General features: G+C 40.8%; 1 long non-coding RNA gene across 1 annotated transcript; it reads right to left on the bottom strand.

The window, feature by feature from the left end:
- Positions 1-63,837: 63,837 nt before the first annotated feature.
- Positions 63,838-125,815, bottom strand: LOC107987338 (uncharacterized). The gene is made up of 4 exons (XR_001756055.2): positions 125,702-125,815; positions 83,262-83,420; positions 65,381-65,489; positions 63,838-64,349 (listed from the first exon to the last, which is right to left on the bottom strand). It is a non-coding gene; the product is annotated as an uncharacterized LOC107987338 (long non-coding RNA).
- Between the last annotated feature and the right edge of the window lie 18,364 nt (positions 125,816-144,179).

The raw sequence follows: 144,179 nt of genomic DNA, 5'->3' as shown, positions 1-144,179 counted from the left end.
AGAAAATAAAACAAAGATGAAAAGGTTAAAATCCACCACCTCAATTCATCACGTTGAGGGGAGAACCGAAAAGCCAGCTCCCGACTTAATGGAAATAAATATTTCTGCCAAAGTCTGGGTACAGCTATAAAGGGTCACAAAAATTATCATCTCTGAATGACTTCGGCTTTCTTACTCACTGAGAAACTTTATGTTCTAAAATTATAAACAGAGTATTTGCTGTTTGAAATGTTATCGGTGAAGAGAAAACTTAGCACTCTTGCCCGGCTGATTTGTCACTTTCCATAGAAGAAAAACTGTTTTCCAGCCTAGGTGCATAGCTTCAAATAACAGGCATTTGCACTCAAAATTCCACACAAATGTCAACTTGTGATCTACAAGGAATAAAGACACTGGGTTCTCTCACAGTCTAAACATGATGTTTTGACCTTTAATACATAGGCGTCCTTTACCTTGAACCTATTGAAACTCTGCTGTGTTTAAATACCTACTCACCACCTTTCCCATAAATCGTACAGTACCTCCTTTTATTACTTTAGTTGCCCCACAGGCATGGTCTACCTTACTCTACCAAGTCAATGCAATTGTATCAGACTATAGGTTTGTCCTGTGTAGTCATAGACTAGCTGGATTAAGTCACAGAATTTCTCTGTCTAGCTCTTTTTTCCCCATACCTAAATGCAACTGGAAAAAATGTCTAATATGCCTAGCATCCCCAGAAATAAATCACATTTTCTGATTTTGCAAAATTGATTCCAATATACAATACTCATTTGAGAAAAGTGCCATTTCTCAAGTGACTGATATAAAAATGGTAATGTCCATAATAATTTGTATTCTATATTTTTTAAATGTGGATTTTTTTCTGGCCAGGCACAGTGGCTCACGCCTGTAATCCCAACACTTTAGGAGGCCGAGGCGGGCGGATCACAAGGTCAGGAGATCGAGACCATCCTGGCTAACACGGTGAAACCCCGTCTCCACTAAAAATACAAAAAATTAGCTGGGCTGGTGGCAGGCACCTGTACTCCCAGCTACTCGAGCAGCTGAGGCAGGAGAATGGCATGAACCCGGGAGGCGGAGCTTGCAGTGAGCTGAGACACGCCACTGCACTCCAGGCTGAGCGACAGAGCCAGACTCCGTCTCAAAAAAAAAAAAAAAAAAAAAAAAAAAAAGAAAGAAAAGAAAAGAAAAAAAAATCCACATTTTTCTTTTCTTTTTTTTTTGGTAGTTTTTTTTGTTGTTTTGTTTTTTTGTTTTTGAGACGGAGTATCACTCTGTTGCTCAGGCTGGAATGCAGTGGCTCTGCTCACTGCAAGCTCCGCCTCCCAGGTTCATGCTATTCTGCCGCCTCAGCCTCCCGACTAGCTGGGACTGCTGGCGCACGCCACTACGCCTGGCTAATTTTTTGTATTTTTTTTTTTTTAAGTATAGACGGGTTTTCACCGTGTTAGCCAGGATGGTCTCGATCTCCTGACCTCGTGATCCGCCCGCCTCGGCCTCCCAAAGGACAGGGATTACAGGCATGAGCCACCGCGCCCTGCTGGATTATTATTATTATTATTTTATTTTTATCTTTATTTTATTTTTATTTTTATTTTTTTGCCAGGCAAGGTGGCTCACGCCTGTAATCCTAGCACTTTAGGAGGCTGAGGCACGTGTATCTCAAATGAGACCAGCCTGGCTAACATGGCGAAAGCCCATCTTTACTAACAATACCAAACAACTTTGGCAGGTCTGGTGGCGTATGCCTGTAGTCCCGGCTACTCGGGAGGCAGGAGAATCACCTCCAGGAGGCGGAGGTTTCAGAGAGCCAAAATTGCGCCATTGCACTCCAGCGTGGGCCAGAGATCCAGAATCTGTTTCCAAAAAAGGAAAATACAGTAAAATAAATGTGGGTTTTTTTGAAAACATAATATGCTGGTTTTTTTGAAAACATAGTATGCCAGTTTTTATGTTCTTTCTGAAATTTGTATCCGTATGTATTCTTTCCACACAGAAAGTAGTATATAGACCAGCTTATACAAATGTTTCAACTATATTTGAATTTTATTTGCACAACTGTCTGAATAATTCTAATACCCCAGATTAAAGTTAGAATATGTATATTTTACCCGTTGGTCTGGTTTTTTTTTATTCTTTTAAGTCTGAGCATAATAACTCGCTAAAAAGATTTCCGTAAGGCCTGGTTTCTGCTAACATTATTTTCTTGGCTGTATTTTATCTAAGTTCATTATGCAAACCGAATTTGCGTTGTGTCTTCAAAAATGACTTCTGAAAGCCTTCCATGGTCCTGTTACGCCCCTAACCATAATGAGGTAACAGGGACCATATTTACCCTCCCAGGTTAAATAACCACAAAACTAGACAGAAATATGAACCAAAGATTTTTCTACATTCAATTCCAGGCAGCACCAAACAATAATTTCTCAGAAAAGATGAACAAAGACAGTGTAAGGATGAACCCTACTTATCACCAGGCCATAACTTAGGGGGTGTTACTAGATTGAGAAGACTAAAATCAGAGTTCAACTATATCAAGAAAGCTAGAATCTGTAGAACAAAATGCCAGAAAATAAAAGAGGACTTACACAAAAAGAAAACCCCAGAGAGGCAAAAGAGTTCATGCAGGCCTTCTGCTGGCTGTTAATCTGCATATCCATGTGAGAATATTATCTGAAGCTTAAAAGAAAGCACTGGAACAAAACTATTCCCTGTACATGCATCTATAATGTTGATTGGGCAGAGTACTTTGACTTTGCTTCTGGGTAAGTAGCATAGCATGGTCTTCGTATTATTTCTTTAGCTATATTCAATATCAGAAATGTATGAGGGTGCCTTAATGGCTTAGATTTTAGTTGTTTTAAGAGCCTGGGGTGAGACTTTGCTGGGGTTTGGTGTACTGAGTAGGCCTGTATTCAGGCTCCTGGGTAGCATCAGTAGACAGCAGCTGTGGCAGCTGCATTGCACAGGTAAGTCCTAGGGGTCCCAGGCAGCATGGAAGGGCCCCAGTGTGGTGCCTGTGGGCTAGGTGGGTCAGTCTTGAGTCCCTCATGTGGTACATGTGGGTGGCTATATTGGCAGCAGCAGCTTAGGATCTGGGTTGTGGGACCTGACATGACACTTACAGGTGTGTGGTTGTCTTGCTGCTGAGGGGCTGGGAGAAGTTGGTGCCTCAGTGGCAGCATCCTCAGGCAGGTATTTCCCACGTTCTATGGATCACACATTTTTGTTCCCTATGTTTTGACGCAGCCACTCAAATATGCTGGAATGCCTATTCCCTGGGGTATAGGATGCTGCATGATTTCCATCACCATGGACCCAACCACATTGCTGCATCCAGCTGACATCATGACACTGAGGCCTCTGGGTGGACAAGAGGGCATGTCAGCAAGGACCCAAGACACGGAGATGCAGGGGATATTGGACCCCTGGGCAAAAGGCTCTCTGATGTAGGTTCTAGACAGCCTTTTGCTCAATATCACCCTCAATACTGGGCCATGCACCAGCAGGGTGGGCCTCTGTGGGCACCGGGTCTTGCATGAGTTCCCTCTCTGGGACAGTGTAGTTGTGTGGACGTCAGGCAGGTCTCTGTTATTAGGCTTAGGATCTGTCCTCACAGGGCCAAGGGGATTCTCTGCATCTAGGATTGCAAATGCAGTCTTTCTTTCTCCCACAGTGGAGAATTCCTTTTGGTTTTGAGCCAATTCCAGCTGGCTGCTTTGGTCCCTCTCTATACTGCTGCCATCCCCAGTTTTCATGTCTTAGAGAGTCACTGTCACTTCCCTGCTGAATTCCAGCCTTCTCCCAAAGATGTTCGATTCAATGCATAGTTATCTATTTGCTATTTCAGACCTTCTTTGTGGACAAGGTGAGTTTTCAGTGACTCTAGCAGCCATCTTTATCCTTTCGTTATTGTTTTTTATTTTACTGTCTATTTATTTATTGAGATTGAGTCTTGATCTGACACCCAGGCTGGAGTGCAGTGGAGCGATTTCAGTCCACTGCCACCTCCGCTTTCTGGGTTCAAGAGATTCTCCTTGCTCAGTCTCCCAAGTAGTTGGGATTACAGGCCCCCACCACCAAGCCTGGCTAATTTTTTTGTATTTTTATTTTTGTAAAGATGGGGTTTTGCATATTGGCCAGGCTGGTCTCAAACTCCTGACATCAGGTGATCCACCTGCCTCGGCCTCCAAAGTGCTGGGATTACAGGCATGACCCACTGTGCCCAGCCTTTTATTTATTTGTTTAAAAATATATGTCAGTTATTTTTCTCTCCTTTTATCATTATTATCTCCTTATAGTATTCCATATGTTATCATCCTGCTTCATAATGTTCCATAAGTTCCTTATGCTGTCTTCATGATTCCTTATTTTTCTCTTTCATTTTTATCCTCCAATTTGATTATTTTCAAAGACTTGGCTTAATTTTGCTTATCCTTTATTCTCCTTGATCCAGTTTACTGTTCGGTCCCTCTATTTAATTTTTGATGTAGCTTCCTGTATTTTTCACTTCTTTGATTTCTGTTTGATACCTTGAAATATTTTCTACCTCTTTGTTAAACTTCTCAGTTTTTAAATGCATTACTGTCCAGACTTCTGGTAATACCTTAGAGCTTTCTGTTTTGATTTCCCTGTCAGGGACATTACATACTTTCATTTTATCAGAGTCCAGTTCTGTTTATTTCTTTTGTTCTTTACCTCAGAACATATTTTCCTCTCCACTGCACTCCCTCACTGCCCTGCCCTCCTGTAACCACTACCACCAGCCCCATTTTTCTTGACTATGAGTTGGTTTCTGCAAGTCAGTGAAGACAACCATCTTTCTCTGTTGTCCTTAACTCATCCTACGTAGGAAATTTCATTTCCTTATCAGTGCAACCAGAGATTCCAGGTGCTTCTCAATTCTGTGATTGTCCAACTCACTGTCTTTCTTCTTATGCCCCCCTCGATTGTAGTATGTGTGAAATCATACTATTCCTTTGACACAGGCAAGATAGTAGCCAGCCCCATGATATGCAGGTAAAAGGTTTTGGGATTAGATGTATATTGCTTGTGGACAAGCTTAGATTCAGAGTTTATGTCCAACTAGTTCTGCCTTATGCCAAGAATAGTGTCCATGACTGACACCTGTACAGTCATTCGTTATGCTCACTCTGAATCTGGACAGATAGCCACTGAATATTTACAACTTTGACAATCTTGTTCTCTGTGATATAGGAGACTCAGAATACAGAGTCCCATTCACTTCCAGAAGTAGACAATTTAGGACAGTCCCTTAGATACAGGCTGTAAAATTTGTGATGCATGATGTATGCAGAAGCTACTTCCAGGGAGGTTCTACAGACATTGATTTCTCACCAGAGCAAGCCAGGGAGAAGGTAGTGCAGACTGCCTGCTTTCTCCTTCTGCATTGCCAAAGTCGCACAAGCTTCTTCCAGGAAGAACCTGCAAGGCAGATTTCTTGCTGTGGCAAGGCAGAGAAGAAAGCAAGAAGGCCTGAGAGGTGTTCACTGTCACATTTATACTTCACCAAAAATCTGTCCAGGGAGAATAGCAGGAGGGATTTATTGCTAGAACAAGCCTGTGAAGCAAGCTTGCTATGTCTGGTGACAGAAGGGGAGTGCTACCTCTTCCATTCAGGATTTCAGAGATCTAACTGCCTGATTTTCTCTAGCGAGTGACGGCAGAAATCTGCTATTAGAGCAAGCCAGGGAAGTGAGTGTGGGAAGTGCTGTTCTTCTCATTTAGGCTTGGAAGTATCCTGACTCTCTGCCTCCTTCCAGATAGAGACTGCAGGGAATTTTGCCGGAGCAAGTCAGGGAGAATGTCTTAGGGAGTGATGTCTGTCTCTGTTTGGCTCATAGAGGTCTGTCTCCAGCCTACTTTGAGAGAATAATTGCAGAAATCACTGAAGGAAGTGAAAGACGGCACAGTGATTCATCTATAGGAGAGTACATCTATAGATGATCACAACTCCTCATGGGCAAGGGAACAAAACTGGATGGAGAATGAGTTTCACAAATTGACAGAAATAGGCTTCAGAAGGTGGGTAATAACAAATTGCTCTGAGCTGAAGGGGCATGTTCTAACCCAATGCAAGGAAGTTAAGAACATTGAAAAAAGGTTAGACAAATTTCTAACTAGAATAGCCAGTTTAGAGCAGAACATAAGTGATCTTTTTTCTTTCTTTTATATTTAGACCTTCAACAGATTGGATCATGCCTATCTACACCAATGAGGGCAACCTGCTTCACACAATCCACCAATTGCTAATCTTCTCTGCAAACATTTTCACTGACATATCCAGCAATAATGTTTAACAAAATTCTGGGCACCTTGTGGTTCGTTCAAGTTGACCCATAAAGTTAACCACCACATCAAGTTGCCTGTTTCATTGAATCTCTGTTATTTCCTTCTTCTTTCCTTTCTTCCTTCCTTCCTTTCTTCCTTCCTTCCTTTCTTTCTTCCTTCCTTCTTTCTTTCCTTATTTCTCCCTTTCTCCCTCCCTCTCTTCCTTTCTTCCTTCTTTCCTTTCTCCCCTCCTTCCATTCTTCCTTCCTCCCTTACTTCCCTTCCTTCCTTCCTTCCTTCCTTCCATCCTTCCTTCCTTCTTTCCTTCCTTTCCTCTACAGCTACCAAGCTTCTACTATGCTTCAGACACCACGGTCCACGTTGGGAACATAATACCAACAGTAACATAGTTCCTGCTCTTGAATCTTTTCAATGCATGCCACAAGAGAGACTTTTCAACTTGTGCATAGCTTTTTTGAAATTAGATATTTTCTAAAACAAAACCCATGAATTCAGATTCAGAGGGAGGAAAGAGCCATCTGGCCTCACAGAAAAATAAGGCCAATATTCTGCTGGCAAGTACGTTTGACCCTCTAACAATGTGTGCATTAGAGTCACTGATCCCCTGCCCAGTGAAAAATCTGCACATAATGGTTGGCTCCCCAAACTTAGCTACCAATAGCCTACTACTGATTGGAAGCCTTACTGATGATAACATAAGCAGTTGGTTAACATCTATTTTGTATGTTATGTGCATTATATTCTGTATCTTTCCAATAAGGCAAGCTGGATAAAATTAAATCATAAGTAAGAGAAAGTATATTTGCTATTCATTAAATAGAAGTGGATCATCATAAAGGTCTTTATCATCAACATCTTCATATTGAGTATGTTGAGGAGGAGCAAGAGAAGAGGTTGGTCTTGCTGTCTCAGCAGTGGCAAAGGTGAAAGAAAATCCCCATATAAGTGGACTTCTGCAGATCTAACCTGTGGTGTTCAAGGGTCAACTGTACAGATAAAGTCATTGCACTTGTTTCCATCAGGGATCATTCTGTTTTGGAGATGCTCACATCCTCATTGATCAAGAGCCCAGGATATACTTTGAACAGTCATATTTGCAAAGACTTTGCATCGGATTTCAGAAACCCACAGGTCCTAGGATTGCAATGTGTAACAGGATAGCCTGTTGCATGTAGCTATTTAAATTTAAGTGAATTAAGTGAATTAACATTAAATAAAATAAAAATCCATTTGTTTATTCACCACTAGCCACCATATTTTCAGTGTTGAATAGCAGCTAGCTAGCTATTGAACTGTGCAGATTATAGCACATTTTCATGACTGTAGAATGTTCCATTGGACAGAACTGCTTTGTGACCTGGAGTATGAAGGTGAACCCCAGACACCAGGTGAGTGATGACTAAGTCTGAGAATGTTTAAAGCTCTTCCAACATAAGGAAGTTTTCTATCTCTAACCTGAATTTCAGCAAACAAAAACAGATCATGCACAATAGCCCAATTAATGAAGGGAAAGACAGAACTTCCTCATCATTGGCCACATGACATCTCCTCATGCTAAACCTACAGTCTTTGTATTTTATGAGTTTCTACCCATATGCAGGACACATATTACGGCAAGACATTGGGGACAGAACAATCTCCACAGGTCTCCTGTCTCTATTCCTCCAGTCAATGTTTCTTTGTATTTTTACATTGTCATGCTCTGTTTCTGGTTTTAAGAGTTCAGACAGAGGCTAGGTGCTCTTGTTTATGCCTGTAATACCACTACCTTTGGAGGTCAAGGTGGGCAGATTGATTTAGCCCAGGAGTTCTAGGCAAGCCTGGGCAACATGACAAAACCTTCTCTCTACAAAAAAATATGAAAATTAGCCAGATGTGGTGGTGTGTGCCTATAGTCCCAGCTACTCAGTAAACTGAGGTGGGATGATCACCTGAGCCTGGGGAACTCAAGGCTGCAAAAACCAAGATCTTGACACTACACTCCAGCCAGGGCCACAGTGTGAGACTGTCTCAAAAAAAATTAAGATTTAAACAGTTAAAGGGGGAGGAGCCAAGATGGCTGAATAGGAACAGCTCCAGTCTACAGCTCCTTGTGTAAGCGACACAGAAGAGAGGTGATTTCTGCATTTCCATCTGAGGTACCTGGTTCATCTCACTAGGGAGTGCCAGACAGTGGGCGCAGGTCAGTGGGTGCATGCACTGTGTGGCAGCTGAAGCAGGGCAAGGCATTGCCTCACTCAGGAAGCACAAGGGGTCAGGGAGTTCCCTTTCCTAGTCAAAGAAAGCGGTGACAGAGGGCACCTGGAAAATCGGGTCACTCCCATCCGAATACTGCACTTTTCCGATGGGCTTAAAAAATGGCGCACCAGGAGATTATAGCCTGCACATGGCTGGGAGTGTCCTATGCCCATGGAGTCTCACTGATTGCTAGAACAGCAGTCTGAGATCAAATTGCAAGGTGGCAGCGAGCCTGGGGGAGGGGCGCCCACCATTGCCCAGGCTTGCTTAGGTAAACAAAGCAGCTGGGAAGCTCCAACTGGGTGGAGCCCACCACAGCTCAAGGAAGCCTGTGTTCCTCTGTAGGCTCCACCTCTGGGGGCAGGGCACAGACAAACAAAAAGACAGCAGTAACCTCTGCAGACTTAAATGTCCCAGTCTGACACCTTTGAAGAGAGCAGTGGTTCTCCCAGCATGCAGCTGGAGATCTGAGAATGGGCAGACTGCCTCCTCAAATGGGTCCCTGACCCCTAACCCCCAAGCAGCCTAACTGGGAGGCACCCCCTAGCAGGGGCAGACTGACACCTCACACTGCCAGGTACTCCAACAGACCTGCAGCTGAGGGTCCTGTCTGTTAGAAGGAAAACTAACAAACAGAAAGGACATCCACACCAAAAACCCATCTGTACATCACCATCATCAAGGACCAAAAGTAGATAAAACCACAAAGATGGGGAAGAAACAGAGCAGAAAAACTGGAAATTCTAAAAAGCAGAGTGCCTCTCCTCCTCCAAAGGAACCCAGTTCCTTACCAGCAATGGAACAAAGCTGGACGGAGAATGACTTTGACGAGCTGAGAGAAGAAGGCTTCAGACGATCAAATTACTCTGAGCTATGGGAGGAAATTCAAACCAAAGGCAAAGAAGTTGAAAACTTTGAAAAAAGTTTAGAAGAATGTATAACTAGAATAACCAATACAGAGAAGTGCTTAAAGGAGCTGATGGAGCTGAAAACCAAGGCTCGAGAACTATGTGAAAAATGCAGAAGCCTCAGGAGCCAATGCAATCAACTGGAAGAAAGGGTATCAGCGATGGAAGATGAAATGAATGAAATGAAGCAAGAAGGGAAGTTTAGAGTAAAAAGAATAAAAAGAAATGAGCAAAGCCTCCAAGAAATATGGGACTATGTGAAAAGACAAAATCTACGTCTGATTGGTGTACCTGAAAGTGACGGGGAGAATGGAACCAAGTTGGAAAACACTCTGCAGGATATTATCCAGGAGAACTTCCCCAATCTAGCAAGGCAGGCCAACATTCAGATTCAGGAAATACAGAGAATGCCACAAAGATACTCCTCGAGAAGAGCAACTCCAAGACACATAATTGTCAGATTCACCAAAGTTGAAATGAAGGAAAAAATGTTAAGGGCAGCCAGAGAGAAAGGTCGGGTTACCCACAAAGGGAAGCCCATCAGACTAAGAGCGGATATCTCAGCAGAAACTCTACAAGCCAGAAGAAAGTGGGGCCAATATTCAACATTCTTAAAGAAAAGAATTTTCAACCCAGAATTTCATATCCAGCAAAACTAAGCTTCATAAGTGAAGGAGAAATAAAATACTTTACAGAAGAGCAAATGCTGAGAGATTTTGTCACCACCAGGCCTGCCCTAAAAGAGCTCCTGAAGGAAGCGCTAAACATGGAAAGGAACAACCGATACCAGCCGCTGCAAAATCATGCCAAATTGTAAAGACCATCGATACTAGGAGGAAATTGCATCAACTAACGAGCAAAATAACCAGGTAACATCATAATGACAGGATCAAATACAGATAACAATATTAACTTTAAATGTAAATGAACTAAATGTTCCAATTAAAAGACACAGACTGGCAAATTGGATAGAGTCAAGACCCATCGGTGTGCTGTATTCAGGAAACCCATCTCATGTGCAGAGACACATATAGGCTCAAAATAAAAGGATGGAGGAAGATCTACCAAGCAAATGGAAAAGAAAAAAAGGCAGTGGTTGCAATCATAGACCTTGATAAAACAGACTTTAAACCAACAAAGATCAAAAGAGACAAAGAAGGCCATTACATAATGGTAAAGGGATCAATTCAACAAGAAGAACTAACTATCCTAAATATATATGCACCCAATACAGGAGCACCCAGATTCATAAAGCAAGTCCTGAGTGACATACAAAGAGATTTAGACTCCCACACATTAATAATGGGAGACTTTAACACCCCCCTGTCAACATTAGACAGATCAACGAGACAGCAAGTCAACAAGGATACCCAGGAATTGAACTCAGCTCTGCACCAAGCCGAACTAATAGACATCCACAGAACTCTCCACCCCAAATCAACAGAATCTACATTTTTTTCACACCACACCACACCTATTCCAAAATTGACCACATACTTGGAAGTAAAGCTCTCCTCAGCAAATGAAAAAGAACAAAAATTATAACAAACTATCTCTCAGACCACAGTGTAATCAAACTAGAATTCAGGATTAAGAATGTCACTCAAAGCCGCTCAACTACATGGAACTGAACAACCTGCTCCTGAATGACTACTGAATACATAACGAAATGAAGGCAGAAATAAAGATGTTCTTTGAAACCAATGAGAACAAAGACACAACATACCAGAATCTCTGGGACACATTCAAAGCAGTGTGTAGAGGGAAATGTATAGCACTAAATGCCCACAAGAGAAAGCAGGAAAGATCCAAAATTGACACCCTAACATCACAATTAAAAGAACTAGAAAAGCAAGGGCAAACACATTCAAAAGCTAGCAGAAGGCAAGAAATAACTAAAATCAGAGCATAACTGAAGGAAATAGAGACATAAAAAACCCTTCAAAAAATTAATGAATCCAGGAGGTGGTTTTTTGAAGGATCAACAAAATTGATAGACCACTAGCAAAACTAATAGAGAAAAAAAGAGAAGAATCAAATAGATGCAATAAAAAATGATAAAGGGGATATCACCACCGATCCCACAGAAATACAAACTACCATCAGAGAATACTACAAATACCTCTATGCAAATAGACCAGAAAATTGAGAAGAAATGGATAAATTCCTCGACACATACACTCTCCCAAGACTAAACCAGGAAGAAGTTGAATCTCTGAATAGACCAATAACAGGAGCTGAAATTGTGGCAATAATCAATAGCTTACCAACCAAAAAGAGTCCAGGACCAGATGGATTCACAGCCAAATTCTACCACAGGTACAAGGAGGAACTGCTACCATTCCTTCTGAAACTATTCCAATCAATAAAAAAAAGAGGGAATCCTCCCTAACTCATTTGATGAGGCCAGCATCATCCTGATACCAAAGCCGGGCAGAGACACAACTAAAAAAGAGAATTTTGGACCAACATCCTTGATGAACATTGATGCAGAAATCCTCAATAAAATACTGGCAAACCGAATGCAGCAGCATATCAAAAAGCTTATCCACCATGATCAAGTGGGCTTCATCCCTGGGATGCAAGGCTGTTTCAATATACACAAATCAATAAATGGAATCCAGCATATAAACAGAACCAAAGACAAAAACCACGATTATCTCAATAGATGCAGAAAAGGCCTTTGACAAAATTCAACAACACTTCATGCTAAAAACTCTCAATAAATTAGGTATTGATGGGATGTATCTCAAAATAATAAGAGCTATCTATGACAAACCCACAGCCAATATCATACTGAATGGGCAAAAACTGGAAGCATTCCCTTTGAAAACTGGCACAAGACAGGGATGCCCTCTCTCACCACTCCTATTTACCATAGTGTTGGAAGTTCTAGCCAGGGCAATCAGGCAGGAGAAGGAAATAAAAGGTATTTAATTAGGAAAAGAGGAAGTCAAATTGTCCCTGTTTGCAGACGACATGATTGTATATCTAAAAAACCCCATTGTCTGAGCTCAAAATCTCCTTAAGCTGATAAGCAACTTCAGCAAAGTCTCAGGATACAAAATCAGTCTACAAAAATCACAAGCATTCTTATACACCAACAACAGACAAACAAAGAGCCAAATCATGAGTGAACTCCCATTTACAATTGCTTCAAAGAGAATAAAATACCTAGGAATCCAACTTACAAGGGATGTGAAGGACCTCTTCAAGGAGAACTACAAACCACTGCTCAAGGAAATAAAAAAGTATACAAACAAATGGAAGAACAGTCCATGCTCATGGGTAGGAAGAATCAATATCATGAAAATGGCCATAGTGCCCAAGGTAATTTACAGATTCAATGCCATCCCCATCAAGCTACCAATGACTTTCTTCACAGAATTGGAAAAAGCTACTTTAAAGTTCATATGGAACCAAAAAAGAGCCCACATCACCAAGTCAATCCTAAGCCAAAAGAACAAAGCTGGAGGCATCACACTACCTGATTTCAAACTATACTACAAGGCTACAGGAACCAAAACAGCATGGTACTGGTACCAAAACAGAGATATAGACCAATGGAACAGAACAGAGCCCTCAGAAATAATGCCGCATATCTACAACTATCTGATCTTTGACAAACCTGAGAAAAACAAGCAGTGGGGAAAGGATTCCCTATTTAATAAATGGTGCTGGGAAAACTGGCTAGCCATATGTAGAAAGCTAAAACTGGATCCATTCCTTACACCTTATACAAAAATCAATGCAAGATGGATTAAAGACTTAAACATTAGACCTAAAACCATCAAAACCCTAGAAGAAAACCTAGGCATTACCATTCAGGACATAGGCATGGGCAAGGACTTCATGTCTAAAACACCAAAAGCAATGGCAACAAAAGACAAAATTGACAAATGGGATCTAATTAAACTAAAGAGCTTCTGCACAGCAAAAGAGATTACCATCAGAGTGAACAGGCAACCTACAAACTGGGAGAAAATTTTCACAACCTACTCATCTGACAAAGGGCTAATATCCAGAATCTACAATGAACTCAAACCAATTTACAAGAAAAAACCAAACAACCCCATCAAAAAGTGGGCGAAGGACATGAAGAGACACTTCTCAAAAGAAGACATTTATGCAGCCAAAAAACGTGAAAAAATGCTCACCATCACTGGCCATCAGAGAAATGCAAATCAAAACCACAATGAGATACCATCTCACACCAGTTAGAATGTCAATCATTAAAAAGTCAGGAAACAACAGGTGCTGGAGAGGATGTGGAGAAATAGGAACACTTTTACACTGTTGGTGGGACTGTAAACTAGCTCAACCATTGTGGAAGTCAGTGTGGCGATTCCTCAGGGATCTAGAACTAGAAATACCATTTGACCCAGCCATCCCATTACTGGGTATATACCCAAAGGACTATAAATCATGCTGCTATAAAGACACATGCATACGTATGTTTATTGTGGCACTATTCACAATAGCAAACACTTGGAACCAACCCAAATGTCCAACAATGATAGACTGGATTAAGAAAATGTGGCACATATACACCATGGAATACTATGCAGCCATAAAAAATGATGAGTTCATGTCCTTTGTAGGGACATGGATGAAATTGGAAATCATCATTCTCAGTAAACTATCGCAAGAACAAAAAACCAAACACCACATATTCTCACTCATAGGTGGGAATTGAACAATGAGAACACAGGGACACAGGAAGGGGAACATCACACTCTGGGGACTGTTGTGGGGTCGGGGGGAGTGGGGAGGGATAGCACTGGGAGATATACCTAATGCTAGATGACGAGTTAGTGGGTGCAGCGCACCAGCATGACACGTGTATACATATGTAACTAACCTGCACATTGTGCACATGTACCCTAAAACTTAAAGTATAATAATAATAAATTTAAAAAAAAGAAAAAAAAAATTAAAAATAGATAAATAAATAAATAAATTTAAAAATGTTTCAGATAGAGAATTCTTGAAGCTGTTAATACTGGAGGTGATTTCCTGGGTATTAAAAGTCAAAGCCTCTGAGCTATGTCAGCTTAAGTGTATGGTTTTACCTGGTTAAGCCTCAGCTTCTGCACCCTTTTCTCCCCCAAAAAATGGGGATGAAGATAAAAACACTTCCTGAGGTTGTGGTAAATAGCAAATATCTAACAGAGCTTTCAGAACATAGAATTGCTCAGTAAAAGTTTGATGACACTTTGTAAATACACTTGGTTTTCTCTATAGGATCTCAAAAACATTTCTGCCAGCCTCCTGTCTTTCAGAGAAGAGGAATTTTTCTTTTTCTTTTTCTTGTTTTTTATTATACTTTAAGTTCTAGGGTACACGTGCACAACATGCAGGTTTGTTACATATGTATACATGTGCCATGTTGGTTTGCTGCACCGATTAATTCATCATTTACATTAGGTATTTCTCCTAATGATATCCCCTCCATCCCCCCACCCCATGACAAGCCCCGGTGTGTGATGTTCCTTGCCTTGTGTCCAAGTGTTCTCATTGTTCAATTCCCACCTATGAGTGAGAACATATGGTGTTTGCTTTTCTGTCCTTGAGATAATTTGCTCAGAATGATGGTTTCCAGCTTGATCCATGTCCCTGTAAAGTACATGAGCTCATCCTTTTTTGTGGCTGCATAGTATTCCCTGGTGTATATGTGCCACATTTTCTTTATCCAGTCTATTATTGATGGGCATTTGGGTTGGTTCCAAGTCTTTGTTATTGCAGTGCCACAATAAACAAACACGTGCATGTGTCTTTATCGTAGCATGATTTATAAACTTTTGGGTATATATCTAGTAATGGGATGGCTGGGTAAAATGATATTTCTAGTTCTAGATCCTTGAGGAATAGCCACACTGTCTTCCACAATGGTTGAACTAATTTACACTCCCATCAACAGTGTAAAAACATTCCTATTTCTCTACCTCCTCTCTGGCGCCTGTTATTTTCTGAATTTTAATGACTGACATTCTAACTGGCTTGAGATGATATCTCATTGTGGTTTTGATTTGCATTTCTCTGATGACTAGTGATGATGCTCATTTTTTCATGTGTCTATTGGCTGCATACATTCTTCTTTAGAAAAGTGTCTGTTCATATCCTTTGCCCACTTTTTGATGGGGTTATTTGGATTTTTCTTGTAAATTTGTTTATTTTCAGTACATGTGAAGGTTTGTTGCATAGGTAGACCCATGTCCATGGGGGATTGTTGCACAGATTGTTTCATCACCCAGGTATTAAGCTCAGTATCCAAAAATTATATTTTCTGCTCCTCTCCCTCCTCCCACCCTCCCCCTTCAAGTAGACCCCAGTGTCTGTTGTTTCCTTCTTTGTGTTCATAAGTTATCATCATTTAGCTCCCACATGTAAGTGAGGCCATGCAGTATTTGGTTTTCAATTTCTGTTTTAGTTTGCCAAAGATAATAGCCTCCAGCTGGATCCACGTTCCCACAAAAGACATGAACTCGTTCCTTTTTGTGGCTGCATAATATTCCATGTTGCACACATACCACTTTTTCTTTATCCAATCTGTCATTGATGGGCTTTAGGTTGATTCCATTTATTTGCTATTGTGAAGTGTTGCAATGAACATTTGTATGTATATGTCTTTATAGTAGAATGATTTTAATTCCTCTGCATATATACCCAGTAATGGGATGCTGGGTCAAACAGTAGTTGTGCTTTTAGCTCTATTTATTTATTTATTTATTTATTTATTTATTTATTTATTTGAGATGGAGTCTCACTCTGTTGCCCAGGCTGGAGTGCAGTGGCATGATCTAAGCTTACTGGAACCTCTGCCTTGTGGGTTCAAACAGTTCTTGTGCCTCAGCCTCCTGAGAAGCTCTGATTACGGATGTCCACCACCACACCTGGCTAATTTTTTTTTTATTTTTTGAGTAGAAATGGGATTTCACCATGTTGACCAGGCTGGTCTCAAGCTCCTGACCTCAGGAGATCCACCCTCCTCGGCCTCCCAAAGCGCTGGGATTATAGGCATAAGCTGCCACACCCAGCCTGCTTTTAGTTCTTTAAGGAATCACCACACTGCTCTCCACAATGGTTGACTTATGTAAATCTTGACCAATAGACCGGGGTGGACCAAACCTCTTTATAGACAATGAGGCTCACGGCTCAGCACAAGGACTCCATGAGTCATTACAGGAGAGAAATTGGATGACATGGAAATAGTCTACTGATAGCTAGGAAAGTCCCCACCACAGCATGTGGAATGCTGGGGGCTTCACTCATACTCACTTCAAGGAATGTGTCTACTCTGGAAGAGAGAGAAGAATAAAAGTCAGGAAGAGGAAGGAGGCCATATTTCATGTCCTGGAATCACTCAACACTGTGAACATTAATCCATGAAGTAAAACAAAACAGTACAAAAGATGACCATATTCATGTAGTTTTAAAATGTGCGTTGAGCCTTTGAGTAAATGCTTTTGATCAAAATTTTATTCATTTGCCAACAGCAGACTAATCTGATAAAAATGAAGCATTCTGAAGGAACATGCATAATCTAGAAAGAGTAGTATTGAAAAGAATCCAGACTATTATTATCTTAATTTTTTAAAAGTATTAAAAATTATTTGAGAGGTGACGGAAAGATAGTCTTTGTATGTTTATCTTGAAACTGCTACATTTGGAAACAGATCCTTCAGACTTGAGGAAATAGTAATAAAGCATTAAATGCAATTCAATACCAGTCCCAAATTCAACTTACTTTAAGAGATGTCAGTTAGAAATACTAATGCATCGGTTATAGGAAAATTAATTCAGCACCATTTGCTTAGCAAATGATGGGATGATTGGCCCTAAAGTGAAATTATTAAACAAAAAATTTAAGAACCAAGTCTCTTTAAGTGCTTTGAAGAATAAGAAAGTTTGCAAAAGAATTGTGGTATGGTTTGGCTGTGTCCCCACCCAATTCTCATCTTGAATTGTAGCTCCCACAGTTCCCACATGCCATGGAAGGGACCTGATGGGAAGTAATTGGATCATGGGCATGGGTCTTTCACATGCTATTCTCATGATAGTGAATAAGTCTCACAAGATCTGCTGGGTTTACAAGGAGGAGTTCCCCAGCACAAGTCCTCTCTCTTTTGCCCACCACCATGTAAGAAGTTCCTTTCCTCATCCTTCATCTTCTGCCATGATTGTGAGGCCTCCCAGCCATGTGAAACTGTAAGTCCATTAAACATCTTTTCCTTTATAAATTACCCACTTTTGGTATATCTTTATTAGCAGCATTCGAACTGACTAATACAAATTCATTCTACCCTAGGCTAAAGCCTCAATAATTGTTTAAGTCTAATATGAAAACTCAGAGCCAATCCAGCCAAGCGATTTAGAAGAGGTCCACATTCTTCTTTCCATTTGGAGAGAAATGTAGCAATAGCCACCCCAAGTGAGTGCTGGGCATGGGTCAGGCTGGGGTTAATTGCATCACAGCAAGTATCACTTATTCTCATAGCCACTGGCAAGATGGGTATACAGTTCCTGTTTTTCAGTCAATAAAACTTAACCATGAATGGGATACATAAGTTCAAGATACGTGTCATTTCATAAGAAACCAATGTATGCAAATGCACATAGCAGAGAAAGATTATATTCTCCTGGAATCTGAAAATGTAGTCCCAAATATCCCCCTGATCCATGCCAGTGTAGGTGTCCTTGAAGTTTCACCTTACCTTTTATTGATACTTATTTTATTTTAGATTCAGGAGGTACATGTGTAAGTTTCTGACCTGAGCATATTGCATGATGCTGAGGTTTGGGCTCCTAATGAACCTGTCATCCACATAGTGAGCCTGTTACCCAATAAGTACTTTTTCAACCCTTCTCCTCCTCTTTCCCTTCCTGCTTTTGGAATCCCTAGTGTCTACTGTACCTATCTTGGTGTCCATGTATACTCAATATCTAGCTCCCACTTATAAGTGAGAAAATACGTTATTTGATTTTCTGTTGCTGGTGTTAATTCACTTAAGATAATGGCCTCCAGCTGCAGCCATGTTTCTGCAAAGGACATGATTTCAACCTTTATCATGAGTGTGCAGTATTCCATCATGTATATGCACCAAGTTTTCTTTATCCAGTCCACCATTGATGGGCACTTAAGTTGGTTCCATGTCTTTGCTATTGTAAATAGTTCTGCAAGGAACATAAGAGTGCATGTGTGTTTCTGGTAGAATGGTTTATTTTCCTTTGAGTAGATACCCAGTAATAAAATTGCTGGGTAGAATGGTAATTCTATTTTTAAATATTTAGAAATCTCCAAACCGATTCCCACCAGGGCTTAACTAATTTACATTCCCACCAGTACTGTATAAGTGTTCCCTTTCCTCTGCAGCCTCAGCAGCATCTGTTGTTTTTTCACTTTTTAAGGCCATTCTTGCTGCTGTGAGATGCTATCTCATTGTGATTTTGATTTGCATTTCTCTAATGATCAGTGATGTCAAGGCTTTTTTAATATGATTGTTGTATTCATGTATATCTTCTTTCAAAACTTGTCTGTTTATGTTCTTTGCTGATGTTTTACTGGGTTGTTTTGGGTTTTTTTCTTGTTGACTTCTTTAAGTTCCATATAGATTCTGGATATTTGTCCTTTGTCCACTGCATACTTTGCAAATACTTTCCCCATTCTGTAGGTTGTCTTCTTATTCTGTTGATAATTTCTTTTGCTGTTCCACCTTGTCTTAAATATGCACCATTCATACTAGATGTCTTACAGTGTATCTGTTTAAACACTTACGTGCAGTGAATTGGCTCCAGGTGGAAGTTCCCTGCCTTGGTCTTGATAGCCTGTAGGCTGCAGTCCATTCTATCTCTGGGGCATCTTTGTAGGTAGGTGAATGAAGGTGAGGCATGGACCTACATCCCATAAAGTTGATGTAAAGGAGCAGCTCACCAAAGTCAGTCAATGGAACCTAACAATGTAAGGAAGTCTTTCCCTGAGCATGGAGCATAAGTTGGCTTTCCCCACTAACTTTTTTCTCTGCCCCTCACTTTGCTGGTATGAACGGAGGCTAACAAAGACTTTGTTGGAAGTGCTAAAGAGAAAAATGCAAGCTTTCTTTTGGTTTCATTTGGCACTTGTCAAATAATTTTTCCAGTCTCCCGTAATAACTACAAGAGCAAGGGTTGCATTTTTTCTTGATGGAGACAAAAATAAAAAGTGCATATTTCAGTGTGTCTGTCGGAACCTGACTTTCCAATGCAGATGATAGATTTTTGGAAGGAAAAATATCTCCATCTTCTGTTACAGGGTTAACTATGTGCCTGTAAAATGTCCATGTTGAAGCCCTAAGTCTCAGTATCTTAGAATGTGACTTTATTTGGAGATAGGGTATTTAAAAAGGTAATTAAGGTAAAATGAGGTGATTATGAATGGCCCTAATCCAATAAGACTAGAGCTCTTACAAGAAGAGGAGATTTGGACACAGATCTGCATAGAGGGAGGACCATGTGAGCACACAAGGAGAAGACAGTGTCTGCAAGCCAAGAAGAAAGGTCTCAGAAGGAACCAGCACTTCCCATACCTTCATCTTAGACTTCCAGCCTCCAGGACAGTGGGGAAATAAATTTCTGTTGTTCAAGCCACCCAGTCTGTGACTCTTTGTCATGGCAGCCCTAGGAGATGAATATAGCCCCCTTATAAACAGCAACTTCCTGTGCATCCTGCTTAAATTTCCACCAACCCTGCACACACACACACACACACACACACACACACACACACACCCCTAATGGGATGGGCTGTTAATGCATTTTTGGCTCAATATTTAACTTTCAGGACACATATACTTGGCCAACTTCAACACCACGAGGACTCTTCACTCCTGTGCAACAGGCTATGGTCCCATGATTCTCACCTCCTGTAAAGCCCTCTGGGTAGGAAGAATTCTCTCCCTATCTTCCATTCAGTTTCCTCCTTGAAGTTCTCAAAATATCCCTGACTTCTTGGCCCTGCTTGTCTCCTGGGGGAGAAAACACTGGTCATCGCCAAAGAAAAGAGCGTTGATAGGACTTCCTGACAATGCCTTCAAGTGTGTTTTCATTCTGCAACTATTCAGTCATCAGTCAACTGCTCCAGACAAAAGGAGGGCACTTTTGAATGAAAATAAGAAATATATAAGCAATAGAAAAGGTATCAGAAAAGTCATGTGGCCGAGCACAGTGGCTCATGCCTGTAATCCCAATCCCAACACTCTGGGAGGCCAAGGCAGGCAGATCATCTGAGGTCAGGAGTTCGAGACCAGCCTGGCCAACATTGTGAAACCCCATCTCTATTAAAAATACAAAAATTAGTCAGGTGTGGTGGTGGGCACCTATAATCCCAGCTACTCAGGAGGCTGAGGCAGGAGAATTGCTTGAACCCAGGATGCAAAGCTGCAGTGAGCTATAATTGAGACTACAGTTGCGCACCACTATGCCTGGCTAATTTCATGTATTTTTTTGTAGAGAAGGGGTTTTGCTATGTTGCCCAGGCTAGTCTCAAACTCCTGGGTTCAAATAATCTACTCGCTTGAGAGTGCTGGGATGCCACTGCACCCAGCCCTATTTATTCATTTTTAATTGACAAATAAATATTGTATATTCTTTGCATCAGTGATAACATCTTTGAGAGCTGCTCCACGCTGTGTTTTTTCCATAAGCCCTATGTTATAATTGAGCACTTTTTGCATAGCAAAAACTGATTCAGGAGAACACATCTGTCTCCTTTATGCAGAACGGACTATATTTAACAAGAGAGGAAAAGAGTGGGATTGAGTTTCTAGATCCATCTTGAGAGCACGGTGTGTTCAGACCTGCCTTGCAGACTCAGTTGTGGTTCTCCCATCATGACCTTAATGAAGAAAGAAAACAAGCCCTGACTGAGTTGCCTAGTTCCCTTTCAGATTGTGTGGGCCCTCGAGCTGTTCTCTTCAGAACCAGGGCTGAGTATATCTAAGTATGTTCAGAAAGATGATTTAAAGCAGAGGTGCTCAATCAGGTGTGGTTTATTTATTTATTTATTTTATTTCAATAGGTATTGAGGGAACAGGTGGTGGTATTGGGGGAAGAGGTGGTAGTGAATTTACAAGGATAAGTTGTTCAGTGGTGATTTCTGAGATTTTGGTGCACCCATCACCCGAGCAGTGTACGCTGTACCCAATGTGTCATCTTTTATCCCTCACCCCGCTCCCACCCTTTCCCCTGAGTCACCAACATCCCTTACATCATTCCTATGCCTTTGCATCCTCATAGCTTAGCTCCCACTTATAAGTGAGAACATTTGATGTTTGGCTTTCCATTCCTGAGTTACATTACTTAGAATAACGGTCTCCAATTCCATCCAGGTTGCTGCAAATGCCATCATTTCATTCCTTTTTAGGCTGAGTAGTATTCCCTGGTATAGATATATCTTTTTACCTGTTGATTGATGGGCATATGGGCTGTTTCCATATTTTTGCAATTGCAAATTGTGCTGCTATAAACATGTGTGGGCAAGTCTTTTTCATATGGTGACTTCTTTTCCTCTGGGTAGATACCCAGGAGTGGGATTGCTGGATCAAATGGTAGATCTACTTTTAGTTCTTTAAGGAATCTCCACATTGTTTTCCATAGTGGGTGTAGTTTATTTAAAGCTGGTGGGATACATCAGATGTGATCTATTTACAGTATTCAGGGTCAATCAATCTGGTGTCGCTTTTTTAGAGCATTGGGGTCAAATAGATGTGGTCTATTTAAAAGAGGTGGGAAAAAAATCAGGTGTGGTTCCAAGAAAGTGGAATAAATCAGATTTGGCCAATTTAAAGCAGGTAGGCTTCATCAGTTGTGGTTGATTTACCCAATTGTGGGGGTCAATTGGGTGTGGCCTTTAAAGCAGGTGTGTACCAATCAGGTATGGTCTATTTAAAGCAGGTGGAATTGATCAGGTTTGGTTTATTTAGAGCATGTACAGTCAGTTAGGTATGGATGATTTAAAGCAGGTGGGATAAAGCCAGTGTGATCTTTTTAAAGCAGTAGGATTGATCAGATGTGTCTACATAAAGCAGGCAGGGTCATTCAGGTGTGGTGTATTTAAAGCAGGCAGAATCACTGCGATGTGGCCTACTCAAAGCAGGCAGGGTCAATCAGGTGTGGTCTATTTTAAGCAGGTAGGATTACTCAGGTGTGGTTTATGTAGAGTCAATCAGGTATCGATGATTTAAAGCAGGTGAGATAAAGCAGGTGTGGTCTATTTAAAGCAGGTGAGATAGAACAGGTATGGTCTATTTAAAGCAGTGGGATTGATCAGATGTGTCTGCATAAAGCAGGCAGGATCAATCAGGTGTGGCATATTGGTGGAATCACTGAGATGTGGGCTATTCAAAGCAGGCAGGGTCAATCAGTCATAGTCTATCTGAAGCAGATGGGATTGATCAGTATGGTTTATTTAGAGCATGTAGAGTCATTCAGGTATGGATGATTTAAAGTAGGTGGAATAAAGCAGGTGTGGTGTACATTAAGCAGGTGGAATAAAGCAGGTGTGGTATACATCAAGCAGGGTCAGTTAGTGTGTGATCTGTTTAATACAATGGGATTGATCAGATGTGTCTACATAAAGCAGGCAGGGTCAATCAAGTGTTGTGTATTTAAAGGAGGTGCGATAACGCAGGTATGGTGTACATTAAGCAGGCAGGGTCAATCAGGGATGGTCTATTTAAAGCAGGCGGGATTGATCAGGCATGGTTTATGTAGAGCATGTAGTCAATCAGGTATGGGTGATTTAAAGAAGGTGTGGTCTATATTAAGCAGGCAAGGTCAATTAGGCATGCTCTATTTAAAGAAGGTGAGATATAGCAGACATGGTCTATTTAAAGCAGGGGAAATAAAGCAGGTGTGGTCTGTTTAAAGTAGTGGGATTGATCAGATGTGTCTATATAAAGCAGGCAGGGTCAATCAGGTGTGGTGTATTTAAAGCAGGTGGGATTACTCAGGTGTGGTTTATGTAGAGTCAATCAGGTATGCGTGATCTAAAACTGGTGGCATAAGAGAAAACAGATATGGAATACATAAAACAGGCGGGATCAATCAGGTGTGCTCTATTTAAAGCAGGTGGGAGAGATCAGGTGTGGTCACTTCAGAGGAGGTGGGTTCATAGAGAGATTCCTGGCCCAGAAATGGGGATGAGGTGTATCCTGTTCCCAGCTCTGCATAATTGATAAAAATCCATCCAATCTCTAGACAGCACAGATCTGTCTGTACTCCTAGAATGTTTGACTCAGTGGCCTACACAACAACTGCAGGACCAAGTTGAGCTCTGAAATTCTCTTCTCTCCAGAGCTCCTCCATGGATTCCTCCTAAATCCACCTCTGCTCAGACCTTGGTTTCCACAACCGAGATCTCTTTTCTCTTTCCATGCAAATAACTATTTTGTTTTCGAAAAAAGGAAATACTTGAATACGCTGTTGTGGCGGTGGCTGCTCTTCTACAGGCATAAACACGATTTCTTCTTCGTGAAGACCTCTCCCTGTGAATGTGTGAAGCTGATTTCAGATGAGCACAGAGTGTGTTTAATTAAGGTGCTTCCTTTCCCGGCCAGCGTGCGGGACCCAGGAGCCATGTGCGGTAGCTCGCTGGCCGGGCTCTCATCTCCCTCCCAAGCAGAGGGCGGTGGACACCAAGCAGCGGGATGTCGGCAGCCAGGAAAGCTTGGGGAAAAGGCTCTGTCTACTGCCAGGGACGAGGCTTCCTGCCGGAGTCTCAACGGACTGTGGACGCCACATGGTAGACGGACCACGGTAGCGCCTGGTAGCACCACGGCGGCTTTCCACGCTGCGGCTTGGAGTGGTCCTTGTTTAGATTCCTTTAGGGAGGTTCCGGAAGGAGCTGGACGCTAAAGTGCGGTTGTGTGTCCAGTAGGCTTGCTGGACGATGGTGTGGACGGTCATAGAAGAGCTTTATGTTTTCCAGGTAGAGAATGAGTTTGAGAGCCAGGTAGGGGGTGGCTCCCTCAAGAAAGGGGAGACAGGGCCTCTGATGGTCACAGGGCTGGGTGTATCGGCGGCATGTGGGATCCAGTTCATGTAAGGAGGGATGCGGCTGTAAGTAGGTCTGAAGACTCTGAAAGTACTGTTCCCCTTAGCAAAGATGGTGAGTGGCTGGGTGTGGGTGTCTGTGTGCCTCGGTGTCTGTTCTGTGTGTATCTGTGTGGTTTGGTGTGTGTATGCATGTGTATATGTCTGTGTATATGCCCCTGTATGTCTCTGTGAGCATGTATGTGTATCTGTGTCTTGTGTATGTGTGTGTCTGCATGAATACACGTCTGTGTGTGTATTCTTGTATGTATTCATGGGTGTCTGTGTATGGGTGTACATTGTGACAGGTGTGCTGTGTCTTTTTTATATATCTCTGTGCATATGCATGTATGTGTGTATGAGTATGTGCATATATGTTCTCTGTGTGTCTGTTTGTGACATAGGTATGCGTATATATATGTCGCTGTGTGCCTGTGCCTATATAGATGCCTGTGTGTGTGCCCGTCTGAGAGAGTGTTTGTGTGCATCTGCATGTGTGTCTCTGTGTGTGCATATGTGTCTGTGTCCTGTGCATTTATGTGTGCACATGTATGTATGTGTGTGTGTTTCTGTATGTATTCATGTATGTCTGTGGGTATGTATGCACTGTGATAGTGTACTGTGTGTTTTACGTGTGTCTCTGTGTGTATGCCTGTATGTGTGGATGAGTATGTGCATATGTGTTCTAAGTATGTCTGTGGTTATGCGTGTCTGTGTATATATGCATGTGTGTATATATGTCTCTGTGTGTCTGTCCGTGTGTGTATGTAGATGTCCATGTGTGTACCCAACTGTGTCTGAGTGTCTGTGTGTTTGTCTGCCTGTGTGTCTCTGTGTGCATGTTAGTGTCTATTTGTATATGTGTGTCTGTATATGTAAGTATACGTGTTTCTGTGTGTTTATAGATACCTGTGTATGTGCCCAGGTGTTGCTGAGAGTGCCTGTTTGCCTGTGTGTCTCTATGTGCATGTGTGTGTATGTGTGTCTGTATAAGTAAGTCTGTGCATGTCTGTCTGTGTGTATAGATACCTATGTGTGTGCCTGAGCATGTCCAAGTGTGTCTCTGTGCATGTGTGTGTCTGTTTGTATATATGTGTCTGTGTATGTATGTGTGTTTCTGTGTGTATTATAGATACCTGTGTATGTGCCAGCATGTCTGAGAGTGTCTGTTTGCCTGTGTGTCTCTGTGTGTGTCTGTATGTGTGTCTGTATATGTACATCTGTGCACATCTGTCTGTGTGTGTATAGATACCTGTGTGTGTGAGCATGTCATGAGTGTCTCTGTGTACGTGTGTGTCCATTTGTATATGTGTATCTGTATATGTAAGTCTGTGTGTGTCAGTGTGTGTGGATACCTATGTATGTATCTGATTGTGTTTGAAAGTGCCGTGTTTATCTGCCCATGTGTCTGTGCATGTGTGTGTCTGTAAATGTGTATTTGTATATGGAAGTGTGTGCACATCTGTCTGTGTGTGCATAGATATCTGTGTGTGTGCACAGGCATGTCTGAGTGTTTTGGTGTGTGTACGCCTCTGTGTGTGTATATATGTTTGTCTGTATATGTAAGTCTGTGCACGTCTGTCTGTATGTATATAGATATGTGTGTGTGTGTGCCCGAGCATGTCCGAGTGTGTCTCTGTGTGTTTGTATATGTGTTTCTGCACATGTAAGTCTTTGCATGTCTGTGTGTGTATAGATACCTGTGTGTGTGCCTGGGCATGACTGTGTCTCTCTGCGTGTGTGTGTGTATATATGTGTGTCTATATATGTAAGTCCATGCACATCTTTCTGTGTGTGTATAGATACCTGTGTGTGCCTGGGCATGTTGGAGTGTGTCTCTGTGTGTGTGCATATGCATGCATCAGTGGCTGGGTTTTCACTCTGCCCCGGGCTACTGTGATGAAACTTGTGGCTGTATTCCATGTGCACTTGCCCTGCTCACCCCTGGAACCCATAGGAAGAAACATAAGAGGAGGCGGATGCTTGCAGATCAGCATTACTCTGCCGACGAGTGAGCCCCAAGAGGTGAGAGGGGGAATCACAGGCAAGGCAATTCTAAACCTCTAACGCTTGAGTTGCTGGGACATGCAGTCCAACAAGACAAAGGCTGCCTTGCCCACCAGGGACTTAGTTCTTAGTGATGCTCTATGCCTGGATGCATCTGTCTTAGGCAGGTACCTGCACGTGAGCCCAGCACTCTAGGAGCATGCACGGGTCTGCAAAGCATGGTCAAAATTCCATAACTCAGGACTTCTTAGAAGGGTTTAAGGAGGCAGAGGAGTTTGGCTGGCTTGTTGTTCTCATGATTCAACCCACCCATTTTACCAGCGATCAAGATGAGCATAGATTCTCACTGTACCTGCTCAGCAGAGAAGGCAGCATCCAAACCTGTGGATCTGCAAGTGTGGCCTCTGCAAAAACAGCCTCAGCATCACCTATGCCCATCTTAGCAACAAAGATGCCAACTCCACTCCAGATCCGATGGAGCAGAAACGCCGGGGACTTCACAGTAGCCAAGCTATGGAAACAAGCAAAGTGTCCATGGACAGAGGAATGAAGAAACTGTGCTCTATGCACACAATGGAATATTATTCAGCTTTAAAGCATTCTACTTTGTCCTGAGAATACTGCCCAGGCAGTGAGATGCATTTTTTTTTTCTAAACAGGAAATGTGTTAATAAACAAAGAAGGGAAAAAGGAGACTCTGTCATTTTCTGCAACATAGATGAACCTGGAGGACATTCTACTTGATGCACACTCGTTGATGCAGTTTCTACGTAGTATCATTGGTCTTTATATTTTGGTGGGTTTTTCAGTGGCTGGTACCTATTTTTCCTTTCCATACATCGTGCTTCTTTCAGGATCTCTTGCAGGGCAGGCCTGGTAGCAAAAAATTCCTTCAGAATTTGCTTGTCTGGAAAGGATTTTATTTCTTCTTCACTTCTGAAGCTTAGTTTCACTGGATATGAAATTCTAGGTTGAAAATCCTTTCCTTTAAGAATGTTCAGTATTGGCCCCTAATCTCTTCTGGCTTATAGAGTTTCTGGTGAGACATCCACTGTTAGTCTGATGGGCTTCCCTTTGTAGGCGACCTGGCCTTTCTCTCTGGCTGTCCTTAAAGTTTTTCTTTCATTTCAACCTTAGGGAATCTGATGATTATGTGTCTTGGGGTTGATGTTCTCATGGAGTATCTTAGTGGTGTTTTCTGTATTTCCTAAATTTGGATGTTGGCCTGTCTTTCTAGGTTGAGGAAGTTCTCCTGGTTAATATCCTGAAGTGTGTTTTCCAGCTTGTTTCCATTCTCCCCATCTGCTTTTGGTACTCCACTCAATCGTAGGTTTGGTCTTTTTACAAAGTCTTATATTTCTTAGAGGCTTTGTTTATTCATTTTCATTCTCTTTTCTCGCATCTTGTCTGCATGTCTTTTTTCAGCAAGGAGGTCTTCAACCTCAGATATCCTCTCTTCTGCTTGATTGATTCAGCTGTTGATGCTTGTGTATGCGTCATGAAGTTCTTGTGCTGTATTTTTCAGCTCCATTAGGTCACTTATATTCCTCTCTAAACTGATTATTCTAGTTAGCAGTTCATCAAACCTTTTATCAAGTTTCTTAGCTTCTTTGCATTGGGTTAGAAAATGCTCTTTTAGCTCAGTGTAGTTCTTTATTACCCATCTTCTGAAGCCTAATTCTGTTAATTCATCCATCTGATCCTCCGTCCAGTTCTGTGTCCTTGATGGAGAGACGTTGTAATCATTTGAAGGAGAAGAGGCACTCTGGCCTTTTGGGTTTTCAGCATTTTTTTTGTTATTCTTTCTTGTGAGTTTGTCTAGCTTCGCTCTTTGTGGCCACTGACCCTTAGATGGGGTTTTTGTAGGGGCTTTGTTGTTTTTGTTGTTGATGCTGTTGTTGTTGCTTTCTGCGTGTTTGTTTTGCTTTCAATAATCAGATCCCTCTTCTGTAGGGCTGCTGCAGTTTGCTGGGGGTTCACTTCAGGCTCTATTCATCTGATTCACTCCCATGCCTGGAGATGTCACTCAAGGAGGCTGGAAAAAGCAAAGATCATGCCTGCTCCTTCTTCTGGGACCTCTGTCCTTGGAGGGCACCAACCTGATGCCAGTAGGATCGCTCCTATATAGGCCGTCTGACAACCCCTGTTGGAGGGTCTCATCCAGTTGGGTGGCATGGGGAGCAGGCCCCATTTAATGAAGCACTTTGTCCCTCAGTGGAGGCAGTGTGCTTCACTGGGGGGAATCTCACTCATCTGGGCTTCCGGATTCCTCATAGCTACCAGGAGGAGAGGCTAAGTCTGCTGGTCCACATAGACTGTGGCCACCCCTCCCACTAGCTGCTCAGGCCCAGGGAGATCCAAATTCTGTCCCTGAGCCTCTGGATGGAGTTATTGGAGATCCTGAAGGAAAGCCTCACCCATTGAGGAAGAATGGGTCAGGGTTAGGCCTGAAGAGGCACTCTGGCCACAGATTGCCACAGCCAGTGTGTTGGGCTGTGGGGACAAGTCTTGGGACCAAGCCATCCAGCCTCCCTGGCTCCAACAGGGGAAAGCACAGCCTGGAGCTATAGAAATGTGTGCCAACCTTCCCCTGCCCAGGGAGCTTAGCATGCTAGGCAGTTTCGAGTTGCAAAAACTGGCTGCTGCCCCTCCCCCAAAGAGCTGGCTGCTGCCTCTCCCCCAAAGAGCTCAAATGGTTTAGACAGCAGACAGCCTAGACAGCAGGCAGCTGCAGCTGGTGCTGGTCGCCCCTCCCCCCAGGAGTTCGGTAGGCTTAAGCAGATTCCAGCTGAGAGGCTGTAAGAATCTGCCATTCCGGGGTTGAGACACTAGGTCCCGGTGGCATGGGTTTTGGGCTCATGAGTGGGATCTTCCGATCCATGGGTTGTATAGTTCTGTGGAGAGAGCACAGTTTCCCCGGCTGGGTAGCAGGCTCACTCACCACCTCCCTTGGCTGAGGGGAGGGGGTTCCCCTTCCCTGTGTGACTCTCAGGTGGGCCGCCGCACCACACTATTCTTCCTTCTCTCCGTGGGTCACACAGGCCTTCTAGTCAATTTTGATGAGAGAACCTGGGTGCCTTGGTTGTTGGTGAAGGATTCGCATGCTTTTTATAGTTTTCTCCATGGGAGCCTCTGAACGCGGCAGCTTCTAGTCGGCCATCTTGGCCCCGCCCCCTCATCTTTCTTTAATGAAACATTTGTGTGATGATTGGAAGCTGAGACCATTTAGAAATATTCTTTCCTGACGTGGATGTGAAAAGTCGTGCAAAGCCTGATTTTATTCCTTGAGTGATTGCTGAGGGTGAGGTAGTGTTGGGTTGTGGTTTCACTAAATACTTTTGGTAAGGACCATTTAGGATTGGGAGTTGTACCAAGGGCACCCCTTGTTCTTAGACTTTAGGATTTGGATTGACTTACACCACAGGTGTATTAGTCTGTTTTCATGCTGCTGATAAAGACATATCCAACACCAGGTAATTTATTCTTTTTTTAAAAAAAAAGAGGTTTAACGGACTCAAAGTTTCACGTGCCTGCGGCGGCCTCACAATCATGACAGAAGGTGAAAGGCACATCTTCCATGGAAACAGTCAAGTGAAAATGAGAGCCAAGCAAAAGGGGTTCCCTTACTAAACCATCAGATCTCATGAGACTTATTCACTACCATGAGAACAGTCTGGGGGAAACTGCCCTCATGATTCAATTATCTCCTACCAGGTCCCTCCCACAACACATGGGAATTATATGGCAGCTACAGTTCAAGATGAGATTTGGTGGGGGACACAGAAAAACCATATCGACCAGTTTATCTAGCTATTCAACTTGTAGAATATGGTGGGTGGGACTTAGCCTCCATAATAATTTGAGCCAATTCCCATAATAAATGTTATCTGTATCTAATAGCTATAGCTATATATAGCTATCTGTCCTGTTGTTTCAGTTTTTCTGGAGAATGCTAACAAATATATCCCTTATCAGATATATGATTGGCAAATATAATGTATATTTTCATTCTGTATTTTGTTTTTTGTTTGTTTTGGTTTGTTTTTTTTTTAACCTTTTGCTTGTGTCTTCTGATGAACAAAAGTTTTGTTGTTGTTGTTGTTTTGTGCAGTCCAGTTTACCTGTTTTTCTTTTTGGCTTTTGTCACCTGTGTCTGGTGGCATGGCCAAGAAATTATCCTAAGCTTCTAAAACTTTTTCTAGACCATCTAATGTACATGCAGAGTGGAAAACATGAGATCTTTTTGGGCCTTTCTCTGCTCAGGAATTTCTGCATGCAGTCAGCCATCCAGACAACTGAGTCCAATGGCACCTTCACCCTATCTGTACCCATGCAGAATGTGGGCCCCTGCTAAGAAGACTGTATTTACCAGGAGGGTGACAGACAAGCCAATTTGGCAAAAACCAGTTTGGCAAAAGCACACAAGTGAAGCCAGTGGCTTTCTCCAGCCGACCATCTCCAAAGGTGTTGCTGGCTAGCCCTTCATGTCCAAGAAGTGGCTTCACCAGTAATATCCTAAGAATAGCCCCAATACATTAACCATCAACAACCAGATTTTCCAAGGGTCACTTTGAGAAAATTTCCTGTGTTTTTGTTATCTTTTCCAATTTTTTCCCAAAGAAAAGTTTGTAAATCTGGCCTCCTGATGAGAGTCTCTTTGTAGATGCAAGAGGTCATATTCAGAAAGTATGTGCCTGCAAAGATTACATTTTTCAAGAATGTCCTTTATTTTTTCTTCTCCAGATGGTGACACATGGAGATTTTGCAGTGATGCTACAAACACCCCATCAGATAGCTTTTCAGGGGGAGAAAGGTGACAGATAAAGCCAATAAAGGATCTAAGATACCCTACCAAGTGCCCACATACAGGGCAGTTTCTTATCCCCATGGCTTTCAGCTTTTGCCTGCAGGTTCCAGACTGCTGACATCAGCCCATGGAAGGATTGAGGTACAGGTGTGTGCCCAGAGTCCCAGAGCACAGCACAGACATCTTCCAGGATTATAAATCGAGCAGCATGTCAGCAGTTCTTATGCCTAATACCTGCACTGGCTGCTTCTATTGGCCCAGGGAAGGACTTATTTCTCTGCTATACTTTTATGGATGATTTCCTGGTTGTGGCAAGGGCTTCTCATGCATGTATCCCTCAGTTGCCCTAATCAGATAGGTGCTTCATGCACAATAGTTGTCACAATGACATTTGTATTTGTCTGTTCTCATGCTGCTAACAAAGATGTACCTGAGACGGGGTAAGTTACAAAAAAAAAAAAGAGTCTTAATGGACTCAGTTCCACTTGGCTGGGAAGACCTCACAATTATGGCAGAAGGTGAAGGACACGAAGGCACATCTTACATGGTGGCAGGCAAGAGAGCTTGTTCAGAGAACTCCATCTTATAAAACCATCAGATCTCATGTGACTTATTCACTATCAAGGAACAGCACAAGAAAGACCCACTCCCATGATTCAATTACCTTCCACTGGGTCCCTTCCACAACATGTGAAAATTGTGGGAGCTATGATTCAAGGTGAGATTTGGGTGGGGACACAGCCAAACCATATCAACATTTTTCCTGTTCTAATCCTTAGGGAGCCAAATTGTGTTACCTTGAAAACTATCTCTGGGCAGAGAGTGTATTTATAATAAAAGCTATACTATTCTTCGGGAGAGAACCATCCATTCCCTCCAGGCTTGGACTTTAACCATATGTAAAATTTGTAAGCATAGAACTTTCTCAGAGGCTTCAAGAATCTGTATGTGTTTATGTGTGTATTTGAGACACAGTATATGCTTTTGAGCTACTTTCACTGGGGTATCAGTGAAAATATCCAATAAAATGTTCATGTTCTCAAAAGAAACCCTTTGCCATTATCCATCATGTCCCACTGATAGATGCAAAACACAAATGTGGATGTGTTTGCTGAATGCATTTTGGAACTTGATCTTTAGGTATGTAAGCAACCTGAAACTTATCAGTCAGAATTTTAGCTTGGTGAACTTTTTTTCTGTTGAAAGCCTGTTTGAAGATGTGTTGTAATTCAAGACTGATTTTAACATTAACCTCTATGTCTTATTTCACCCATTCAAAACTCTCTGTTACCAACATACAAACAACATGCCATTTGGATGCACAATTTACTCTATAAAGAATGGATGTCCTAATGAGCTGGATCTCCGCATTCTTGGGAACTGCAGTTTACAGAGTGAGAAAGAATGCAGAAGAAAATGGAGATGAGGGGAAAGAGAGGATTGCTTTGGAGGACACACAGAGACACAGGTACATATACAAGCAGACACAGACACATGCATACATTTATACAGAAACACATGCATACATACAACTGTATGCATGCACATATATACACACAAACACATGCACAGATAAACTTATGCAGAAATTAATGCATACATAAATTTGTATGCATGCACATATATACACACAAACCCATGCATACATAAACTCAAGCAGAAATCCATGCACACATACACCTGCATGCATGCACATGTATATGCACACATGCACACACTTATACAGAAACCCATGCATACATACAACTGCATGCATGCACATATACATATAAACACATGCATACATGCATGTTCTCATGCAGAAACTGCATGCATGCACATATATACACACAAACACATGCATATATAAACTCATACAGAAACTCATGCATACATTTACCTGCATGAATGTACATACATGCCCACAAATACATGAATTCATAATACAGAAACCCATGCACACATACACAGAAACACATGTGCATATACAAACACACATACATAATACACTCCTGCAGAAATGCATGCATTTGTGCATCTACACATACAAACATGAACACACAGAAACACATGTGTGTACACAAATTCATACAGAACACATGCATACAGACACATAGACATACAGTCTCAAGGTGAGTCACCCAGGTCAGGGCCAGATTGGGGACATGGCTGAGACTCATCTGACATTCTCAAATGTCAGATGAGGCACTTCCAAGCAAAGTTTCCAGTGGAGGAAGAAAGTGCACATGGAAGGAAACCTTTCCTTATGTGTTACACAAGGTCTAAGAAACTAATACAGGCCTTTACTTCACACTATACACAAAAATAAGCTCAAAATGGAAGAAAGACCTAAATGTTAGTGGTGAAATTACAAAATTCTTGGAGGAAAATCTAGGCAATAAATCTTTATGAACTAGCCAGGTACGGTGGCTCATGCCTGTAATCCCAGCACTTTGGGAGGCCGAGGCACTTTGGGACCCCTTGGCTGAGACTCAAGGGGCCCATATGTTTGGCAAAGGAGCCATGATCAGGTTAAAACCCCAGGTACACAGGCTGCAGGCTACAGCCCCAGTGCCAGCAGCATGCAGGTGGATGAAGCTAGAGCAGGCTCAAGCAGCAGCCCAGCTATTCTTCTGTTGAGCCTCCCTGAACTCAAGGCCTTCTCTCCATGGTTAGGATGTATTTTGCTCCCCACATTTCACTTCCAGACCTCAGCTCGAAGAAGCTCTTGGTGATGATGGCTGAGGGCAAGACATGAAGAATAGGCCATGCATTTCCCTAGAAGGAACCATGAACCTATGGACACACCAAGCAGGTCTCTGCTTTGCACTGAATTTACTCCACCCCATTCTTCCAGCTTAGTGGGAGATTTGCAGCTCTTCAGATTATCGAACAGATACTAAGTGTGCACATTTTGCAGTTTGCATGCCTGAAAGTGAGTTCAGTAACCTTTGACACCTAACCCCATCAGGGTGGTCCAGGAAGGACAACTAATGTTAACAGTGACTAAAATGACTGCCAAGGGCTGTATCCAATAGCATTTGCAAATTCAGCTTTTTTTTTTTTTTTTTTTTTTGAGACGGAGTCTGTCACCCAGGCTGGAGTGCAGTGGCACAATCTCGGCTCACTGCAAGCTCCACCTCCCGGGTTCACACCATTCTCCTGCCTCAGCCTCCCAAGTAGCTGGGACTGCAGGCGCCCACCAACAAGCCTGGCTAATTTTTTGTATTTTTAGTAGAGATAGGGTTTCACTGTGTTAGCCAGGATGGTCTTGATCTCCTGACCTCGTGATCCGCCTGTCTGAGCCTCCCAAAGTGCTGGGATTACAGGCATGAGCCACTGTGCCCGGCCGCAGATTCAGCTTTTATCTCAGTACCATAAACATGCAACACTGTAACCATTTGTGTTATAACTAAATCAGTTCAGCACTTTTTCTATTTTAATTTTTGTTGAGCTCTGACTAGGTGAAAAATACTCAACTAGCCCATATGCCCACCTGGAAAAGAGCCCAGTGCTGGCAAAAGAGTAAGCTTATTTATAGGACTGCATTCTGCATTTCATCCATGTGCAAAAGAAAAAAAAAAAAAAGAAAAAAGAAAAATTGAAAACATAAAACTTGAGAAGGACCACCTGATACAGGTGATTCTTTTGTTTTTTCTTTTTTTTTTTTTTACATTTGAGAAATATTTCACCAAACCATTTATTAGACTAATTAATGGAAGGGGGACCCTACATTTAACACACAGAATACTGGATCTTGGATATTTTCATCTGTTCAGGTCTCAATGTTTCTGTCCCTTCCCCCCACATCCATATGACAAAGCTCTAACTGCCAGTGTGGGTGTATTTGGAATAATGTCTGTTAAAAGAAAAACCTTAGACAAATTAAATGTAACAGAGGATGATTGAGCAAAGAATGATTCCCAAATCAGGCAGCCCCCCCGAAAACCAGAATAGGTTCAATCTCCGGTGCTGCTGCATGGTCAAAGATTTATGGACAGAAAAATGAAAGTGAGGTACAGAAACAGCTGGATTGGTTACAGCTTGGCATTTACCTTATTTTAACACAGTTTGTACCACTGGCCACTTTTGATTGGTCAAATCTTGGTGGTTGGCACAGGAGTAGATTCCAGTCTGTTTGCACGTTTGCACATCCAGTTAGGTCACAGTGCACTGTGTGCAGAGATTAACTTAAAATATGTGAGGAGGCAGCTTTAGGCTAAACTTAATTTAACAGGATATAATTAAGATTCAATGATATTATGGTTTGACTGTGTCCCCACCTAAATCTCATCTTGAATTGTAGCTCCCATAATCCCCACGTGTCATGGGAGGAACCCAGTGAGAGGTAATTGAATCACGAAGGCGGGTCTTTCCCATACTGTTCTTGTGGTAGTGAATAAGCCTCACAAGATCTGATGGTTTTGTAAAGAGGCATTCTCCTGTGCATGCTCTCTTGGCTGCCACCATGTAAGATGTGACTTTGCTCCTCCTTAGCTTTTGCCATGATTGTGAGGCCTTCCCAGCCATGTGGAACTGTGAATCCATTAAACCTCTTTTTCTTTATAAATTACTCAGTCTTGGGTATGTCTTTATTAGCAGCATGAGAACAGGCTAATACCAACGTCATAAGGATGGAGACCTGATGTGATAGGATTAGTGTCCTTATAAGAAGATACTCAGGGAAGCTCTTTCTCTCTCTCTCTCTCCCCTCCTCCCTCCTTCCCTCCCTCTCTCTGGCCATCCCATGCTGTTCACCATGTGAGGACCCAGCAAGGAGGCACTGACTACGAACCAAGAACCAAGTCCTCACCAGACGCTGAATCTACCATGCTTTGATCTTGGACCTCCAACCTTCAGAACTGTGAGCAATAAACGTCTGTGGTCTAAGCTCCCCAGGCTATCACATTTTGTTGGGCATCCTGAGCTAAGAGACTATCTCTGGGTGTCTAACCCTTCACTTATCTGTTGCTGGGTCCAGTGGATCGTACAATCTGCAATATAGATGCATGATAGGCCTCCAAAGGAAGCAAATGGACATTGGCCAGCTGAAGAGATCAGTCAAAGGATCAGTCAAAGGACTGTGGTCATTAAGGTACAGCTCCCACTTGCCATCCCCGGGACCCAGAGGAAGCACACAGGTACATGTGTAAGCAGCATTTTATATTCTTCAGCATTTCTTTTTGCCAAGATGATGAAAGGGACATGGGAACAAATTTGTCCTCACTGGTTTCTTCTGCATTGTCTCTGGGGTGAGTAATGCTCCCTGAGTGTGTACACCTGCATGAGCCCAGTCAGCCCTGCTACTGGCAGCAGTGTGACTTCTTAGGGGAAAGGCTTGTGCTTTGTTGACAGGGTGGGGAACTTTCTGATAAAATGCTCCTGGAATTAACATTTGACAGATTAACTGTGCTGGAAGACAGAGTCATAAACAGAGGGTTCTGGGGAACCAGTGAGAGCCGGAACCTCATGGTGGACATCTGTCTATCTATCTATCTATCTATCTATCTATCTATCTATCTATCATCTATTTATCTATGTATTTATCATCTGTCACCTATGTCTATCCATTATCTAGCTATCATCTATCTATATAAAATCTATTACCCGCCTATCTATTCATCTATCATCTATCTATTTATCTATCCATCATCTCTCTCTCTAACTATTCCTACTATGGAAATGTGCTTCAGTGTGTACTCAATCAGAGCTTCCCCATGCACAGATTTCATCTGGGTTCAGCACTCTGAGGGGTGCATTATGAATGATTTCAAAGGATTCGAGGTCAATCCTGGATATTCCCAGGTGTAAGGAAAGCATTGTGGAAACTTAAGTTCATATCCTTGCTTTGTTTAGGTCAGATCCTAAATAGCCAGGTACACAGAGGTGTGTCTTGGGCTCTGTTTGAATAGTCATGCAGGCTTACGTTCTCTTTGCCATCTGGCCATTTGTATGAATCCAGTTGATGATAACACAACACATTAATAAGCAGGTACCTCCATAAATGTCCTACCATTGATGTTACTGCATGGGGTGAAATATGTCATTCAGGAGCAAGAGTGAGGGAAGCAATGACCTTCCCAGTGTGTGCAGGAAATAAGAGCTTTCTGTCAAGGAAGAGATGAGTCTGTTATTTAGCTTAAGCAGACTTCCATGTATCAGACAAACAACTACATTTAAAAGAATGCATTTGGGAAAAATGTATATATTGGAATATATAGCTCAGCATTGCAAAGAAACAATGCCTGAATTGTTGTGAGTTCTAGTATACGTCCACCAAATATCTTCTCCCTAACAATGGTGGGAAGGAACCACACCTTCAGAATTTTTTGGGACCCCAGCCACAGGAATGACAACCAAATAAAATTGCTTTACACTCCTCTGATTGAGGAGATTAGAAATTATGCTTTTTGCTCTCTGGGAAATTGCTAGGTATGCTTGCAATTCAGGAAATCCTTCTTACCTCACTCATAGTTAGGTTGAAGTAGAGGGGTCAGAAAGACAAGAGTAGTGAATGTGATTTGAGGCTTTTAGGAATCAGCATCTGACCTTTCTCCTAATAGAAAGGTTTCCTTCCATGTGCACTTTCTTCCTCCACTGGAAACTTTGCTTGGAAGTGCCTCATCTGACATTTGAGAATGCTTAACTTGATTGAGTCCATGTAGAGCTCTTGAGGTTGGGATGGGGAGCTTAGACTCCCCTTGGGTAGGGCTCTCTTGGCTTCCCTGAGAAAATATCTCAGCCAGATATTCCCTCTGGATAGACTTCCAAGTTTATCTCTACTGTGTCACTTTGGGCAACTTGAATACCCTCAGAATATGAGGTAATTACAGCATTTTATTTCCTTTTTTTTTTTTTTTTTTTTTTTTTTTGAGACGGAGTCTCGTTCTGTCGCCCAGGCGAGAGTGCTGTGGCGCGATCTCCGCTCACTGCAAGCTCCGCCTCCCGGGTTCACGCCATTCTCCTGCCTCAGCCTCCCGAGTAGCTGGGACTATAGGCGCCCGCCACTGCGCCCGGCTAATTTTTTGTATTTTTAGTAGAGACGGGGTTTCACCGTGGTCTCGATCTCCTGACCTCGTGATCCGCCCGCCTCGGCCTCCCAAAGTGCTGGGATTACAGGCGTGAGCCACCGCGCCCGGCCAACATTTTATTTCCTAATTGACCCAAATCTAATTGCATCCAAAGAGTTGCAGTGCCCTTGGCTACAGCCTGAGATATTTCTGTAAAATCATGAAAATCCACAAGAAAGGGATTAGTGGAATTTCTCTGAGCCAAAAAGAGGAAGAATCCATTGTTATCCTAAGAAGTCCCCAGTGTAGAGGACACACATCAATAACAAGATATCCTTCTGTGATCTCAGGGAAATAGTCTCCACTTGTGGCTTGGCCAACATTGTGGCATCAAAGTCATCTCATTTAACTTGACTTTTCTCACACTTGGATCGTTGCTTCTATTCATCTTTAACCCCATTTTCTGCCTTCATGTCTGTGCAGGCATGAATTCATAGCTTCCAATCTTATATCTTTCTCATTGTCTTCACCAGATTCCCTATTCTTTCCCTTTTCCTGATAGTCTTGGTAACAGCTGGAGTTACCCATACTCAAAAATCATAATTTAAAAAGTCTCCATGAATGAAGAGGGCAGAACCAAGAAGGATATCTGGCCTACCACCTTTGCAGAATTCTGTCCAAAAGAATGACTCAATATTGTACCTTAAAGCTATCTCGTATTTCCAAGCAGATAAGATCATTGTGGTCTCCAACAATGTCAAAGAATTCATGGTCTCTTTCTTTCCTTCTTCACACATTTCCATTCTCACTATACTCAGCCCACACCTAGCACATTGACTGGTATACACCAGGTGCTCAGTGTCTTCACTTCATGAATGAATGCATTTTACCTTTACCCAATGATATCATAAGTGATAAGAGTTCTCAGTTTGATTTTTTTAAATGTATTTATGGAGTACTTCAAAGTTTCCTACAGAGCTATAGTGACCAAAATAGCATAGTACTGGTATAAAACCAGACACATAGACTAAGGGAACAGACTAGAGCACCCAGAAATAAATCCACAGATCTAAAGCGAACTCATTTTTCACAAAGGTGCCACAAACATACCTTGAGGAAAAGACAGTCTCTTCAATAAATAGTACTGGGAAAACTGCATATTCACATATGGAAGAATAAAACTAGACCTCTGTCTCTCACCATATACAACAATTAAAACAAAATGGATTAAGGACTTACTTTTTTTTCTTTTTTGGATCTGTTTTATTTCAGCCTTCTAAGAGAGTTAATTTTCTAACACTTCCCTTTGACAAGCTATCTTCTTCACTCCCTTGGTTGTCAATGTCTACCATTTTCTCTTCCACTAAATATTCACAGTACTTTTCCCCTTTTGTGGGGGCCAGTCCTAGTGATCTTTCTCAGCCTGACCTTTTTGTTTGTTTTCTGTTTATTCAGCATCATTTTTGGTTAGTGGAAACAGCTTAGGAACATTTATAAATGTGGTTCAACATTCCAATCTGTTTCCATAATCCTTTTTGATTTCTCTCAAATAAACAAGTGATGGCTAAGTGTTTCCAGGCCTGCAGACATTTTCCTGAGGATATCCTGAGGGAAATGTGGAATCTTCTTGGGCTTTTCCTGAAATTCAGCTCATGAGCTCCCAAGAATGCCTGCTGCAACCATGCACATGGAGTCTCCTCATCTGAAAATAACATGAGACACACTCAGACTGAATTGCCTACTCATGGAAATGTTTCATCTTCATCTTTGGCAGGAAACCAGGTGATTCACACAAAGACAGGTTGTAATTAATCATCAGCAAGACCCAATCTCTCTAGCCAATTATATGACTTGCCAATTATTTGGCTTTAAAGCCTTATAAATAAATGAATTTGCTTCTTCCCTCCTTCTTCCAGTTCCTATTTCTTCTTGCCTTCCTGTATCCTCTACACTTCTTAGGGAAGCCACTTTCTTATTGATTATACAATTCTGCGGAAGAAAAATCTCTTTCAATTAGTGTTTGAACATGTCTTCCATGCACATATCTGCACACATGTTGCTATTGGTTAAATGTGGAACTATCAGAATGAAGTCTGTAAACTACAGATTATCCTAACCTTGTTGGATATTTGAGTGTGTTTATAGGTGCACTAGCAAATTTTTATGACCCTGATACCATCAATATTAACATGTTGCCATAATTATTCTAACATGTGTAACTAACATGTTCCTGCTGCTACTGCTTCTGACAACCATAACCTTAAACCCATGAATTTGTATTTTTAAAGGAGTCTATGGATGTTTCCTGTATTGCATGACAGGAACATAGATGCTGTATCATAGCATCTAGTAAGCACTGATGGCAAGCCATGTCACATCCTTAGTTGCAGCTGTTCCTTGAACAGGGATTGGCTTCTCTCCAAATACTCCATGAGGAGAATATGCCAATACTCTTTTGACACTGAAGATGTCTCACTGCAAAAATATATATATATATATATACTTTTTATATTATATATTATGTGTGTATGTGTATGTGTGTGTATATATACATATATGTATACATATATTTACATATATATGTCCTCCACACACATTTCTGCACACATGTTGCCATTGGTTAAATGTTGTGGAACTATGAGAATGATGTCTGTAAACTACAGACTATCCTAATCTTGTTGGATAAGGACTCACAAGGAGTCCTTGCTCCTTATGAGAATATAATGCCTGATAATCTGTCACTGTCTCCCATCACCCCCAGATAGGATCGTCTAATTGAAGGCAAACAAGCTCAGGGTTTCCACTGATTCTACATTATGGTGAGTTGTATAATTATTTTATTTTATATTACAATGTAATAATCATAGAAATCAGGGGCACAATAAATGTAATGCGCTTAAATCATCCTGAAAGCATCCCCTACCACCCCTGGTTTCATGGAAAAATTATCTTCCACGAATTCGATTCCTGGTGTCAAAAAAAATAGGGGACCACTGCCATAAACCATTGATCTCCATTCCTGACAAAATGACATGTGTAAATCTCACAGCGGAAAAGTTTAGTTGTCTCTTTTCCCTCCTAAGATCACTGGCCAATCCACTTGATCAGCAAAGTTGATGAGCGAGGAAATATTCAACCTCCACCTCCCAACATCTCATTCCCTACATCTCATTCCCTACAAAGCAATGCTACAATAATCAATTAGGATGGCATGTCTCCTATTAAGATTCCATTCAAACTTTATACTTTTTGCTCTGTGTCAGGGTTTCCTTGTCAGTTCAATTTGAAAGAGGACATGTGTCCTGAAAGACTACTATGTGAGGCAGTACTCAAGTTTAGAGGCAGGACTCACACACCAGACCAAACTGAGGACTAGCTAAAACAGGGAAGGAACAGAAGCACCTTCCCATAAGACACACCCACCACTAGGCCATGTCAGTTCACTATTGCCATAGAAACACTCAGAAGTTACCACATCTTTTCTACAAATTTCTGCATAATGCACCCCTTGATTTGCACCCCTTGATTTGCATATGTACTTTTTTTTTTTGCAATGAGACGTCTTCAGTGTCAAAACAGTATTAGCATATTCTTCTCACGGAATATTTGAAGAGAAGCCAACCCCTGCTCAAGAGATTTTCTGTAATTAAAAGTGGGTAAAAATATGACTCCAGAATTGCCTCTGAGCTGCTACTCTCAGCCCACTGCCTCTTGGGTAGTCCTTCAGGAGCAGTAACAGAGCTGTAGCCAGAGCTGTAACACTGTAGCTGGAGCTGTAACACTGCCACTTCAATCAATTTGTTTTCTTACACTACCTGCTCACTGTTGAATTCTTCCCTATGTGAAGCCAAAAACTTTTCCTGAGCTAAGCCCCAATCTGGGGGTCACCTACCCTGCATGAAGGCCACGCTCCAGGTCCGCTGAATCTCTAAAAAACTGACGTCAATATAGCAGAAAAGAAGTAACTGGCATTCTTCTGGGCTGGCTGCAGCATTTACAGGTGGATAAGGTTGCTCTGACATGGGACATTGTTGACTGGGGATGTTTCTGGAGATGGAAGCTGAGCAATAGAACCCTGGTGATAAGTTATGGAAATCAATATCAGACAAAACTCTTCATGACAACTCAGTATAATAAATATGACTGGGACACACAAATGTGATTTTGTGTTTAGGAATTCATCGTGGCAGAAGACATGCTCACCATAGTGTCATTTCCATTTTTTTTTTTTTTTTTTTATTGAGACAGAGTCTAGCTCTATCACCCAGGCTGGAGTGCCGTGGTGCGATCTTGGCTCACTGCAAGCTCTGCCTCTGGCGTTCATGCCATTCTCCTGCCTCAGCCTCCAGGTAGCTGGGACTATAGGCACCCACCACCACACATGGCTAATTTTTTGTATTTTTATTAGAGACGGGGTTTCATGGTGTTGGCCAGGATGGTCTCCATCTCCTGACCTCAAGATCTGCCCACCTCGGCCTCCCAAAATGCTGGGATTACAGGTGTGAGCCACTGCACCCGGCCATGTCATTTCCTTTTTATTTGTATTAAATTAACATGATACAAAATGAACTTTTTTAAAATACACAATTGTCCAGGTGTGTGGTGCCTCATGCCTATAATCCCAGCACTTCGGGAGGCCAAGGCAGGCAGATCACTTGAGGCCAGGAGTTCCAGACCAGCCTGGCCAACATGGTGAAATCGCATCTCTACTGAAAATATAAAAATTAGCCAGGCATGGGGGCACACACCTGTAATCCCAGCTACTCAGAGGGCTGAGGCAAGAGGATCACTTGAACACAGGAGACGGAGGTTTCAGTGAGCTGAGATTGTGCCACTACAGTGTGACCTGGGCAATAGAGTGAGACTCTGTTTCAGAAAAAAATAATAATAAAGTGCACAACTTAGTGGTGTATATTACACTTGCAATATTGTAAAACCACTGCCATGATCCAGTTTCAGAATTTTCTCATCACACCAAAAGGACACCCCATACCCACTAAGCAGGCATTCTGCTTTCCTTTTGCTCCCAAGCCCTACGTACAACTACCACTCTGCCTTCTGGGTTTTGAGATTAAGTGATTCTTGATATTTCATGTAAATACAGTCATGTACTATGGGGTCTTTTGTGGCCAGCTTCTCTCACTTCTTGTAGTGTTTTGTGGTTCTTGCATGTTATACCATGTGTCAAGACTTCATTCCTTTTCAAGGCTGAATAGAATCCCAGGATACAGATAGACCACAATTTATTTCATTTTCTTACCTACTCTTGGTAGGGTGGCTTCGTCCTGGCTTTCCTCAGACAGTTCTAATTTACATCAATGCTCATAAAATTAATAAACACCACACCCCCCTTTAATCACCCACAATGTGGGTGACAAATTACAAGATTGCTGTAGTTTAGGGATATGTCAATGTAAAAATTACAAAACCACATGTACTTTTTTTATATCCTTGCTAACAGCTTTGTTCATAGACCATACCACTTTGTACATAGACCATGTGACACTCTTAATAAAAGAACATCAAAAAACAAAAATGTGCTATTTGGGGTTGCATTTGTAGGCATTGTATAATTCTGGGGTCACTTGAGGAATAAAATTTTCATTATTTTCTACAAAGCCTCCATGTCCAATAAAGGAAGGAACATGAGAGAGCTATTTGGTAAATTTGGGCAAGAAATGTCATCTCACCTTTGTGTTTATGAAAACGTGAAGACTTCTGTCTTGAATGAGGACTCTGTAGTTCATTAAGTCCATGTGTGTAGCATTCTGGTTTATGTCTTATCATGATGTTCATTCTCTTAGTAATTAGAGCATTTCAACCCTGCTGTCCTGGTCATTTTTCCCTGGGCATCTCATCAAGTGATAGGGCCAATAATTCCTCAAGCAGTCAGGTAATAGGCTGATTATAAGGCTCCAGGAAAACTTGGAAAGGATGAATCTCTGTTGATGTTGTCTTTGTTTTCATAGCTAAATCTCTGGGGCTTTCCCTACAGAGGCACAGCTGAGCTTCTAATTCCTTTGGAGTTACAAAAAAAATATTCCTTGTTTACTGTTGTTTTTACGCACACATTTACTGAGTGCCTGCTTTGTGTCAGGTACTATCCTAGGTGCTGGGAAAGCAAAAGTAAATAAGAAACAGACCCTGTAACCTCAAGAATCTCAGTCCTTGCAATGACTCTCTCTCTGGTGGGTTTTACAAATTGAACATAATTGCAATGACAATTCATTTTGTAATTTTATTCCAAAGGACCTGCTTAGTGCAAAAGGCTTGAACAACAGAATATATTCTTCCCTTTCTTATATACTCTTTTTAAAAAAACAATAAACTTATTCTGTATATTTAAGTTATACAGCCTGATGTTATGAGATACATTTGGATAATAAAAAGGTTACTATAATGAAATAAATTAGCCTATCCATCAAGTCACATAGTTACCCATTTTTTGTTCTTGTTTTTTGGCAAGAACAGCTAAAATCTACTGCTTTAGCAAGAATCCCAAATGCACTACAATGTTACTCCCTGTAGTTTTCACATGGAACATCAGCCCACTAGACTTGGTCATTCTATATGCCTGCTATTTTGTATCTTCTAACCCAGAGGTCACCAACCCCTAGGCCAGGGACCAGAACCAGTCCTTGGCCTGGTAGGAACCAGCCTGCACAGCAGGAGGTGAGCAACGGGCAAGCCAGAGAAGCTTCATCTTTTTTACAGATGTCCTCCATGGCTCACATTACTGTCTGAGCTCTGCCTTCTTTCAGATCAGTGGCAGCATTAGATTCTGTGTGAACCCTATCATGAACTGCACATGGAAGGGATCTAGGTTGTGCACTCTTTGTGAGAATTTGATGCCCGATGATCTGTCACTGTCTCCCATAACCCCCAGATGGGACCATCTAGTTGCAGGAAAACAAGCTCAGGGCTCCACTGATTCTACATGATGGTGAGTTGTAGAATTATTTCATTATGTATTACTATGTAATCATAATTGAAATAAACTGCACAATAAATGTAATCAGCTTGAATCATCATGAAACCATCCTCCCCGCCCTTGACCCTGCTCCCAATCCATGGTAAATTTGTCTCGCATGATACCCGTCCCTGCTGCCAAAAAGGTTGGAGACTGCTGCTCTAACCTCATCTCCCTATTTCTTCCTTCCCTCAACACCCTCCCTGGTAACCACTGTTTTGATAGAGAACAAGTGTATCTATCTACATTTGAATTTTTTATTTTTAGATTCCACGTATAACTGAGATCATGCAGTATTTTGCTTTCTGTCTCTGGCTTATTTCACTTAACACAATGTCCCCCAGTTTTATCTATGTTGAGCAAATGTTGAGATCTTGTTTTTTAAGACTGAGTAATATTTCATTGTATATATCTACTACATGTGTGTATCCATCCATCTGTCAGCAAACAGGATGTTTCCATATCTCAGCTTTTGTGAATACTACTGCAATAAAATTGGCAGTAGAGATACCTTCACAAGGTGGCAGTTTCATTTCTTTTGGATATATACCTAGAAGAGAGATTGCTGGGTCATATAGTAGTTCTATTTTTAATTCTTTTGAAATCTTCATACTGTTTTCCATAGTGGCTGTACCAGTCTATATTCTCACCAATAGTGTACAAGGGTTTCCTTTTCTCCACATCCTTACCAATGTTTATTATTTTTGACTTTTTGATGATAGCCATCCTAAAGAAACAAATAGATTCTTTATGCAACCCCATGCATCTTAATCTAAGAGCACAGCAAGACTAGCTAAAATTAGTATCCCAAGACACATCCTACAAACATCCTCTAACACAGCATGGGGAAGTGGTATTGGGGGAGCCAAGTTCACCATGACTTTTGGCAAAGATGAGGAAAGGTTCAGAAGTCGTTTGCTACCAACAAGAACAGCAGTAGGTACCTCAGTCTGCTTGTCCAATTATAACAAGATACCTGAGACTGAGTAATTTATAAAGAGCAGACATTTATTTTCTCACCATTCTGGAGGCTGAAAGCCCAACACCAAGGCCTGGTGGAGTTGGTGTCTGATGAGGGCTTGTACCTTCATGCTGTGTTCTCACATGACATAAGGTAGAAGAGCAAAGAGTTAGCATGGTCCTTCAAGCCCTTGAATAAGCCACTAAATCCCATGTGTGGGAGGGCTCCACCCTCATGACTTAATCACCTCCTAAAGGCTCCACTACTTCATATTATCACATTGTTCACTACATTTAAACATATCAGTTTTGGGGGATACATTGAGACTATAGCAGTAGGATTAAGATAGCACAGTGAGAACTGAGCTGAGAAGGTGGCTAAAGATTCTGGAACAGTCTTGGAGACTGACCAACATCAGCTAAGTTGCAGACCACCAACCATCAGCAATGAGGAGGCCAACTGAAGGTGGTGTGGCTCCGAAGGCACCTGCAGACTTCAAAGATGGTAGAAACAGCGTGAGACCAAGAGGATGGAGCTTCAGCCACCTCAGTTGCAGGCTAGTGTGAGAACCAGATAGGAAAAGATGCCAGTGACCCATTCTCAGCTTCTTCAGCAAAAGGAGCAAGAGGACAGCACCCAGAGAAATTCCAACCAACACATTCAAGAGAAAGATCTTTCCTGTTCGGGCACACAGTAGGGGAACTGAATGTAAATAGCAACAGTAAGACTTCTGGAATGATGTGGCAATATTGAATTCCTCCTAATGAAACCAAGTCCTCCTAGTGAAACCAAGTCCCACATTTTTAGCAAATGTCAACACCAGGGACTGGTGATGAGGTGGTTGTAATGTTCTAACCAGAAAGAATGATGTTAGGCAGAGTGACCTGGATCTTATTATCTAAAAAATAATGGGGATGTTCTTCTGAATAGTCTTCTATCTATTCTCTAAGATGCCTCTAGAGGACATTGGGGGATGTCTGGAAAGTTTTTGGCTGTCACAACTGGGTGGTCCTACTGGCATCTAGTGGGAGGCCCAGGATGCTGTTCAACATCCTACACTGCACAAAACGGCCCCACCACAGAGAATCATGCAGCCCCAAATTTCAATAGGGCTGAGGCTGTGAAACACTGCCTGAGCATGAGATTCCCTATCTATCTATCTATCTATCTATCTATCTATCTATCTATCTATCTATCATTTTTCTGTCTTTTATCTCATGTAATATTTATCATATCTGTCAGCTATCACATACATCTATTTATCTATCATCTATCATGTCTATCTAACTACCATCTAGCATATTGATCATACCTATCAGCTATCATATCTATCATCTATCATATCTATTACCTACATATATATTATCTGTCATATCTATCACTTATCTGTCATCTATCTATAATCTACATCTATCATATTTATCTATCATCTATTATATCATTTATCTATTTATCTGTCATCTATCATATCAATCATCTATATCTATTATCTACCTATCTTTATCTATGTATCATCTATTCATACATCACCTCTATCTACCTATCCATCTATCCATCATCTGTGTATCTACCTGTCTATCCATCTATCATCTATCCATCTATTATTTATATCTATCAATCTATAATCTATATTTCCATGTATCTATTTTTATTTATCATCTATATACCTATCCATCTAATATCTAAACACTATCATCATTATTATTTATCTATCTATCATCCATCTGTCAATCATCTGTCTGGCATCTGTATCTATTTATTTATCAATTATCTATATCTATCTATCATCTATCTATATCTATCTGTCTATCTCTACCATTTATCTATCTTTGATGGTGGATTTCAAATGGGGGGAATTTTCTCCCCAGGGAACACTGGGTAATATCTGGGGACATTTTCACTTGTCTCAGTGAGTGAAGGGGTGCTCCTGGCATCTGTTGGGTAGATCCCAGGGATGTTGGTCAACACCCTACAATGCACAGGGCAGCCCCCACCACAGAATCATCTGCTCACAAATGTCTTGTTTCACTTCTGGAGAAACCTTAGTCTAAAGCAAATATTTTTCAGTCAATATTTTTAAAATTACAGTAGGAATATATACATTTAAAAGTTTCTAAAAATGCAAGTTAGTTGGGAGTAACATTTCTCAGATGTATGTTAAAATCATTAATCCATGATTTACCTTTCAGAGTTTGCTCTTGAGTTCTGTTTCCATCTGGTTTGAAAAATAGAGGTCAATTTATTTCAAGGGTATGGAAGGTTTTAATCCCCATTGTTTTTGAAGTTCACTGAAGTAATATTTATTCTCCAGCTGAATAAATAACATCTAAAGCAGACCTGACATTTCAAGTCTGTTTCTGCCTTGGAAGCCACATTGTCCTTAGCTTGGGGCTCAAGAAGTGTGTTTGTCCTACTTAATCCTTTTACATTTGCTGTTTACAGTATAACAAAGGCTGGGAAAAAAAGTCTCACAAATTCTGTTTTCTTATAATGTAGAAAACAATAATCCCAGATATTTTTAAAGCCAACTGTTGAATTGAAGAACATCATGGCTAATTTTACATTAGGGGTTGTAAAATAGTGGGCCACATTGGGTTAGAAGGCAAGCCAGCATGGTCTTAAGAATGACAGGGCGATAGTCAAGGTTGAGTGCTGTGTGCACCCACCTTGCATTGTATCCTTTTGTCCTCTAACCACATTTCTTCAAGCTGTCCTCCAGGGCCCATTTCTCCTCTGATAACTTGCTGTCAGCACAGAAGCTGGTATTGGAAGAACTCTAACCTCCAATTCAGGAAGTCAGGTTTTTCAATTAGCAATAATTTTTGTTTCTTGTTTTTGTTTTTGTTTTTTTCAGAAAACATTCGTTATGGGTCCTCTGGGTGGGCAGACAACTCATAGATGGCTCCCAATAATGCTCATATCCTGATATTTATACTATTATATAATCGCCTCTCCTTGAGTGTCCGTGGGATCCATGACTTGCTTCTAATCAATTCGATATGACAAAAGCAATGGGGTGTTCTCTCTGTGATTACACTGCAGGAGCTTGTGAGTTTCATCTTCCTAGCAGCCTCTCTGTGTTGACCCTTTCCCTTGCTGGGTATGGTAAACAAGCTGCCATGTTGTGAGCTGCCCTGTGAAGAAATCAACGTGATGAGGAATTAAAGACAGCCTCTAGGAATGGAGATTCTTGGTCCAAAAACCTATGAGAATCTGAATCTTGCCAACAACCACATGAATTACCTTGAAAGTAGATTTTGCCACATTTCAGCCTTCAGATGAAACCCCAGCCCCAGGAAATACCCTATTTGAATTGCACCCATTTGAATTGTACACATTTTACTAACTCACAGACACTGTGAGTTAAAAGACTTCCGTTTTATAAGCTTCTAAGTAGGTGATGATTTGTTATACAGCAATAGCTAACTATTATGCTTCATAAGCCAACATTCTATGGGAGCCTGGGACTAAAGTAGGCACTGTCCCTTCCCTCAACACATTTGGATATTAGAAGTGGGGTTTGCAGACTGGCAGTGTAAATGATCTTCAGCAAGTTTATGAATTTCTCTGTGATTCCATATCCTCAACTTTACAAGAAGATTGCCACCACGTTTACAGAAATAAAATATAATAAAAGTGCTTTAGAAAATATAAAACTCGCTAAAAAAGAGAAGTTTAAAATTGTTCCATTGATTCTCTCTTACCATTGTAAAATAAAAATCTTTATTAATGACTTCTCAAGTGGTTCAAATTTTTTAATGTGTGCATTCCTTGAAAATCATACAATCTTGCCTTCAAAATGTTAAAGATTGATTGGAAAAGGAAAATAGCTAAGGGTGGAAAAGGCCTCATGTAAACTTGCTCTTTTGTTGTCTATTGATTATAAGTAAAATTATGGCATTCTTATTCTTGAGCATGAAAGAATTATAGTGCTTTATTTTGTTGGTGGCAGGATACATACAGTTGTCTCTAGGTATCCATGAAGGACTGGTTCCAGGACCTTGTGTAGATACCAGAATCCACAGATGCTCAAGTTCCTTAAATAAAATGATGTAGTATTTGTATATAACCCATGCACATCCTCCCTTATACTTTGAATTATCTCTAAATTACTTAAAATACTGAAAACAGTGAAAATGCTACACAAATAGTTATTATACTGTATTTTTTGAGAATAATGACACAAAAAAACTTGTACATGTTCGATATGGATGTGATATTTTTTCAAATATTTTCAATTGGCAGTTGGTTAAATCCATGGGTATGGAACTCTTGGATATAAATCCAAATGTACTCTTGCCTTTTCTTTAAATATAATGTATTTCCAGTTCATTGTGTTCAATGAGGTTGTAGTTGAAGGAGTCTGATGTTACTATGATGAATTGTGTTATGAAAGAATTTCCTGGGACTGATATGTGAATGGCAGAGTGTCAGGCTTAATCAAGGGAACCTACAACACAATCTACTATATCTATTATTTATTTCAGGACATAAGCATCTGTCATAGTATTTGTACTTGCCAGATCTGTGTACTGTTTGCTTTCAGAAGAATGTTATATTTACACTTGCAGTAAATATGTTTACTGTTTGCTTTCAGAAGAATTGTGGACTTTTTTTTGGACACGCACAACAGAAACCCTGGTGCTCCAATTCTGTCAGTAAAAGCAAGCCCGGGATAGGGAGATGTTGTCACTTTTAGGAATGTGAACTGAAGACATCCATATTGACATCTAGTTCAGCTCATTTGTCATCTGCATCTCTGACACCAAGTTCTTTTCCCTCTGAGATAGTAGCCAATAGACAACATCTTCTGAATAAATATATATGCACAATGTACTTAGGACGAAGAGTCTCATGTTATCAGTCAGGTGCAAATGTGTCCATTACTAACATTCTTAATCCACAGTTCATTTAAGAAAAGACACCATGGCCAGTCACGGCGGCTCACGCCTGTAATCCCAACACTTTGGGAGGCCGAGGCGGGTGGATCACGAGGTCAGAAGATCGAGACCATCCTGGCTAACATGGTGAAACCCCGCCTCTGCTAAAAATACAAAAAAAAAAAAAATTTCGGGCATGGTGGCAGGCACCTGTAGTCCCAGCTACTCAGGAGGCTGAGGCAGGAGAATGGCATGAACCCGGGAGGTGGAGCTTGCAGTGAGCTGAGATCGCACCACTCCAGCCTGGGCAACAGAGCAAGACTCTGTCTCAAAAACAAGAAAAAGAAAGAAAAATAAAAAAAAAAGAAAAGACACCATGAAGAATTCAATTTCTCTACTTTTAAGGATGCAAAAAAACCTCTGCAAAAGTGATAGTTTATTTACTTCTCTAATTTTTTTACATCTCCTCAGCTTTCAAGTGAAGGATATATAGTTTTGCATGTGAAAGTGGTTTATAAATTATAAAAACCTGTTCTATTGTTCGAATCCATCCCCATAAATTCGTGTGTTGGAAACTTCATCCAAAGTGCAGGTGTTGGAAAGTTGGGCACAATAGGAGATAATTAGATCTTGAGGGCTCTGCCTTCATAGATGGATTGTCTTTATGGCAGAAGGGAGTTAGTTATCTTCAGAGCAGACTTGTTAGCTGGTTGTAAAACTGAGTTTAGTTATCTCTCTCTCTCTCTCTCTCTCTCACTCTCTCTCTCTCTCCTAGAAACTGGGGAGATTGAAGTCCTGTCTGTGTGATATCTCTGTTGCATGAGATCAATTACTGAAGTCAAGTACACCCAGTAACTCTATTTTGGAGAAAGTCAGTGATCTGTTCTTATACTGCATCTTACTTGAGCAACCTCTAAGTGACCGTGGACACACTGGTTGGAGGACCACCCATCCTGGTATACCCGTAACTGTCCCGGCTTTAGTCTTGTGTTTTGGGAACCCCATTAGTCCCAGGCAAATGGAGATAATACGTTACCCCACACAATGGGTCCCTCTCTCTTTTTTGGTTTTGTGTTCATTTCATTTCAGGACACTGACTCTTCTTGCTTTTCTACTAATACAATTTACACACCTTCAGTCTCCTCTCCCAAATCTCCTCAATGTCATCCTACTCTTGAGGAGTCCTAGGCTCAGCCTGTTCTTTTATATCTTTGCTACTCCTTAGGGGAACTATGTAATCTCATGTCTTTAAATATCTTCATCGGCCAACAACCCACAAATTCATATCATTAACTTTGATTCCTCTGCCAATCTCCAGATTTGCCTATATTCAACCACCCACTTCAACACCTCCACTTGGGGGCTTAGTGGACACATCATTTACATCCTTGTGCATGGACATCTCCAATTCAGCATGTCAAGAACTAAACCCCTGGCCTACTTTTGAAAATGTCTCCCTTCTACCCTTCCCCATTCTCTGGGCAAATACATGGAATCAATATTCACTCTTCCCTTTCACATCCATCAGTGAAGAAATGTTATTAGTTTTACTGGCTGTATTAGTTTCCTAAGGATGTCATAACACAGAGCCACGAATTGAGTGGCTTTAAACAATACAAATCGATTATCTTGCAGTTCTAGAGGCCAGATGTCTGAAATCAAGGTTGTAGCAGGATTATGCTCACTTCAGAGGCTCTGGGGGAGAATCCTTCTGGAGGCTGTAAAGGGGAATCTGTTCCATGCCTCTCTCTCAGCTTCCAGAGCCTGCTGGAAATCCTTGGTATCTATCTGTTGGTTTATAGATCATCACCCACCCTAGTGTCTGCCTTCACCTTCACATGGTGTTCTCCCTGGGTACATGTTTCTCTGTGTCCAAGTTTCCCTCTTTTCTAAGGACATCAGTCAGATTAAATTAGGTGCTCACCATGCTCCAGTATAACTTAGTTATATCTATAATAGCTGTATTTCCAAATAAGGTCATATCCTTAGGCACAGGAGATTGAGAGTTTACTATATAAATTTGGTGGGAGTTCCAATTCAACCCATAATACTATCATAGCCATTTTAAATTGTACAATTCACCAGCACTTGATGCCTGTACAACATGATGCACCCATCACCATTATCTGGTTTCAGAACATTTTGATCACCCCAATGCTGTACCTGTTAAACAGTCACTCCCCATCCTCCTCTCTCTGCAACACCTGCAAAGCACTAATCTATTTCTTGTCTCTATGTTTAAATGTACATTAAAGCAGGGTATTTCTAAGTATGTTATAGGCAAACGTATGAGCAAATGAATGCCTGGTTCTATCTAGACAGTTTAGATCCCTTATTGAGTTTGTAATGAAGCCCTGTTTGTGGGTTCTGTCTGTATAAACACCTCAGGATAACTTAAACGACCTCACTCCTGGATCATTAAATATGTTGACCAGTAACTTGGATGACTGGATTTTAGAACAGGCTTTGTAAACTCACCCAAGACCAATCCAGTCCCTCGAAAAGAATATTTTACGTATCTCATAATGTAGGTGGGATGCAGGCATAGTAACATAAGAAAATTCTGCTAGATAGAAGGAATAAGTTCTAGTGTCCAACAGTACACTGGAGAAAGTAGAGTTAACAATAATTTATTGAATATTTCAAAATAGCTGGAAAAGAAGAATTCAAATACTCCCAACAGAAAGAAAAGATAGTTGTGTGAGGTTCTTGGCATCCCAATCATTCTGATTTGATCATTACACATCATATTCCTGTATCAAAATATCCCATTTACCTGTGAAATATGTACAACTATGATATATCAATTTTAAAGAATTAATTTAGAAAATAAATTTAAAACCTGAAAGAAAAGACTCTGAAGAGTCCTAGGGTTGCAAAGTCAGGGTTTTGTGCTGAGGGAGAAAGAATATATCAGGGCAAAGCTCTGGTGAAAATCAAGACTTAACTGTGTTCTCTGCTCACCACACAATAATAATCAAGAAATAATTATTTACCATTTGCAAATATCCATCTTGTTCCTCTAGTGTGATGGGAGATCGTGTTTGCATTTAGAGCCTTGGTAGGTTCTCACACATGCAAATAAACTCAATAAAACATGTAACAGCAGAGATGAGCTGGCCACTTCCAAAGAAAAACCCCAAACCTTAACCCCTTTAAGCTTGAGGTTGAAATATTTTGAATTTTTGCAATCAGACCTTGGCGACGACATGAGCAGTAGGATGTAAATAATCCCACATGTTCCATTATTGGAACGCTAAGCATAAATGGCTCAAGGCTATCACACATTTCATCTTCTACTCAACATGTGCCTTATTTCATGGATATGCAGGCAATAAATAGAAAGCTCAGAGTTCCTGGAACACCAAATTAAAATGGGAACTTAGCAAAGGAATAGTTCCTTTTTCTCTAACTTCCTGCTACTTTGTTGCTGGGGTTTGCAGTCAGAAAACTGGTTCTTCCTTTTCCTCCGTGTTGGATTTGATGATGGAATCAGATGGACTGCCAAGGTCAATATGTATTAATATGCCACCATGGAATGTACTTTATGTTTCAGTGGATGTTGGTGCATTTGACGGTGTGGTAATGGAAATTGCCTCTATAGAGCAATTGCTAGGTGCCAGGGAAAGAAAAGTTCAGTGACTCCAACAGCAAGTAGGATTAGAACAAATTCCTCTGGGCTGTTGCAACACCTTGGCTGCAGGGTATGGGGAAGTTCAGCATCTCTGTAGCTTCTCAGCAACAGCAACACACAGATCAAGCTAAGTTCCTGTAACTGAAATAGTGAAATTATGCAGCACAATTTCTAAAATATGATAGAAAAAAGGGGAAAACAAAATCATCTTAGATACGTTTAAAGAAGAATTTCTTGCAAAACAGTTTTACTCCTCAGGAAAGATGCAATGGAATCAATCAGACAGTTATTCCTTTTTATGCTTTGCTTTGAGAAATGCCAAGGTTTTTCAGATTTTGTTATGGCACCCTGTAAAATTAAACTCAATTTCTGCAAATGGAGTGTCACTATTTCATCAACAGATTCATGAATATAACAGTAAATCATCTAATATCTGAAGCATTCTTACAAACCACCAACTAATCTATAATTTGGGAATATTAACCAATCCCTTTCTAAATTAGGTGAACAGAATTTCTTTTGGTGAATTCTAATGAAGATTCTGAGAAAAACTTCTGACCACAAGTTTACTATGTTTGTATTTCATCATTGTTTTCTTTCAATGTGTGTATTTTTTTAAGTTCTTTCTAAACTGAAGGACATGTTGGAAGTTCACATGAGGTAAAATAAATATGGTGGTCATAATTTTCTAGCATCCCCAAACAAGATATGTTTCTTATTTACAAGGGTTGTGGCTAAACTGGATTTCCCTCAAGAGACTAGGTAACATCAACTCTATAATGTATTCACTTTGGTTTCTGGCTTTATAGTACCATTAAAATGTTTTTATTGTTATGAAAATGGGGTCACCCTGGGCAATGGACTTTGACTAACAAAGATAATAACATCAAAGCAATGTCATTAAAACAAGGCAAAATTCTGTTTGCCTTTTATTAAAAGCAAAGCTAAAATGATGACACTGTATGAGTGTATCATTGGATTACTTTGCTTTTAAAGAAAGCATCTTATAAATTATGTCACCTTTCCTCAGAGCTAAGAAAATTGGAGCATATCAGGTAGATCATAATATGAGGACTATTTTAAAAGGAAGCTTCTTTTGCATGATTGTTTGTTTGTTTGTTTGTTTTTGCACAAACTGAAAGAGCAAACATTTCTTCAGAGGGCTGGGTGCTTTATTTCTTTATATTTTTTTCATGGAATCCTCATAGCAAGCCAATGCATTCTCTTTCTTGTTGTTGGTTTTACAGGTGAGAAAGCTGAAATTACAAAGGTAAGTGTCAAACCCCAGAGTTGAATCTGAATGTGTGCTGCTCAGGGTTTGTCTAAAGTACTTTCTTGCCTGTAGAAACTACAGTATCCTTTCATTTAATTTGATTTTCAAAACAAATGTTACATAAGTATGTATGCCCAGAAGCATAAAAAGAAATCAAACGAGCATAAGATGTCCCCTGCTGATGTCTAATTCGATTAATGATTTTTATAGAGTGGATATATTGCTATATATCCAGCAAGCCATCTTCTAGAACAATGGAAAGACAGGGTGAGCTAAATAGCTCACAAAAGTGTCAAATGTATAAAATTCTAGGGCTTGCTGACTGGGTTAAAGATTTACACTGGGTGGGACTGTCTAAGACAGAGAAGAATTTGTGCAGGGGTTAGGGGGGATGCATAAATTTCTCTTAAGCTACTGCCTGAATGGGTATTACTTAGAAACAAATCAATTTGTCTAATTTCTTCCAGACATTTCCTTGAACAAACAGTATAGTTCAATCTGCCCCTACTGAGTCATCATTAGGCAGTTTGTTTATTTGCCTATTTAACTGGGTTTTCCCAAAAGAAGGAGGGACCTTGCTACGCAAAGTCCTTTCCAGAAGTCACATCCATTTTACAAGACATGTGAAATAAAATGGAGAGAAAACGAAGGGCTGAGAAATCCTCAAAGCTGCATACATCTGGTTTTGATTTGGGTCTGTATTTTTCTTTTCCTCTGGTAGCTTTCATTTTCAAAGCGGCCAGTGGGTGAAACATTTTAATTGACGCAACCCTTTTTCCAATGTCCTGGTGGTCATCCCTGAAACTATGTCACACAGTTCTCTAAAAATGCATTGATGATAGAAATCCTCTGTCTCCTACTTTGTTTAGACACTTGCAAAAATCTTTCTTAATTGAGCCCACGTTTTGTAGAGTGCCTACGGTATCAATATTTCATAGCACTAAGATGAAACTTGGAGTAGTATCAGTTTCCCATTACCCCAACCACAGGCTTTACTTAGCATAGCAAGTCCTTTTTTTTTCTTTTTAATTATACTTTAAGTTTTAGGGTACATGTGCACAATGTGCAGGTTAGTTACATATGTATACATGTGACATGCTGGTGCGCTGCACCCACTAACTCGTCATCTAGCATCAGGTATATCTCCCAATGCTATCCCCCCCCATCCTCCCACCCCACAACAGTCCCCAGAGTGTGATGTTCCCCTTCCTGTGTCCATGTGTTCATTGTTCAATTCCCACCTATGAGTGAGAATATGCGGTGTTTGGTTTTTTGTTCTTGCCATAGTTTACTGAGAATGATGATTTCCAATTTCTTCTATGTCCCTACAAAGGACATGAACTCATCATTTTTTATGGCTGCATAGTATTCCATGGTGTATGTGTGCCACATTTTCTTAATCCAGTCTATCATTGTTGGACATTTGGGTTGGTTCCAACTCTTTGCTATTGTGAATAGTGCCACAATAAACATACGTGTGCATGTGTCTTTATAGCAGCATGATTTATAGTCCTTTGGGTATATACCCAATAATGGGATGGCAGGGTCAAATGGTATTTCTAGTTCTAGATCCCTGAGGAATCGCCACACTGACTTCCACAATGGTTGAGCTAGTTTACAGTCCCACCAACAGTGTAAAAGTGTTCCTATTTCTCCACATCCTCTCCAGCACCTGTTGTTTCCTGTAGCAGTACCATGCTGTTTTGGTTCCTGTAGCCTTGTAGTATAGTTTGAAGTCAGGTAGTGTGATGCCTCCAGCTTTGTTCTTTTGGCTTAGGATTGACTTGGTGATGTGGGCTCTTTTTTGGTTCCATATGAACTTTAAAGTAGTTTTTTCCAATTCTGTGAAGAAAGGCATTGGTAGCTTGATGGGGATGGCATTGAATCTATAAATTACCTTGGGCAGTATGGCCATTTTCATGATATTGATTCTTCCTACCCATGAGCATGGAATGTTCTTGCATTTGTTTGTATCTTGTTTTATTTCATTGAGCAGTGGTTTGTAGTTCTTGAAGAGGTCCTTCACGTCCCTTGTAAGGTGGATTCCTAGGTATTTTATTATCTTTGAAGCAATTGTGAATGGGAGTTCACTCATGATTTGGCTCTCTGTTTGTCTGTTGTTGGTGTATAAGAATGCTCGTGATTTTAGAAACTCACTCAAAACCACTCAACTACATGGAAACTGAACAACCTGCTCCTGAATGACTACTGGGTACATAACGAAATGAAGGCAGAAATAAAGATGTTCTTTGAAACCAATGAGAACAAAGACACAACATACCAGAATCTCTGGGACACATTCAAAGCAGTGTGTAGAGGGAAATTTATAGCACTAAATGCCCACAAGAGAAAGCAGGAAAGATCCAAAATTGACACACTAACATCACAATTAAAAGAACTAGAAAAGCAAGAGCAAACACGTTCAAAAGCTAGCAGAAGGCAAGAAATAACTAAAATCAGGGCAGAACTGAAGGAAATAGAGACATAAAAAAACCCTTCAAAAAATTAATGAATCCAGGAGCTGGTTTTTTGAAAGGATCAACAAAACTGATAGACCGCTAGCAAGACTAATAAAGAAAAAAAGAGAGAAGAATCAAATAGACGCAATAAAAAATGATAAAGGGGATATCACCACCGATCCCACCGAAATACAAACTACCATCAGAGAATACTACAAATACCTCTACACAAATAAACTAGAAAATCTAGAAGAAATGGGTTAATTCCTCGACACGTACACTCTCCCAAGACTAAACCAGGAAGAAGTTGAATCTCTGAATAGACCAATAACAGGAGCTGAAATTGTGGCAATAATCAATAGCTTACCACCAAAAAGAGTCCAGGACCAGATAGACTCACAGCCGAATTCTACCAGAGGTACAAGGAGGAACTGCTACCATTCCTTCTGAAACTATTCCAATCAATAGAAAAAGAGGGAATCCTCCGTAACTCATTTGATGAGGCCAGCATCATCCTGATACCAAAGCCGGGCAGAGACACAACCAAAAAAGAGAATTTTAGACCAATATCCTTGATGAACATTGATGCAAAAATCCTCAATAAAATACGGGCAAACCAAATCCAGCAGCATATCAAAAAGCTTATCCACCATGATCAAGTGGGCTTCATCCCTGGGATGCAAGGCTGGTTCAATATACGCAAATCAATAAATGTAATCCAGCATATAAACACAACCAAAGACAAAAACCACATGATTATCTCAATAGATGCAGAAAAGGCCTTTGACAAAATTCAACAAACCTTCATGCTAAAAAGTCTCAATAAATTAGGTATTGATGGGACGTATCTCAAAATAATAAGAGCTATCTATGACAAACCCACAGCCAATATCATACTGAATGGGCAAAAACTGGAAGCATTCCCTTTGAAAACTGGCACAAGACAGGGATGCCCTCTCTCACCACTCCTATTCAACATAGTGTTGGAAGTTCTGGCCGGGGCAATCAGGCAGGAGAAGGAAATAAAGGGTATTCAATTAGGAAAAGAGGAAGTCAAATTGTCCCTGTTTGCAGACGACATGATTGTATATCTAGAAAACCCCATCATCTCAGCCCAAAATTTCCATAAGCTGATAAGCAACTTCAGCAATGTCTCAGGATAGCATAGCAAGTCCTTTAGATTTTCAAGGATTATCCAAAAAGTCAATCAGAAAAATAAACACAAGCTTTATTCAGTTTATACTGCATCTGAAATATTAATCTTTACAATAATTAGACTTAACTTTTTCCTCTTCTGAAGCACAGAGGAAGGCTGTCTTAGTCCATTTCAGGCTGCTGTAAGAGAATACCACAGTCAGGGCTTATAAACAACAGACTTTTATCGCTCACAGTTCTGGAGGCTGGAAGTCCAAGACCAAGGTGTGGCAGTTTCAGTGTCTGGTGAGGGCTTCCTGGTTCATAGATGGCACCTTCTCACTGTGTCTTCAAATGGTAGAAGGAGTGAGGGAGCTCTCTGGGGTGCATTTTATGAGGGCACTGATCCCACTCATGAGGCTCCATGCTCATGACCTCATCACTTCCCCATGCCTCACCTCCTAGTACCTTTGGAGTTAATGTTTCAAAATAGGAATTTGAGGAGATATGGACAAGCTGCAGGTATTCAAGAATATTACATTAATTTAGGAAGATAAATACAGGAAGGAATTTAAGTTTAGCTGCAAATGCATGTGCACGCACACACACACACACACACACACACACACACACACACACAAATACAAGTTTTCTCATTTTTTTGAAAGCTAGCTCCCCATAGGCAGAGATCTGCAGAAGATGAGGCTCTGGACTTGATAATGTGTTCTAATTCTCCCAAATGTTGTTTTATGAACTTGGATACTATGGTACTAGCTGAAAAAAATTTCAGCATTTTTTATAATCTTATTTTATAATTTTATAAAGTTCAGGATTTTATAATTATTTTTGACAAAATTTTTTATAACGTAACCACAACCTTCTTTATTTTTATTTTTTAATTTTTTTAAAGTCAGGGTCTCCCTCTGTTGCCCATGCTGGAATGCAGTGGTGCAATCATGGCTCACTGCAGCCTTGACCTCCCAGGATCAAGAGATCCTCCTGTCTCAGCCTCACAAGTAGCTGGGACTACAATGTGTGCCATTATGCCCAGTTAATTTTTTAAACTATTTGTAGAGATGAGGTCTTACTATGTTATCCAAGCTGGTCTCAAACTCCTGGACTTTTTCCTTTCTTTTCTGCTTCTTGTTAACCAAACTACAGAAATGTTAAATTTACTTATCTATGTTATTTTTTCTCCATACCTTTGATCTTGGCCTTTTTGTGTTCTGCATTTCAGACTTTTGCAAACAGCAAAGACCTAGATTTTTTTCAATCTCATCTGAGAGTTCTTGTCTTCTAAGATAGATTTTCATATGATTTCTATTTATTACAGTTGATAACAGTTTTACAATGTATTTCTTGTGTTCAATTTTGTACATTCTATTAACCTTTCACTTTCTTTGTTTTGATAATTTCTATTTTCTGATACCTGAGGGTTTTTTTAAGTTTTTTTCCTTTTTGAGAAAGCTGTTTTCAGTTTTTATTATTTTACTTACTGGCAATAAATTTCACATGCATAGCAACATTCACAGGAAATAAAATAAAGCAAATATTTATACTCTCCTCCCAAAAAAAGAAATAACTTGTTTTAGCTCTGACCATTGCATTTCTCTCCTACAAGCTATTATGACCTTTAATTTTAGGTCCACTTTCCTTTTAGACCCTCAATAGAGAATCACTTGAACCCGGGAGGTGGAGGTTGCAGTGAGCCGAAATTGTGCCACTGCACTCCAGCCTGGGTGACAGAGCAAGACTCCATCTCAAAAAATAAAAATAATAAAATAAAAAATGGACCCTCAATGGAGGTATCCTTTTATTATTGGTGCTGGATGTTGATGGTGTTTTATATGGCCGACACTAGTTTTGATTTAACTCTGGTTCCTCTATTTTTCGATGACCAGTAATTTTTTTTATTACTTAACTTGTATTTTAAGTACAGGTGTACAAGTGCAGGTTTGCTATATAGGCAAACTTGTGTCATAGGGATTTGTTGTCACCCAGGTACTAAGCCTGGTAGCCATTAGTTGTTTTTCCTGATCCTCTCCCTCCTCCCACTCTTCACCCACCAAAAGGACCTAGTGTCCGTTGTTCCCCTCTATGTGTCCAGGAGTTCTCATCACTTAGCTCCACTTGTAAGTAAGAGCATGCAGTATTTTGTTTTCTGTTTCTGCGTTAGTTTGCTAAGGATAATGGCCTCCATGATCCCACAAAGGACATGATCTCGTTCTGAATTCAGTCTATCATTGATGGGCGTTTAGGTTGTGTATTACCCCGTTTTCAAATTGCTATAAAGAACTTCCCTGAGACTGGGTAATTTGTAAAGGAAAGAGGTTTAATTGACTCACAGTTCTACATGGCTGGGGAGACCTCAGGAAACTTACAATCATGGCGGAAGGCAAAGGGGAAGCAGGGTACCTTCTTCACAAGGCCACAGGAAAGAGACAGTGCAGGGAAAACTACCACTTTTTTTTTCTTGAGACGGAGTTTCACTCTTGTGCCCAGGCTGGAGTGCAATGGTGTGATCGCGGCTCACTGCAACCTCTGCCTCCCGGGTTCAAGCGATTCTCCTGCCTCAGCACCCTTAGTAGCTGAGACTACAGGTGCTCACCACCCAGCCCAGCTAAATTTTTGTATTTTGGGTAGAAACGGGGTTTGGTCATGTTGCCCAGGCTGGTCATGATCTCCTGACCTCAAGTGATCCGCCTGCCTTGACCTCCCAAAGCGCTGGGATGACAAGGGTAAGCCACTGCTCCTGACTGGAAAACTGCCACTTTTAAACCATCAGATCTCATAAGAACTTCCTCACTATTATGGGGACAGCACTGGGGAAACCGCTGTCATGATCCAATTACCTCCCTCCAGGGCCCTCTCTCTACACATGGGGATCATGGGGTTTACAGTTCGAGGTGAGATTTGGGTGGGGACGCAGGGCCAAGCTACATCAGGTTGATTCCATGGATGCCCCGTATTTCCTGCATCTTCTGCCTTCCTCCAGCTTTGGTACCTCTCTCCCTATAGAGCATCTTTGAGTAGTTCCAATAGTGAGTCGAAGTAAGTGGAAAACGTTCTGGCTCAAAAACGGTGCATTTATTGCCTGCTTACTCCGGAATTGCTGAGCTCAGTGTAGAGCTGTCCACAGTTAGGAATTCCCCCTGAGGGCTCTGAAGACCTTTTCCCATTGTTCCCAGGGCCCTCCCAACCCTGCTGGTTTGTCTTGTTCAGGTCATGAAGGATGTCTGGGGGCCACTTGTCTGGCTATTTAAAGGATTTTTCTTTGTTTTGGGGGCTCCCATATTTTTCCCGAGTGTTGTGTATTGGCTTTTACTTGTACTCTTTGACTTGAAGAAAGAAATTCTGTGAAGGATCTGAGAAAATAATCAACCATTGTTTGTTTAAATATGGCTAAGCCCTGCCCTCTCCAAACAGCCCTTAGGGGCATTGAGTAAAAGTTTTGGCGACACCACCTCCTTTGTTCTGTGGCTTTGAAACTCATTTTCATATTTGCCATGTCAGAACTTCTTGGAGCTTGGAATTATCTCCTGGACTCTGAATTGCTTTTTTGATTCAAGTAATCCTTTGGGTTATTTGGTTATTTCAACAAATATGGGTGTGTGTACACACAAATATGTATACACAGACACACGCATGTATTTGTAAATATATATGTGCATAAGTGTATATATAGTCATATGTTTATATGATCATTTAAGTATATATACATATGTTTACAAGTATATAGGTATGTGTACGTATCTACACATGTGTATTTCTAAGTATATAGGTATATATACTTGTATGTTTATATGCTATATAAGTGTATATACATATATTTACAAATACATATATATTTGCACATTTAGACATGAGTATTTGTAAGTATATGTGTATATATACTTAAGATAATGTATCAATATATTCTGAAATACATATGTTTACATAGATACATATTTACACATGTATATTTGCACATAAACATGTACATATGTTAATACTTACATGTTTATATACTTATATAAATATATTTGCATGCATATTTATAAATATGTATGTACACACATTATACACATATATGTATTTGTCCATATGTATGTACATGTGTGTTTATACTGATATATTCATGTAAGTATACATACATGTAATTTACAAATACATAAGTACATATACATATATACCCATATATTTACAAATACACTTGATTATTTCAAAAATCCCATTGTTCTTTATTATTTATTATTTTAATTAACAAATTTAAACGATATACATTTATGGGATACAACGTGATGTTTTGATATATGCACACACGGTGGAACAGCTACATCAAGCTAAGAAATATATCCGTCACATTTCATACTTATCATTCAAGAGGAAGGGTGGAAATCTTTACAAGGTGTTCCTTTAGCAATCCCCAAATGTACCATGCATTGTTATTAACTATCATCCCCATGTTGTATAACAGATCTCCTGAACTTATTCTTCCTGTGTTCCTTGCACATCTCCCCTTTTTAACATTTCATCCCCAGAAGACTTTGTCTGTTTTCATTGTGATCTCAGCATCTTTTCATGCTTCAGTTCCTTCCAAATTAGGGGATTCACCTTCTCCTGCAGACTGCTGTCCAATCAGCTGACATTCTCTGGGGACACACCAGCCCATTGCTGAGGCTGTGGATGGGAATTCATTGTGAGATATTTTGCTGTGTGTAGATGGGCTCTGCAAGGTTACAAGAAACAAAGTCAATAAAAGGGTTCAAGGCTCACATGTTTTTCATGTTTGAAAAGCCAAGTTCAAATTTTTTTGATTTTTTTAATTGATGTATAATGATTAAATTGGATTATTTGGGGTATCCATCATGTGTAGTATTTTTAATTTCTTTTCTTTTTTTTTTTCTTTCAGATAGTGTCTCACTTTGTTGCCCAGGCTGGAGTGCAGTGGTGCAGTCATAGCTCACTGCAGCCTCTACCTCCTGGGCTCAAGTGATCCTCTTGCCTCAGCCTCCTAAGTAGCTGGAACTGCAGGTGTGCACCACCACACCCAGCTAATTAAAAAAAATGTGTAGAGATGAGGGTCTTGCTATGTTGCTCAAGTTGGTCTTGAACTCCTAAGCTCAAGGGATCCTCCCCCAACAGCTTCTCAAAAGGCTGGGATTACAGGTGTGGGCCACTGGGCCCAGCCCTATGTTGGTAACATGTCATCTCTTTTCCTAGCTACTTTGAAATACACAATACATTATTACTAACTATAGTCACCCCACTCTGCAAGACAGGTGGTTCTTGTTTTTACTCTTATGTAGTAGCTTTAAAAATTGACCTCATCATGGGAGGATCACCTAAGCCTTGGAGAAGTGAAGGGTTGCAGTGAGCAGTGATCATCCCACTGCCCTCCAGCCTGGGTGACAGAGCAAGATCCTGTCTCAAAAAAAAAAAAAAAAAAAAAATAGAAGAAAGAAAGAAAAAGAGAAAGAAAGAAAAGAAAAAAAATGACCCCATGGAGATAGAGAGCAATATGACAGATGTCAGAGGCTAGAAAGGGCATGTGGGTAGGAGGAAGGATAAACAAAGATTGGTGAGTATAAGCCCCAATGTTTGAATAAAAAATTCTTAGAATTATCCCAATTCCAGGAATTGGTGGAAAAGGGGTAAAACGTCACCATTCTACCAGTGCTTGGATGTGCACCTGTGCTGAACCATGAGAGACCAAGCTCAGGCACTTTGGTTGAGCTTGGCCAGAGGGATAGCTCTTACCTAGCATTTGCAGATATAACCCCAGTTGTGTTCCAGCAAACTGCCCAGACATCTGCAGACCTTACTGTTCTGGATCCTGACTTCTTTCCATTTCCCCTCTGGGCCGGACCTGTTGCAAATATGCAGGATGGACCCGAAGAAAAATGTCACTGAATTGAGAAGTGATCCTTCAAATACAAAGCAACCTCTCCAGTAGGAATGTTGTGCTGATTCATGAACATCTCTGAGTTATTAGAGCATCAGAAAATCTGCACTAAAATTCATCTGTCCTCCTCAGGAATGAAAGTGAAGGGCCAATGCTTTCATTTGACTTCTCCAGAAATGAGCTAAGCAATGGCATGGCCCAGGCTGTGACAACTGTCACATGGAGAATGGTGGCAGCCTGAGGGATACATAGAGAAGCTAAATGTGGAGTGGGGATATTCCTGAAGACAGAGCCAGCCCTAAGGCACATACCCCAGACATGAGCAATTCACACCAAAGAAAGGGCTCCAGCATGCAGGTGGCTTTAGAATGAATCCGTAAGCACATGGTTGGTGCCAGCCCCTTTGGTGACATCATATCCATGCTTCTCCTGCACATTCTGTGTTTGCTGCTGCTGCAGATCCCACTCACCAAACAGATCCACATTCAAGTGAACATATGAGGCCCCCACACCCTCCACCCCTTCAAGACTGGAGCTCTTACTCCAAAGACATTGAACACCCCTGGTCCCAGCTAATTTCCACTGCTGCATCTTGCACAACCCAAGAGGTGTAAGCCAAGCCTTGATTATGGAATCTAAGAGGGAAGACAAGCTCTTCATGATAACCTGCCTACCACCACCAGCTCTAGGTCCACAGGGCTTGTGGCCCATAAGGTAATGGAGCTCATGAGTGTGTTGTACCTTGGGGGTGTTTTGCTGCCTTGCATGTCAAGCTCTGTAGCCTTCCAGATCCCCTTGTTCTCTGACTGATAAAGGGAAAAGGAAGCGATTGAACATTCCTGCAGTGATATTGCTACAGTCTGAATGTCTGTGTCCTCTTCCAAATGCACATGTTGCAATTGAATCCTGTGATGGTTAATAGTGAGTGTCAACTTGATTGGATTGAAGGATGCAAACCATTGTTCTGGGTGTGACTGTGAGGGCATCGCCAAAAGAGATTAATATTTGAGTCAGTGGACTGGGAGAGCAGACTCACCCTCAATCTGGGTGGGCACAATTTAATCAGCTGCCAGCACAGCCGGAATAAAAGCAGGCAGAGGAACAAGGAAAGACTAGACTGGCTGAGTCTTCCAGCCTCCATCTTTCTATGGTACTGGATGCTACCTGCCCTCAAACATCAGACTCCAAGTTCTTCAGCTTTTGGACTCCTGGACTTACACGAGTGGTTTGCCAGGCACTTTCAGGCCTTTGGGAACAGACTCAAGGCTGCACCATTGGCTACCTACTTTTGGGGGTTTTGGGACTCGAACTGGCTCTTTTGCTCCTCCGCTTGCAGATGGCCTTTTGTGGGACTTCACCTTGTGATCATGTAAGTCAACACTTTTTAATAAACTCCTTTCATAACCACATCTATCTGTCCCTCTAGAGAATCCTGACTAATACAAATCTGCAATATGATAGTACAGAAAGGTGAAGCCTACGAGAAAGGGTTAAATCATGAGGACTCCAGCCTTATGAATGGGATTAGTGCCCTTATAAAAGAGACTCCCTTCCACAGTGTAAAGATGCAGCAAGAAAGCACAATCTTGGAAGCAGAGAGTGAGTCCTCACCAGACACTAAATTTGCCATGCCTTGACCTTGGACTTCCAGCCTCCAGAGCTGTGAGCAATAAATGCCTGTTGTTTGTAAGCCACTCAGGCTGTATTAGTCTGCTCTCATGCTGCTAATAAAGGCATACCCAAAACTAGGTAATTTATGAAGGAAAGAGGTTTAATTGACTCAAAGCTCCACATGGCTGAGGAGGCCTCACAATCATGATGAAAGATCAAGGGATATCTTACTTGGCCACAGACAAGAAGTAAGATTGAACAGGGAAACTCCTCCTTAGAAAACTATCAGAAGTTGTGAGACTTATTCACTACCATGAGAACAGCACAGGAAAGAACCAGCCACATGATTCAATTACCTCCTGCCCCACCGACTCCTTCCCATGACACCTGGGAATTGTGGGAGCTCCAATTCAAGATGAGAGTTGGGTGGGGACACAGCCAAACCATATTATAGGCTAAGGCCTTTTGTTGTAGCAGCCCAAACTAAGACAGATATCAAACCCAAAGTCAATGCCATCCCCTATAAGCACAAGTGTTGGAGCAATCTCTTGCAAACATTTATCTGAGCTCAGCTGGCTCTGAGAAGTGGGATTTTTTGCCTCATTCATTGGGTCCTAAAGCCTGTCATCAAGCATGGCAGTGTATGTGGTTATATTGGAAGGACAACATGGTAGATCTTGTGGTGATGGAAATGTTCTGTCCCTTGACTGTACCGAGGTCAATATCCTGGTGTGAGATTGTACTGTAGTTTTATCAGAGCCCTTCAAACCAGAGTGACTTTATCTTGAATAGGGGCTGGGTAACACGATGCTGAGACATGCTGGGCTGCATTCCCAGGTTAGGCTTTCTTAATCACAGGATGAGATAGGAGGTCGGCACAAGATACAGGTCATAAAGACCTTGCTGATAAAACAGTTTGTGGTAAAGAAGCCAGCCAAAACACACTAAAACCAAGATGGTGACAAGAGTGACTTCTGATTGTCCTCACTGCTCATTATACACTAATTATAATGCATTAGCTGCTAAAAGCCACTTCCACTAGCACCACGAGAGTTTACAGATGCCATGGCAACGTCTGGAAGTTACCCTGTATGGTCTAAAAAGGGGAGAAACCCTCAGTTCTGGGAATTGCCCACCCCTTTCCCAGAAAACTCATGAATAATCCACCCCTTGCTTACCATATAATAAGGAAATAACCATAAAAGTAGCCAACCAGCAGCCCTCGGGGCTGCTCCGCCTATGGAATACCCATTCTTTTATTCTTTCACTTTCTTAATCAACTTGCTGTCATTTTATGGATTTGTCTTGAATTCTTTCTTGCACAAGATCCAAGAATCCTCTCTTGGGGGTCTGGATTGAGACTCCTTTTTGGTAACAGTTTTGCAAGACATTACCCCTGGGGGAAAAGTAAAGAGTACAAGGGATCTCCCTGTGTTATTTCATTTTCTTTTTCTTCCCTTTTTTTTTTTTTTTTTTTTTTTTGAGACAGGGTTTCACTCTGTTGCCCAGACTGGAGTGCAGTGGTATGATCTCAGCTCACCACAACCCCATCTCCCAGGCTCAAGTGATTCTCCTGCCTCAGCCTCCCAAGTAGCTGGGATTGCAGGAACCTGCCATCACAATCAGGTAATTTTTTTGTGTTTTTAGTAGAGATGTGGTTTCACCACCTTGGCCAGGTTTGTCTCAAACTCTTGACTTCAAATAATCCACCAGCTGTGGCCTCCCAAATCCCTGTGTTATTTCTTACAACTGTGTGTGAATCTAAAACTATCTCAAATTTAAATGGTTAATTTCTCTAAAGTTCTTAAAAGTTTCAAAGATTAAAGAAATGTATGGATCAGTTCCCTGAACATTTGTCTCAATATACACAAAGATATTCTACATTTTTTCCCTCTACAAATGCTGGCTTTCAAGCCAACCATCTTAAAAAGGGTTCAAACCAAAAACCATGATAATAATTCAAGAGTCAAAGCAGAAGAATGTTGCTTTTTTCTAAGTAAGTGTCCATCCATCTCTTGAAGCTGTGGAATTCTTTGCCTTCATGCATTCTAAGCCCTGAGCGAAAGAGCATTCACAGGGTATGAAAAAATATCTGAATATATTTCTATATAAAGTAATTATCAGCACAAATATGTGTGATGCAACATCCCTGTGGTCAAACACTTCTCAGTCTTCATTGAGTAGAGAACACACAACTAATTAAGCTGGAAATCACAAGACAATGTGATCTGAGCAATGCTGGTGTTATGTCCTGGAGATTTTAGAGTTCTTTTAGGAATTATCTCACATTGGCCTTTGATCAACAGAAAAGAGAGAGATGGCTGAGAAATGCCTACGGAACACAATTTAGGATAAGTATGATCTTGAATGGTGATTAAAGACATAATTGCACAAGTTTTTGGTATAGAGTATTCCATGCATTAATGGTGAATATGTCATCATCATAAAAATATTGATTCCCTGTGACAGATGGTGCAGATGAGGAGTAATTTGTGGCCCTCCCTCTCTGCTGTTAAGCATCCTTTAGTAATTAACTTGATAGGGACCATGATACTCAATCCCTGTCATGGATGTTAACTCTGGAATAATGTACAGGCTTTGCAAGTATTCTCTTCAATGCTAGAAGATTTAGCATATGCAATGCATTTTTTCTAGAAAATGATTCTTTTTTTTTTTGAGAAAGAGTCTCGCTCTGTCACCCAGGCTGAAGAGCAGTGGCATGATCTTGGTTCACTGCAAGAGTTGCCTCCCAGGTTCCTGCCATTCTCCTGCCTCAGCCTCCTGAGTAGCTGGGACTACAGGCACCCACCACCACATCAGGCTAATTTTTTGTATTTTTAGTAGAATGGGTTTTCACCATGTTAGCCAAGATGGTCTCGATCTCCTGACCTCGTGATCCACCTGCCTTGGCCACCCAAAGTTCTGGGATTACAGGCATGAGCCACCATGCCCAGCCAAGAACGATTCTTTGTATGCACACGTGTATGGTTTTGTTTTGTTTTGTTTTGTTTTGTTTGGGTCAGCTATGACTCTTTGTCCTTCCAGCAGAGTAGAAAACCACACCAATTTGCTGTGGTTTAAATATTTAAATATGTTCTTGAAATATTTTCAGAATCTTCCCTCTTCCCATGAAAGTGACATATATGTCACTTCACTCATGAAATGCTCCCCTTAAAGAATGGATTCCAGACATTCTGAGGTGAGGGGTTCTCCTTTCAAGGAAAATGTTTACAAAGCACTTAATGTCAACTCAGCCTCCACGACCGTAGTTTTTTTTTATACTTTAAGTTCTGGGGTACATGTGCAGAATGTGCAGTTTTCTTACGTAGTTATACATGTGCCACAGCAGTTTGCTGCACCCATCAACCTGTCACCTACTATCCTTCCCTTAGCTCCCAACCCCAAAACAGGCCCCTATGTGTGATGTTCCCTTCCCTGTGTCCATGTGTTCTCATTGTTCAACTTCCACTTATGAGTGAAAACATGCAGTGTTTGGTTTTCTGTTCTTGTGTTAGTTAGCTGAGAACAATGGTTTCCAGCTTCATCCATGTCCCTGCAAAGGACATGAACTCATCATTTTTTGTGGCTGTGTAGTATTCCATGGTGTATATATGCCACATTTTGTTTCTCCAATCTATCATTGATGGACATTTGGGTTGGTTCCAAATCTTTGCTATTGTGAAGAGTGCTGCAATAAACATATGGGTGCATGTGTCTTTATAGTGTCTTTATAGTAGAATGATTTATAATCCTTTGGGTATATACCCAGGAATGATATTGCTGGGTCAAATGGTATTTCTAGTTCTAGATCCTTGAGGAATCACCACACGTCTTCCACAATGATTGAACTAATTTATACTCCCACCAACAGTGTAAAAGCATTCCTATTTCTCCACATGCTCTCCAGCATCTGTTGTTTCCTGACTTTTTTTTTTTGAGATGGAGTCTCATGCTGTCACCCAGGCTGGAGTGCAGTGGCACAATCTTGACTCACTGCAAGCTCCACCTCCCAGGTTCCATTACCCAGGTTCCATTCCCCAGGTTCCATACGCCATCCCGCTTACCATTCCCCTGCCTCAGCCTCCCGAGTAGACAGGACTACAGGAGCCTGCAACCATGTCCAGCTAATTTTTTGTATTTTTAGTAGAGATGGGGTTTCACTGAAGAGGCCAGCTTGGTTGGGGAGACCCTAACCTAGCAGCACTAGAGGAATTAAAGACACACACACAGAAATATAGAGGTGTAACATGGGAAATCAGAAGTCTCACAGCCTTCAGAGCTGAGAGCCCCAAACAGAGATTTACCCACGTATTTATTAACAGCAAGCCAGTCATTAGCATTGTTTCTATAGATATTCAATTAACTAAAAGTATCCCTTATGGGAAACAAAGGGATGGGCTGAAATAAAGGGATGGGTCTAGCTAGTTATCTGCAGCAGGAACATGCCCTTAAGGTACAGATAGCTCATGCTATTGTTTTTGGTTTAAGAATGTCTTTAAGCAGTGTTCCACCCTGGGTGGGCCAGGTGTTCCTTGCCCTAATTCCAGTAAACCCACAATCTTCTGGCATGAGTGTAATGACCATCATGAGCATGTCAGAGTGCTGCAAAGATTTTGTTTATGGCCAGTTTTGGGGCCCGTTTATAGCCAGATTTTGGGGGGCCTCTTCCCTACATTCACTGCATTAGGCAGGATGGTCTCAATCTCCTGACCTCATGATACACCTGCCTAGGCCTCTCAAAGTGCTGGGATTACAGGCATGAGCCACCACACCTGGCCATTTTCTGACTTTTTAATGATTGCCATTCTAACTAGCATGAGATGGTATCTCATCGTGGTTTTGATTTGCATTTCTCTAATGGCCAGTGATGATAACCTTTCTTTCAAATGTTTGTTGGTTGCGTAAATGTTTTCATTAGAGAAGAGTCTGTTCATATGTTTTGCCAACTTTTTGATGGGGTCTTTTTTTTTTCTTGTAAATTTGTTTAAGTTCTTTGTAGTTTCTGGATATTAGCCTTTTGTCAGGTGGATAGATTGCAGAATTATTCTCCCATTCTTTAGGTTTCCTGTTCACTCTGATGATTGTTTTCTTTTTCTGTGCAGAATTCCTTAGTTTAATTAGATCCCATTTGTTGCAATTGTTTTGGTGTTTTAATCATAAACCCTTTGCCCATGCCTATGTCCTGAACTGTATTGCTTAGGTTTTCTTTTAGGATTTTTATTCCTTTAGGTCTTACATTTAAGTCTTTAATTCATCTTGAGTTAATTTTTGTATAAGGTGTAAGGAAGGGGTCCAGTTTCAGTTTTCTGCATATGGCTAGCCAGTTTTCCCAACACCATTTATTAAATAGGGAATCCTTTCCCCATTGCTTCTTTGTGTCAGCCTTGTCAAAGATCAAGAGGGTTTTTTGAAAAGATCAAAAAAATAGATACATTGCTAGCCAGACTAATAAAGAAGACAAGAGACAGGAATCAAATAAACACAATAAAAAATGATAAAGGGGATATCCTCACCACTAATGCCACAGAAATACAAACTACAATCAGAGAATACTATAAACACCTCTACACAAATAAACTAGAAAATCTACAAGAATTGGATAAATTCCTGGACACATGCAGCCTTCCAAGTCTAAACCAGGAAGAAGCTGAATCCCTGAATAGACCAATAACAAGATCTGAAAATGAGGTAGTAATTAATAGCCTACCAATCAAAAAAAAAAAGTCCAGGATCAGACGGATTCACAGCTGAATTCTACCAGAGGTACAAAAAGGAGCTGGTACTATTCCTTCTGAAACTTTTCCAAACAATAGAAAAAAGGACATCCTCCCTAACTCATTTTATGAGGCCAGCATCATCCTGATACTAAAACCTGGCAGAGACACAACAAAAAAAGACAATTTCAGGCCAGAATCCCTGATGAACAATAATGCAAAAAATCCTTAATAAACTACTGGCAAACTGAATCCAGGAGCATATCAAAAAGCATATTCATCATGATGAGGTCAGCTTCATCTCTGGGATGTAAGGCTGGTTCAACATACACAAATCAAGAAATGTAATTCGTCACCTAAACAGAACCAATGACAAAAACTGCATAATAATCTCAATAGAAGCGGAAAAGGCCTTTGACAAAAATTCAACAGCCCTTCATGCTAAAAGCTCTCAATAAACTAGGTATCAATGGAATGTATCTCAAAATCATAAGAGCTGTTTATGACAAACCCACAGCCAATATCATACTGAATGGGCAAAAACTGGAAGGATTCCCTTTGCAAACCCCCACACGACAAGGATGCCCTCTCTCACAACTCCTATTTGACATAGTATTGGAACTTCTGGCTAGGGCAATCAGGAAAAGAAATAAATAAATCATATTCAAGTAGGAAAAGAGGAAGTCAAATTATCTCTGTTTGCAGATGACATGATTGTATGTTTAGAAAACCCCATCATCTCAGCCCAAAATCTCCTTAAGCTGATGAGCAACTTCAGAAAGTCTCAGGATACAACATCAATGTGCAAAAATCACAAGCACTCCTATACATCAATAACAAACAGAGAGCCAAATCATGAGTTAATTCCCATTCACAATTTCTACAGAGAATAAAATACCTAGGAATCCAACTTGTAAGGGTTGGGAAGGACCTCTTCAAGGAGAACTACGAACCACTGTTCGAGAAAATAAGAGAGGATGAAAACAAATGGAAAAACATTCCATATTCATGGATAGGAACAATCAATATCGTGAAAATGGCCATATTGCCCAAAGTAATTTATAGATTCAATGCTACCCTCATCGAGCTACCATGGGCTTTCTTCACAGAATTGGAAAAAACTACTTTAAAGTTCATATGGAACCAAAAAAGAGCCCACATAGCCAAGAAAATCCTAAGCAAAAAGAACAAAGCTGGAGGCATCATGCTACCTGACTTCAAATTATACTACAAGGGTACTGTAACCAAAACAGCATGGTACTGATACCAAAACAAATATAGAGACCAATGGAACAGAACAGAAGCCTCAGAAATAACACCACACATCTATGATCACAGATTTTTAATAAAGCTGGGTTAAGTGTGTTCACTGGTGGAATCATGTGGTTGAGGGAATTGGGAGCAGAGAAATATGCAACTAGAGAATCATTAACTCAGTGGCAACTGGAGCATATTTTCAAGCAGCGGAAAATTATATAACAACACATTTTTCAAAAATATGTCAACAAAAACTGTCAAACTCTGGAAAATTATTTGAAGAGATTTATTTTGAGCACACATGACCATGACCCATAACACAGCCCTCAGGATCTCCTGAGATCATGTGCCCAAGGTGATTGGGGCACAACTTGGTTTTATACATTTTAGGGAGAAATGAGACTTTGGTCAAATACATTTAAGGTTGTACCCAGAGAGGTGGGACAACTTGATTCAGGCTGGGAGTCAGGGGGCTAGGATTCAGGTTATAGATGGATTTAATGTTTTTCTGACTGGCAATTGGTTGAGTTTATCTAAAGACCTGGGGTCAATAGAAAGGAAATATCTAGATTAAGATAGGGGATGAGAGACTGAAGTTCTATCATGCAGATGAAGCCCCCAGGTAGCAGGCTTCAGAGAGAATAGATTGTAAATGTTTCTTATCAGAAGTAAGGTCTGTTTTGATGTTAATGATGGAGGGCTCTAATGAGGCACGTGCAACTCCACTTTTCATCATGGCTTGAACCAATCTTCCAGGTTAAATTTTATTTTAATTAATTAATTTATTTATTTATTTTGAGATGTTGTATCACTCTGTTGCCCAGGCTGGAGTGCAATGGCATGATCTTGGCTCACTGCAACCTCCACCTTCCAGGTTCAAGCGATTCTCCTGCTTCAGCTTCCTCAGTAGCTTGGATTACAGGCACCATACACCTGGCTAATTTTTGTATTTTCAGTAGAAATAGGGTTTCATCATGTTGGCCAGACTGGTCTTGAACTCCTGACCTCAAGTGATCCATCCGCCTTAGCCTCCCAAAGTGCTGGGATTACAGGCTTGAGCCACCGCACCCAGCCTGGGTTACATTTTAAAGTGCCCTGGAGGAGAAAGTCCATTCAGTTCTTAGGGGAGCCTTAGAACTGTATTTTTGGTTTACAAATGCCACACTAAAGTTTTAGCAACAACAGTGATAGAATTAAAGATCTGTCAATTATGATAACCTTGTGGTTTTCCTCTGGGACATGCACCATCTATAGGAGTTTTAATTTCCACATGGTGTCTTTATTGCTCAGAATTGCTGGCATCCTAACTTGGGAACTTGTTTCAGGATGAACACTCCTAACAAGAGCAGGACTGTCTATAGTTTCTTGAAAATTTTATTTTTCCACCCAGTCTCTGTGCTGACCTCTCTACTTTCCCCTTGGTCTCTGTGCCATTTGTCTGATGCATACCCTAAAAAATTAGATGTTATGGGGTCTGGCTAATTATCACCCATCCCAACTTTTCATAAAATTTTTAGCTCCAATACATAAAAAATAAAAACTAAAATAAAGGCATCATTTGAATTATCAGATTCTAACTTGTATAAACACATTGCCAATCATTATCTGTTATTAAGTAAGTAAAGATCTATGCCTCATATCTAAGAGACTGTCAAGAGCTAATTTTTTGGCTGGGAACCATGGATCGCACCTATAATCCCAGCAATTTGGGAGGCTGAGGTGGGAGGATTGCTTGAGCCCAGGAGTCCAAGACCAGTCTGGGCAACAAGACAACACCCAGTCTCTACTAAAAATACAGAAATTAGCTTGGCATGGTGTTGTGCACCTGTAGTCCCAGCCACTCGGGAGGCTGAGGTGGGAGGATCGCTTGAGCCTGGGAGGTCGAGGCTGCAGTGAGCTGTGACTGCACCACTGCACTCCAATCTGGGTGACAGACTGAGACCCTCATCTTAAAAAACAAAAATAAGAAACTGATTTTTCTACCAATTCTGAGGCATTTGAACTTATATAATGATAATAAAACCCTCTTGGTCTCAATTTCCTCGTCTGGACCAGATCATCTCTAAAGCTTTTTCCAACTGTAGTGACACGTGTATAGTTCTATTACTTAATTTCCGAGCATAAGAGGAACTCTAAATGGATTTTTTCCCTGTCTTTAATCCGCTTACTCTGTAAACATTTTTCAACTTTGAATTTTGAAATCATGATAGACTCAACAGTGCTGCAAAAGAGTATAAGGCATTCCCTCTCATGTGTTTTTTAAAAAATAATGTAATATTTATTGGAGAGAGATGAACTAATATGTAAATTACTGAAATTAGCTGGTAATGTACTTTGTCTTTGGAAATGTTTTATTGTTTCATTTATACTCCTATCCCCCAAATCCCATAATGTATCACCTTGCATTATTGATCAAGAAGATCAACTTCAATTGATAAGTAAGATTGGCTATTATGTAACAATAGCAGCAAATAATTGTGTTCAAATGTGGGTTTGTACGTAGAAAAATTGATAGGGCTAGAGATTTAGGTTTACAAGTTATCCTGTTAGAGGCGATATTGAAGTCATTTTGGAAGGAAACATTGTGAAGTAAGCCATTTACGGAAGATGGGAAAAAAAGGTGATTAAAGTCAGGAATGCTTTTATGAGCAATAAGTACTAAAAGCAAATTAGGGAAACAGTATTAAGAAGCATTCCATGACATGATTTTTAGTAAAATAGAGAATAGTTAACTTTTGGGTATAAATCTATTGATAAATACTATAAAAGCAAAAAGAGGCTTAAAGAAAGACCAGTCAGATTTGGTGGCTTATGCCTATAATCCCAGCATGTTGGGAGGCTGAGACAGGAGGATCACTTGAGTTTAGGAGTTCAAGACCAGCCTGGGCAACATAGCAAGACTGCCATCTCTGCAATAAAATTTAAAAAAAAAAATAGCCAGGCATGATGGTGTACTCCTGTAGTCCCAGCTACCTGGGGAGTGGGGCTGAGATGGGAGGATCACTTCAGCCCAGAAGGTTGAGGATGCAGTGAGCCCTGATCATGCCACTGCAACCCAGCCTGGGTGACAGAGAAAGACCCTGTCTCAAAAGAAAAAAAAAAAGAAAAAAAAAGAAAAGAAAGATCAACTAACACCTCATAGGAAGAAAACATGATGAAATCATAGGATGGAAAAATGGAAGCTGACACATGCATCCATGTGAAGAGACCACCAAACAGGATTTATGTGAGCAGTAAGGCTGTTTATTTCACCTGGGTACAGGTGGGCTGAGTCCGAAAAAGTAGTCATCAAAGGGTGGTGGGATTGTCATTAGTTCTTACAGGTTTTGGGAAGGGCAGTGGAATTAAAAGCAATGTTTTGCTGGCAGGGAGTGGATCTCACAATTCTCAAGGGTGGGGAGAATTATAAAGAAACTTCTTAAGGGTGGGGGAGATGACAAAGTACATTGATCAGTTAGGGTGGAGCCAAAACAAATCACAATGGTGGAATATCATCAGTTAAGGCTATTTTCACTTCTTTTGTGGATCTTCAGTTGCTTCAGGCCATCTGGATGTATAGTGCCAGTCACAGGGGATATGATGGCTTAGCCTGGGCTCAGAGGCCTGACATTCCTGTCTTCTTATATTAATAAGAAAAATAACAAAATAGTGGTAAAGTGTTAGGGTGGTGAAAATGTTGGGGCGCGGTATGGAGAGATAATGGGTGATATTTCTCAGGGCTACTTTGAGCAGGATTAGGGATGGCATGGGAACCTAGAGTGGGAGAGATTAAACTGAAGAAAGATTTTCAGGTAAGGGGTGATATTGTGGGATTGTTAGAAGAAGCCTTTGTTGTATAAAATGATTGGTGATGGCCTGGATGCCGTTTTGTGTGAATTGAGAAACTAAAAGGAAAACACAAGGTTCAAATAAGAGAAGGAGAAAAACAGGTATTAAAGGACTAAGAATTGGGAGGGCCCAGGACATCCAATTAGAGAGTGCCCAAGGGGATTCTGCATAATTATTTGGTTGGTTTGCAAGTTTTTGGGCTCTATCCTTGAGTTTTTTTATGTTGTCATATACCAGGCCAGATTGATTTAGGTAAAAACAACTCTCTTCATTTAAAAATATACAGAGTCCTCCTTTTTCAGCAGTGAGTAAATTGAGGCCTCAGTGATTTTGGAGGAAAGAGAAATGCAAAGCCAGCTATTGTTTGTTAAAGAAGGATTAGAAATGGCTAGGAGTGAGTGAGATTGATAGTGTGGTGGAGATAGCTGGGGAGAGGTAGAGGATGGCATAAGAATGTGAACGAGAGCAAGAGTGAGTATAAAAGTAAAGAATAAGACTTCATAAGGGTGAAAGTGTTAGAGTGTATCCTGTCAGCAAAGATCATCTATCCACTCCAAGAGGGAGTCAAGAATGAGGACTGGGGATAGATATTCATGATGGAAAGGAAATGAGAGGTTTTAAGAGGCAGTCTAATGGCTTGTAACCTACATGGAAGAGGTTCTGAAATGATGACAGAATAGAATGGGGCTGTGAGACTGGAAGGAGATATTTTTCTTGGTCCAAGAACCATTTGCCTTGTGTGGGAAGAGATTGATAGGTGGAAGTTTCAGTGGGAGAGTAAGTGGGAGTGACCTAAGAGAAGAAGAAAAACTGGCCATGAGAGACAGAAGTTGGAATGCTCGCTGCTTCTTTAACTACCTTATCAGCATAAGCATTCCCCTGAGCAATGGGATCTGATGCCTTTTTGTGGCCTGTGTAGTGTATGACTCCAGCTTCCTTTGGCAGTAAAGCAACCTTGAGAAGAGTTTTTATTAAAGAGGCATTAATAATGGAGGACACTTGGCCGGGCGCGGTGGCTCACGCCTGTAATCCCAGCACTTTGGGAGGCCGAGGCGGGCGGATCATGAGGTCAGGAGATCGAGACCACGGTGAAACCCCGTCTCTACTAAAAATACAAAAAATCAGCCGGGCGCAGTGGCGGGCGCCTGTAGTCCCAGCTACTCGGGAGGCTGAGGCAGGAGAATGGCATGAACCCGGAAGGCGGGGCTTGCAGTGAGCGGAGATCGCGCCACAGCACTCCCGCCTGGGCGACAGAACGAGACTCCGTCTAAAAAAAAAAAAAAAAAAAAAAAAAAAAAGGGAGGACCCTTGCATAGTGAGGAAATTTCTTTCTGCCCATATAACAGAATGGTGGTGCAGGATATGGAAGGTATATTTAGGGTCAGTATAAATATTGATGTGTAGTCCCTTTGCAAGAGTGAGGGCCCAAGTTAATGCAATGAGTTCAGCTTTCTGAGAGGTAGTGGAAGGGGGCAGAGCAGTAGCCGCAATGATAGATGTGGAAGATACTACAGCATAGCCTGCCTTTGCTAGTGAGTGGTGATTAGGCCTGGTGGAACTGCGATCAATAAACCAGGTGTGATCAGGGTGAGCAACAGGAAAGAAGGAAATGTGGGGAAATGGAGTGAATGCCAGGTGTATCAGAGAGATACAGTCATGGGGGTCAGGTGTGTTATCAGGAATAATGTGGAAGGCCAGATTGAAGTTCAGGCCAGGAACAATGGTAATTGTGGGAGACTCAACAAAGAGTGAATATAACTGAAGGATCCAGGGATCAGAAAGTATATGTGTCAGGTATGACAAGAAAATAGCTTTTGGAAGTTTTGAGAACTGTAGAGAGTAAGTTGAGTATAGTTTGTGATTTTGAGGGCCTCTAAAAGTATTAGGGTGGTGGTGGCCACCGCATGGAGACATGATGGCCAGCCTAAGACAGTAAGGTCAAGTTGTTTGGACAAAAAGGCTACAGGGCATGGTCCCGGTCCTTGTGTATGAATTCCAACTGCACAGCCCTGCACCTCGGCTTTGTGTAATGAAGTGTTCGGATGAGTCAGGGAGAGCTAGTGTGGGGGCAATTTCTAGGGCTGTTTTTAAGGAATGGAAAGAGGAGTGGTGAAAGGATTTAGGATCCATGGGGTCAGCTAAGTTTGCTTTCATGAGTTTATATAATGGTTTACTCAGGATGGTAAAACTAGGTGTACAAAGTCAGAGTATCTAACCATGCCTAGGAAGGAAAGGAGTTGTTGCTTTGTAGAAGTGGTTGGGGTTTGGGAGGTTAGCTGAACATAATCAGCAGGGAAAGCATGTGTGTTTTCTTGAAGATTATGTCAAGATAGGTAATGGATGAGGAAGAAATTTGGGCTTGACTGAAGTAATGGGAGCTATTTGTGAAGCCCTGTGGCAGTAAAGCCCAGGTAATTTGTTGAGCCTGATGGGTGTCAGGGTCAGTCTAAGTGAAAACAAAGAGAGGCTGGGATGAAGGGTGCAAAGGAATAGTAAAGAAAACATGTTTGAGATCCAGAATGGAATAATGGGTTATGGAGGGGTTGTGGAGGGAAGTATTGAGGTTGGAGAGTATATGGGTTTGGCACCATGAAGTGGATATGCAAGACAATTTGGTTGATAAGGCACAGATCCTGAACTAACCTGTAAGTCTTGTCTGGTTTTTGGACAGGTAAAATGGGAGAATTGTTAAGGAGAGTTTATAGGTTTTAGAAGCCCATGCTGTAGCAGGTGAGTGGTAACAGGCTTTAATCCCCTTAAAGCCTGTTATGGGATAGGATACTGGAGTTGAGCGGGGTAAGGGTGATTAGGTTTTAGTGGGATGGTAAGCAGGGCATCGTCTGTGACCAAGGAGGGAGTAGAGGTGTCCTATACTTGCGGATTAAGGCAGGGAGATACAAGGAAAGGATGTGAAGGAGGCTTTAAACTGGGGGAATAGGTGGCAATGAGGTGTGGCTGTAGCCCAGGAATAGTCAGAGAAGCAGATAATTTACTTAAAATGCCTTGACCTAATAAGGGAGCTGGGCAGGTGGGGATAACTAAAAAGGATCACATTAAAGAATGTTGTCCAAGTTGGCACCAGAGTTGGGGAGTTGTAAGAGGTTTAGCAGCGTGGCTGTGAATACCCACAATGGTTATGGAGGCAAGCAAAACAGGCCCTTGAAAAGAAGGTAATGTGGAGTGGGTAGCCTCTGTATTGATTAAGAAGGGATGGACTTGCCCTCCACTGTAAGAGTTACCCAAAGCATCCGTGATGGTCCAGGAGGCTTTCTAGGTGATCAGGCAGCATCAGTCTTCAGCCACTAAGCTGATAAGATATGGGAAGGAGTCAGCCAAGGAACATTGGGTTTGGGCTCCAGGGACTTTACGAGTGGTGGCGATGTGAGTCAGACTGTCTGACCTCCAGTGGGAGCCTGCACAGAGAGGGCGTGGCTCAGGAGGAATCCCAGACTGCAGACATTCTAAGGCCCAGTGGCCAGGCTTTTGACATTTGAAGTAAGGTCCATGAGGATGTTTTGAAGGAGCGCCTGGGACCTGTGGCTTGCATGTTCTGAAGTTCTTGTATGCTGAGATGTGGCTGTGGGTTGTCTTACAGAGGAGGCAAGTAGCTGAACTCAGAAATGTGTTGCTGTCTGGCTACCTCCTCTCTGTTATTGTACACCTTGAAGGTGAGGTTGACTAATTCCTATTGTGGGGTTTGAGGGCTGGATTCCAAATTTTGAAGCTTTTTTCTAATGTCAGGAGCTGACTGGGTGATAAAATGCATATTAGGAATAAGGTGGCCTTCTGACCCCTCTGGCTCTAGGGTGGTAAAGTGTCTAAGGGTTGCTGCTAACTAAGCAGGCCATGAACTGGGCTGGGTTTTCCTCTTTACTTTGGGTAGTTTCTTTAAATTTGTCATAATTAACAACTTTGTAAGCTGCCTTTTTAAGCTCTTCAACTAGGCAGGAAACCATGTAATCTCGCCTAGCTATACCTGGGGAATCTGCCTGATGGTTCCATTGGGGATATTCCCAGGGAACTGCTCTAATGCCTTCCTAGGGGTCTGGCTCATGAAGCTGGTGGTTATTAGCATGAAATTGGGCTAGAGAAAAAACTTTTTCCCATTCATCTGGGGAAAGGGTAGAAGTTAGGATGACATTTAAGTCACTCCAGGTTAAATTGTAGGACAGAGTTAGATATCGGAATTCCTGTATATATTTAGTGGGGTCTAATGAGAAACAGCCTAAACTCTGGCTGATTTGGTAAAGGTCTGATAGAGAAAAAGGCACATGTATCCTGACTATGTCTTCAGCTCCAGCCACTTCTCTAAGAGGAAATTTTGGGCAAGTGCGGGAGAGCTAGTCATGGAACAAAACTGTAAGCCAGACTGGGTGTGAGGAGGGGAGGTGATAGAAAGATTACAGGGTCAGGGAGCAGAGGCTGAGGAAGAATTGGGACCTGGCTCAGCTTGGCAAGGAGCAGCCCAGGGACAAGGGGAGAGGTCAGAAGATTCCATAGAAAAGGATTCAAAGGACCCAGAGCTTGGGGTGGAGACTGAAGGAACAGAAAGGAGAGAAAGAAGAAAGATTTGGGATGAGTCATATTGGGAGCAGAGGCTAGGGAGGGACCAATGTGTAAAAGAATGCCTGGACATCAGGCACCTCTGACCATTTGCCCATTTTTTGACAAAAATTATCTAGATCTTGTAGGATAGACAAATTGAAAGTGACATTTTCTGGCCACTTGGAACTACTGTTGAGCTTGTATTGGGGCCAAGCAATATTGCAGAAGAAAATAAGATGCTTAGATTTTAGCTCAGGTGAGAGTTGAAGAGGTTTTAAGTTCTTGAGAACACAGACTAAGGGAGAAGAAGGAGGAATGGAGGGTGGAAGGCTGCCCATAGTGAAGGAGGCAAGTTTAAAGAGAAGGGTAGAGACACAGAAAAGGGGTGGGGAGCAGCCCTGGGCTGCAATGTGGGTGAGCAGCCAAAGCAGGCATCCTTGCAATTGACTTGCCACCAAGGGAATGTGGGTGAATGACCAAGGCAGTCATCCCCATGGTGACCAGACACCAATGGAATGTGGGTGAATAATCAGGTAGACTTCCCCGCAGTGATTAAACACCAATAGAGTGTGGGTGAATAATCAGGCAGGTGTCCCCACAATGATTAAACACCAAGGACGGCTGTCTTTTCCAGTCCATGACTGACACCAGAGTTTTGGGTTCATGGATAAAATGTGTCTCCTTTGTCTCTAACAGAGAGGAAAAAGAACTGGAATTGGAAGGACGGGGAGACTGAAGGGTAGCAAGAGAGGCTGGAGAAGAGATTGAAAATACCACTTACCCAATTTGAGATTGGTGAGATGTTCCTTGGGCTGGTTGGTCTAAGGACTCGAGGTCATAGGTGGATCCCTTCATGGAGTGAGAGTGAGGACAGGGGCCTGGTCTCCCGAAGGAATCCCTGTGACCTGGGTCTTTGGCACCAAATGACATGCACATCCATCTGAAAAGACCACCAAACAGGCTTTGTGTGAGCAACAAGGCTGTTTATTTTACCTGGGTGCAGGCAGGCTGAGTCCGAAAAAGGAGTCAGCAAAGGGTGGTGGGATTGTCATTAGTTCTTATAGGTTTTGGAATAGGTGGTGGAGTTAGGAGCCATGTTTTGCAGGCAGAGAGTGGATCTCACAAAGTACATTCTCAAGAGTGGGGAGAATTACAAACAACCTTCTTAAGGGTGGGGGAGGCTACAAAGTACATGGATTGATCAGTTGGCGGGGCAGAAACAAATCACAATGATGGAATATCGTCAGTTAAGGTTATTTTCACTTCTTTTGTGGATCTTCAGTTGCTTCAGTCCATCTGGATATATACTTGCAGTTCACAGGGGATATGATGGCTTAGTCTGGGCTCAGAAGCCTGACAGAAGCTTTAAAGAGAATGACATCTCAGATTTCTGAAACTGCCTTTGGAAAAATTATAGCAGTGAAACAAATTATGGCAGTGGGGGAGATCTGATCTAGCCAACACCCTTCTTGCCTTTAGCCTCCAACCCGCAAGACATTTAGCTTATAGTTTAAATGATAATAGGACTTCCGCAAAACTCAACCACCTTTGTAAAGCTAAGGAGAGACCACCAGGCTAGGCCAGAGGAGTCTGAATTCTGTTAAAGTGCAGACAGAAATGATTGGTAGCCATTATTCCAGAAGTCACAAGCTATGCAACTTCCCCAATTACTCCTGCAGATAACATCACTGTTGCTGAACTGAAGGACTGGTCTTTTGAGATGTCTTTTCAGGTGTTTTTGCATGTCTGACACCCATGGCAACACCTGGACCCACCAATTGAGGGCTCCACACTCTTGTGGTGCCACCTAGAAACAACTTAGCCTGGGAGGACAGCTTCAACTCCCTATGATTTCATCTCTGACCTAATCAATCAGCAGCAGGCACCCATTGCCTAGCCACCCAGACTCCTTTCCCAAACTACCTTCACAAAATCCTAACCTCCAATTTTTGAGTAATAACTCCATCTCCCATGTGGCATACCTGACCTTGTGTCTATTAAGCTCTTGCTTTATTGTAACATAATGGTCTCAGCAAATTGTTTTTTTTTTTTTTTTCTGTTTGGTGGGCAGAAAGAACCCGTCATGTAGTTACATATATACTTGACAAATGTTTATTTCCCTGAGCCCTCATTGAGTCCCAAGGCTGAGATTGTGATGTATTAGAAGCCATGGTCTGTTTAACACCCTTACACATATAATCCAGCCATCCCACTTCTGGGTATACATCCAAGATAATTGAAATGAGTGTGTTGAAGAGATATCTGCACTCTCACGTTCACTGAAGATTATTTACAAGAGGTGAGATGTGGACACCATGCCAATGTCCATTTGCAGATGAATGGATACAGAAAATGTGCTTGTCCAGCCCTGGTGGCTCATGCCTATAATCCCAGAACTTTCAGAGACTGGGGCAGGAGGATCAGTTGAGGCCAGGTGTTTGACAGCAGCCTGGGCAACACAGCTAAACCCAATCTATTAAAAAAAATGTTTTTAAATTAGTTGGGCATCATGGCTGTGCTTGTAGTGCCCAGTTACTCAGGAGGTGAAGGTGGGAGTATTGCTTGAGTTCAGGAATTCAACACTGCAGTAAGCTATGATCATGCCACTGCACTCCAGCCTGGGCAACAGAGAAAGACCCTGTCTCTAAAATATGATGATGAGGAAGAAGGAAGAAGGAGGAGGAGGAGGAGGAGATGAAGAGGAGAAGAAGAAGGAGGAGTAGGAGGAAGATGAGCAAGAGGAAAGGAAGAAGGAGAAGGAGAAGAAAAAAGAAGAAGAGGAAGAAAAGAAGGAGGAGGAGGAGAGGAAAGGTGGAGGAGGAGAGGAAAGGTGGAGGAGGAGAGGAAAGGTGGAGGAGGAGGAGGAAAGAAGGAAAGTAGAAAATGGGATGAGCTACATAAAATTTGGAAATGCAAGCTTTTTTGTAACCAAACACATACCAAGACCCAGCTGATTCTAACTCCTCTACTTTGAGGCTATGTCATCTTGGAAAAGTTACACGACTTTGATTAGTCTCAGCTTCTTCATCCAAAGCCCTAATGTATCTTCTATAAGATGGGCAAAATGAAGGAAACTATCACAGTTGGAAGGGGCAAAAGTTGAGACCATGCAGTAGAGATTCTTGAGTCCAGGTGGGCATCAATCACTCCCATGATCACTTAAGGACCCCATCAATACACAGCCATTTCCACTCTAGTGAGCTTCTCTAGGGCTTCACTGCAAAGCATCCACTATGCTCCTTCCAATTCAAGATGCAGCTTCCAACCCCACTACATGGCTGTGTTACTGCACCGTGTTATTCCATTTTCCTTCTCTTCTTTTTTCTTTCCAACTTTTATTTTAGGCTCAGAATGTCCACGTGCAAGTTTGTTACGTGGGTAAATTGCATATCAAGAGGGTTTGGTGTACAATTTCATCATCCAGGTGGGAAGCATAAAACCCAGTAGGTAGTTTTTCAGTCCTCTCCCTCCTCCCTTCCTGCACCCTCAAGTAGCCCCCAGTGCCTGTCATTCACATCTTTATGTCCATGACTACCTAAGGTTTGGCTCCTACTTAGAAGTGAAAACAATCAGTACCTGGTTTTGTGTTCCTACACTAATTCACTCAGAATAATGGCCTCTAGCTGCATCCATGTTGCTGCAAAGTATTCCAGCGTGTCTATGTACCACAATTTCTTTATCCACTGATGGGCATCTAGGTTGATTCCAAGTTTTTGCCATAGTGAATAGCGTCACTTGGTTTTCCACCCTCAAATATGACTATGAATTTATTCTATTGTGTCCCTCCCATTCCACTATAATTTTTTTTCTTTCCATTGGTCATCTAAAGCAAAATCATTTTCCCTCTCTCCCCCATGGTCCCATCTTCCCACGGTCTTTCAGCACACCATTTCCATCCACAGTGACGTCAGGAGGAGGTAGTTACCATGACTCCTCACTGATGTTTATGCCTCTGCTTTTGTAATAAAGTGCATCATTGGAAGTCCTTGTCTTCCAATCATGCCACATTCTACAGTTCTTGTTTGCCTCACAAACATCTGCTCACTGTCAGACTCCTGGAGCTTCAGTCAATCCATACAATAAAGTGGGCTGCTCTGCTGTGGCCCTTTCTCTATGGAAAAGAGGTCTGAGCTCTGAGACGGGAACATCTCATTGACTGGGAGAGCCAACTGCAAAGTCACTACATTGCAGTGAAAGGAAAACAGAACATTACACCTTATTTCTCATGTGGATGGAAATCTGGACTCTCATAGAAGCTGAAGAGTGGTATACTCTTGGCTAGCTCCTAAAGCCTAGCTTTCATCTCAGACCAAAGTTCCATAGCAAAACATTCTCTTTGCTTTCTATTCCTTGCTTTGACAGATTTCCAGAAGGAGGTTTTTCATTGAGTAAATGCAGACATAAATTTCTCATCAAAGGCAAAATGGATTTTGTGACTATTACCCGTGTTTTCTCTAGTTTCCACCATATAAATTGGGTTTCTGATGGCCATTAATTTTCCCAGAATAGAGACACTCATATAGTTGCCAGTTATACTGAAAAGGCAAAAAAGAAAAAAAAAAAGTCCCGATCATTCAGGATTTTTGCAGTCAAATCTCTGTTCATTTTATCACTAACAGTATGCCATAATCACAATATATGGTAGTAGTATTTTCACTATACTGGAAAATGGAAGATTACAGTGAGAAAACTGTGTTTTACAGATGTAAGAGGACTGCTCACTTAATTTCATGTGAGTTGCTTTCTAATAACATTGTAGGCTATTTTGATTCTGATCTGTTCTATTCTCTTATCCCATGCTCCCACCTAAATTTTTGAACTGGTATTTATGTTTAGGAAAATCTCTTGTAATGGAAAGAATAAGACTCTACTACCAAAACCTAAGGAGTTCAATAATATATTCCTGTACTATCAGCAACAATGACATGATCCCTTTGTATTTACTGGGCAGTGATAAATCTTAACAATCTAAGTAAAACTAACAAAGTAAATCTAAGAAAATCCAACAATTAAAGTAAAAACTGGATTTAGGGTAGTAAACATAAGAAAGACTTGAAAATCATACAAAAGTCTCCCTTTGATCTTCCTTCTCCATCTTTCCCCACAGGAATGGCCAGAATTGCAAATGAGAATAAGAGCTATGCTTCCTTCCTCCTTCAACAGTAAAATGATGCAGAATAAACTTAAGATGGAAAAAAAATGGGGATAAATGCGTGACCTGGGATATTATCCAGTGGAGCCACAAAAAGTCTTTCGAACCAGTGACAATGGAATAAATACAGTGCAGCCTATGAATTAGAGTGAATTGAAACTTTTCGATTAGAAGATGAGAAAGTTTGTCTTGTGGGTTAGAGCTTTAAATCTCTCTGTGTTATGCTGTGGTTTCCATTTTTGTACCATCTATAATAATTTGATTATTTGGATATAGAGGAAAATGTAACCTATTTTTTCAGCCTGCAAGAAATAGCACATAGCATCATCCAACTCACTAAACAAATAAATCAACATGTTTATTGCTTAAAAATGTATCACACAAATTCAGTTTCTGCTTTGTTACTGTAAGGCTAGTGGATAAATAAAGCATGGTTGTATGTTAAAAAAAAAAAAAAAAAAAAAAAAAAACAGAGAGAGATGGAGCCTAAAGAAGTCCAACCACAATTTCTTGTGCAAAATCTTAGAGAAGCTGGGTTGAAGTGCTTTGTAGCACCTCATTAATATTTGTTGTAGCCACTGTGATGCCAGGCTGTGGAGAAACTGATGATCTGACAATTGTAAATCACTCAAATGTGTACATCCATAGAGCAACATGGATTTTAAAGGGTTGTCTATATTTCTAGGAGGAAATTTACTAACACATTCACCCAAATATTTAACTTAATATGATACGTCATTTACTGTGCAAATGCCTGATTGAAACAGTATGGGGGAAAGCTGTTTTTATGGAGAAATAAGGAATAAGGAATTCACTGTTCGGTTTTTGTGTTTGTCCTGGATATAACAGCCTTCACTCTCTTCTACCAGAACGTCTGCTGGCAAAAACACAATGGCAGCACAACTGAGAACAAGACCTAGACTTAACCTCGCAGTTGGAGTTAAGGCGGCTTTTCCAACTGTAACTTCAACGTCTGCAAAGCAATCATTGATCTGAACTTCTTCTATGATGGATATTTCTAAATGATATAAAGGTGGGAAAAAATAGAAAACTTACAGGATAATCCTCATTAATTAAAGCAGTAGTTATTATTTGCTTTTCAATATGTAAAATTTTCCCAAAATAATTTTTGTTTTTGGTAGAGATAGAGGGGTTTCACTTGTTGCCCAGGCTGGTCTCAAATTTCTAGACTCAAGCAATCCTCCTGCTTTCACCTTCCAAAGTGCTGTTATTACAAGGGTAAGCCACCACTCCTGGTCCCAAAATAATTATATGATTATGTTTGACTAACCTGAAAGATTTCCTCATAATCTAATGTCACCTGAATTATGAAATACATTGGGAATTTAGATCTGAATTTTGGAATATACACAAGGCACTTGAGTTCCTAAAAATAGGAAAGGTATTCTGATTATCCTAATAATAAAATGTCCCTGAGAAGTAGCAGGCACTTAATATTTTGGAGGGTCATTGACTCTGAATCTCAAAGTAATTTAATATTTATAAATTCAGATTTTTTTTTTGAGAGAGGGTCTCACAGGCTGGAGTGCAGTGATGCAATCATAGCTCACTGCAGACTTGACCTCCTGGGCTCAAGTGATACTCCCATCTCAGCCTCACAAGTAGCTGGGACTACAGGTACATGTCACCATGGCCAGCTAATTTTTTTTTTTTTTTTTTAGATATGGGGTCTTACTATGTTGCCCATGCTGGTCTGGAACTCCTGGGTTCAAGCCATTATCCCACCTTGGCCTCCCAAAATGTTGGAATTACAGGTATGAGCCACCCAGCCTAGCCAAAAACTCTGATTTTCAACAAAAGGCAAGAGGATTGTGTGGAGAATATATCTTCTTGATCAAAACATGAAATCTTGCATAGATATGAGGATTCTGATGAATAAGAATTTGGAGAATGCCCAGAGAAATAATGCATTCTTCTGGGCACACAGGAAAACCGCACACAATTCAGACTCACCACTCCTGGCCCTAAACCTGCAGTCAGGACCAAGTTGTCAGGACCTAATTAAGGCCAAAGGAGTTTGGCTACATTAAAAATAAATCATTTTTGATATGATAATTACCCTAATTTTGTCACTGTACATTATACATATTGAAACATCACTATGTACCCCATGAATACGTGCTGTTGTTGTCAATTTATTGTTTGTTTTTTAGACAGGGTCTCACTCTGTCACCCATGCTGGAGTGCGGTAGCTTGATCTCAGCTCCCTGCAACCTCCACCTCCCAGGTTCAAGTGATTCTTTTGCCTCAGCCTCCTGAATAGCTGGGATTACAGGCACCTGCCACCACGCCCAGCTAATTTTTGTATTTTTAGTAGAGATGGGGTTTCACCACATTGGCCAGGTTGGTCTTGAACTCCTGACCAAACTTCCAAGTTTCTTAGGGACTAGAGTGAGGCATTCATCTAGGGCACCAGATTTATTCTATTTTATTATTATTATTTTGAGGTGGAGTCTCAGTCTGTAGCCTAGGCTGGAGTGCAGTGACACAGTCTTGGCTCACTGCAACCTCTGCCTCCTGGGTTCAAGCGATTTTCCTGCCTCAACCTCCTGAACAACTGGGATTACAGGCACCTGCCACCACACCCAGCTAATTTTTGTATTTTCAGTAAAGATGGGGTTTCAGCACATTGGCCAGGTTGTTCTGGAACTCCTGACCTCAGGAAATCCAACTGCCTCAGCCTCCCAAAGTCCAGGGATTACAGGCATGAGCCACCATGTCCAGCCTTATTTTTAAATTAAAATTAAATATATATATATATATATATAAAATGATTATATGTATATATCTCCTGAATCTGTCAGAAAAAAAGAAAAAGTCAAAAAGGGAATAAAACAAAACAAAAAAAAAAACAACAAGCCTCTCCCTACCAGTGACATCCCAAGGGTGTAGCCCTCTGTTCCTCAAATAGGTAAGAAGCAGATCCATATCTATAGGGAATTTTAACATAATGTTAAAACAAACCCAATTGGGCTTGTTTGTAGTTGTCATCACACATCGGCCATTCTTCCAATTTTATTTACAAAGTACAAAGCTGATATTATTGCAAACTGATACAGCTGCTTTTGCATTTTAATAATAATATTGCATATGAGAGCTTCAAGATATTTGTTAATTGTCTTTTGATGAGACTTGCATTCCACAGGAAGATTCAGGGAACTGTCACAGTCAACCGGCGACATAGACAGGCTCAGAGACACATGATCTTTTTGAGAATAGATTTGCACGAGTGCAGAATCTTCATTTTAGGTCTCTATTCCCCATGCTTCTAAATACTCTTGGGTTTAAAGTGTGGACTGGAAAGCAACATTGATAAACGTAATGAAAAAATAACAGCAGTTAGGATCCAATTTTTTTTTTTTTTTTTGAGACAGAATCTTGCTATGTCACCCAGGCTGGAATGTAGTGGTGTGATTTTGGCTCACTGCAACCTCTGTGTCCCAGGTTGAAGCGATTCTTCTACCTCAGTCTCCTGAGTAGCTGAGACTACAGTTGTGCACCACCACACCCTGCTAGTGTTTGTATTTTTAGTAGAGATGCCATGTTGGTCAGGCTGGTCTTGAACTCCTGACCTCAAGTGATCTGCCCACCTTGACCTCCCAAAGTGCTAGGATTACAGGTGTGAGTCACCAAGCCTGGCTCGAATTAATCTTTGAATCACATAGAGTTCACTTGTTTGCAATGATTTCTTCATGTGGCTTTTCCCTTTTCTCCAAAAATTGACATAATTAGAATGTATTAATCCATTACTTTTCCCTTTATACAGTAATATTAATCTTATTGTAGAGATTTATGAGGCACAATATGATGTTTTGATATTTGCTCACATTGCAGGATGATTAAATTAGACTACTTATTCATCACCCAACATATTTTTGTATCGGTAGTGAGAATATTTTAAACTTTGTTATTCTCTTATCCATTTTCAAGTATACCATGCTATTAACCATAGTCACCACATTGTACAGTAGATCTCCTGAACGTATTCATCCTGCGTCATTGAGATTTTGCATCCCCTGACCAACATCTTCCCTAATTCCCTACACCACTCCCTAGCCAATGGGAACCACCATTCTACTCTCTACTTCTAGCACTTCCACTTCTTTAGCTCCCACATAGAACTGAGATTGTGTGATGATTGTTTTTCTGTACCTCATTTATTTCACTTAACATAATGTCCTCCAGCTCCATCTATGTGGCTGCAGACTGCAGAGGAAGTAATTTTATTCTTTTTCGTTTTTTTTTTTTTAAGACAGAGTCTCACTCTGTTGCCCAGGCTGGAGTACAGTGGCGTGATCTCAGCTCACTGCAAGCTCCGCCTTCCAGGCTCAAGCAGTTCTTCTGCCTCAGCCTCCTGAGCAGCTGGAATTACAGGCACCTGCCATCATGCCTGGCTAATTTTTGTATCTTCGTAGAGACAGGGTTTCACCTTGTTGGCCAGGTGGGCCTTGAACTACTGACCTCAGGTGATCCATCCACCTTGGCCTCCCAAAGTGCTGGGATTACAGACTTGAGGCACCACACCCAACCAAATTTTATGATATAATATATTATGTCTGCATAGTAATTTTTTTATTTTTATTTTATACATTATATAATATATATAGTATAGTGTATGTTGGATATTAATATCATATATTATATATGATGTTATGTAAGATATGTTGTATATTATTATATATGATATGTTGGATATTATACATTACTATATATGATATAATTTATTTACATGTGTTATATATGATATATATTATTATATATCATATGTTGTATATGATATATTATTATATATCATGTTATATATTATATAATATATTATTATATATCATATGTTATATATTATATAACATATTATTATATACCATATGTTATATATTTTATATATTATATCATATATTATTATATATGATATAATATATTATTATTTGTCATATATTATTATTAATATTATTAATATAATTAATATTTTGTTTTCTTTTTGATTTTTTTCCCAAATTCAGGATATATATATATATATATATATATTTTATATATATATATATATATATTTTATATATATATATATATATATATTATATATATATATATAATTTTAATTGAGAAATAAGACCAGACACAGTGGGCTCATGCCTGTAATCCCAGCACTTTTGGCGGCGAAAGCGGTTGGATCACCTGAGGTCAGGAGTTCGAGACCAACCTGGCCATGTGGTGAAAAAGATGAAAAGCAGGAGAAGGAGGAAGAGAGGAGGCTGAGGGAGAGAAGAAGAGAAGAGAAGGAGGAGAAGGAAGATGAAGAGAGGAGAAGAAAAAGGAAAAGGAGGCGGCAGAGGAGAAGGAGGAGGAGGAAGAAAGGTTTACCGCCTTCAGGGCCATTTGAGTCAGAGGAGTCCCCACTGCAATCATGATAATGCAGTCAATGGAAACAAAGGCTGACTGGCATGAACTCAGGAAGAGTGGCTGAGAACATGCACACATGAAACAGATAGGATGGGGGAGGTGAGAGCAATGAAGACCACATCTCATCCTGTAGTGCACGAATCCGTGTGGACGTTGGCATCCATGACAATGCCTCCATGAAAGCATTAAGTCTTATCCCCTGCTCTCATCCTGGAAAAGGTTCTTGAAGTCCCCTCCCTGCAATGTTCACTGGAGGAACTGAACCTTAATTGCTACTAAGAAACCTTTTGGCAGTGGAAGAAATGCAAGATAAAGTCTAATTGGCTGATGACTGCTTATGGGCCCACATTCAGGAATCATTTATCTTTCATGTTTGGCAGCAAATTTTCAGAGCTCAGAGCAAATGTTTACATGTTTTTGAGTTTATGTGATACTGTAATTTTGCAACACTTTGGTTGGAGATATTTTGATTGGTCTTTTTGCTTATTATAATAAGACATAATAAATCATAATATGTCATCATAACTGAATTATAAGGCTGGAAAGAATGTTAAGGAGTCAATAAGAGCAAGCAATCCCCAACTGGTACTGCTGATAAGTATTTCTGGGCACCTGCAATGTTGGGGTGTGCTTCACAATGTTTAGGACAATCTCCCTCTGTGTCTGATGGGTTGTGAAAATTCCCAAAACTTCCACTCTCTCCATGACACAGTTTACCAAAAAACTTGGGTGTATTTTTGTTTGTTTGTTTGTTTGTTCATTTTGCTAGGGCTGCCATCACAAAATTCTGTAGTATGAATGGTTTAAAAGAACATAAATTTATTGCCTTATGGCTCTGGAGAGCAGAAGTCTGATATCAAGGTGGCGGCACAGTTCATTCTCTTTGGAAAGAAAATCTGCCACTGTGTTTGCTTCTGGTGAATTTCATTAATTCCTTGGTGTTCTTTGCTTGTAGACCTGTCATCTGATCTCTCCCTCTATGGTCACTTTGGTAATATTTATTTTCATCCAATAGAGCAGGCATCCCCAACCCCCAGGCCATGGACCAGTACCACTCCATGGCCTGTTACAAAGTGGGCCACATAACAGGAAGTGATAAGCAAGCGGGCGGGCAAGCAAAGCTTCATCTGTATTGACAGCCAATCCCCATCGCTCACATAACCACATGAGTTCTGCCTCCTGTCAGATCAGTAGTGGCATTAGATTCTCATAGGAGCATGAACCCTACTGTGAACTGCCCATACGAGGGATCTAGTTTGACGCTCCTTAAGAAAATCTAATGCCTGATGATCTGTCACTGTCTCCCATCAGCCCCAGATGGGACTGTCCAGTGGCAGGAAAACAAGCTCAGGGCTCCAACTGATTCTACATGATGGTGAGTTGTAGAATTATTTCATTATGTATTACAATATTATAGTAATAGAAATAAAGTGCACAATCAATGTAATATGCTTGAATCATCCCAATGTCATTGTCCTGCCCTGGATCCACATAAAAATTGTCTTACATGAAACCTCTCCTTGATGCCAAAAAGGTTGGGGATCACTGCAATAGAGTGGAAGGTGAAGTAGAGTGTACAGAAATAATCCAACAGAAAGCAGCTGGTTAAGTTGTTAGCTGGTGCATGCAGATTTCTGGGACCACTCTCTACTCTTCACCATCTCTATCTTGTCAGCACCAATACTCGCCAATATTTCATATGGCAAATATGAGTTTAGAATGGGCATACCATAATCGACCTAAATAAGTGACTTGTCTATTATGACAGACACTACCTACTAATACTAATGTTTTAATATTTATTATTATTCAGGTATTCATGAGCTTTGACTATTGTAAACACGGAGGCAAGTTCTTCTTTACAACCGAGTGACCTGCCCAAAAGTCAGTCAGGCTGAGGGAAAACTCCAGCTCATTAACTATCAATCTAGTGTTCAAGGAACAGACCAAATGGCACTTGTCAAATTGAGTTTTAAAGTCTACTTCTATTATAAATTGTCTCCGCCCAGCTTTAAATGCAAAGTTCCATAGCTGAAATTAATTGTTGGTTTCTCGACAGAAAACATGAGCAAGCTGTGTTGAGTCACTTCATGGTATGTCTTACCATGGGATTGTTCATCAGAATAATGTTTTATTAGACCTAATTAGGGATTCATTAGTGGGAAATATGTGTATTTGGATTTCGCAGATGATGAGACATGCCCTGTTTTTTTGCCTCATCGAGTTTTGACTGATAAGACACCTGGGTGACCCCATCAAAGAGAAATTCTACCATGGTTTGAAATATTACAGTTGTAGCAAAGCTTGCTTCTCAAAACCATACCACCCCAAAGGCATATGATATGCATAATATTCATTGCAATATTTGGGCATGTTTATATACAGCATAAAACTTATTTGCCACTTGTGCATCTTGGTTTAATCGATTGTTATGTCTTTGATCTCCGGCCAAATTAAAGGTTATTTGGTAGTTTCTATGAATTCAGAGACAATTTTATGAACCATCGCCTTTCCAATGTGAAAAGAATGCCTGGGTGAAGTGACAGTAGCAATTGCATCTTCACAAAACAGCAAGAATGCATCCTCTCCCATGTTGGGTGGGTGGCACCTGAATGATAAGGCTGACAGTTTCATTGGTGGTAGAGAGGGAAAACTTATTTAAAGTGAATAACTGCATTTTGCCAAGGGCTGTCACCTTTGCCAAGGAAGCTGAGTTTGAATCCACCATGCAGAAGGTGCAAAGGATCTTTAAGCAATATGTAAACATGTCCAAATATTGTGACAAATAAATAAACAGGGAATGCAAGTTTTCAAGAGAGGGACATGAGGGAGGAAGCAGTCTTGGTTACCCCTTCCAGCAGCAAGGCTACCAGGAGGAAGGTGCTCCAAATGCCATGGGCACAGCAGGATGACCAGAGTGACGTCTTTTCCTGAGCAATGAGGGGCCCAGAAAACACAGAAACACCTGAGAGCGGCTCCATTTGTCTTTTATCAATATTTAAGCATGGATTTTTTACATGGAATCACAGTTATCCATTCCATATTGCTGGCTAAATGGCAACATTATCTATTTTTTTCTGATCCTTCATTCTTTCATTTGTATTTGGAAACAGCAAAGTTGCTGTTTTCAGATGACCACAGAATATTACTACAGTGAATGCTTTCCACCAAAAGGTATAATATTTTTTATTCTGTGCTAGTTCAGTGCTTAATTTGCATAGTAAGATTCATGTATACATACATGCATACACATGCACACAAGTATGTATACAGGCATTGTCATGGTTAATTATATGTGTCAACCTAGCTGGGCCATGGGGTTCCCACATATTTGGTCAAATGTTACCCTAGATGTGTTTATGATTATTATTCTTGTTGAGATTAACGAATAAATCAGTAGACTTAGTAGAGTGGATTGTCTTCTCTTATGTGGGTAACAGAGTAATTGGCTCAATGGTGGTGTCATTAGGGAACAGGGAGGAAAGACAAGAAAACAGAAAAGCTTCTTGGCCACTATGGAAAACAGTGTGGAGATTCCTTAAAGAACTAAAAGTAGAACTACCATTAGATCCAGCAATCCCACTCCTGGGTATCTATCCAAAGAAAAAGATGTCATTATATGAAAAAGGATTATCCTCTGTTATGAGGGTGCACATAGAGCAAGAAAAAAATGGAGTAAGAAAGATTTTGCTCTCTCTGCCTGTCTTTGAGGTGGGACAATAGTTTTACTCCTAACTCCACACTGGACTCAGACTGGAACTCTCACCGTTGTCTCTCCTGGGTCTCAGGACTTCAGACTCAGACTGGAACTCATATCATCAGCTCTTCTCAGTCTCAGGCCATCACACAAGAACTTACACCATCAGCTCTCTTAGGTCTCAGGCTATCACAATGGAACTTACACCATTGGCTCTCCTGGGTCACAGGTTTCAGACTCAGACTGGAACTCATACCCTTGGCTTTCCTCTGTCTCAGGCCTTCAGACTCAGACTGCAACTCACACCATTGGCTAGCCTGGGTCACAGGTCTTCAGACTCAGACTGAAACTCACATCCTCAGTTCTCGCGGGTCTCAGGACTTCAGACTCAGTCAGGAACTCACACACTTGCCTCTCCTGGGTCTCAGGCCTTCAGACTCAGACTGGAACTCACACCCTCAGCTCTCCAGGGTCTTAGGCCTTCAGACTGGAACTCACACCATCAGCCCTCCTGGGTCTCCAGACCTAGTAACTAAATCTATAGGCAGTATTATGAGTGAAACTTAGAAATTCAAAATTGGTAGAAAAAAAGATATAGGAGACTATGTGCTATGTTAGCAATAACTGTGATTCAAAAGTGAGCAAAAGTGAACCGTAAAATTTAATGCACCCAGATAAATTTAATTTTTAATTTACAAATAATCAATGTATGTATGTATGTATGGAGGACAGTGTAATATTTTCATATATGCATACCTTGTGGATGGATTAAATTGAGATAATTGTCATATTCATCCGTTCACTTACTTACTAGTTTTGTGTGTGAGGTGAGAACATTTGAAATCCACTCTCTTAGCCACTTTGATTTTTGGTTGCTTTTTTTTGAGACAGAGTCTTGCTCTGTTGCCCAGGCTAGACTGCAGTGGTGGGATCTTGGCTAACTGCAATCTCTGCATCACAAGTTCAAGCTATTCTCCTGTCCCAGCCTCCCAGGTAGCTGGGATTACAGGTGTGCATCACCAAGCCTCGCCAATTTTTGTGTTTTTAGTAGAGACAGGGTTTCACCATGTTGGCCAGGCTGCTCTTGAACTCCTGACCTCAAGTGGTCTGCCCACCTTGGCCTCCCAAAGTGCTCAGATTAGAGGCATGAGCCACCTTGCCTTGCCTTGTGGAATGATTAAATTGGGCTATTGCTATATTCATCACATCAGCTACTTATTATTTCTGTATGTGTGATGAAAACATTTAAAATCCAGTCTCTTAGCCACTTTGAAATATATGTTACCTTAGTATTAACTATGGTCACCATGATGTAGAATACATCCCTAAGAATTATTCCTCCTCTCTAACTAAAACTTTGTACTCTTTGATCAACATCTTCCCAATCTCCAACCCTGAAGCCCCTGGGAACCACTGTTCTACTGTGTTTCCGTGAGTTTGATTTTTTTAGATTCCACAAATAAGTGAGATCATAGGGTGTTTTTCTGTGCCTGGCTTATTTCACTTGGCATGATGTCCTCCGGGTTCATACATGTTTTCTTAGTCTTAAGGGAGTACCAAGGAGACAGGATTTTAAAGAAAATAGCAGTGAGGGGAGAGGGATCAAATTGGGATTGAAAGCAATTAGTCTGAAAAAGTTCCAATTGCCTCTTCCTTGCAGGGCCCATCTTACTGACTTAGTTTGAATGAGGTCTCCACCCTTTGAGGCATAAAAGCAGAAAATGGTGGTGACAGCATAGTGCAGTCATAGAGAATCCACTCTTAGGTCAGCAAGATCCATTAAAGGCTAAAGAATCACTGGAGATAGGAAACTGTAGGAAAGATTCGCTGCACCAAAAACTAATTTATTTTGTGTGTGAAGTGTTGGGTATGTTTAAAGGAAAATATGCAGTGGTGTGAAAGGATGAATATGCAAAGCATGTTAAGAAGCAAGCCAATAAAATAAGCGTGGATCCAACCACCCACATAAAAAATGGAGAATATTTCTCATTCATTGCTGCTTTCAAGGCTTGTTTCTCTACTGCCTTGAAAATCCCACAGTCAAAGTTAAATATGTTCCTGAATTTTTTGTGTAATAAAAACATAACAATTTTGCCTAAGAGCTCTGTTTTCCTAATCAATATATTATGGTTTACTTAGGCTAGCATTTGAATCATATCCACTGGGAGCACACTGCATAGTGTGTATTTTTTTTCCCTTCCAACAATTTGGAATTTCTGACATTCAGCCATGACTCTGCACATAGATTTAGTTTATTCATTTTGCCTTTGTACAATCTTTCACTATGTAACTATTTCACACTTTATAGATCCATCCCCCTGACGGTGAACATCTGAGTTGTTGCAGGGTTTTACTGTTACAAACATTACTGCTAAGGGCATGCTTATGTATGTACAAGAGTATGCAAGAGTTCCTCTAAAGTGTATATCAGTGAGGGGAATTGGTGGGTCGTGTTCTGATTTAACGGATGGTGCCAAAGGGATCTCCAATATGGTTGTACTGATTTATGGTCCCAGCAGCAGTGGGTGAATGTTCTCATTGTTTGACATGTACATTAGCAGATAGATTTAGCCATAATTACATGCTGCTCGCTGACACCAAACCAGTTTTTCCCTCTTTAGAGCCTGACCACATTTTCCATCTGCTCCTGGAATTCAGTGTCTGTTTGGTTGAGTTCTGGCCAAGGAAATGTGAGTATAAGCGTGTGTCCCATGGAAATCTCCCACGGGTGAGCTTCCATGAGCTTTTTCCTTGGAGTTGATAAAACTGAAACAGTGGCCAAAAAAATCAACAAACAAAAACAGGGATACCTTGCAAGGCAGGTGTTGGAGATGGCAGAGTACCAATTTGGCAATAAACCTGAGTCTCTCACTCACCACTTGGAGAAAATCTACCCAAGTGAAAACACTTGCAAAGGGCTAGTAAAGTAGGAAAAACAAACTACTATTGTGTTCAGCCAATAAAATCCTGAGGTGCCTTTTTTGTATAGGTGAGCATTACTCCAGAATTCTGAATTGGATCAACCTTGTGCATCTAAAATAACAGCGTTCTCTGGTGGCAACATGCACTTCTGATTTCTAATGTGATTGACCAAATTGCCACCGGGTTACTCAGCTGTCATAGTTCCTCTGCTGAAAAGCCCTGAGGTTTTTGGCCTTTGTTCATCGAAGGACTGTAAAAATAATTGTAAGAAAGGATGAAAATATGTTGAGTACATGCACATAAATATTTGTAGACTTTTATAGCTATCGTGCATATAGAATATGAGCATACATACACAAATGTGTTCCGAAATAAGGCAATTTTAGGAATTGTTTAGAATTTAAAGTTTCTTTTATTTCAAGGCTTTTAAGAATATTCACAGAGCTGCATGTAATGAAGGATGTATATTTGTGCCCTGATTTTGAAAAGTGTTATACAACTTGCACAGAAATTTATAGAAATCAGAACCTGATAGGCAAAAAAAAAGGTGAATTCCAAATATTAAAATTACTTTTACTACTTTGTCATTGAATGTTCCTGGGTGATAACCAGTCTCTACATTAGCAATGTCTCATATAATTTTCTGTAATAATGGAAATGTTCTATCCTGGGCTGCCAAGAGGTAGCCTGTAGCCATTTGGGACTACTGAGCACTGAAATGCATCTACTGTGACCAAAGAAGTGAATTCTTTTCTTTAATTTTTAATTTTAACTTTTGTGGGTACATACTAGATGTATATATGGAAGTGAATTCTTAATTCTATTGTACTTTAAGTCCTTTAAATTTGAATTTAATTAGCCACAGATGGCTAGAGGTATGATGTTTAACAATGCACCAGATCTACAGGAACTTGCCATTCAAAAGGTTGGGCAGCAACACCCACTTCACCAGGGGTGCAGCTAGAAATTGAATTTCCCAGGTCCTGCTCAGGACTTACTGCATCAGACTCATTTGAGAGCATGTTCAGGTTTGAGAGCATTATATCAGTTGTACAGAAATTTGCACAAATTTCATCCATGCCCATCAGAACCTGACCATCAGAAAAGAACAATTCCAAAAATTGAAATTTTCTATCTGCCCACCTGGAGAGTCATTTCATACAGACATCCCAACAACCTCTTCCTGTCTTCTGCTTTCTGGAACTTCCCTGAGCAGAGCAACCTGGCTGGCATCTTTCCACCACCCAATGAAGAAAACACTGTTCTTTTTTGATTTTTAAATTTTTAAAATGTATTTAAGGTGTACAAGTGCAGTTTTCTTACATAGATATATTGCATGCTGGTGAAGTGAGGGCTTTTAGTGTACCCATTACCTGAATGATGTACATCGTACTCACTAAGTAATTTCTCATCTCACCCACTTTCACTCTCCCACCCCTCCAAATCTCCAATGTATATTATTCCACTCTCTATGTCCATGTGTACACATTACTTAGCTCCCACTTATATGTGAGAACATATGGTATTTTCTTTCTATTTCTGAGTTATTTCACTAAAGACAATGACCTCTGGTTCCATCCATGTTGTTGCAAAAGACATGGTTTCATTCTTTTTCATGACTGCGTAGTATTCTGTGGTATACATGGACTGCCACATTTTCTTTATCCAATCATCCATTGATGGACATTTAGGTCCAATGAAAATAATATTATTCTGTTTACTTGCAACTCTCCAGTGTTTAAGTCATCAGTGTTCCAGAAAACAAGCTACATCTTATTGAGTTTCTAAAATTAATAAAAAATATACTTCACGCTTTCTGCAGTATTGTGTTCCACCATGCAGGTTATGAGGCATAAAGTGGAGTCACATAACATTGTTTCTCTAAAGAGAGAAATGCATTCAAATGAATTTCTCCTGACTAGCTGTGACTATAGGCACACACCACCACGCCCAGCTAATTTTTTGTATTATTTGTAGAAACAAGGCTCTTGCTATGTTGCCCAGGCTGGCCTTGAACCCCTGCTTCAAATGATCCTCCTGCCTTGGCCTCCCAAAGTGCTGTGATTACAGGCATGACCCATTGCCCTAGGCCTCATCTTGCTTTTATTCTCTTTGTCAACCACTGTGAAAATCTTTCACATATTGCCTGGGTGTGCTCTTGTTGCCACTTGAGCCCATTTGTTCTCAGAAAGCAAGTGGTATTCCATCATCCCCAGGTCAAGGAGCCAAGGAGGACATTATGTATCACCAGATGGCTGAAGGTGTTTACAGTCCAACTTGCATGCCCTGTGACTGAGTTACTGTTAACGATTCTGCCATTGAAAGTATCAGACACTGGTCGAGCTGCCATTTTCTCAGACCCCAGGACATGTAGAATGACTCCCAAGAATTCCTTCTGCAAATGGTTCCATGGTTCATAGACATCATTGTGTTTCATAATAGAAGTGGCATATGTGAAGTTTGAGCCAGCATACCATAGGAACACAGAAAAGCAGCATCTGCCAGTAGGGTGAGTCTACGGCAGGTTCTTACAGGAGATGAGGGGATTTTGTGAGCTGAGCCTGAAAGAATGGGTAATGGCAAGGCATGCTTTCTAACACTTACAGAACATTTCCAAAAGAGTGAGTTGGGTAAGTGCCCTTTCCTGAATATTTTATGAAGAGGCTACACATTGAGAAATAATTGTGGAGTGAGGTGAGAGGTTGTGGGTGATGACGGCATATAAATATGTGCACGTATGCGTGTCTGCCTAGCTGTCACATTTGGAATATATGAGTGTTTAGAAATGTAAATGTAAGAAAAGCTGGGCATGGTGGCCTACAGCTATAATCCCAGTGCTTTGGGAGGCTAATGAGAGAGGATTGATTTAAGACAGGAGTTCAGCACCAACCTGCACAACACAGTGAGACCCCATCTCAAAATAAAATAAAATAAAATATTCAGCATGCTGCAACACACCTGTAATCCCAGCTACTTGGGAGGCTGAAGTGGGAGGATCACTTGAGCCCAGGGAAGTCAAGGCTAAAGTGAGTTATGATGGTGCCACTGCACCCCTGCCTGGGCAACAAGCAAGATCCTGTCTCCTAAAGTAAAAATAAAGAAATTTAAGTAGAAGAGAGAAGTGATTTTTTGGTTGATGATAGCTGGGGAAACTTTAGGGAAAGCAAAATAAGAATGTTTTAGATAGTAAAATGTTTAAAGCATTCCTATAGTTGGATGCATGCACAACTTGCTCTTTTCCTTGTCCTCTGAAACTCAGCGGGTACTATAATCTTAAAAGTACGTGGAAAAACCATATGCAGAAAGCTGAAACTGGATCCCTTCCTTACAGCTTACACAAATATTAACTGGATTAAAGAATTAAAAGCATGGATTAATTAAAGAATTAAAAGAACAATTTAATTAAAGAATTAAAAGCATAAAAACCCTAGAAGAAAATCTAAGCAATATCATTCAGGACATAGGCATGGGCAAAGACTTCATGACTAAAACACCAAAAGCAATGAAAACAAAAGCCAAAATTGATAAATGGGATGTGATTAAACTAAAGAGCTTCTGCACAGCCAAAGAAACTATCACCAGAGTGAGCAGGGAACCTACAGAATAGGATAAAATTTTGCAAGCTATCCGTCTGACAAAGGGCTAATATCCAGAATCTACAAAGAGCTTAAATGGATTTACAGGAAGAAAACAAACAACCCCATCAGAAAGTGGGTGAAGGATATGAGCAGACACTTCTCAAAAGAAGACATTTATGCAGCCAACAAACATATGAAAAAAAGCTCATCATCACTGGTCATTAAAGAAATGCAAATCAAAACCAAAATCAGATCCATCTTATGCCAGTTAGCATGGCAATCATTAAATAGTCAGGAAACAACAGGTGCTGGAGAGGATGTGGAGAAATAGAAACACTTTTAGACTGTTGGTGAGAGTCTAAATTAGTTCAACCATTGTGGAAAATAGTGAGGTGATTCCTCAAGGATCTAGAACTAGAAATACCATTTGACCCAGCAATCTCATTATTGGATAGACACCTAAAGGATTATAAATCATGCTACTATAAAGACTCATGCACACATATGTTTATTGTGGCACTATTCACAATAGCAAAGACTTGGAACCAACCTAAATGCCCATCAATGATAGACTGGTTAAAGAAAATGTGGCACATATACACCATGGAATACTATGGCACCATTAAAAAGGATGCATCCATGTCCTTTGCAGGGACATGGATGAAGCTGGAAACCATCCTTAGCAAACCAATACAAGAATAGAAAAACAAACACCATATGTTCTCACTCATAAGTGGGAGTTGAACAATGAGAAGACATGGACACAGGAACAGGAACATCACACACTGGGGCCTGTTATGGGGTGGAAGGCTAGGGAAAGGATAGCATTAGGAGAAATACTTAATGTAAATAATGGACTGACGGGTGCTGCAAACCAACATAGCACATGGATACCTATGTAACAAACCTGCATGTTGTGCACATGTACCCTAGAACTTAAAGTATAATAACAAAACAGTCATCATTATGAACAAGGATATATTCATGCAGACAGAAACACAGTGCAGAGTGCAGAATCTACTGTAACTAAGACCTAATTTCCACCAGGAAATCCAAGTTCGTGTCTGCCTAATCACATACCTTTTTAGTAACTGCAAATTATCTGAACTCCAGGCTTCTTCTGGAGACCACAGGGGCTTCTTTTAATTGCTACTGGAAGTTGAGAATCAAGGAAATCACTGAGTTTCATATTATTCAAATATATTTTTTGGGTCTGTTCCAAGATGGCCAAATGGCAACATCTCCGGTCTGCAGCTCCTAGTGTGATCGACGCAGAAGGCGGGTGATTTCTGCATTTCCAATTGAGGTACTTGGTTCATCTTACTGGGACTCGTTGGACAGTGGGTGCAGCCCATCGAGGGTGAGCCAAAGCAGATCAGGGTATTGCCTCACCTGGGAAGCACAAGGGGTCGGGGGATTTCCTTTTCCTAGCCAAGGGAAGCTGTGACAGACTGTACCTGGAAAATCGGGACACTCCCACCCTAATACTGTGCTTTTCCAATGGTCACAGCAAACAGCACACCAGGATATTATACCTCGTGCCTGGCTCAGTGGGTCCCACACCCACGGAGCCTTGCTCACTGCTAGTGTAGCAGTCTGAGATCAAACTGCAAGGCGGCATCCTGGGTGGGGGAGGGGCGTCTGCCATTGCTGAGACTTGACTAGGTAAACAAAGTGGCTGGGAAGCTAGAACTGGATGAAGCCCACCGCAGCTCAATGAGGCCTGCCTGCCTCTCTAGACTCCACCTCTAGGGGCAGGGCATAGCTGAATAAAAGGCAGCAGAAACTTCTACAGACTTAAACGTCCCTGTCTGACAGCTCTGAAGTGAGCAACGGTTCTCCCAGCATGTAGTTTGAGCTATGAGAATGGTCAGACTGCCTCCTCAAGTGGTTCCCTGACCCCCATGTAGCCTAACTGGGAGACAACTCCCAGTAGGAGCCAACTGACACCTCATATAGCCAGGTCCTCCTCTAAGACGAAGCTTCCAGTGGAAGGATCAGGCAGCAATATTTGAGTTCTGCAATATTTGCTGTTCTGCAGGCTCCACTGGTGACGCCCAAGCAAACAGGGTCGGAGTGGACCTCCAGCAAACTCCAACAGACCTGCAGCTGAGGGACCTGACTGTTAGAAGGAAAACTAACAAACAGAAAGGAATAGTATCAACATCAACAAAAAGGACAACCACACCAAAACTCCATCTGTAGGTCACCATTATCAAAGACCAAAGGTAGATAAAACCACAAAGATGGGGAGAAACCAGAGCAGAAAAGCTGAAAACTCTAAACACCAGAGTACCTTTTCTCCTCCAAAGGATAGCAGCTGCTCACCAGCAATGGAACAAAGCTGGACGGAGAATGACTTTGACGAGTTGACAGAAGTAGGCTTCAGAAAGTCAGTAATAACAAACTTCTCTGAGCTAAAGGATGATGTTTGAACCCATTGCAAGGAAGCTAAAAAGCTTGAAAAAAGATGAGATGAATGGCTAACTAGAATAAACAGCAGAGAAGACTGTAAATGACCTGATGGAGCTGAAAACCATGGCACGAGAATGACGTGATGCATGAACAAGCTTCAGCAGCCCATTTGATCAAGTGGAAGAAAGGGTATCAGTGATTGAAGATCAAATGAATGAAATGAAGTGAGAAGAGAAGTTTACAGAAAAAAAGAGTAAAAAGAAAGAACAAAGCCTCTAAGAAATATGGGACTATGTGAAAAGACCAAATCTACATTTGATCGGTGTACCTGAAAGTGATGGGGAGAATGGAACCAAGTTGGAAAACACTCTGCAGGATATTTTCTAGGAGAACTTCCTCTACCTAGCAAGGCAGGCCAACATTCAAATTCAGAAAATCCATAGAACACCACAAAGATACTCCTGGAGAAGAGCAACCCCAATACACATAATTGTCAGATTCACCAAGGTTAAAATGAAGGAAAAACTGTTAAGGGCAGCCAGAGAGAATGGTCGGGTTACCCACAAAGGAAGCCCATCAGACTAACAGTGGATCTCTCAGCAGAAACTCTTCAAGCCAGAAGAGCCAATATTCAACATTCTTAAAAGAATTTTCAAACCAGAATTTCATATCCGGCCAAACTAACCTTCATAAGTGAAAGAGAAATAAAATCCATTAAAGCCATTAAAGCCAAGCAAATGCTGAGAGATTTTGTCACTACCAGGCCTGCCTTACAAGAACTCCTGAAGGAAGCACTAAGCATGGAAAGGAAAAACCAGTACCAGCCACTGCAAAAACATGTCAAGTTGTAAAGACCATAAATGCTAGGAAGAAACTGCATCAATTAATGGGCAAAATAACCAGCTAACATTACAATGACAGGATCAAATTCACACATAACAATATTAACCTTAAATGTAACCAGGCTAAATGCTCCAATTAAAAGACACAGACTGGCAAATTGGATCAAGAGTCAAGACCCATCAGTATGCTGTATTCAGGAAAACCATCTTACGTGCAGAGATACACACAGGCTCAAAAGAAAGGGATGGAGGAAGATCTACCAAGCAAATAGAAAACAAAAAAAGCAGGGGTTGCAGTCCTAGTCTCTGATAAAACAGACTTTAAACCAACAAAGATCAAAAGAGACAAAGAAGGCAATTACATAATGGTAAAGGGATCAATTCAACAAGAAAAGCTAACTATCCTAAGTATATATGCACCCAATACAGGAGCAACCAGGTTCATAAAACAAGTCCTTACAGACTTACAAAGAGACATAGACTGTCACACAATAATAACGGGAGACTTTAATAACCCACTTCAATATTAGACAGATCAATGAGACAGAAGGTTAACAAGGATATCCAGGACTTGAATTCAGCGCTGTACCAAGTGGACCTGATAGACATCTACAGAACTCTCCACCCCAAATCAACAGAATATACATTATTCTCAGCACCACATTACATTTCTTCCAAAATTGACCACATAGTTGGAAGTAAAGCACTCCTCAGCAAATGTAAAACAACAGAAATCCCAACAAACTGTCTCTCAGACCACAGTGCAATCAAATTAGAACTCAGGAGTAAGAAACTCGCTCAAAACCACTCAACTACATGGAAACTGAACAACCTGCTCCTGAATGACTACTGGGTACATAATAAAATGAAGTCAGAAATAAAGATGTTCTTTGAAACCAACGAGAAGAAAGGCGCAATGTACCAGAATCTCTGGGACACATTTAAAGCAGTGTGTAGAGGGAAATTTACAGCACTAAATGCCCACAAGAGAAAGCAGGAAAGATCTAAAATTGACACCCTAATGTCACAATTAAAGGAACTAGAGAAGCAAGAGCAAAGAAATTCAAAAGCTATCAGAAGGCAAGAAATAACTAAGATCAGAGCAGAACTGAAGGAGATAGAGACACACAGAAAAAATCAAAAAAATCAATGAATCCAGGAGCTGGTTTTTTGAAAATATCAACAAAAGTGATAGACTCATAGCAAGACTAATAAAGAAGAAAAGAGACAAGAATCACTTAGACACAATAAAAAATGATAAAGTGGACATCACTACCAATCCCACAGAAATATAAACTACCATCAGGGAATATTATAAACACCTCTGTGCAAATCAACTAGAAAATCTAGAGGAAATGGATAAATTCCTGGACACATACACCCTCCCAAGACTAAACCAGGAAGAAGATGAATCCCTGAATAGACCAATAACAGGCTCTGAAATTGAGGCAATAATTAATAGCCTACCAACCAAAAAAGGCCCAGGACAAGATGGATTCACAGCCAAATTCCTATATACCAATAGCAGACAAACAGAGCCAAATCATCAGTGAACTCCCATTCACAATTGCTTCAAATAGAATAAAATACCTAGGAATCTAACTTACAAGGGATGTGAAGGACCTCTTCAAGGAGAACTACAAACTGGGCGAAAACTGGAAGCATTCACTTTGAAAACCATCACAAGACAAGGATGCCTTTTCTCACCATTCCTATTCAACATAGTATTGGAAGTTCTGGCTAGGGCAATCAGGCAAGAGAAACAAGTAAGTGGTATTCAAGTATGAAAAGAGGAAGTCAAATTGTCTCTGTTTGCAGATGACATGATTGTATATTTAGAAAACCCCATCATCTCAGCCCAAAATCTCCTTAAGCTGATAAGCAACTTCAGCAAAGTCTCAGGATACAAAATCAATGTGCAAAAATCACAAGCATTCCTATGCATCAATAACAGACAGAGAGCCAAGTCATGAGTGAACTCCCATTCACAATTCCTACAAAGAGAATAAAATACCTATGAATCCAACTTACAAGGGATGGGAAGGACCTCTTCAAGGAGAACTACAAACCACTGCTCAAGGAAATAAGAGAGGATGAAAACAAATGGAGAAACATTCCATGTTCATGGATAGGAACAATCAATATTGTGAAAATGGCCATACTGCCCAAAGTAATTTATAGATTCAATGATACCCTCATTGAGCTACCACAGACTTTCTTCACAGAACTGGAAAAAACTACTTTAAAGTTCATATGGAACCCGAAAAGAGCCCACATAGCCAATCCTAAGCAAAAAGAACAAAGTGGGAGGCATCATGCTACCTGACTTCAAACTATACTACAAGGGTACAGTAATCAAAACAGCATGGTACTGGTAGCAAAACGAAGATATAGACCAATGGAACAGAACAGTGGCCTCAAAAATAACACCACACATCTACAACCATCTGATCTTTGACAAACCTGACAAAAACAAGAAATGGGGAAAGTATTCTCTATTTCATAAATGGTGCTGGGAAAACTGGCTAGCTATATGTAGGAAGCTGAAACTTGATCCCTTCCTTACACCTTACACAAAATTTAATTCAAGATGGATTACAGACTTAAATGTTACACTTAAAACCATAAAAACCCTAGAAGAAACCTAGGCAATACCATTCAAGACATAGGCATGTGCACAGACTTCATGACTAAAACAGCAAAAGCAATGGCAACAGAAGCCAAAAGAGACAAATGGAATCTAATTAAACTAAAGAGCTTTTGCACAGCAAAAGAAACTACCATCAGAGTGAACAGGCAACCTACAGAATGGGAGAAAATTGTTGCCATCTTCCCACCTAACAAAGGCTAATATCCAGAATCTACAAAGCACTTAAACAAATTTACAGGAAAAAATCAAACAACCCCATCAAAAAGTGGGCAAATTATAGGAACAGACACCTCTCAAAACAAGACATTTATGCAGACAACAGACACGTGAAAAAATGCTTATCATCACTAGTCTTCAGAGAAATGCAAATCAAAACCACAATGAGATACAATCTCACACCAGTTAGAATGGTGATCAGGAAACAACAGGTGCTGGAGAGGATGTGGAGAAATAGGAACACTTTTACACTGTTGGTGGGAGTGTAAACTAGTTCAGCCATTGTGGAAGTCAGTGTGGCGATTCCTCAAGGGTCTAGAACTAGAAATACCATTTGACCCAGCCATCACATTACTGGGTATATACCCAAAGGATTATAAATCATGCTACTATAAAGACACATGCAAATGTATACTTATTGTGGCACTATTCACAATAGCAAAGACTTGGAACCAACCCAAATGCCCATCAGTGATAGACTGGATAAAGAAAATGTGGCACATATTACACCATGGAATACTATGCTGCCACAAAAAAGGTTGAATTCATGTTCTTTGTAGGGACATGGATGAAGCTGGAAACCATGATTCTCAGCAAACTGTCACAAGGACAGAAAACCAAACACCGCATGTTCTCAGTCATAGTTGGGAATTGAACAATGAGAACACTTGGACACAGGACAGGGAACATCACACACCAGGGCCTGTTGTGCGGTGGGGGGAGGGGGGAGGGATAGCATTAGGAGAAATACCTAACATAAATGACAAATTAACGGGTGCAGCACACCAACATGGCACATGTATACATATGTAACTTGCATGTTGTGCATTTCTACCCTAGAACTTCAAGAATAATAATTAAAAATATTTTATTGCAAATGGTACTTAAAAACTACAAATAACCATTTTAATTTTCATTTTACCATTTTTATTGGATTAGTATTTCAGTATTTTCTGCAGATTTGGTATTTCTTTTTAAAACATTTTTGATTTCCAATTGTATTAGGATACAGACACACACAGAGGTTTGAGCACGTGAGGATACAGGGAGAAGATGGCACTACAATCCAAGGAGAGAGGCCTCAGGAGGAACCAGCCCTGCCCACACCTTGGTCTCAGACTTCCAGCCTCCAGGACTGTGGGAGACTCATTGTTTGTTGTTTATAAGCCTCACAGTCTGTGGTATTCTGTGATAGCAGCCTGAAATGGACTAAGACATCTTATAAGAAGAGGAGATAAGGACACAGACACATGCAGAGTGATGACCCTGTGAGGACACAGGATAAGATGGCAACTCCAAGCCCAGGAGAGAGGCCTCAGGAGGAACCAGCCCTGCCCACACCTTGATCTCAGACTTCCAGCCTCCAGGACTGCGGGAGAATCAATGTCTGTTGTTTAAGCTGAGCATTCTGGGGGACCTGGTTATGCAGCCCTAGCAAACTCACACAGCAAGCATTATTTTCTCTCCCATATCTCAGGGTAAATCACCTTCCTTTAAAATGGTAAGACCCTAAATCATAAAAATGCATTCCCATCTGTTGTGTCTATTTTTCTCAGGGTAATAACTATGAGTAGAGTCTTATCAATAAAGCTCTTTACCTAACATATAAAACTGGCCTTAATCACCAAACCCTGAAAGTTCATTTTAGATTTTCAAAGTAATAATAGTTTTTACAACAGGAAAACCAAATTCAGCTATAATCATCTAAAAAGCACCCTCAAGTACATCATGTTCTTATTCTAATTCTTCTTTTACTCACACAATTCTCTCAGATGTTAAAAAAAAAAAAGAACCTTCAATTATATGCAGAAAAAAATTGTGATCCAAGAAATTGTGGCTGGGCACAGTGGCTCACAGCTGTAATCCCAGCACTTTGGGAAGCCAACGCGGTCAGATCACTTGAGGTCAGGGGTTTGAGACCAGCCTGGCCAACATGGCGAAACCCCATCTCTACTAAATATACAAAAATTAGCCAGGCATAGTGAAATGTGCCTGTAATCCTGAAACTCAGGAGGCTGAGGTATGAGAATCACTTGAACCCAAGAGGCAGAGGTTGCAGTGAGTCGAGATCGCACCACTACAGTCAAGCTTGCAAGACAGAGTGAGACTCTGTCTCAAAAAAATAAAAATAAAAAGAGGAAATTGCAATAGGAAGCTGCCACATCCAAGTGGCTACATTTGGGAATTAGGAGGATAAAGAAATTGAAGAGGAGGATGACAAGAATAAGGCCTCAAATGTACTGTTTGTTTTCTCTTCTAATGGGTGTTTGCAAGAGAGTGGCACGTATAAGAGAAACTTAGGCTGTTAAAATAATTTCAGTATGCAATCTTTGGCTTGTCTTTCTTCTTGGTATTATGAGAATGTCTTCTGAGAGGTAGAATGGTGCTTCTAGGAAACCCAAGAAAAATATGTTCATTTTCATCAAAAACATAATTGGTGCATTTATTGAGAGCCTTCTCCATGGTCACGCTGATATCACAGAAAACTCCATGATAGTTTGCTGAGTAAAGCAAACTGTGTTCAAATGCAGCCGTCCCCAACCTTTTTGGCACCAGGGACAGGTTTCGTGGAAGACAACTTTTCCATGGCTGGGGTTGGGAGCAGGATGGTTTCAGGATGATTCGAGCACATTGCATTTATTGTGCACCGTATTTCTATTATTATTACATTGTAATATACAATGAAATAATTTTACAACTCACCATCATGTGGAATCAGTGGGAGGCCTGAGCTTGTTTTCCTGCAATTAGACAGTCCCATCTGGGGCGGGGATGAGAGACAGTGGCAGATCATCAGGCATTCGATTCTCATAAGGAGCGTCAACCTAAATCCCTCGCATGTGCAGTTCACAAAAGGGTTCACGCTCCTATGAGGATCTAATACCACCGCTGATCTGCCAGGAGGTGGAGCTCAGGAGGTAAAGTGAGTGATAGGGAGCAGCTGTCAACACAGATGAAGCTTTGCTCACCCACCCGCTACTCACCGCCTGCTGTGTGGCCCAGTTCCTAACGGGCCACATGGGGACCCGTGTTTTAACATATATCATCTCTAATCTGTCTCCCCAAATCTCTGAAGATTATTGTTCCCAATGTACATCAAAAGACCCTGTAGGGGCAGAGATGTAAAAGCATCAGCCTGATATTCTGTTGCTGGCATATATCATAGATGGTCATCAAATCCTGATTTTATACAGTTGCATAAAAGACATAATTCTAATATATGATAGCAGGGTAAGGTGCCTATAGTTAGCAATAATGTATTGTGTATTTTAAAATAGCTAGGAGATTTGAAATGTTCCCAACACATGGAAATGATTAATTCTCAAGGTGACAGATATTCCAAATAATCTGGCCTGATCACTACACATTCTATGCAAGCAACAAACTGTCACATGTACCCCATAGATATGTAAAATAGTATGAATCAATAATAGAAAAAAAGGTAAATGCAAGCAAGTTTCTCAAAAAAATTATCAGTTTCTTCAAGTATCTGGTATGGTCCTTAAACTCACAACTCCTGTGCAAGAAGTCAAGCTCGATTTTGGCTAGGGTTTGTGGGGTGCCTGATGTTTAGTTTGAACACCATCCAATTTCACAGGCATTTTTTGATATATTCCATGCGTCACTCTTCTGCAAATCATTTGGTCCTAAGCTCACCATGAGCTCCAAAGGGTGGGAGCGTCCACGGGAAGGAAGGGCTTCTCTGGGGTGATAAGCATTGCTTTGCTCAGAAGCAGCCTGGGCAGATGGAATTCTGGACAAAGGATGCCAGGACATGAAGGGTTTTCTTCCAGCCCCAAACTTAACTCTCCTGGTACGTTATACTGCAAAGAAGGCTGAAATACAAGAAAATGGCCAATGAGGGGATGCGTTGAGAATGAGGCAAAGGACTCTGGCTTTTCCTTTTCCTGAGATAGCTGGAAGAATTTGAAGGATTTTGAGCATGAGAGAGGTGTGAGCAGAGATGAGCTGCTCAGACAGAAGTTGGCCTGTGGTTTGGGGTCCTCTAGACAGGAAAAGATTAGAAGCAGGGACACCATTGGTAATCAACAATTGATCGCCAAAAATTCACCCAATCAAAATGGCAGGAAATGACCTCAGAATACCTTGGATGCTGAAGGTGCCCTGTAAGTGTTAGTCAAATTGAATATACTTTGGATCTGGAGGTATAAATTATATATTATGTATAATAGGTATGTCATATATATAAAATATATATTTTAATAATATATCTTAAATATTATTGTAATATATAATACTTAAATACTATATGTAATATATAGTATTTGAAATATTATATTATAATAAAACACAAATTACATATTATTTCATATTATATATTAAATTGCGATTACTCTTAATGGCAGAAACCACAATTACTTTTGCACCAACCTAATAATACGTAATATATAACTATATGATATATAATATACCATTATATGTCTATGTATGTTATATATAATATACTATGTAACATATATTCTATGTAATATATACTATGTAATATATGATATTATAATTAAATGTTATGTGTAATATATATCATATACATAATATAATGTAAATGTCATATATTATATAGTATAAGGTGTTATATAACATATGGTGTTATGTCTATGTATGTTATATACATTATATACTATGTAATATATATATACTATGTAGTATATATTATAATTAAATGTGTTATATGTAATATACATCACATACCTTATATAATATATATGTCATATATTATATTGTATAAGGTGTTATATATTATATAACATATAGTATTATAAATTATGTAATAGATAATATAGATAATTGCTGAGTCAGCAAGACCAACCCTTCTGTTTCTCCTCCTCCTCAACCTCCTCAACATGAAGACAATGAGGATGCACACTTTTATGATGATCCACTTCCACTCAATGAATAGTAAATGTATTTTCTGTTCCTTATTATTTTCTTAATGACATTTTCTTTTCTTTAGCTTACTTTATTGTAAGAATAAAGTATAAAATGATGTAAATTATATATAATATATAGTTATATTTTATAAATATATTTTATACCATACATAACATTTTATACTATTTTATTATTATATTATTTTATTATTTATACTATTTTAACTATATTATATACATTTTGTATATTTAAATTATTACATATTTATAGATAACACATTTTAATAACAATTTATTATCTATAACATACATATACAAATAATTATGTATAATACACAATATAATAAATAATGAAATATTTATCAATAATGGTCACTTCAAAACACAAAATCAAAATTTTTATCAGATGTGTTGTCAGGAGGCTGTTGTAATTAAGCTCTGGATGGAATTGACCTATCTTATTGGGCACAGGTGGAAAGACAGAATGCATTTTTCTATTAATATTTAACCAAGATCTATTGTGCTTATAATACTTGCAGCAGCAACAGCATCAAGAGCACATGATCCCTGTCCTCAGAGTCACACATCAGCCAAAAGCTCACACAAAGTAAGATGCTAGGGATGAACTCAGAAAGTGCTATGAAATAATAGCCAGGCACGGTCACGGGTGCCTGTAATCCCAGCTACTTGGGAGGCTGAGGCAAGAGAGTTGCTTGAACCCAAGAGGCAGAGGTTGCAGTTAGCCAAGATCATGCCACTGCACTCCAGCATGGGCAACAAGAGAAAGACTCCATCTCAAAAAACAAAAAATTAATTAATATTAAAAGAATTAATTAAAATTAAAAGAAAATAAAATAAAATTAGTATTAATCATAAATCACATAGCGACAAGCTTCCTGGAAGCCAAAGGAAAAAAGTGAGACATCTTCTGCATTATGAATCACACATTTCTTTGGTAAGAAATTAAGCAAAGCTTTTCCAGTCATATCTGAGTCATTCATACCAAAAACGTCTTCAACAGTACCCCCACAGTAAAGACAGGATCACAACTTAAAAGTGCAATCTGTTACAAATATTCTCATTTTAGAGCTCAGTGCACTATAAGAAAGTACTGCTCAGCAGTAGCAATTCTGTGGAGAACTACAACAGAAGTGAATTCAGTTTTTGGATGGTCCAGATTTTATTTTACTGAAAATAAAATCTATGCTATCCAGGACCATGAGTCCTTCAAAACATGTTCCTCCAATAGCGTGTCTCTCAAGTAATTGCATTTTAGGATCATATCGTCTGGCAGAAGCATGGACAACCTGCATTTTTCTGTGGTTGTTTAAGGGCATGTGCATAAACCCTAATGATCGAGGATGAGAAGAGCATGGTTACAACCCTGCAAAGGAAGGTTCATGGCAGAATGGCTGCTGGGCTTCCTTCAGTGCAGCTAGTATGTTTCTTAAAAATGAAAGTCCTCTCCACTCCTATCTATCTATCTATCTATCTATCTATCTATCTATCTATCTATCTATCTATCTAATGTGTCTATCTGTATTTCTATCTATCTCTATCTGTATTTCTGTGTTTCTATCCATCATCTATCATGTATTATCTTTTTATCTTTCTATCATCTATCATCTGTCTACTTAACACCTATTATCCCTCTATCATCTATCTATTTTTTTCTGTTTCTCTATTCTCTATCTCTACCTTTGTATTTTCATCTCCTACACACACACACACACACACACACAACAAATCTCCAATCTTCTGCTCCCTTGGGCAATATAGTTAGATCATTTCATTACAGGAAGTGTGTCCAAGGAACACATAGAAGTCACTGGTCCCAACCACAGAAATATTTCTACCACAAAGAACATGGATTGAGCAATGCAGTCTCTTTGTGAAGAATGAGGATCCATTTTACACAAAAGAAAACTTAAAATAGCCAGAACCACTGTATGGATTTGCTGTGCATACACTCATTTCATCTTGGTGACCATCTACCTAAAATAATTATATGTATTCTCAAAAATTTATCATAAGCCACTGTTAGGACAATGGCTTCATTGTAGGAACCACTGTCCATTGATTCATCACTTAACTGTAGTAAAGTTGACCTTTGAACAACACAGGTTTGAACTATGTGGTCCACTTAGAAGGGGATGGGATTCTCTTCCACCTCTGACACTACCGAGTCAGCAAGACCAACCCTTCCCTTCCTCCTCAACCTCCTCAATGCGAAGACAATGACGATGCACATTTTTATGATGATCCACTTCCACTCAATGAATAGCAAATGTATTTTCTGTTCCTTATTATTTTCTTAATACATTTTCTTTTCTTTAGCTTGCTTTATTGTAAGAATACAGTATTTAATACACATAACATATAAAATATGTGCTAATCGACTGTTTATGTTATCAGGAAGGCTTCCACTCAAAAGTAGGTTATTATTAGTTCTGTTTTGGGAGAGTCAAAAGTTACAAGTGGATTTTTTTTTTTTTTTGAGCGGAGTTTCACTCTTGTTGGCCAGGCTGAAGTACAGTAACTCAATCTCTGCTCATTGCAAACTCTGCCTCCTGGGTCCAAGTGATTTGTCTGCCTCAGCCTCCTGAGTAGCTGGGATTACAGGCGCATGTCACCACTCTTGGCAAAATTTTGTATTTTTAGTAGATACAGGGTTTCACTATGTTGGCCAGGCTGGTCTTGAACTCCTGAGCCTCAGCCTCCCAAAGTGCTGGGGTTACAGGTTGTGTAACCGCAGCCTACAGGTGGATTTTTTACTGCACTGGGGGTTGGCACCCCTAACTCCCACATTGTTCAAGAGTCTACTATACATTAATGTACTCTTGGGGTGTGTTTGTGTTCTCCAACACTATGAGTGTTGGAGAAGGTATGGAATTTTTCACCTCCTCTCTCCTTCCTGTTATGGAAACAGGGATGCTGACTCCTGGGCTATTTCCCATGGTGACATCAATTAAATTGGGTCTCAACTCCAGAAAGGAGAGGAAACAGTTTAGTACATGTCAGATCGTATTGGATGACCACATCACCAGTTCAATAAAAAGCCAAATTTAGCCACGACAAAAAACTCATGAATCTCACAAAGGCAGGCATGAAAAGACTCATTGCAATGGGTTTAAGAAGAAGGTGACTTTACTGTAAATTCCCACTCACTCAAAATTCCTGTGATTGGGAAACTCATGCAGGTGAAATTTGTCTTCTGTCCTTCATCTGAAAGAACAATTACACAAATCCCAAATATCTGCTTAAAAGGTGTGTTGGAGGCATTCTACAGAACCGTTATAAGGTTGAGTAGAATTAAGTATCCAGTGCAATGGACATCTATAATGATCATTCTGAGTTGCTGTGAGATAGTGTATAGAACAATAACAAATTTGAATACAATTAAATATAAAAGTAAATATGTGCAATGGTGACTCAAGCTGGGTATAATGTAACCTTGATTTGGAAATAGCATATCTGAAATGAAAGAAACAGAAGAATGCTATGTCTCTGCTCCATCTCTTACAGCTATAACTTCTTCCTGAAGCAACTTATGGCTCTATCATGTGGTTTTCATACGAAAAATGATAAGAGCAGAATATTTGAACTTTCTTAGCTATTATGCTCAATGGATGAATGTATAGATAGATAGATAGATGATGGATAGATAGATTAGATAATTGATAGATGATAGATAGTAGATGGATAAGTAGGTAGATGATAGAGATGAGATTTTGATAGGTAGGAAAGTAGCTAGATAGAAGATAGTTGGATGAGTAGATAGATAAGTGATGGATAGATAAAGATAGAAGACATAGATGATGATAGTTAGATGATAGATGGATGTAGATGAATAGAGAGATGATAGATGAGACAGATGATAGACACATAAGATAATAGATAAGTGGATGAGATAAATGGATAGATAATAAATAGATACATAGATGGATACAGAGCGACATGAGAGTTGAATAGGTAGGGAAGTAGGTACACAGAAAGCTTGATAGATGGATGAGTAGATAGAAGACAGATGGATAAAAATGGAAGAGACAGAGATAGATACGAGATAGACAATGATAGCTAAACTAATAAATCTAATAGCTATTACATATGATATGAATTTATACTTATACTCACATACACACAGTTGAAGTTTGCATGTAGAGGAATAGTTAGATGTTAGCAATTTGTATTGAATTACAATTGTACTTCACGTATTTAAGTGTCATAAGCCAAATTCTAAATAACCTAATCCTTTTAAAATTATCAGTTCACTAGAATCCTGAGTTAAAAAGAACTTACAACCCTCCAATTCTAAATAATTTCTCAAGAGTAATGATGCAGTTGAGAGAAACCCCCAACCTCTCTGAGAGAGGAAACTTCTCCACTGCATTCCCTGGAAATAGGCACTCTTTGGGGCTCTCATTTGCCTCAAGATAATGATTTTGTTCTCTTTGTTTGCTTATAGGGGGAAACAACTATGTTATAAATCAAAGAGTTCTGGCTTTGTGCACTGCATCTGGAGATCCGACACATTTGGAATATTATTTTTGAAGTTGACCTCATTCATCTGTGTCGGCCTTGGCAGAGGCTGTGGTTAGATGCTAGTTCTGCTCACATAGATATGCCACATGGAAAAATATAAAAGTATTTTCAACAAACCAAGAAGCGGTGACCCAGATATAAAGAATGAGCATTTGTTTCCAGTGTCCCCTGGTGACTCACTTCACTCTGTCATTGGTTAGAGCTTTCCCGTTCTGAAGCACAGCCCCGGCAAACGTGGGGTTCTGGAAGGACAGAGCTTGCCTGGGAGATGATTCAGGAATCAGACAGGGGGTGGGTGTTCAGTAACTGTATCACTCTACCCTCAGCATGAGTTAGAAAAGGATTGCACTCCAGCTTCTGCTGCGGGTCTTCATTCTCTGCTGTGTGGTGTGTGTGTGTGAGAGAGAGAGAGAGACAGAGAGAGAGTCTTACTCTGTTGCTCAGGCTGCAGTGTAGTGGCAAAATAGGTCACTGCAGCTTTGACCTTTGACCTGCTAGGGTCAAGCTATCCTTCTGCCTCAGCCTCTGGATTAGCTGAGACTACAGGCACAAACCATCATACGCCTAGCTAATTGTTTTGCATTTTTTGTAGAGACACGGTTTTGTTACATTGCTAAGGCTGATCTTGAATGCCTAAGCTCAAGCAGTCTACATGCATTGGCCTCCCAAAATGCTGTGATTACAGGCATGAGTCACCACACCTGGCCACCATTCTCTGCTTTTCACTTGAGTAAATGCATTTACAAGCAAGGGTGAGCTCTGAGAAAGAAAGCTCTTGCCCAATTCCACAAACTGAAAAAGGATGAGGGATGAGTATTCAGGATACTGAGTATCTTGAATATAGTGGAACATCTGGGTTTTGGTTTTTTGTTTTTGAGACAGAGTCTCGCTCTGTTGTCCAGGCTAGAATGCAGTGATATAATCCTAGCTCACTGTAGCCTCGACCTCGTGGACTCAAGTGATCCTCCCACCTCAGCCTCCTGAGTAGATGGAACTGCAGGTGTGCAGCAGCACACCTGGCTATTTTATTTTTTTAATTTTTGTAGAGACGTGTTCTTACTATGTTGCCCAGGCTGGTCTCAAACTCCTGGGCTCAAGCTATCCTCCTGCCTTGGCTTCCCAAAATGCTGGGTTTACAGGCATAAGCCACCACTCCCAGACCTGTTTTTTTCTAATATCCTTGCCTTTGACACTCATTTGTTAGGGGAATGCATTTATTCCTTAGGGGTGCTGTAACAAATTGCCACCAATGTAGAGGCTTCCAGTAACGTGCATATTGAAACTGCCATTACTTTTGCACCAACCTAATACATACTCTCATGGTTCTGGAAGTTGGAAGTCCTGAATCAATACCACTGAGCTGAAGTCAGGGTTTCTCCACGGTTGTGCTCCCTTGGAAAGCCTGTGGGGAGGATCCTTCCTTACCTCCTCCAGCTTCTGGCAGCTCCATCGTCATCACTCTGATCCTCAAGGCCAGCCTCTCTGAATTCTCTCTGTGCTCTGTCTCACACCATCTTCTACTCTGTAGGTGTGTCAGGTCTCCTTGTGTCTTCCTCACATTAGGATCCATGTCTGGCAATTTAGGAGTCACCACTGCTCGGTTTGTTGAAAGTACTTTTATTTTTTTTCCATCTGGCATATCTAGTTGAGTGGAACCAGCATATCCCCCACAGCTTCTGCCAAGGCCAGCCCAGATAGTGAGGTCAGCCCCCCAAAAATAATTTTGTAAATGTGTCAGATCTCCAGATTCAGTGCACAAACCCACAACTCATTTATTAATCATCTAGTTATTTCCCTCTACAGGCAGGATTATCTGCCCATCTCAAGATCTGTACCTTATACACATCTTCAAAAATTATTTTTTCCAAATAAGGTTCCATTCGCAGGGTGCAGAGAGGAACAGCTGATCTGTTTGGAGAACATTATTCAGACTATGGCCGGGAATGAGTTGTCACCAATTTGGAAGGATGCATTTTTCAAAAATAATTTCAACTTTTATTTCAGATTCAGGGGATACTTGTGCAGGTTTTTTTCATGATAGCGTGATGCTGAGGTCTTGGGTACAACTGAAGCTGTCACCCACATAGTGAGCATTAGCACCCACTAAGTACTTTTTCAACCCTTGCTACCAACCCTCCCTGCCTGCTTAGTAATCCCTGGTTTCTCTTGTTGCCAGGAACGATGAATTTTTAAATTGATGTCTGTCCCAAGTATCCCTGGGAAAGACTGGGTGTATGGTTACACTGTGGTCAGCAGTGTAATGCTGTTTCTCTGCTGGAAAATAAAGAAGTGGTATTAAAACTGAAAGAGATCTTGGGAATCTTACAAAGATCTCAGCCAGGTGCTGGGAGGTCCCAGGACAGAATGGGGCCAACCCCCTACCAGCATCTCCTCCACCCTTGCTGCCTGACCAAGAGAAAATTAAATTATCTTTTACTGTAGCCAAATTCCCGTCAATTATCCTCTCTTCCATGTTTGTTCTGTTCTTCCCCCTCCTGGAAGACAGAATGAGCCTTTACTGCCTGTGAATTTTTGGCTTTCTTGCCAGCCCGGGTCCTGACCCATGGGCTGTGCTTGAGGAGCCTTTGGAGTCTTTTGCAGGAGGACAGCCATACCAGCTTGAGGTAGACCCCACTCAAGAGGCAAAAGACTCCTCAACAAGCTCATATTCAAGCACATTACAAAGTACTAACGTGTAAGGGGGGAAAAAAGCAAATCTTAGCTCTCCAAGTAGAGAAAGAATGTTTTACAGCTATTTAAACATTGGTAACAAGAAACCTTTGGCATAACTAGCTTCTCCCAAACGATCATATAAGTACTCTTACTAATGTAAGAAACATGAATAAGCATGAGAGAATTCCAACAAAACTCAAGGGGATCAACTTTTTTCTTTAACTTTTCACATCTGGAGCTTTCAAATTCTGTCAATGTAACATCTAAGAAAAATAATTGACACATGTTCAGCATATCTGTATGCAATCAAGGTGTTGCCATTAAACACCATATAATTCTTTTCATAGCTTGATAAAAATAAATTATAGCACGGGGGCATTTGAGATAGACTGTATGAATTCCTTTTGCATTAATGTTTTCTTTTTAAAAAAATATTTCCAGAGGGTTTCCCCCAATGGCATTGGAAATTCTGTTTTGTTTTGTTTTGTTTTTTAAATGATAAAGAGAGTTTAGCTTACACCCTTAGGTCTCAGTAAACTCCCTTGGTGATGGTGAGAGAAACTTTTCATCATTAACAAAAAATATATGCTGAGGTTTAGATGACATCAATCGGATTCCTATGGAATGATGGGATTTGAGAGTTCTGTGCAGTGAAAAAACAGCAACAACAAAAAAAGAGGCTTACAGTTTACTCAGAACCATAATTTACACCAAGGGAAAGAGAGAGAAGAGAATAAAAGACCATTAGTAAGAATCTCTTCTCATTATATCAGGGGACATGAGACAATGACTAATAAGAACTGAGACAGCTTATATGTATGGTGTTATTGCGATGGAATGTGTAGCATCGCCCATGGCAAGCCACATTCATCTTAGATACAAGGCTATTATCATATCCTCAGGGGAATCTTTATTTCCAGGATATTGGGTTCATTCCTCCCTCCCAAAACCCTGCTCTGCTCACCCATTTTAATCTCCCCGTTGGCCTCTTTTTTGGTCATGTCTCGACCACAGACACTACGTGACCAGGCCAACACTCATGTCCTCCTCCTCTTCCTGCTCATGATGAGGTAGCTCACTGGCATTCTCTTAGTCTCTCTCTTCTCCTTTGTTTTCAACAACTTGACATGAATCAAAGATGCCAGATAGTGCTAGATGTTTTTAGAAGAAAAAAAAAACAACATGGCAGATGTTCTCAGAATTTCCTGCCTTCACTAAGTTTTCTGCCTCTTTCCCAAAAGCTACTGTCCACTCTCTTCTTCCTGTCACTAGCAAATATCTTCACCCATGGACCACACTCTTTTTTTCCCAAGGGTCATGGCTCCAGCCAACTTCATTGCTCTGTGATGTCACCTTTGGAAACATGATTGAGATCTCATTTCCAAACCAGGAACCCATTCTGAAGAGTTTATCTTCTTCTTTGAGTTTCTGACTTGTCTCTCTCTTCCAAAATCTATCCCCCCCCTGGTTTCCATAGTGTACTCCTTCTTGCCTTTTCCTGATAGTGCTCATACTTCCCATATCTATCATATTTTATTGTTTTCTCTCCTCCACATACCCATATTTGTAAGAGTTTATACTTGGTCTCTTTCTTTTTCTCTGAGACCTCATCTACTTCTGCTCCATTAAATACATCCCATACACACATGGCTCCCCGGGTCTTTAGCCTTTCCCTGGTGAGACTCAAATTGTCATTATTCTACTGAATTTGTTTTCTTGGATGCCTCTATTTAACTCAAACTCATATTTATTAGCCCCTCACCTCATCTTAGTCAATTTTATGCTGCATCACAAATTACCACAGACTGGGTAACTTATGAAGAAAAGAAATTTATTCTTTCACAGTTCTGTAGTCTGGGAAGTCCAAAAACAAGGTACCATGGGTCAGGACTTGTTCTCCTATCCTACAGAATGGTGCCTTGAATGCTAGGCCCTCCAGACGGGAGAAAGTTTGTATCTTTGTGTGGCAAAGAAACATGGGGGTTGTGGGGGAGAGAGACAGAGAAAGAGAGAAAGAGGAGAACCCATCCCCACACATGCTTTTCTTATGGCTGCTTTAATGAACTCATGAAGTGGAGCCCTCAATGACCTAAACACCTCCCATTAGGCTCCACCTCCCAAAACTGTTGCATTGGAAGTTATGTATCCAACACATGCGTTTTGGAGGGGACAAAAACCTTCAAACCATAGCATTCCCTTCATCCCCACTGTACCACCATTACATGTCATATCTCAAGGAGTCACTATCTGTTTATCCAAGTGAGAAATCATGGCCACATTTTTTAGCTTCCATGTCCAATCATGATCTTCAGGTCAGACCTGGCAAAATGTTCACCAACTCTGTGGGTAACTTCCCTCTCCAATCTTTCCCTTTCTTCTTAGTCCCTCTGCTGTTTTCCTGGTTCAACTCATCATCTCTATGAAGGCTAAGACAGACAGGGGTAACTGCCATTCTCTCCTTTGTATTTTGTGTCATAGAACTCCCCCACCCCGCCCACCACCAAAGTTTTTGTTGGGCACATGTCTGCCCTTATAGGGATACCTTCTCCCAATCTCCCTTGCAGGTAGTGGCAGCATGTGACCAAGTATATGAATGAACTACGAGAAGAATGGACTGGCCCTCTGCTGTCTTTTTTTTTTTTTTACTTTCCTGAGTGCTAGTTCCTATAGATGTTGTTTGCTGAGCAAGTATAACATTCTTTGGATAGCAAAGACATCAGTGAGAGCTAGCTTCCCTGAAAAGACTTTCCTGTGTGTCTACTAAACTATATTGGACCTATATTTAGAAACAACATTATAGCTTATTGGAAGCTTATATCACCATCATCACCATCACCATCATCATCTCATCACCATCATCACCATCACCACCACCACCATCACCATCACCATTATCATCACTGTCATCAACTCATCATCATCAGCATCATCACCATCACCATCATCTTCACCATCACCATCATCATCACCATCACCATCACCATAATCACAGTCATCATCACCACCATGATCATCACCATCATCATGACTATCATCACCAACACCATCATCACCATCACCACCATCATCATCATGATCATCACCATCATCACCATCTAAATTTCCTACTTTATTTAGATCTCCTTGGTTTTCACCTAATATTCTCTTTCTGCTCCAGCATCTTCCAAGATCCTAAGTTACATTTTGTTATCACACATCTCTTTATGCTCCTCTTGGATGAGACAATTTCTTAGACAGTCCTTGTTTTTGATGACCTTGACAGTCTTGAGGACACAACTTGGCAGGTATTTTCTAGAATATACCTCAATTAGGCTATGTCAAGATTTTTTTTCATGTTCAGACGGCTTACAGGTTTTGGTAAAACCATGGAAGTAAAATGCCATGTTTATTTTACCATATCAAGAATGCCTTCAAGGACCTACCAGTAGGGATTATGGCAATGGACAGTAAAAGTTGTCATTGGCAGTTTCCAAATTAATGTCCTTTCCTTCTCTTTTCTTTTTGGCTTGTTCATCCTCTCATTAGCCAATACATTAAGATTGTGGTATATGTCACCACCTAGATTTAACTGCATTTGGAGAATTAAGGGAGAGCCTAATGTCATATTTTTGATGCTGTGGACTGATATCATAAGTACTAGTGAAGGCACCCATAAGGAATAAACTTTTCCCCAATGTCCAAGTTTGACTCAAATCATATTGTTTACACATTAACGTGAAGGGTAAGCCCTGAAGAATAAGAAGTCAAAGGAGAAAAAGGAGAAGGAAAAGAGAAAAAGCAGGAGAGAAGGAAGAGGAGGAAAAGAGAAGGAGGAAGAGGAGAAAGAAGAAGGAAAAAGGGAGAAAAGATAAAAATTTAAAGGTTGATCTCCCCATAATGGATTAGACACAAAACTTTGATCCACTGAAGGGTAAGTCTGGAAAGAACTGAAGCCCCAGGTGATGGCTTTCACTGCCTCTGAATCACAGCTTGCTTTGCAAAGAGAAAGGATATGAACCCAAGTAGAGATGGGACAAGTTTGTTCTCTGTTTTGACTTTTCAACACCATTCCTCCCATGAAAGCCAGCATCTCCCCACCATGCACTTGCTTCAATTCCAGGTTGATGAGTCAGTCTAAGAAAACTTCCTTCATACTTTTTACCATCAGCCCAACAATTGGCAGATTATCTACTGTTATTCATTCAACATTTATCTTATCAGCAAGTCTCCTACCTGCCTTCCTCCTACCTTGCACAATATTGAACCTCTGCATTTCTCTTTGCCAGTTACATTTTGATTTTCCAGCAAGATCCATACACCCAGGCATTGATGTGAGTTGTCAGCAGGTAGAGGCAGCAGAGTGAATTCTAACTGAGGAGCCCCAGAGCTTTCTGAAACTGAGTCCCTTTGCTTGCCAAAATCCTCTCATATCCTGTTTTGCATGCCATGTGTTACACACTGCAATTTCCATCCAGTGGAGATACAGCTGCTTTTATCAGTTGCAAACCAGCTAAATACACAGAGCCCCAGCTTCTGCAGAAATTGGCTAAGATGCAAGTTAAACTGTCCCAATTTGCTAGCGAATATACAAAAGGAAAAAGTCTTTTCAGCTTGGCAAGTTAGGTGCAAAATATGTCATTTTCTTATTCACATAATTGTTTGGCATGATCAAGTGGAAAAATGTAACTATTTTTAAGGTACTCTTTTTCCATGTGATGGTGATTCTTTCAGGGTATATATCAGAAAGATCCTTTTTAAAAAATTTTTTAAATAGGTAGTTAAGATTTTTTTCCCCTCTCTCAGATCTACTGAAAAAGAATAGGGTGCATGAATTTTGATAATGTTCTCCCTGGGATTTTTATTTATAATCCTGGATAAGAACTCTCCTTGAAAGAAGTGGGGTGACAGGGTTAAGGGATTCTTCCAACACTGAAGTTTAGGATTCTATGAAGCTTTAAATTTGGATGGAGTGAAAAAAAAAACCAGATATCCATTAATGTTAATAAACAGCTGCATGTTAGGAAAGCAGATACACTCATAAACTAAAATATCTCTTTATTTTTGTTTCCTGGCATGAGTACTTTCACCTCAGAAACAGTCTCCATGGAAGCAGCCAACATGTAGTCCCTACTGTGTTTATCCAGCCCACTTCCTCCTCCTATTCTCCAAATACCTTTTGCATTAGTCTCCTCAACCCACTAAGTGATTTCTGCTCATCTCTCTTTCTGCTCAACTTCAAAAAACAACGTTTTGTATTGGGTCATTTTGATCAGGGAACCTGTAAAGACCTTATGGTCTTACAGTACCTGTTTGACATCATTGCTATCATCACACAGCCATGATGTTTCTGTAGATGAGTATCTATAGCTATAGATACAGCTATAGATGACCAATCAATGAGCTCGCCGCTCAATCCACATAGAGACTAATACTATGACACTGGCTTTTGACAAAAGAAAAGCTTTATTGTGAGTCAGCTGGCAAAGAGACTGGAGGTAATGCTCAAATCTTGTCTGTGAGCTGAGCTTCAGGTCAGGCTTTATAAGCACATGGTAATTAGACAAGATCTAATTGGACTTTGCAATGAAGTGATGCCACAAGGCATGTTCTGATTGGATCTTGCCATGGGATGATGCCAGGAGGCACGATCTAATTGGATCTTGCCATAGGGTGATCCCAGGGTTCAATCTGATTGGATCCTGAATCATGAAATGTGGTGTCTGCTTCTTAATTCAGTCCCTACTTCTCAATTAGGATTATCTCAAGTTGCATGCTAGGTTCATCCTGGCACATTCAAGTTACATGATCTTCAGTGTGAGGGTTCATGGCAACTGAAGAACAAATCACAATTTTGTTACATGAAAGTTAAGCCAGATTTGTCTGATGCAGTTTATATATATATATAAAATAATATGTACAGACACACACACATATATATACATATGTGTGTATATATATATATACTATATACACATATAGTTTCAGGTTACTTAATTGGTCACCTCTTAGGTTTCATTTTTTTTTAGTTCACAAACCATAAAATACGATAAACTCTGTAAGGATGTCCATTGACACCGCACCCGGCCGACTTCTTTTAACAAGTTAGATATATTATGCAATATTCCATCTATTATTTTTAGCGGAACAAAAGAATGATGGACTTTAAAAAAAATCATTTTAGGCTGGGCATGGTGGCTCACACCTGTAATCCCAGCACTTTGGGATGGCAAGGTGGGAGGATTGCTTGAGCCCAGGAGTTCAAGACCAGCCTGGGCAACATAGCCAGGCTTCATTTCAAAAACATAAAATAAAATAAAAAATAAAAATTTTAAAAAATCTTTATAATTCTATCCTGAAAAGATAAACATCAAACCCAGCATATTATGAGTAAGTCACCTATTAAACAACTTAGTACAGTGTCAGTTAAATGGTTTATACTGAGACAATCTAATTACAGTTCAAGTTTGCTTTCTTATGTTGGGTTGTTTCAAAATAAAGACACTTTTGCATAAAACATTGAGGTAATTACAGTTAATCTGAATTTATCATCTTTGATTTTGCTTGTAGATAAAAATCATGTTTATTTCTGTTAATTTCTGTAAACCTCAGTCTATAAACAAAGACGATACCTTCAAGATACCCACCTGTGAATTAAAATTATTTGCTTTAACAAGACTAAGCAGAAGAACTTAGCATATGCTATAGTGGTATTAACTATCATGTAACAAAACTGTAATCTGTTCTTCAGTTGCCGTGAACCCCCACACTGAGGATCAAGTAACTGGTACAGCATATGCTATAGTGGTATCCTTTAGTGTTGTTTCTTACTATTGGAGTATATTTGCATTCAATTTATTTGAGATTTAGAAAATGTAGCCTTAGCTCTACATGTTTGGGAAGAAAGAAAGCCTTCACATTCTCTGTATCTATAACAAAGATGTGTATTTCAAGCATATAGATGTTTTTCTGCAACAACAACAAAAATAGTCTCAATGGATTGTCCAGACTGCCTTTATGTTCACCAAAGTGTTAGGCTATTCGAGGTTAAAACTTCCCAAGCCTGTTAACCTCATCCATTTTTTTCTGACTACAGCATTAGCAACTCTTTCATGACATCACTAAATACCATACGCATGTGGTCACAGCTACAGAAACAAATCTATTATAAACTGTCAGAAGAAGACCAGACAAACTGCAGACCTCAAAAGCCTGCCGCCCTTAGGCAGCCATTTCTGCAAGAAATTATGTGCGGATTTTCCAATGCCCAAGAGCTGTTGTAGACAGGCATGGTTCTCACACATTGCATCACCATTCCCCAGTTGGGAATTAACTCTGTCTCAATCCCATTTTAATGTCCCCAGCAGGTATATCAGTGCTATGATTTCTCTCTGATTATCATCAAATCACCAAATTACAGTAAACAAAAGTCAGATCATGATCTGAAGAGGCTTCTTCATCCACAGCATGTTATTCTTTGAAAGTAGAGAGGTTTTGTAAAAACAATAAGAATGTACAAAATTACACATGCTAGCTTTTTTCAGAGAACTTAAAACACATGGTCACCCTGGAGGAAATGGTCACATTTTTCATTTCTGTCAGTACCTGTCAAGATTAAACTTTCTGGTTGGAGACTAGAAGATAAGATCAGAGCAGGAATACAAAGAAAGAGAACACAGGCTACTCAGACATTTCCAGTCACAGTAAGAAATGGCCTCTGGAAGGGAACTCAAATTAAAGATGATATTCCAAGAAAAAACCTCCACCAGTCCTGTCTCTAATTTTTTTTTTCATGCCCAAAAGCATGAGATTTCTCAGATCTCAGTCTGTAACTATCTTGGTCAGTGTGGGCTTCCATAACAAAATACAGTATACTGAGTGGCTTATAGACAGCAGACATTTATTGCCCACAGTTCTGGACTCTGGAAGTCCAAGATAAAGACATGGCAGATTTAGTGTCTGGTATGGACTTCCTTTCTGGTTTGTAGATAGTCCTTCTTGCTGTGTTCTTACATGGTGGAAGGGGCAAGGGAGCTCTCTGTGGTCTCTTTTATAAGTGTCCTGATTTCACCTATGAGGCTCCACCCTCATGGCCTCATCACCTCCCCAAAGCCCCAATTTCTAATACTATAACCTTGGGGATTAGGATAAATTTGGAGAATACATGAACATTCAGGCCAGAGGGGCAGCAAAGGCTACAGTCATGTATCACTTAACAACAGAGATACATTCTGATAACTGTGTCCTTAGGTGACTTTGTGTGAACATCACAGAATGCACTTTCACAAGCCTGGATGGTCTAGCCTACTACACACGTAGGCTATATGGTCTAGCCTGTGGCTCCTGGGCCACAAATCTGTATAGCAGGTTACTGTACTAAATACTGTAGGCAATTATAACACAATGGTAAATATTTCTGTATCTAAATTCATCCAAACATTAAAATGTACAGTAAAAATATGGTATAAAAAAAAAAGGTACACTAGTATAGGGCAGATTCATTATAATTTTAAGGAATGACTGTCATATATGTAATATATATATCCAGGAGTTGGAGGCTGCAGTGAGCTATGATTGTGCCGCTGCACTCCAGCCTGGGTGACAAGCAAAATCCTGTCAAAAGGAAAGGAAAGGAAAAGAGAAGAGAGGAGGTGAAGGGAGTAAAGGGGAGGTGAGGGGAGGAAATGGGAGGAAAGAGTTTTAATGTCAGAGAATTTGACAGAGAGTGGGAAACAAGAAGAGAATAATCTGAAGCAGGAAAAAAGGGGAGAGAGTAGATACAAATGCTGTTTGCAAAAGAGCAAATCAGTTTCCCTTCACAGCCAACTTGTAGATAAAGTAGCATCCTCTTGCTCTTCTGGGTACTCAGTAGGTGTTCCACTATTATGGCATTAGGTCTGGTAAAATGCCTGTGCTGTTTGCCTGTTGCCATAATTAAGTAGCCATTGACACTTGAGTAAGAATTAATAAATAGTGCACTGGCAGCAAATGGATTGTCAGGTTCGAAAACCCAGATGATTTACTTCCAAGAAAGACAAACCCCCTACTGCAGCAGAGAGCCTGGAATTAACAAGACTTAATCTACTAAAGGAGAAGGCAGACTCCCAAAAAGGGTTAACGGGAAACTGAACACAAGTCCCACTCACATCAGGATTTTCCAGAGCACAGACTGACCTTTCACAACTCCACAATAAAAACCAGTGACTTCTGAAGAGGGATTCTGAATCATATTTTTCCCCAAGGATTTGGAAGAGTCAATTTTTCATGTGTCATCCTCACTTGTGGGGGACATGTGTGTGTGTGTGGCTTCATGATTGATTGTCTTATGCAAACTCTAGTTTTTTACACATGTTCTCTATGTGCAGCAAGCATGGTAACCATGACCGTACTAAGCTTCAGCATTTGCATTGTCATTGAGCTCATTCAAGCAAAACAATTCTTCAGTAGGGACTTTCCCTTACAGAGAGCATGAGCATTTTGAGGTTACCTGTCCTCAAACTGACCCTTTCTCATTTTAATAGTAAAATGAGATGTAAGATGCTTTTTTTTTTTTTGAGACAGAGTCTCAGTCGCCCAGGCTAGGGTGCAGTGGCACGATCTCGGCTCACAGCAAGCTCCGCCAACAGGATTCATGCCATTCTCCTGCCTCAGCCTCCCGAGTAGCTGGGACTACAGGCGCCCGCCACAAATCCCGGCATTCCTTGGCTCATGGCTCCTTCCTGTGTCTTCAAAACCAGGAGTGCTGCTTCACCTCCCCCTTCTCTGTCTGTCTGTCTCTGCCTCTCTCTATCTCTCCTTCTGCCTCTGTCTTCAGCCTCTCTCTGTCTCTCTTTCTGCCTCTGTCTCTGTCTCCCTCTCTCTGCCTTTCTGTGTCCCATTCTCTGTCTCTCTTTGTCTCTCTCTCTCTGCCTGTGTCTCTTTGTCTCTTCCTATCTCTCTGTCTCTGTCTCTGTTTCTGTCTGTCTCTCTTTGTGTTTTTCCATCTCTCTTTGTCACTCTCTGTCTCTGTGTGTGTGTGTGTGTGTCTCTCTGTCTCTGTCTTTCCTTCTCTTTCTCTGTCTCTCTGTCTCTCTGTCGGTCTCTCTTTGTGTCTCTCATTCTCTCTTTGTCTCTCTCTGTCTCTGTGCCTCTGTCTCTAAGTGTCTCTCTCTTTGTGTGTGTGTGTTTCCCTGTCTCTTCTTCTCTTTCTCTGTCCCTCTCTGTGTCTCTCTCTGCTTTCTTCATCGCATCTGCTTTCTTCATCTTTGACTGCTTGCTGCTGCGCTCTTCCAAGGAGCTTGGTGTTATGTTGAGCGCATCTGAATAATCCAGAATAATCTCCTGTCTCAAGAGCGTTAATCTGGAAAGTCCTGTTTGCCATGTAATGTAAAAGATTCACAGGTTCCTGAGATTAGGACGTGAACATCTGGGCTCAGGGACACCCATGTTGCAGCCCATGGCAACCACTTTAGGATTCTGAATAAAACAACAGGGTCAGCCAGGCACAATGGCTCACACCTGTAGTCCCAGTTATTCACAAGGCTGAGGTGGGAGGATCGCTTTGTCATACCCGAGTGAGTTAGAAAAATGCCACACTTTGAGATGAATTAAGAGTCATTTATTAGCCGGCGGCCGAGAGATGACTAACGCTCAAAGTTCTCTCGGCCCCGAGGAAGGGGCTTGATTAACTTTTATACCATGGTTTAGAAAGGGGAGGAGGGGGGTCTAGTTAAAACAATTTTACAGAAGTTAAGTAGTCAAAAAGTTAAAAGGATAAATGGTTACAGGAAAGTAAACAGTTCCAAGGGCAGGGGCTTTAAGACTATTACAAGGTGATAGACATGGGGCTTTGGGCGTTATCAATCAGATGAGTTCTTGGGGACTGCAGATATAGCTTGCCACAGTATCTTATCAGTTAATTGCATTCTTGGATGTGTTTGGAGTCAGCTTGCACAAGTTAAGTCCTTGAGGAAGGGGCTGCCAGTGAAAGAGCCAAGATGGAGTCTGTCTTGTTCTCTTAGCTAAGGGAGAGTCTATTCAGGTGGAAACAAGGCTATGTGAAAAAGGAGAAATGAGGTTGGGCATTACAGCTTAAGCCCAGGAGTTCAAGACTGTAGAGAGCTATGACTGCACCACTGTACTCCAGCCAGGGTGACAGAACAAGACTCTGTCTCAAAATTAATTAATTATTAAGTTAATTAATTAATTTAAAAAACAATTTGTTTTTCTAAAAGGTGTATACTGTTTTGATGATTGTTATCTGAATGTTTCAGGTAATGGATTTTATTTACTTATTTATAGAGATGGGTTCTTGCTTTGTTGCCCAGGCTGGAGTGCAGTGGTGCAATCATAGCTCATTGCAGCATAGACTTCCTGGGCTCAAGTGATCCTCCCACTGAGCCCCCCAAGGAGCTGGGACAACAAGTGTGCAAAACCACACCCTGCTTATTTTTGCAAAAAATTTTAGTAGAGATGAAGTCTGATTATGTTGCTCAGGCTGGTCTAGAACTCCTGTGCTCATGTGGTCCTTCCACCTCAACCTTCCAACGTGCTGGGATTACAAGTGTGAGCCACTGCACCTGGCCATGCTGATTTTAAAGCCTATTTAAATCTTAAAGCATTACATTGTCCTCCATTTGATGGCGTAATAATATTTGTGACCATGTTCATATGACAGTGCTTAAACATGTTGAGTGTTCAGAGAAAGAACCACTGTTGCAGACTGACGCCAATGTTTAGAATGCCTTGTGGACATAAATATTACAAAGAAGAAAGAAGTAGTTTTCTTTAGCCCTCAGAAGACTACTTGGTGAATAAACCAGTGACATTTCACTTTAAAGAGAAAATTAAGCAGGTAGGGTTTGCTTCACAGTAAATATGTGCTGAGCATAGGAGAATAAGAAGTGGAGAAACCTTGTATATGTGGAAAGGGTAAAGTTAACTCTTGGAATGTGGCTAAAATTCAAGGTAAGGAACACATTAAGTTATCGGAACATGAATAATTAAGGTAAATACAGGTAGAATTTTACAAATTCAGTTTGCAAAATAATATCCAAAGAATGGCTGAATAATTAGTGAGATCTATAGTTTAGCATTTAACAAAAAGGACCCATTTCAGATGCTGATTTGTGAGCCAATCTTTATCTGTTTCCATTCCTATTTAGGGCACAGCTATCAAATATTCAGTATCTAATGGTGAAAGAAAAATAATGTAATAGATATGCTGGGTGCAGTGGCTCATGCCTGTAATCTCACCATTTTCAGTGGCTAAGGCAGGTGGGTCACCTGAGGTCAAGACCAGCCTGGCCAACATGACAAAAACCCTTCTCTACTAAAAATACAAAAATTAGTTGGGTGTGGTGGCATACACCTGTAATCCCAGCTACTCAAGAGGCTGAGGAAAGAGAATCATTTGAACCCAGGAATTGGAGGTTGCTGTGAGCCAAGATTGCACCACTGCACTCCAGCCTGGGTGACAGAGCAAGACTACGTCTCAAAAAATAAAATAAATAAATAAATAAATAAATAAATAAATAAATAAATAAATAAAAAATTGTAAGTAGAACTTCCATTGCATTTTATTTATCTCAGGTACATGTAACTTGAGGATAAGAACATTCACATTCAAGAGCTAAATAAAGTTAGACACAACTACAGACATTGACACAATGAAGTTCCAGGAAGAAAAACACTAGAAACAAGAGGGGTATAACTCAAAGCAAATCAAACCACCTCTTTGCATCTAACTACATTCTATTCTTCATTATTTGGTTTTTGCAATCACATGACAATATTCCAGTGCACACACTGAATGTCTCTCTCCTCTCTCATAGGCAACAAGAATGGGCAAGGCTTCTTAAGCTATTCAACTTCAAACTATGCGGAAGTGAACTTTAAAGATGGAGCTATTTTACCAGCACAGACTTGGAGTTGTTTCCTGGTAATGTCTATGTATCTCAGCCAACACAAACACATCTCAGGTGTGGCAACAACCAGGTGCAGCCAAGTGTCTCTACCCTTTGGAGAATGTGTACATTGGCTCATGAAGAATGTCCATACACTAAGTCTGTGAAAGGCTCATAAAGTATCTTTAAAAGTCACAATGCTCAGCAAATGTTTTACAAGTTGCGAAGGAAGCAGAGATAGAATAGAAATGGACAGAACTTGATGAAAACATAAAGTCAGTTTGGACTGCTCTCAGAAAAGGAGAAAACACTGTATTTTTATTTAATAGCTGGAGCTTGGGAACCATCTGAAACCCTGGAACCACTGCCTCTACTTTCCACTCCCCTCAGCCAGGCTAGAAACAGCATTGACTATAAAAAGTAGTGAACACTATTGCACCAAGAATAATACGTCCATTGTAGCAGCTACTGGGGTAAGGCAGAATGGAAAAATCAGAGCCATCCCATTCTCATAAGCCAGATTCCCAAGTGCAGAGGAAAGAGGGGTGGGGGCGGGGACTGAGATTTCCAAGCAGAGTTAACTTCTGGTCCTCATTTGAGCTGTAATGCGGGACATACTGCTTTCAATCTCTGAGACATTGTCCTTTTCTAACCCAACAGCACTGAGTCCACAAGGTATTTTAAGGATAGCTCCATCACCAAATAAGTAAAGAAAGCAGAAAGCAGAATAATGTCTGGGGTACGGACAAGGTGCCTGCATTATGCTTGGGCCACCATAACAAAGGTCCACAGACTGGGTGGCTTAAACAACAGACATTTATCCTCCCACAGTCCTGGAGGCTGGAAGTCTGAGATCCAGGTGTGGGCAGGGCTCGCTCCTCCTGAGGCCTCTCTTACTGGCTTGTAGACGTGGTCTTTTACCTGTGTCCTCATGCACAGATGATGTCTGTGTCCTCATCTCCTGTTCTTATAAGGACTCCAGTCCTATTGGATCAAGGGCCATTCTACTGACCTTGTTTTACCTTTGTCACCTCTTTAAAGACCCCATCTCCAAATATAGTCACATTCTGAGATCCTACATGTTAGGATTTCAACATATGGATTTGAGGAGGATACAGTTCAGCCCATCACAGTGCCTGTTCTTGACAAAGCATGTTTCATGCTGAAATGGTATTCACAAGTCACTAGCAGCTGCTTGGCATATGCTGATGGAGAGAGAAGGAATTCAGGCACTAGAAGTGAGCATCAGAATGCACAGCAAGAGAGAGCATCGCCCTTCCACTACGTTTTTGTTTGTTTGTATGTTTGTTTGTTTTTGAGACGGAGTCTTGCTCTGTTGCCAGGCTGGAGTGCAGTGGCAGGATCTCAGCTCACTGCAACCTCCAACTCCCTGATTCAAGCTATTCTCCTGCTTCAGCCTCTCAAGTAGCTAGGATTACAGGCATGCAACACCACACCCAGCTAATTTTTGTATTTTTAATAGAGATGGGATTTCACTATGTTGGCCAGGATGGTCTCCAGCTCCTGACCTCATGATCCACCCGCCTCGGCCTCCCAATGTGCTGGGATTACAGGCATAAGCCACCATGCCCGGCCCCTTGCACCGTGTTTTAAAATTTGTTTTTTATCCTCTAAATCAGAGCTTGACAAACTAGGGTCCACTGGCCAAACTCGACCCATCATCTGTTTTTGTAAAAAATGTTTTATTGGCACACAGCCAATAAAACATTCATTTACATATTTTCTGTGGGTGTATTTTCAACCCAGTGGTGGAGTTGAGTAGATGCCATGGAGACCGGATGCCCCACTAAGCCAAAGACATTTGGCCAGTTAAAAAACAAAAATAGAAAAGTGTGCCAATTCCTGCTCTAAATGATGGGATGTGATTAGAAAGAATTTTATTTAAGAGCATGGCACACTTACGTTTGTAATTTTGTAATTACCCAAGGAATTCTGTAGGGATTGAACTACAAGGAAGTACCAGTCAGAAGAAAACCTCAAGGGAGATGTGTCATAGGGGTGTAAGATAGGAATTCATGTGTGAGATAATCGTGGAAGGCTGAAATTTCCTTTAAGACCTAGAGAGTAAGTTGTTTGGGGGAAGAAAATCGCGGGGCAGAGAGGAGGCAAAAATGACTTGCAAGGGTTTGCAACTCCTGAATCTGACATGTGGGCAAGAACTATTCATGGGTGCAGACACAGTTCCCAGGCAGCTTACAGACCTGGCAGGGTGAGGCACCACCAGTGATGAGGGTATTAATCTGTTCTCATGCTGCCAATAAAGACTTACCCAAGGTTGGATAATTTATAAAGGAAAGAGTTTTAATGGACTCACAGTTTGACATGGCTGGGGAGGCCTCATGATTATGGCAGAAGGTGAATGAGGAGTAAAGGTACATCTTACATGGCAGCAGACAGGAAAGAGTGTGCAAGAAAACTCCCCTTTATAAAACCATTGGATCTCCTGAGACTTATTCACTATCACTAGAACAGCATGAGAAAGCCCTGCCCCCATGATTCAATTACCTCCCAATAGGTCCCTCCCAGAACTCATGGGAATTATGGGAGCTACAATTCAAGATTTGGGTGGGGACACAACCAAATCATACCAATCAGCAAGTAATTGATCAGAGCCCAGAGGTAGCCTCAAGACAATGTCTTTTGCAGAGTTGTTTCAGGCTTGTAGCCTAAGGGTTGGTACTGGCCTGAGGCATCAAAGAAAAGAAGAAAGTCAGGTGGAGATAGTAGACTAAGATCAAAGAGATGGGGAAGGATTATGAGGGTCTTGGGGAGAGAGGGCTAAAGCTAAAGTATTATGGTCAGATGCTGACTGCAGTGAAATGTAAGATTTCAGAGATAATATAGATGTTGTGGTGATAAGAAGGACCAGGGTGAAGACATGACAGCTGTCTCTTTTTTAAGCTATTTGAGTGAGGTTACAAGATCACTGCCGGGGAGGAATTCAGCACTGGGACATTCATGTCCAGCTGGGAAGTGACTTTTGTGTTCATTATATCTGGACACAGATGTAGCAATGGAGTCTTCCCAGTCTGTGAAAAGGTAGAATCCTAGGTCTTGGGTCCATGATGAAACCTACAAATTGCATCTCCATGTGGTCAGGCACGAATGAGAACCTGTTTCTGATTTGCAGCTACTATTTTTATGGTATTCAGAGCTCCAAGTTTCTTCTCAACCTTATAATTGCAAATAGCTCAGGGATTATCTATGGCACTGGAGCAGATCTCATCTCCAAGTCCAAGATTATGGGGACTGGCTCACCCCAGGGGGTTGGAATTAGAAGTGATTACGGCATCTCCTCCCTTAAGATTTAAAAAAAAATTAGTGAGGCTGATTGCCTCAGTCCTGTAATCCCAGCACTTCAGGAGTCCAAGATTGGAGGATTCTTCAAGCCCAGGTGTTTGAGACCAGCCTGGGCAACACAATGAGAACTCATCTCTACAATAAAAATTTAAAAATTACTCAGGCATGTGGTAGTACATGCCTGTGTTCCCAACTATTCAGGAGGCTGAGGTGGGAGGATCCCTTGAGCCCAGGAGGTTAAGGTGCAGTGAGCCGTGATTGCACTACTGCACTCCAGCCTAAGCAACAGAATGAGACCCTGTCTCAAAAAACAATGAACTAGAAATTCTCCATAGCAGTAATATTTTTGTGTATACCAAGACATAGACAGGCATCTTCACTGGATTTCCCCATCATTCTAGCCATCTCCAAACACTCACCCTAAAAATTCAGTACCTAGTGGCCAGCAGCAGGATTCATGTCCAGTGCAGGGATTTAGGATTCTGTGTGGTAGGTCATGTAGACCCCACTGTACCCAATGAAGTGGCCAACACTGTCTTGGGGTGGCGAGGCTTTAAATCATCCCCTGTGGGGTTACACTGTTCTCATCAGTCAGGTTGTTTGTCCACCATGTTGACCTCTGCCTCCTTGGTTGGTCCTGACAGATGCTGTGTCTTACTATTGACCAGGGATGTAAATGAGATATGGGAAGTCTATGAACAACTGAAGCTTCACCTTTCGTCATTGTCCCAGAAGGATCCCATGGAAACAGACAAGGGAGAGAATGAGCAGAGGTTGGCCATAGGACTGTCTGTGCACCAGGGTGAGGATGGCAGGAGAAGGACCCACAAGGAGCAGAAGACCCTTTCCCATGTTATTTGTGGCCACAGAAGTCTGTGATTCGGCACTTTGTTGGTGACACTTTCTTATGGCAGCCTTAGTGTCATGGTCTGAATGTCTGTGTCCTCCCAAAATTAATGTATTAAGCTAGAACCTTCAACATGATGATGGTGGAAGGTGGGGCCTTTGGGAGGTGATGAGGTCATGAGGGTGGAGACTCACAAATGGGATTAGCACCCTTATAAAAGAGATACACGGCCAAGCGTGGTGGCTCATGCCTGTTATCTGAGCACTTTGGGAGGCCAAGGTGGGCAAATCACTTGAGGTCAAGAATTTGAGACCAGCTTGGGCAACATGGTGAAACCCCATCTCTACCAAAAATACAAAAAATTAGCCAGGCATGATGACACACACCTGTGGTCCTAGCTACTTGGGAAGCTGAGGTAGGAGGATTGCTTGGGTCCAGGAGGCAGAGGTTACAGTGAGCTGAGATTGAGCCACTGCACTCCAACCTGGATGACAGAATGAGACCCTGTCTAAAAAATAAAAAATAAATTTTTTTTACAAAAGAGTCACAATGGTTCATGCCTATAATCCCAGCATTTTGAGAGGCTGAGGTGAGAGGATTGTTTGAGGCCAAAGGTTGAAGATCAGTCTGGGCAACACAGCAAGACCATGTATCTACAAATACTTTTAAAAATTAAATGGGCATGGTGACATACACCTGTAGTCCCAGTTACTCAGGAGCCTGAGGTAGGAGGATTGCTTGAACCCCAGAGTTTGAGGCTGCAGTGAGTTATGATCATGCCACTGTACTCCAGCCTGGGCAACAGAATGAGACTGTCTCAAAAAATTAAAAATAAAAAATAAAAATAACCATTTTCATGTTTTTATATCAAACTTAAATATACATATAAATATAGGTATGAAACGTACACTTTGAAATTTTAGTGAAATAAGCTTTTGTGTACCCTATGTGAAAAAAATCCAGCATTTCTTCCTAAATTCTTCCCTCCTAAAAAACAACAGTAGTAAAAATAATAAGTAGCAGGTTTGCTAATTGAAAAAACTAGCACAACAGCCAGAAGGAAGATCAGCAACACTGACATTTAAAGGAGGACTACAGTTTTAAGCAAGAGCTTGTGGTCAATTTATTTGCATTATGTTTGGCTTTTCAACTCAATGTGTTCCAGAAAGTTCTCAGACTTATACTGAATAGGACTTTTATAAGTTGGATAGTGATGTTATTATTTGTTTTTGGAAAGCAGTGATATTGATGGCCTTAGAGGCTAGGTACCTTAGAAATGATATATCTTCATGTGCATAGAAAGATTCCTCCTTCCCTCCCTCCCTCCCTCCCTTCTCCCCTCCCTCCCTCCCTTCTCCCCTCCCTCCCTCCCTTCTCCCCTCCCTCCCTTCCTTAAGAGCCATCATTAGCTCAAGGAGAGGGAGTGCTTCCTTGCTAACAGCCTTGCAAGGCACAGGATTCTACAGGCAGGACGAGGAGCTGGATGTTTCCAGAAACCTGGTCAGATAGTTCTGCATTCTTCTAAAGGATTTGCTGAGACACATCCACGTGCTGACCTTATGGCAAGATTGCGTAGATCTTGTTGCCATCTTCTGTGTCTCAGTGAAATAACCCTGAGCAAAATCCCACATTAATCTTCTGGCTGCAGAGTTAACTCATCTGTTCTCAAACAACCTGGCTTACAGAAGTGGATGCTAATCCAAAGCATGCCTGTAGGGCACATTGGTATTCTTTAATTAGCCAACCTTCATTACATGAGACACTCAATTGTGATCATTGGTGAATTTATCAAGTTGGCAGGGCATGTTTCCACACAGTCATCCTTTTTATTCTTCAGACATCTTCACTCTTTCATCAGCCCGGAGAAACAAATGTTTAGAGATGATGATATTTTCTCAATGTGTACTGCAGTTTACAATGCAGAACCCCTAACATGGACACCAGCTTTTATGGCCTGAATGCTTTGATTACTGTAGATGATCAATTCAGAGGTATTAATAGATATCAGAGTGAATTGTTTTTTGGGTTTTTTTGGAAGATGGGAAAGGTGGAGTTCACCAAGAGTCACTCTGCTCCAAGACCCTCAACTCTCCATGAAGTTCTTCATTTTTGTCTCAAGTAATTCTTTTAAGTATATGTGCTCACCCAATAAAAATCTCTGTCTTGGTGAAATTGTGGAGGCATAAAGTCAGACAGAGAGAGAAACTCTTGTTGCCTTCTTTAAAGGATAAACATGCCTTTTTCTGATATAACTTGAGACCCTCCAAAATTAAATTAGTTGGAAGTGTGTGACCCTAGGGGAAAGAGAAAGAAAGAGAGAGAGAGAGAAAGGAAGGAGGGAGGGAGGTGGGAGGGAGGGAGGAAGGAAGGAAGGAAGGAAGGAAGGAAGGAAGGAAGGAAGGAAGGAAGGAAGGAAAGAGAAAGAAAGGAGGGAGGGAGGAAAGGTGGGAGGAAGGAAGGAAGGAAATAAGGAAGGAAGGAAGGAAGGAAGGAAGGAAGGAAGGAAAGAGAAAGAAAGGAGGGAGGGAGGAAAGGTGGGAGGAAGGAAGGAAGGAAATAAGGAAGGAAGGAAGGAAGGAAGGAAATAAGGAAGGAAGGAAGGAAGGAAGGAAGGAAGGAAGGAAGGAAGGAATTCCTTCCCAGAATCATATTTCCTATCATGTCCCCCTCTACGAGTATCTAAACCCCATCTGTGCCTGAATTCCCCACTTTTTGTTTTGTTTTGTTTTGAAGACTGGGCCTTGTTCTATCACCCAGGCCAGAGTGCAGTGGCGCTATCTTGGCTCACTGCAACCTCCACTTCCCAGGTTCAAGAGATTCTCTTGCTCCAGCCTCCCAAGTAGCCAGGACTACAGGCTCCTGCCACCACACCTGGATTTTTTTGTATTTTTAGTTGAGATGGGGGTTTCTCCTTGTTGGCCAGGCTGGTCTCGAACTCCTGACCTCAAGTGATCTATCCACCTCAGCCTTCCAAGGTGCTGGGATTACAGGCATGAGCCACTGCGCTCAGCCAGATTTGTTTTTCAATCAAATTGAAATGCCCCTAATGTAAAAATGACCATTTTAAAGTGAACTCTTCAGTGACATTTAGTGTCTTCACAGGGTTGTGCAACTGCCACTGCTATCTGGTTCCAAGACACTTTTATCACTCTAAAAACAACCTTGGACCCACCAAGTAGCCACTCCCTCTTCTCCCCCCTCCCAGCCCCTGGAAGACACCAATCTGCCTGCTGGCTTTATAGGCTTGCCTCCTCTGAAAAGTTCCTGTAAGTGGAATCCTACACTGTGTGGCCTTTTGTGTCTGGCTTCTTTCACTGAGCATAGCCTCTTCAAGGCTCATCCACATAGAAGCATATAACAGAACTCCATTTCTTTAAAAAAAAAAAAAAAAAAAAAGGTCATCTGGGCGCGGTGGCTCACGCCTGTAATCCCAGCACTTTGGGAGGCCGAGGCAGGTGGATCACGAGGTCAGGAGATCGAGACCATCCTGGCTAACATGGTGAAACCCCATCTCTACTAAAAATACAAAAAAATTAGCCGGGTGTTGTGGCAGGCGCCTGTAGTCCCAGCTACTTGGGAGGCTGAGGAAGGAGAATGGCGTGAACCCAGGAGGCAGAGCTTGCAGTGAGCCCAGATCCTGCCACTGCACTCCAGCCTGGGCGACAGAGAGAGAACTCCGTTTCAAAAAAAAAAAAAGTTATTGGAAAAGAAGCACCAGTTGTGTTTTCTCAGCACTAATAAAAACATTTATTCAAAGACTAAATTTCAAGCATGCCAGCATATACCATCCATGACAGTGGTGAAGTACCAATACAGAAACAAAGTCCAGGGTATAATTCATGTGTGTTTTGTACTTAGCCCTGAAACTTTCTTGTCATTATCCATAAAGTTTCTTCGCCATTCATCTCCTGAAAATGTCCTAGATGTTTCTAATTTTATTTTATTTTAAGTTCTGGGATACATGTGCAGGATGTGCAACTTTGTTACATAGGTAGACGTGTGCAATGGAGGTTTCCCGCACCTATCAACCCATCACCTAGGTATTAAGCCCAGCATACATTAGCTATTTTTCCTGAGGCTCTTATTCCCTACCCACCACAGACCCCAGTGTGTTTGTTTCCCTCCCCCAGGGTCAAGAAACAACAGACGCTGATGAGGCTGTGGAGAAACAGGAATGCTTTTACACTGTTGGTGGGAATGTAAATTAGTTCAACCATTGTGGAAGACAGTGTGGCAATTCCTCAAGGATCTAGAACCAGAAATACCATTTAATCCAGCAATCTCAGTAATATCTATTACTGGGTATATACCCAAAGGAATATAAATTATTCTATTATAAAGATGCATGCATGCATATGTTCATTGCAGCACTATGCACCATAGCAAAGACATGGAATCAACCCAAATGCCCATCAATGATAGACTGGATAAAGAAAATGTGGTCTATATGCACCATGAAATATTATGCAGCTATAAAAATAATGAGATCATGTCCTTTGCAGGAACATGGATGAAGCTAGAAGCCATTATCTTCTGGTTGTGTTTTACCAGGAAAACATACCAGCCTCCTGGTTGGGTGCCCGCTGACTTCAGACAATCTGTTGTCACCACATGCTTTGATTTAATGAGGATGGAAAAAACAGCATTGCTTTTGATCTGGGCTCTTTTTCATGTTTCTTTCTTTCTTTCTTTCTTTTCCTGATGGATTCACCCACTCAGTGCAATTAAAAGAAACTGGGAGGCTCTCATCTTATAAAATTCCCAGTAGTAGGACATTCTGCCTACTTCCCCAAAGCATCTCTGTAGATTTAATTGTTGTCGAGACAGCACTAAATGTTTAGGTTATACACACCAATCTATTCTGTGCATATTTTTCTTCCACCAGCCACATAATAAATTATAGGACTCTTGAAATCTTACAAAACAGAGGGAAACAGATCTAAGAAAACGTTATGAAACCTGATTTTGTGTTACATAATGCCGGGAAATGGAATGTTGGAACTTAGGCTTGCCAAACAGTCATCATTTTCAGGCAGCATTTGAAGTTAAGGAAACAGAAAAATACACATATCTCCCCACCTATGATTATCTGATGGATAAATGGGTTTTTTAAAGACATTTCAAGAGAAGCCAAACAATAGCAATAACAACGAGAAATGTCTATAAAGATTTCAAGGCAGGTGTCTGGAATTGCGATCATATGTTTTTGTAAAACAGCAATGCAGAAATAAGCATGTTTGAAACTCTCTTATGTCTTTGATTTCATTGTTTTACTTTAAATAAAATTAACCAAATTTCAATGAAAACAAAACTTTCCAAAAACAGTGGCCAGAGATGCATATTTATTTCTTCAAGTGCTGCATTTTAAATGGGTGGCCAGCCAAGAGGGAAAGAAAAAGACAGTTTAGTTGTCTAACTTGTAATTTTTATTTTATTTGTTTATTTGTGTACTTTAGAGACAGGGTCTCCCTCTGTCTCCCAGGCTGGAGTGAAGTAGCACAATCACAGCTCATTGCAGCCTTGAACTCCTGGGCTCGGGTGACCCTCCCACTTCAGCCTCCCAAGTAGCTGGGACTACAGACATGCACCTCCACACCTGGCTAATTTTTTTCTTATTAGTTTCTGTAGAGATAGCGTCTTGCTATAATGCCCAAGGTGATTTGCAACTCCTGAGGTC

The sequence above is a fragment of the Homo sapiens genome, chromosome Y, assembly GCF_000001405.40.
Source record: "Homo sapiens chromosome Y, GRCh38.p14 Primary Assembly".
Lineage (NCBI taxonomy): Eukaryota > Metazoa > Chordata > Mammalia > Primates > Hominidae > Homo > Homo sapiens.
This window is presented reverse-complemented; position numbering and strand designations above follow the sequence as displayed.